The sequence below is a fragment of the Anopheles bellator genome, chromosome 2 (assembly GCF_943735745.2).
Source record: "Anopheles bellator chromosome 2, idAnoBellAS_SP24_06.2, whole genome shotgun sequence".
NCBI classification, from domain to species: Eukaryota; Metazoa; Arthropoda; class Insecta; order Diptera; family Culicidae; genus Anopheles; species Anopheles bellator.
The window spans coordinates 33,748,762-33,884,065 of NC_071286.1; the positions used below are offsets into that span (position 1 = coordinate 33,748,762).

General features: G+C 46.7%; 22 protein-coding genes and 8 non-coding genes across 71 annotated transcripts in view; 15 read left to right on the top strand and 15 right to left on the bottom strand.

Moving 5' to 3' along the window:
- Positions 1-2,151, bottom strand: part of LOC131208752 (modifier of mdg4-like) — a 42,218-nt gene extending 40,067 nt beyond the window's left edge. For all 41 annotated transcript variants that reach the window (XR_009156837.1, XR_009156838.1, XR_009156839.1 and 38 more), the window contains exons 1-4: positions 2,040-2,151; positions 1,225-1,475; positions 858-1,000; positions 52-775 (exon numbers count right to left, since the gene is read on the bottom strand). Coding sequence is in view for 38 of the 41 variants with exons in the window: in XM_058201597.1 (XP_058057580.1) it covers positions 52-775; positions 858-1,000; positions 1,225-1,438 (1,081 nt within the window). In the remaining 3 variants the exon portion in view is untranslated. The remainder of the gene's footprint in view (positions 1-51; positions 776-857; positions 1,001-1,224; positions 1,476-2,039) is intronic.
- A 578-nt stretch (positions 2,152-2,729) lies between these two features.
- On the top strand, positions 2,730-4,003 carry LOC131212569 (valacyclovir hydrolase). Its single transcript, XM_058206483.1, has 3 exons — positions 2,730-3,340; positions 3,400-3,655; positions 3,722-4,003. Exons 1-3 carry the CDS (start codon positions 2,809-2,811, stop codon positions 3,834-3,836), a joined length of 903 nt encoding a protein of 300 aa, XP_058062466.1. The 5' UTR covers positions 2,730-2,808; the 3' UTR covers positions 3,837-4,003.
- LOC131212568 (anosmin-1) lies at positions 3,675-9,507 on the bottom strand. The gene is made up of 5 exons (XM_058206482.1): positions 8,475-9,507; positions 6,769-6,927; positions 6,081-6,636; positions 5,666-5,883; positions 3,675-5,592 (listed from the first exon to the last, which is right to left on the bottom strand). The coding sequence occupies exons 2-5, from the start codon at positions 6,925-6,927 to the stop codon at positions 4,939-4,941; spliced, it is 1,587 nt and encodes a 528-aa protein (XP_058062465.1). The 5' UTR covers positions 8,475-9,507; the 3' UTR covers positions 3,675-4,938.
- A 10,663-nt stretch (positions 9,508-20,170) lies between these two features.
- Positions 20,171-20,867, bottom strand: LOC131210861 (uncharacterized). The gene is made up of 2 exons (XM_058204167.1): positions 20,693-20,867; positions 20,171-20,612 (listed from the first exon to the last, which is right to left on the bottom strand). Exons 1-2 carry the CDS (start codon positions 20,777-20,779, stop codon positions 20,220-20,222), a joined length of 480 nt encoding a protein of 159 aa, XP_058060150.1. The 5' UTR covers positions 20,780-20,867; the 3' UTR covers positions 20,171-20,219.
- A 2,515-nt stretch (positions 20,868-23,382) lies between these two features.
- LOC131208367 (hamartin) lies at positions 23,383-29,669 on the bottom strand. The gene is made up of 6 exons (XM_058201098.1): positions 29,483-29,669; positions 29,067-29,395; positions 25,147-28,497; positions 24,925-25,082; positions 24,740-24,854; positions 23,383-24,640 (listed from the first exon to the last, which is right to left on the bottom strand). Exons 2-6 carry the CDS (start codon positions 29,158-29,160, stop codon positions 24,366-24,368), a joined length of 3,993 nt encoding a protein of 1,330 aa, XP_058057081.1. The 5' UTR covers positions 29,161-29,395; positions 29,483-29,669; the 3' UTR covers positions 23,383-24,365.
- Positions 29,670-30,096: 427 nt separating this feature from the next.
- Positions 30,097-33,380, bottom strand: LOC131210095 (zinc finger protein 845-like). Its single transcript, XM_058203293.1, has 2 exons — positions 33,262-33,380; positions 30,097-33,179 (listed from the first exon to the last, which is right to left on the bottom strand). The coding sequence occupies exons 1-2, from the start codon at positions 33,306-33,308 to the stop codon at positions 30,182-30,184; spliced, it is 3,045 nt and encodes a 1,014-aa protein (XP_058059276.1). The 5' UTR covers positions 33,309-33,380; the 3' UTR covers positions 30,097-30,181.
- A 404-nt stretch (positions 33,381-33,784) lies between these two features.
- On the bottom strand, positions 33,785-34,528 carry LOC131210759 (ADP-ribosylation factor-like protein 6-interacting protein 4). Its single transcript, XM_058204052.1, has one exon. It carries the CDS (start codon positions 34,493-34,495, stop codon positions 33,824-33,826), a length of 672 nt encoding a protein of 223 aa, XP_058060035.1. The 5' UTR covers positions 34,496-34,528; the 3' UTR covers positions 33,785-33,823.
- Positions 34,529-34,992: 464 nt separating this feature from the next.
- Positions 34,993-35,064, bottom strand: Trnah-gug (transfer RNA histidin (anticodon GUG)). Its single transcript has one exon. It is a non-coding gene; the product is annotated as a tRNA-His (tRNA).
- Positions 35,065-35,385: 321 nt separating this feature from the next.
- On the bottom strand, positions 35,386-50,798 carry LOC131211457 (rootletin). 2 transcript variants are annotated; one of them, XM_058204924.1, is made up of 11 exons: positions 50,205-50,798; positions 43,447-44,195; positions 43,197-43,362; positions 42,576-42,785; positions 41,788-42,507; positions 41,566-41,717; positions 39,949-40,630; positions 38,906-39,776; positions 38,659-38,844; positions 36,031-38,524; positions 35,386-35,954 (listed from the first exon to the last, which is right to left on the bottom strand). In XM_058204924.1, exons 1-11 carry the CDS (start codon positions 50,781-50,783, stop codon positions 35,873-35,875), a joined length of 6,891 nt encoding a protein of 2,296 aa, XP_058060907.1. In that variant the 5' UTR covers positions 50,784-50,798; the 3' UTR covers positions 35,386-35,872. The 2 variants fall into 2 exon arrangements, with proteins under 2 accessions (XP_058060907.1, XP_058060908.1); XM_058204925.1 differs by lacking the exon at positions 50,205-50,798 and adding an exon at positions 44,288-44,311.
- On the top strand, positions 39,844-39,915 carry Trnag-ucc (transfer RNA glycine (anticodon UCC)). The gene has a single exon. It is a non-coding gene; the product is annotated as a tRNA-Gly (tRNA).
- On the top strand, positions 40,804-40,875 carry Trnah-gug (transfer RNA histidin (anticodon GUG)). Its single transcript has one exon. It is a non-coding gene; the product is annotated as a tRNA-His (tRNA).
- Trnar-ucg (transfer RNA arginine (anticodon UCG)) lies at positions 41,354-41,426 on the top strand. Its single transcript has one exon. It is a non-coding gene; the product is annotated as a tRNA-Arg (tRNA).
- On the bottom strand, positions 44,808-44,914 carry LOC131212991 (U6 spliceosomal RNA). The gene has a single exon (XR_009156941.1). It is a non-coding gene; the product is annotated as a U6 spliceosomal RNA (small nuclear RNA).
- Positions 50,799-53,990: 3,192 nt separating the features above from the next.
- On the top strand, positions 53,991-57,525 carry LOC131211459 (uncharacterized). Its single transcript, XM_058204926.1, has one exon. It carries the CDS (start codon positions 54,236-54,238, stop codon positions 55,997-55,999), a length of 1,764 nt encoding a protein of 587 aa, XP_058060909.1. The 5' UTR covers positions 53,991-54,235; the 3' UTR covers positions 56,000-57,525.
- An 88-nt stretch (positions 57,526-57,613) lies between these two features.
- LOC131211460 (adult enhancer factor 1-like) lies at positions 57,614-58,965 on the bottom strand. The gene is made up of 2 exons (XM_058204927.1): positions 58,820-58,965; positions 57,614-58,739 (listed from the first exon to the last, which is right to left on the bottom strand). Exons 1-2 carry the CDS (start codon positions 58,843-58,845, stop codon positions 57,614-57,616), a joined length of 1,152 nt encoding a protein of 383 aa, XP_058060910.1. The 5' UTR covers positions 58,846-58,965.
- Positions 58,966-59,801: 836 nt separating this feature from the next.
- On the top strand, positions 59,802-62,572 carry LOC131210459 (glutamyl-tRNA(Gln) amidotransferase subunit B, mitochondrial). Its single transcript, XM_058203714.1, has 4 exons — positions 59,802-59,907; positions 59,983-60,566; positions 61,579-62,012; positions 62,078-62,572. The coding sequence occupies exons 1-4, from the start codon at positions 59,843-59,845 to the stop codon at positions 62,570-62,572; spliced, it is 1,578 nt and encodes a 525-aa protein (XP_058059697.1). The 5' UTR covers positions 59,802-59,842.
- Trnag-ucc (transfer RNA glycine (anticodon UCC)) lies at positions 60,625-60,696 on the top strand. Its single transcript has one exon. It is a non-coding gene; the product is annotated as a tRNA-Gly (tRNA).
- Positions 61,169-61,240, top strand: Trnah-gug (transfer RNA histidin (anticodon GUG)). Its single transcript has one exon. It is a non-coding gene; the product is annotated as a tRNA-His (tRNA).
- Positions 62,573-62,964: 392 nt separating the features above from the next.
- Trnal-cag (transfer RNA leucine (anticodon CAG)) lies at positions 62,965-63,047 on the top strand. Its single transcript has one exon. It is a non-coding gene; the product is annotated as a tRNA-Leu (tRNA).
- A 318-nt stretch (positions 63,048-63,365) lies between these two features.
- LOC131212956 (rootletin) lies at positions 63,366-89,236 on the bottom strand. The gene is made up of 6 exons (XM_058207053.1): positions 88,936-89,236; positions 85,629-85,769; positions 67,722-70,290; positions 67,443-67,646; positions 64,049-64,324; positions 63,366-63,956 (listed from the first exon to the last, which is right to left on the bottom strand). Exons 1-6 carry the CDS (start codon positions 89,119-89,121, stop codon positions 63,631-63,633), a joined length of 3,702 nt encoding a protein of 1,233 aa, XP_058063036.1. The 5' UTR covers positions 89,122-89,236; the 3' UTR covers positions 63,366-63,630.
- A 576-nt stretch (positions 89,237-89,812) lies between these two features.
- Positions 89,813-90,524, top strand: LOC131208848 (ADP-ribosylation factor-like protein 2-binding protein). Its single transcript, XM_058201757.1, has 2 exons — positions 89,813-89,914; positions 89,986-90,524. Exons 1-2 carry the CDS (start codon positions 89,813-89,815, stop codon positions 90,322-90,324), a joined length of 441 nt encoding a protein of 146 aa, XP_058057740.1. The 3' UTR covers positions 90,325-90,524.
- Positions 90,380-93,441, bottom strand: LOC131208846 (nuclear pore complex protein Nup93-1). Its single transcript, XM_058201755.1, has 5 exons — positions 93,038-93,441; positions 92,781-92,961; positions 92,407-92,703; positions 90,638-92,326; positions 90,380-90,560 (listed from the first exon to the last, which is right to left on the bottom strand). The coding sequence occupies exons 1-5, from the start codon at positions 93,196-93,198 to the stop codon at positions 90,441-90,443; spliced, it is 2,448 nt and encodes an 815-aa protein (XP_058057738.1). The 5' UTR covers positions 93,199-93,441; the 3' UTR covers positions 90,380-90,440.
- Positions 93,442-93,673: 232 nt separating this feature from the next.
- Positions 93,674-95,051, top strand: LOC131211105 (mRNA cap guanine-N7 methyltransferase). Its single transcript, XM_058204458.1, has 2 exons — positions 93,674-94,839; positions 94,909-95,051. The coding sequence occupies exons 1-2, from the start codon at positions 93,780-93,782 to the stop codon at positions 94,983-94,985; spliced, it is 1,137 nt and encodes a 378-aa protein (XP_058060441.1). The 5' UTR covers positions 93,674-93,779; the 3' UTR covers positions 94,986-95,051.
- Positions 95,052-95,098: 47 nt separating this feature from the next.
- Positions 95,099-96,103, bottom strand: LOC131211107 (UDP-N-acetylglucosamine transferase subunit ALG14 homolog). The gene has a single exon (XM_058204461.1). It carries the CDS (start codon positions 95,832-95,834, stop codon positions 95,169-95,171), a length of 666 nt encoding a protein of 221 aa, XP_058060444.1. The 5' UTR covers positions 95,835-96,103; the 3' UTR covers positions 95,099-95,168.
- Positions 96,104-96,292: 189 nt separating this feature from the next.
- On the top strand, positions 96,293-98,707 carry LOC131211106 (protein arginine N-methyltransferase 1). Its single transcript, XM_058204460.1, has 3 exons — positions 96,293-96,708; positions 96,940-97,418; positions 97,508-98,707. The coding sequence occupies exons 1-3, from the start codon at positions 96,706-96,708 to the stop codon at positions 98,130-98,132; spliced, it is 1,107 nt and encodes a 368-aa protein (XP_058060443.1). The 5' UTR covers positions 96,293-96,705; the 3' UTR covers positions 98,133-98,707.
- LOC131207418 (uncharacterized protein C18orf19 homolog A) lies at positions 98,678-99,731 on the bottom strand. Its single transcript, XM_058200031.1, has 2 exons — positions 99,128-99,731; positions 98,678-99,059 (listed from the first exon to the last, which is right to left on the bottom strand). Exons 1-2 carry the CDS (start codon positions 99,729-99,731, stop codon positions 98,815-98,817), a joined length of 849 nt encoding a protein of 282 aa, XP_058056014.1. The 3' UTR covers positions 98,678-98,814.
- Positions 99,732-100,269: 538 nt separating this feature from the next.
- LOC131209727 (glycerol kinase) lies at positions 100,270-102,534 on the top strand. The gene is made up of 4 exons (XM_058202858.1): positions 100,270-100,446; positions 100,562-101,248; positions 101,310-102,120; positions 102,197-102,534. Exons 1-4 carry the CDS (start codon positions 100,363-100,365, stop codon positions 102,406-102,408), a joined length of 1,794 nt encoding a protein of 597 aa, XP_058058841.1. The 5' UTR covers positions 100,270-100,362; the 3' UTR covers positions 102,409-102,534.
- Positions 102,535-103,617: 1,083 nt separating this feature from the next.
- On the bottom strand, positions 103,618-105,379 carry LOC131207419 (major royal jelly protein 1-like). Its single transcript, XM_058200032.1, has 3 exons — positions 104,556-105,379; positions 104,299-104,493; positions 103,618-104,224 (listed from the first exon to the last, which is right to left on the bottom strand). Exons 1-3 carry the CDS (start codon positions 105,377-105,379, stop codon positions 103,618-103,620), a joined length of 1,626 nt encoding a protein of 541 aa, XP_058056015.1.
- A 14,635-nt stretch (positions 105,380-120,014) lies between these two features.
- Positions 120,015-122,654, top strand: LOC131207420 (uncharacterized). The gene is made up of 2 exons (XM_058200033.1): positions 120,015-120,555; positions 122,353-122,654. Exons 1-2 carry the CDS (start codon positions 120,015-120,017, stop codon positions 122,652-122,654), a joined length of 843 nt encoding a protein of 280 aa, XP_058056016.1.
- A 2,510-nt stretch (positions 122,655-125,164) lies between these two features.
- Positions 125,165-127,820, top strand: LOC131207422 (uncharacterized). Its single transcript, XM_058200034.1, has 2 exons — positions 125,165-125,486; positions 126,802-127,820. The coding sequence occupies exons 1-2, from the start codon at positions 125,165-125,167 to the stop codon at positions 127,818-127,820; spliced, it is 1,341 nt and encodes a 446-aa protein (XP_058056017.1).
- Positions 127,821-135,304: the final 7,484 nt, after the last annotated feature.

Below are 135,304 nucleotides of genomic sequence, written 5' to 3' on the forward strand. Positions count from 1 at the left end.
ACCAACGCCACTGATTTCCCGTCTATTAGTTAAAAAGGGTGAAAATCCTACCTTGTGCTGCTTGTTCGTTTCCAGTTCCGTCCGATGTGTATGGTTCTGCAAACCCGGATACGCCTGCCTTCCCTTCTTCGCCCTCGGTGAAGTAAGATTCTTCGTACTTGGACATATCTCCGTATGCTTCATCCTCAACATAGGTTCCTTCGTCATCGCCTTGCTCCTGGTCTGCTGATTGGTCATGCTCGGCCAGCGATTGATCCTGTTCCGTTTCTGCTTCTACCGTTTCGATTTCGGTATGTTCTTCGGAATAATCTGGCTCGGCTTTCGTGCTTATCGGTTCCAAGGCCATTTCAACATATTCGGGTTCGGTGGTCTGTGATGGCAATTGTTTAACGATTTGTACAGTCTGGATTTGCGTAGTTGCTTCCGAGGGATCCAACATGTCATTGCCGCTCACAGATAGCTTCGCCCGTTTATTTGTCATGCTGGGCGCAAGAATACGCTGGCCAAGAATTCGCTTCTGTCCACTAGCCACGTGTACCTGCTGTATCTGTTGGGCTTGTTGGGAACCAGTGGCAGAATGGTGGGAGGTGGAGGACTGAATTTGTACTATTTTGTCATCACCACTCTCTTCGGATTCGAGTTTGTACGACTGCACCCGGCTGCGTTGTACTTTTCCCCGCGGAGACCCAGTATTGGTGGAAATGCTAACTGGTGCTGGGGTTGTAGGTATATTTTCTTTGGCAGGAGACGGTTGTGGCGGAGGTGCGCTATCTCCCTGTTTTGTGAACAAGAAACAAACCAAATAAGCTAGTCTGTTCATACCAACCAGCCATTCACACCTTATTTCTAAAACTTACCGTTTCTGTCAGGCCCTTGATTTGCAAGGCTTCAGCTGTACTGATAAATGCAGGCAAAGCGTCCTGCTTGACATTTACCTCTCCACAATACATAAACTGTATGAGATCTTTCAGGGCGGAATGACTCACGTCTTTCAAAAAAACTGCACGCAGAAAAACACATGATAGCATTACTTTGGTGTAGTAAAATACAAGCATCTGAGCAATAAAAATCACAATCTCTTGAATATTTTACCGTTTTATCGAAGATAAAAATCGAGCTATTCTTTGTTGTGCCATCGACACACGATAAAGATACAATCGACACACGATAAAATATTCTGGATGAGAAAGCGAAAAATGCTCAAAATTGAAATAATATACTTACTGAACGCATGTTGGTTTACAGGCATTTGTGTAAACATTTTTCGAAAGTATGGAGAACATACTGATAAAATTAGGCGATGGGCTTTCACCAACTGTCCTTCGGCGGCTAATGTGACGTCAACTAGATCGCCTTGCACGAGCGATTCATGAAATCCGGCAGATAGGTTAGTGTTGAAATTATTCCAACAAAGTGAGAATTGTTCATCGTCCGCCATCTTGGACGACGCTGCGTTCCTGGTGGCTATAGCCTGGCTGGGGGCGCAAAATATAATTTCAAAAAAATGTTAAATTCATATTCTTTATGCAATTACAGGTGCTAAGAAAGATTTTCGAAATCCTTGGAGTTTAACTAATTCCGGAAATTTCCTTGGTATTATTTATTCGAAAGTCTTAGCAGATGACGCAAGCAGACTGTTCGCTTCCATAACCTCTAACGGCGTCATTAGAGAAAATTCTAGAAACCCAAACTCATATCCGAAGAACTTCGCAATTATGGCGCCAAAATATCATTAAAACACCTTCAACTCACAACAATCGATCAACAATCTATTCGATTCGGTCGAAAGAACTCGAAAATCTAAAAATTATCAACAAAAATTACCGTACCCTTAACATCTGCAAGAAATCGAGCACACTCTGACGCGCCGCCATTTTCTCGACATCGATTTTTCGACCGTGGTGAAAAAGTAATGGCGACGCTGCCAACGGGTGGCGTAGCGCTAGCGCTACAGTTTGGGGTTTGCCTTTTACGCGTTGTTTATTACGGTTTTCGAGCTCAACTCGAACCAAAATGCATTTGTTGCACATTTTACTTACCTTGTGCGATTATTTCACTTGGTTAATTTGATATTTAACACCAGATTCAGAGAATAAAACTATTTAAACGAGAGCGGCACGGAATCCGCACATCCACACGCTACGATTTAAGAGCTACGAATGAGAGCTCGCCCAAGCAACCGACGCCGCGAGAGTTTTTCGCCTGGCGTGGCTTGCACGCAGCTTTTCGCCTGGCGCGGCTACACGCACACCGTTGCATCGCATTTTGGGCGAAACGAAACAATTTTTCGTTAAAACCTAACGGAAATTTTTTTTCCATGACGGCTTGGCGTCGTCGTCCAGTGGGAATACATCAAGGACTTTTATTTCATTGCATATTATTTTATTGATTATTATCGTTCATGGCTTGAAGCAGAAAACATTTTTGCATTTGATCATGTATACCCAAGCCTTGAAAAATAATAAGCTAAGTGAAGCGAGTGAAGTGAGTAAAAAATAATGGAATAGCTGATGCGTTTGTTATTGTTTTTTCGTGTTTCTAAAAATTTGTTCACATTACTTTCTATGAAAGCAATTACTATTGAAAGAAAAATGTTACAATCGTTTCACACAACGGCTCAACTTTAATTTGACAACGGCTTTTCGCCCGAAAGCTGTGATGGCAAAATGGCGACGGTGGATTATTTTTTTCATTTTTTGCTTTTGCATTTAGAACATTTATTTCCCACCATCTTTACATCATTGTTATTGTTATTCCAGTTGAACCGTTCCATTTTTAACGTGCCGCTTGTTACCGGGAGAATTGAAAATGCGAGCCTTAGCCAAGATAATGGCGCCACATAGCCTGACGCTGCCTTCGCTTCTCTGGTCACCGTCGTTAGCGATGAAAAGTCTGTCTCGTGCAATGTGCATTGCTGTTCCGACAGAGCGTCATTTACGAATAGGCATCCAGAACATCCACTTTATTGAAGTTGGCCAAGGCAAGGGACTAATTCTGCTGCCTGGAGCGCTTGGAACGGCTTTAACCGACTTCAAACCACAGATAGAGAAATTGCCAAAGCTATTACCGCAACACAAAATCGTTGCCTGGGATCCGCCGGGATACGGGAAGTCACGGCCACCGGAAAAAGTGTTTGGCGTCGACTTTTTCGATCGCGATGCAGCGGCTGCTCACGAACTAATGCAGAAACTAGGTTTCGAGCGATACAGCATTCTGGGATGGAGTGATGGGGGCATAACGGGGTTACTGCTAACGGCCAACCATCCGGAGCAAGTGGAAAAGCTTGTTATATGGGGCTCCAACTCGTACATCTCGGAAACGGAAACCAAAATCTATGAAGGTAGGTAGAATTGTTCATCGACATGGCTTTCCAATACACGTTTTGTGGTTGTTTAAAAGATATTCGAGATGTGCGCAAATGGTCAGCGAGAATGCGAGAACCGATGGAGAAATTATATGGCGTAGATTACTTTCCTAAGCTGTGGTCAGCCTGGGTCGACGGTTTGCTGCGCATATATAAGGAACGAGATGGGGACATTTGCAGTGCCAAACTAAAACACATTAAAGCTTCAACGCTCGTCATGCACGGAGCAAACGATCCCATGATTGATCCCATTCATGTACCGTATCTGTTGAACAATATTAAAAATTCCGAGTAAGTAGAACGTAACAGGGATCATTTTTATTTTAGTTTATTCCAACATTCGATTCCATTACACAGCTTGCACGTGTTTCCCGATGGAAAGCATAATATACATCTTCGCTATGCGGACGAATTTAACAAAATAGTAGCAGCATTTTTAAAACGAAATTGCATAGACAACTTACGTCGTTAAATACTCACCTAGCGAAGAGTGTTTTCACAATCCTACACAGAATATCATTGTTAGATATTCTATCGTAGTGGATAGAATGTGTGAATCTTGTTAAATTGTCTAAGACAAATATTATATAATTATTAATTGTTGGAAAATAAAACTCGCCACTGATTTCTACTGGTCAACCCATAGTTTATCTACCCCGGTTCTTTCTTAATCATACGGTTCTACGGCCCACGATCGTCATCATTCGTTCACTTTCTACCGCAAATTGAACTTCCAGTAGAACTACACTGCTAGCTCGAAAACGATCGAGGTTAAAATTTGAGGCGAGCTCTCGCGCTTTTATCTAACGAAAACTCCGTCAACAAGTAATTTACAATCACTAAAGAACATACCACTGTTGGAAATGGAAATACGTGAGTTCCTGGCAAGTTCCTAATATTTTTCAACCACGTTTCTTTCTATCTTGGCATGTTGTGCTACGTGGAATATTTAGGACAAACAAATTTTTAAAGTTTCACCTTCTTTCATTTTCTTAGATTCTTTGAAAGTTGTGGAACTACTTTTTTAAAGTCATACAAACTTTTGTCACATACTGTACCTGAATTTCAATTCGTGTGAAAAGTGCCCTCTATTGATAGAAAGTTTAATTATAAATGTGCGGTCGACTCAAACGGTGCGAAATATTTCATTTGTCTCTTGGGAGGGGATTTGAAATGTGACCGTTCCGCGTTCGGCGTTTATTTTATCGATGGAACGCACGAGGCAAGTATTTCTGTTTTATAAATTCGGCTCAGTTTGACTCGGGTCAAGTAATACACAACCAGATTTAAATATTTGTAACTATGAATATCTCGTTTAACCATTTCGGTTCAAATTGTTCTACGAAAAATCGCGTGGCAATACGGAAACATTACACGATTAGAACATCTGAGAAACTTTAGATGTAACATTAGCATGCAACTATAACTTCTGCTCTATTTCTTTCTTGTCTCTTTAGCTTTACTCCTTTCACTCTCGTTTCGCATTAGCTGTAGAAAAAGTCTTTCCTTTTTTCATTAGCTTCATAAAGCATAATTAACCACAACTGAAGCTTTCTACAAACAGCTCGTTCTTATTAAGACATGTTGCATTCCATCGACTGAATGTTTGGTTTCACATTGGTCGAATCTTGCCCTTGAAACCGCTCACATTTCGGTGTGGCAAACGTGCGTACAATGTCGTAACCGGGGCCTCGCCGGTGTCCTATTCGAACGCCCACAGTGTAGTGTGTATTGTAGTCGAGTCTGCTGAATTCATAAGAGTTACGGCGCAGCACAGCATCGTGCCATTGATTGTTGATGGATCGCAAATTACTGCGACTGCCGGCAATGGCACTTCGGGTTGTTAGACATTCTCGATTCCCGCGGCATATGTGTACTCGATAGCGGCCATAACCTTTTTCAGACCACGTTAAGCGTACTGCAAGGCCCGATTTGCGTACTGCGAACTGATACCGTATCGTTGAACCTGTCGCAAGGTTTCTGGAACCGCCAGTGATTGGTGCCATTAATGTGCCGTCCTTGAGACTGTGTGAAGGCTTTGGTCGCTTGTAGCCAGCGTCGCCCATTAGCAAGTTATCCAAGTCCCCGTCGGAAGGTGTGGTAGTGTTCATAAGTTGCGTGCTAGCGGGTGACTTAAGACGACGTTTTCCATAAACGCTGATGGCTTGTATTTGCAAATAGTAGTAACGGTTGGGCAACAATCCTTGAATGTCATAGTATCGAGCCGGCTGATGAAATGGACATATTCCCCATAATTTGTCAGTCAATGTTTAACTACTTTCATTCGTTACTGACACTTACCGCGGATATGGTAGCCGTTTCTTTGAAAAGCGACGAATTGTCTGTTCTGGATCGGTTGTCTGTAGCGTTCAGATAAACGCTCCAGCTCAGCTTATACTTCTCCACCGGCAGATCAGACCGCGAGAGGCTCCAGGACACGTGGCAGTTGTACGTGCGGTTTTCGTTCAATATAAGCGGCCCGATTATAAAATTTTTTGGAGCTTGAGGGGGGTTGGGTTCTTTAAATGTATGGAATAAAAAAATGTTAGTAGAATCTCGTAGTCATGCTCAACAACATCGATTGAGGTGTGTTGCAGGAATCCGAATTATATAATACACCTTAACCAAAAACTCGCTGCATAGACTAGTTTGACAACATCGGTAATTTATGATGGGTGACGAAATTTTAAGAACTCTAAAAAATGTTGCTGCATACTTTTACTAAGCTGGAAATGCCTTGAATGTAACGAGTATCCACGGGTTCCCATGGCATTGACAGCTGCGACGCGCACCTGATACCAGCGGCCTGGCTTGAGTTTGAGATCACCGATGTAGCGTTTCAGGTTTCCTAGGGTTTCCTGGATGAAGCTGCCAGGTCTGTGAAGTTGCCAGTCGTTTTCCATTTTATGCTCTGCGTATGACGTACCGATGTGGAATCTCGATTCGACGACGTAGTATGTGGGACTATTTTCTTCCTCCATCTTCATGTCCCAACTGATTTGGGCGGCACGATAGTTTTTTCCCTTTTCCAGCAGCAGCACGTGTACGGGTATTGGTGGCAACCCTTTGACCTTATCCAAATCGTGTGGGGTTTGACAGCTTTGCCCACAGGAATGCGCGCAACACTTCTCCACTCCAGGACACTTATAGTCTAACCCATCGCACGTGTTAAGACATAGAGTATCCAGAGTGCTTGGAGGGTTTGGAGGGCAGTCGCCATACTTTTTGTAAGCCGAATTCTCCAAATAGTTACGCAAACACTTGTTGTGGCACTAGATCATAAAAGAACATATACAGGCGTAAGTAAACGTTAGTAAATGTGATTAGTACATCTCATTTGTGATGTTTTATCATTTATGTTGCTTGTGATTTATGTTTCATCCAAATGAAGTTTGATCCTGTACCTGTTTGTCGTAAGTACAATTTGATCGACATCGTGCGATCAGTAGGTAGTCGGTTTCATTTGTGCTGGTCAAACTTGCTGCCAGCACGGCGAGTGTTATGTATACAAAACAATGTTGAAATATTGCTAGTTTTAGCAGATAGATCTTACTTCGGCTCATCTGTAATGATAAGAAAAGAAGCAATAAAACAAATAAAGGATAAAGAACACTAACAATTAAGAATTCAACAGTTTTTGTAACGTTATGTGTATAGTTTGTATAGTTTTGCCGGCAAATCGCAAGGCAGCTCTAATGCGAATTTTTATCCAGCTTTTGTTTTTGTAACTTTGATTCTGTTGGAAATTCTAGTACGCTTTGTTTTCGCCGGTAGGAGCTTTTTACGTAAGTAAGCATAAAATAGGTAAAAAAAACATGTAGATAGAATTTGGTCAGAAATTTCTAATCCATTCCGCTGTAGGGCAGAGATAAGAAGAGGGAAAAAACGACCTATTATGTGAGTATTATGTGTGCTATACAATGGCTTTTACATATCAAACAATTTCGTTTAAGATGATTATTTTCGAGTAGAGCCCATGGTCACTTATGACTGACAGCCTATGTTGGAGCCTCTTCGCTTGACAGAATTAGCTGAGCTGAGCGTAAATATGAAAAATACTTTATCAATATTGCAAGCATGTACTTTACATTGTGTCATCATACAGTAATATTTTCTGGTTAGCTCAGGTTCGTGAGGTTTACATGTTACCCTTATTGCAGTTTTTTAGCGGTTGTAAACTCCTCTTGTATAACGAACTTACAAACGTATTTTTTCATCGATGTTACAAATGTTGCTTTCGGTTTGCTGTTAAGGGAGTTGCTTTATTTTTCAAAATCAGCATAATGTTGGAATTGGAAGGTAACGAGTAATGATGGAAAAACCAATTCGTTCGAAATGATGCAAAAACAACAAATGTACTGCTTTGAATAAACCAAAACACCATGGCCGAGGAAAACTCGTTGAAATTTAAAAATAAACCATCCAACTCCAGCACAACGGTAAATGTCAAGCGTAAGGCGAATCCGAAACGGTAGAAAGGTTAAATTTAATAGCCACCGGGTTTTCCATTATCCGTCAATGACTAACCGTCTGCCGCTTTAAATAAGTTCTTCAAACGGAATTGTGCCTTCGCTTATCGTGGCTCCGACTCCAATATTTTCTTCCGGGTTGGGGCTCTCGTGTGTTATGTGCATGACGAGGTTCACAGGATTATAAAAATAAACAAGCGAGAGGCTAAAACTGAAGGCATTGAAACGCGTACCAGTGTTAAACAGGGTTGCGCGTGGTTGAAATTTTTGCAACCGATGCACTGGCACAGGCAAAATACCAGTTCTGTGCGAAATTGATTAAATACACTGCAAGCAATTGCGACATACGTTGAAACCAACGCGTACTGCATCGCTGCTGACGATAAGGCGCTTGATATCGTTTTTGTCACATTTGATTTTAACAAAGTTGTCAGTACTAATTCTATCGGTTCTTAAAACTGAAGGAGCTGCACCTGAAGAATAAGAGCAAATAAACCTCTGTAACTGTTCACTATACTTTTCAAGTGTTGCGTTTTGTTTTTAAAACTTTTCCGAATGCTTAAGCTTTTAAGTGTTGTACAATACAAACAACAAAAAATTCGAGTTCTAGAAGGTCAAATGAAAAGAAAGCCATCACTTACCTTGACCTACTAAAGAACGACAGTCCCAAGCGCGCTCCGTTACGATTCAACGGTAGTAATGCTGCGTTAAGTAACGACTATCGAAGGATGAAGAGCAGCTTTCTTTCGTCCTGAAGTGTGCCCTGTTGGCATCGGATTGGCCTTAAGACCACGTTCAGCAGCAGCAATAAAGATGAACGTTGTTGCAAGTTTGCGGTGCCGATCAACTTCCAATCTTCACAATTGTACTTCCGACCGAGGACGATTTCGGTATTGACAACATTTATCTCTTTTAAACACTGAGGCGTTATGTGGCAAAACTTACACTTAAAATAATTTACATTCTTTCGATCGTCACCTGCGTTCAATTATTGCACATGTGCACAGGGACGCATCACAATCATCACAATCACAAATCAGTTCAGTGTGCGGTGACCGATAACCACTTTTGTGGGTGCATCCGCAGCTCACGGCGTAGGGGCAACCCCTAACGCAACCTCTAATTAATCGAACACAAACAATACTTCAAATCACTGTACACTTCGGCTAAGGATGCATGTGCATTTGCGATGGTTTTGGTTTTTTTTTTCATGCACTAGTGTGAAGTGCATACTGGCAGAGCATTGTATATAACGTAGCGATGATGGTGGCTTTGGACTTTGGTTTCACTGAATCATGTTCACACTTTTATGCTAAGATCACGCGTCGATGGACTCTCTGGATAGCGCGGACACTGTGTGCAGAGTAGCTCCTGGCAAGGCGCCGGTTTCAACTGCCCACCACCAACAGCAGGATCCCGTAGAGAAGCAGCATAAGCACATGGATGGAAGCAGTCTCTCGGCACGCCGCTGAGAGGTTCGTTCGATCGTTATCTGCATCGCAACTGGAACCTAATTACTCATCACTCGATGGCGCGGTGTCCCCAGCCGCCTGCTAGCGAGCCGCTCGGTCACGCAGTACACCCCACCGGGAAACACACGGTTCAACACGCACGCCGCCGACCGAGCCAGGATGCAGAGGCGTCGACCAGAAAGGAAGGGGTAAACGCGGATCTCCACAGATTCCACTGCACCGAACTGCACCACGACGGGACCGCGAGCGCACACCGCACAACCGACCGACAGCCGTGCCGATTGCGGAATGAAGCCTTTTCCTTCGAACGCCGAGCTTTGGTGCGCCGCTGCACTCAACTGCACTCAAACGCAGTGTTCGGAAGAAAACGCGAGAACACGGGTTCGCTCCTCTCTGCGCCTGGCACCGGGGTGTCCTGTGACGGCCTCTACACGAAACGAGGGCGACGGCTCGATCGTTTACGCAAACATGCGTGTGGTGTGTGGTTTATGTGCAGCACATTTCGCTACGCTGGCGATCTCCCGGCGTGGCGTGGTGTCTGGCTCTGGCGGCGCGGATAATATGTCAACGCGTCCCGCACTCGTCAGGAGCGTCGCCCACGTCCGGAGCGAGAGTGCAACCGGGAGACTAGGCTTAGAACCGGAAAGGAGGTTTGTGAGATCTCGTGTATCGTTCAGCAGCTTCGTGGAATTTTGCTCTAAATTTAATATGCCTCTAGGTGGCCCCGGCATTCTCGACTCTGAAGCAAAGTTTAACGAGAGTGCGGTTCTGTTTGAAAACAAAAACAACTTCCTTTAAACAAGAAAGCATAAATCTTAATCTTTATCCTTGCCTTCGCCATATATACGATAGATTACGTCGATGAAAGGCTGCCTCGTTCGATTGCCATTAACCAACGGAACATACAGTCCAAGAAGACTTTACAACTTCTACTTCACTTATCAACTTCCACGCTTTAACACTTTGTTTGGCATTATTCGCAAGAAGCTGATGTGTTATCGCGCCGCGCCGAAGCCGTTTTTTTAAAATGGATTAGACCTACGACGAGAACTACCAATTCTAGCGCACCAACGACCTGCGGGCAAGCTCAATTGCAATTTGTCGAGGAATAGGGTGGCATGCTGCTTAATCGATTCCATGGCCGGTGAATAGTCGTTGACCGGAGGGACAAACTGAGGCTTCAAAGATCTGCATTGTACAGCAACCTTGTTACAGTTTCAATAAAGAAATCATATTAATATGGGGTTGCCATGTTTAACAAGTGGAAAATTCAGCACACATTCATTGCGGCACAATGACTCTCTTTAACCCATGCCGGGGGCCGGGGCCATCGTGGCAGGAATAAGAAAAAGCAAACACCTCTGAGTCCGTGAGACGTTACTTTGCGGTTATAAGGCGTTACGTCAAGTCGTATAAATCAAACACGTTTCTGACCCGACACGTCTTGTCACTGCATCTTGCTCGTTCGTCAGCACTGAGATCAAATCAAGTAGCTGCAATAGACGCGGGTTGGTTCCTGGCGCTACGGGCAAGAGGCCCTTCCGCCGTCGGTCACCTTAACTGTCCCTGTCCACCGCTCCTCGTCTGGCGGCAGCTTTCGTGTGGCTTAGGTGCTACAAAACTAGGCAGTGGCCGGCAACTGGCTTGCAAGTGAAGCGAAGTCCAAGTCCGTATTCGCTTAGTTACGAAGTCCGCCCCTTTGACGGCACCGTATTAGCTTTCGATTTGTTGGTCATTGACAGCTTCATCACGCGGGAATGCTCAAACATGGCCGGTCCATGGCCAAACGAAATCACCGTGCAATTGACAGAAAATCAACAAAGTAGTTTGCATCCACTATGCAATTATTGTTTTTGGACTTTCTCGCTTGGGCAGACGGTTTTCGATAAATACAGTGGTAGTACAGTCGTCCTTCGGGGAAGGATTTTTTTTATTGAAAATAAATTAACTAAGAATAAACAATAAAGCATTATATTACAACCAATTGAATTGACGCAAAATAGAATAAAAGTTTCACAGTAATCTGTGGCGAATTTGTCGGTTAGATCACAACATCTGAACATGTGCCGTTAAAAGGTACAGATATTAACAACTGCGGTTCGGGTTCACTTGCACGCATTTATTTCAACTCACCAGGGAGATGAACTACCGATACTTGGCCTACCTAGCTACCGGTCCGGTCAATCGTCAAACGAAATTGCTTTTCAATCAAAATCCTTCCGATTTCTGTACATCTGGGCAGAGAAGTTGGTGCTGGCCGTTTGACCTGCGCATATGCCTCTAGGTAAGGAACCGGGTCACCGGAATGGTTTATTTGTGTGCATAAGGAAATTAAACGATTCCGAAATGAATGAGCATAAATTACCGAGTACCTTTGGTGAACGTTATTGGCCGCAGCGAAAGCGCCGAGCACCGAGAGATGCGGTCCTCGACCAGTCCTCGACAACTTATGGATTCCACTTCAGTTTATGTTTTGCTGGCATTCATGATACCAGAACCGATGACCGTGATATTGATGATGATGGTGCGATTTGTGCAATGAAATGGATATGATTGGTATGTGAGATTGCAGTTTCTGTTGCGGTTTTGCGGCAATGACAAATATGAACCTTCTTTCACTAGTGCTTTATGGTGGTTCGGTCACAGAAAATGTTAGAACGAATACGGAGCAAAGGATAAATGGAGGCGAGGGAGATTCCTGCCAAACTAGGACGCGGCTGTTTTTGTTTGGTTTGTTTTCGTATCTGCATCATCTGAAAACGTGGTCACCCCAGGCGTCGATGCCAACTAGCGTCCGACGATAAGGCTTTTGCACGGTGGGCACCCTCTGCATTATGCTACGTAAAGCACCTCTGTTTGTTTTATATGTCTGTCGCAATATTGAACTAATGTCATGTGATCGGTTTTATTGGTTTTTCCAAACAACGCTTTTATTTGCAGCTTTTGCACCGTATTCTTTTATCGCAGTAGACTGTCAGCGCGTTGCAATGATGATACGGTAAATCTTACGTTTTCCGATACAATTTTTGGTGAGAAAGTGAAACCAGTTGCGGTACCCCGTTACACATTAGGTTCTCTAGCGAGTGACGATGAGTGTGTTTCTTGATGCTGCTAGAAATTTTTGCATTGCATTGTATTAGCACCATAGAGGCCTAGATAAACATCTTTGTTACATGTCTTAATTATGCCACATTTATCTTATCACTAATAATGTTTTCAAATCGCGCTATCGCAATTCAGGGTCTGCCAACCAACATACTCTCGTTCTGGTGTGCCGTTTGTGGTGGTGGCGAGTTTGGGCATAAGTATTCATTTACTCATGGACCGGGAATTCGGTTTGTGAATAATTTTTAAATCAACGAGCCTCGTGCTACCCTATGGTCGATTCTTCAACAAATAAAGTCGCAATGCATAGTATTCCTAGTATTAATTAGTGGTTGATCAATTTGTCATTGCGTTGTGTTGTCCTGTGCCGAGTATTCCGATGCTGAAATGTGGCAAGCGTACTCCATGAACAAACGTTGATGGATTGCAAAATGATGATCTTGCCAAAGATCTAACTTTCGCGATTCGTGGAAATCTTGCATCGTGTGATTTTGTAAGTGTCCTACTCGTGATAGGTAAACTTCGCTGATGAACGTCGGGTCAGGTTAAATTACTAGTGGCTAGAGGTCACACGATATTGTTGGCAGCACTACGCAGGCCAAAAATAGTAATTAGCTGTACAGCAAATTAGAGAACCTCGGAGCCGCTTAGAAGAAAAAGAAAACATGTAGAGAGTAAGAGACAGATGAAAAGTGGTGACAGCGAGTGAGTACGAGACACAGTGCGAGGGGAGAAAAAAGTCAAGAAAAAGAGCCATGCAAAGAATCGGGACAAGACAAAGAGCAAGGATCGAGAAGATCAAGCGGAGGAACCAGCACAGTGCGAAGATATTAGAGAGTTAGAAGATAGTTAGCCTTGAACCCGAAACCCTGCTGCACCAGCAACGGTTTGTGGGCTTTTGATCGAGCATTGCCCACCAGAGGAAATAAAGGAGAGCGTAGAAGGATCCCCCGTGCCGACCCTGCGTGTGCAGTCCGCCGCCGGGATCAAACCGAAAGCTCTGCCGTGAGCGCCACATTCCAGCGCTCGGCTTCGTAAAAGTTCGCTACGAAAATGGTCCTTTTGCTCTGCTTCGATCTCTATTAACTGCTCGCTATGGCCCGCATGATCAGAGATTGTATTTGAATGCAGTTGTGTGGCCCTACGCGCTTAGAGAATGGGGCGCCCGTCAAGACAGTGTCGAATTGTGGCGGACAACGGACGTCAGTGTATGATATGCATCCGTTGCAATCTCGCATACTCTGTCTCTTGTTCTTTTTGGGTTTCTGCTCCGCCAGTTTTTGCTTTGTCTTCGGTTTCTGCCGTTTTTGCTTGTACTGCTGCAAGTTGACGCGCGATGATGAAGGACACGATGGTCGAGTTGCAACAGACCAGATACAAACGGGCACAAAAAAGAAGAAAAGGGATTTTAAAGAAAGGAGCGGCCACGAAAGAGAAAGAGAGAGAGCGCGCGAGAAAAGAGACGGATGGATAGAGAGTTGAACTAGATTAATGCGAGGTAAAAGAAATTTTTTTAAACATGAAACGTTTCCCAAATTGTTTCATTTTTCTTTGTTAAACACTGTACAAGATTGTGGGTCGATAATGAGTAGACTATGTTGATAATAAAATCCTTTTCTTGGTCTTGTATTAAGGTTGGTCTGGGATTTCGAAACTTTGATTCATAAACTATCTCTTGTTGCTCTACCGTCTTATGATAAAGAGATGACGATCTCCTCGTATTACTACTTCTGTCAGGTAGCCGAATCCGAAGAAGGTAGACCCGAAGAATAAGGTACCTTAAGATATCAGACCTTAGTAATCTGGCATACAACATTTAGAATTCACCTATAGTAATCGTTTGTTTAGTAAGAAAGCCGCATGCTACCTTAAGTGAAAGAGCCCATCTTTGTAGATAGTCGATTTGCTACCAATGGCATTGTAAAGAAAAGGAATTTAAACTTGAACTTTTCTGTGACAGGTGCTCTGTGTTCCGATAGTAATGTATGAAAAGCTTTGCTTCCCGACTTAGTCCTTTGATAGTGAAAGGGATGTTTGTCAATATTCAATTGAAACAAAGGCGCACCACATTTCAGGGGTGTGCAAAAGGCGGCAAACCGTGAAAAAGTCTTTGCAGAACGAATACAATACTTTTCTGTGCGTAGCCCAGACTAAATTCCGGTGGAGAGCATTTTAGGATGTGCTGCAAAGCAAGTATGGACTACATTTTAGAATTAATAATGACTTATTTCGTCCTATGCACGAGCCTGAAAGTGTTCGTGGTCAGAAGCTGCCTCGATGTCCGAGGTCCGGACTGGATGTATTTCTTCAGTGGATCGTCTGTTGGGGCTGCTGGTCTCTTCTCTTCTTCGATCGGCCACGGTCCACCGTTGTCGTACGGTAGACGGAATCGAACGATCGCTAGGGTTTTTTCTCTACTCTACCACGATGTTGTGCTCTTGTCGTACGGTTTTGGCGAACACATCCTTATACAGCACCCGTTTCTCATGTTGGTGTGGCTCAGGCAAAGTGAACCGCATCGAAAATACAGAAGACAACCCGAAATAAAATACAGGCTATTCACCTTTGTTGTGCTCTTGCCAGTTTCCAACACGATTAGGAAGATGCTTTTCGCGGGCCGCACTGTGTCGTGAACCTTTTGGCGAACTTGGCACCGGGAATGCCAAAACGAGTAACACCAACTTCGTTGCCTTCTCTTGGTTTCTTTTGGAACACGATTTATTTATTTGTTGAACGCCCACCCATGCAGATTAAAGGTTGCACATATGTTCTCACAAACCATTGGACTTTCTAGATGCCTTTCATCATCAAGGTATGCAATACTTTATGGATACTAAAGTTCTGCCTGTCGATGAAAATTCCGATCCGCAATAATATGTAGTTCGCATGTTTTGGTTTCCCAGCTCTCTTGTACTTGTATTCTTGTATTTCTTCGTTCGTACTTTACGGGTAAAATGACATACCGTCCAATATACGTCGTTTTGTCAAACAATCAACATTTTGAAATGAACACATTATTTCTAGCTTCATTTTTAGTTAGCGATATACAATCGACTGCCGAAAACGAACGACTGCCGACAGTAGTTTCAACGTGATTTTATGTCTTCAAAATTGAAATACTAGGTTTGCTTCTCTTTCTTCTTTTCTTCAAAAACTTCTTTCAAGTACCGTTAATATAATGTTCACGTCCACAGAAAACATAAAGTTACAGTCCATTACACGTATCAAAACTAACCCTTAACCTACGCTGCAAAATACAGGGCGTGCTGAATGGATGTGCAAATAGCAGTTCTACAAAGTTTGGTAATCCGTGTTTTGCGGTTTTTGGGGGGCAAATTCCTGCAAAGCAGTGAAAGGCTCGTATACTTTTCTTCGCACTTAATCCTACTAACGGAACCCTAGCGGCCCACAACCGGAGTTATCATGTTGCAAATGTAGTTTTTTGGGTAAAAATTGACAATGCCTCGACCGTTCCACGAGGTGTCTCGGTCACTTACTAGTTAGCGGTAGTAGCTTGTTCTTATTACCTTTTTGCACATATTTGTGAAATGTAACACGCACAGTTTCGGTAAAATGATCGTTTGGTGAACGAGGTTCATACTGCCGCATTCAGGGAAAGGTGCCAACGTGCAGCCACACGAGCGCGGTGGCGTTACGATGTGCCAATGTTCATTTGAACGCGGTTAATGTTTGACAGAATCAGAAGAAGCCCACGGAAATCAAACCTGTGCGGTCTTCGTAAATGAAGCATCGCCATGGAGTGGCAAGAAGGGAACGAACGGAGGCTAATTCTTGCCAGTTCCCTAGTGACATAAGAACTGCTTTTCCTGCATGTCCCGCCCGAAACCCATTGCATAGACAATGCAGAATGTACTCTGCAACGGTTTTGAATAATTAATATATGAACGTACGATTCATCACCAATTTTAGTTTACAGTATTTACCTTTATAATGGTAAAATATAAAAAAATGGGCGAAGATGTGTAGTTGTATAACGTTAAGTAAAACTAGGGTACAATAACCATAAGCAAAGAGTTAGAAGCAAGCCTAGTAATAATGGAAGCTTAATTCTAAAAAACTCTCACGTAAATAATATTGAAACTAATCGTACCAAGGTTTTTAGATTCGGAGGGCAAACGGGCCCACTTTGATTTCAATACTTCTTTTTACGAAGTAATACGATCGTATCGTATGTTTCTCTCCTGTTTTTCTTCCAGCATAAAAATCCATCAGCCGTAATACATCAGAAAACATCGAACGAAGCTGCGAAAGAAAAGAATCAAAACCACAATCGGCAGCCGCCTCTTGGCACAAGGCGCCGCACATTTAAATAAGACCGCCTTTTTTCAGGCGCAGGAACACGCCGCGTAAGTGTTCCTATAACGTGTTACACGCCATTCCCATCCATTTTCGGCGCGTACTGGTTCGGCTTAAGTTCAGGTTTGTGTTCGTTTCGGAACGGTTTTTCATGTCCTTCTCTCCTGTTCGGCGGGAAGAGATTTTCGCTGTCCCCTATCACAACCCAATCAGCAGCGACGGCTATTGTGACACAACACAGGAACGCGGCAAGGCGGAGTTGACGTCGAACTACTGAACAGGCATCCTCAAAAGCAAAACGAATGTCCGAAAAATCTTACTACGTACGAAATGAGAAAGAAAATACGGAAAAGCCGGTCGAAGGAGTGTTCGATCTCGTAAAAAACCGGCATAAATCAAAAGCATACTACGATCATGGCGTTTCTTAAGTTCTCGTTTGCGGAGCGTAAGAAAAATTGGAGGATGTGGAGTATATGAAACGCAACGAAGGAATCGAGCGAAAGAGACAATGATAGAAATGAGTGTGAGACAAGGATCGACATACAGGAAGATATAGTGAACGGTGCCCGTAATACAAAAGCAACAAAAACACATCGATGCATTTATGCACTGATCGGCAAATTTACATGCAATCACAGCCACTTTTAATTCCAGGAAACGAAACAGAAGGCAACGAAATGCAGCGGCGTTGGACGAACTGCTTGCTTTGCTTTGGACGCTTTGACCGTTACGGTGCGTGAAGTAGTGCGTGCAGCAGTGTGGCTCCGATGCATTGCTCTGCTCTGTAACGGTGCAGAGACTTCGGCAGAAGGTCGAACGTTGGCAGTCGTTTGAACCTACGGAATAGAACACTAGTTTAACATATAATTTACGGCCAGGCCTTAGTTAGAGGTTATAGGCTCTTGGTGGGCGTTTTGTAATGTTCTAAATTTGAATCAATGTTTAAAAACAAAAAAACATCCGTGTTTGTATGAAATAATAGTTAATAAATTATTGCAAGGATCAATTTTAAACACATAGATTTCTTTTGCTGTGTGAAAAATCGTTTTTAAGGTGGCTTTTTTTTATCTGTTGACATCGGTTTCTTGAATAAATAACTTTCAATTTTTTCCTTCAAGTGGATACTGATATAAAAAAACAAATAAATATGATTATATCCATGAAGTTGAGATTATTTGAAAGATGTGTTATTTTCATTTATGTTTATACAATACCTTATTTTTCAAACCTCATACCATGTTTCCGCTATTGCACCATCTATAGTTCAATCATTAAACGAACTTAACAAACTTTTTTGTATTGTATTTATTGGTGTCATTGGGAATGGTGCTTACATAAAAAACATTTATACACACGCTGTCTTGGTTACGAAGTCAAAAGGCTTACGAAGCAGGAATAAATTCATTTTGATGGAATTATCACAGCTAACAATATTTTAAGCAGATTATTATTGATCTACCACACCGCTTATTGTTTGTAGCCGTAAATATTATTTTTTTTAAACCATTTAATTTCATTAAAGAAACTATTTTAAACCATATTGCAATAATTATTTTGTTCCTTTGCCAAACTCACTTATATTGTTTCATAAAGAAAAAAGACATTTTTATTTCTTCTTACAACTGATACAACATAGAAATTTGAATTCATCCTCAAGGTTAATTTTAGAATCATAAGATAAAATGTTTAGTAAATATCATCATCATCAAGTTTGCTACGCTCCACGCCGGGAGCATTATGCCGTCGTGTCCCTGAAGAAGTGTCCCTCCTGGGCGATTCGCAGCTCTCGCCTGAGGTTAGTAAATAGCTCCGCAAAAGAGTAGTTTTGCTGTCGTGTTGCTACTGGTTTGGAACACTGCTAGAATTTATGCCCAGAAGGTCAACTAAAGACATGTTTTTCGACCCATATGATCTTCCATCGGTGTTGCTGTTATTCCACTGTGAATTGAACTGCTTCTGTGCCACAAAATCCAGAAACAAATTCCAGCTTAGCTGATATTTGATACCACGTCGCAAAGAATCGCTATCAGTACGATACAACAACCGTGCAGCCATCAGACGATAAAACTCTACTTACCTTCCAGCTAATCGAAACGTCGAGCCAATTTGCTGCAGTGGCAGTATGACCACAGAGGAGCCATGCAAGTGCAACCAAAGTAAACCACTTTTGCGTGCTGCCCATTGCTGCTACTGAAATAGGGAATCTCTGGACTAGGGCAGGCTACCTCAGTTTGAGTACTATGATTTGTCAACCGGGACACCCTTATAACCTTACAACCGTCTTCCGCAGTTTATCGTAGGTTCGAGCTAAGGTTGATGGGTAACGCATACACCATCGTTCATAAAACTGAATGTTTATTCATCGTTTGTTCTGCCTTTTGCAAAAAGAAAGTGCGGAGAACAACTCGTTGTGGAAAAGCAATCATAGAGTGACAAGAATATATGCGTTGTAAATTGTGATGAGCTTGACGAACAACTACAAAGTGTAAAGAATACTTCCACTAGATTCAGTATCTTCGAAGGCTGAGAGCCACTGAACCACCTTCAGTGGTAATTCAGAAATGCAGAAAAGAAATTCAGATTAATCGAACTCTTCTCGTATATAACCATTGTTTCCGGTAAGTTATTTAAAGATTTATGTTACTTCTATTGTGTGTTACTTATCTCATGGCCATAGTATCTATTTTTTTCAAAACACAAAGACAGTTTTTATACAAAAGTTAAAGCATTCATAAACTTGTAAATAAACCCTCCAATGCCCAACCAGTTTTTCAAAATATCGAATAATGTTGCTTGAGAACGCTTTAGGAAATGTACCATTCCCTGCCAGATTATGTCTACTTCAAGCAACGCACGCCCAGCTTTTGAGCAGATGATACCGCTTTAACTTGGGTCTTGGTATCCAAACCGGCTTTGCTCGATGATATCAGGGAGAGAAGGACCACATTTCATATTTGTAGTATATCTTCTATTTACGCTTAATTTATGATTCCGGCTCTTCTACCCATTTCGTTTACACAGGCTGAACCGGCAGTGCTTGTGCGTCTGTCAACGCGAACAGGCGCCGCTAGCAAACCCATATACAATTGCAGTGGCATGATTATTCCCTTATTGAGAAGGTGCAGTCGATGCATTCCGAATCGGCACCTTTGTGTTGATGGACGGATGACACATTCCGACGTGCTAATGGCGCAAAATAGAAACCAAAATTGCTTCACCGTGGCTACATTTTCGCTACCAGGCACCAATCGACAGGGTGCAGATTGGAGTGTACGCTATCTACTGTATATATCGCCGTTCGGAAAATTGGGAAATTTTTTTGTAGACATAAAAGATTCAACACTTTTCGGATTTTCTAGTTTGGATATGCTTGCTTGTTTTTATAGAAACAACGCTTGAATGCTTTCTCAAATCGTTTAGTTGAAAAAATGGGAAGCTGTTTGTCATACTAGAAAACTTTTTTATTAATAGCTAAATATGCCAGACAAAATTTCAAGCACCGTCTGCGATGACAGTAACATTACTGGCGTCGTCAGCGGTGGCAGGGTTATCAGTATTGACAGTGGTTTTAGCATTTGATGTAGTAGGCTTAGTAGCACTAACAGTAGCAACGTTTGTGCTGGGAGTAGTGCCAGTATTCTTAGTAGGGCCAACAGTAGTATCAGCCTTGTGTCCGTTGGGAGAACTCGATGGAGCACTAGTGGTGGAATTTGATGATCCTGGGTCGCTCATAGTCATTTTGATACAGTTGTTGCACATCACATTCAGCGTACAGGGTACATTGATACAATCAATTTTAATAGTTGCATTTTTGTTGTGAACTTGCACCATCTGTGTCGAGTCGTTTTCCTCCGAATCATCGAAGAAAAACGATAAAAGATCATCCTTAGAAGGGAAGTAACGAGTATTATGAAATATTCTTTAATAGTTTACAGGAACATAGAATCACTTTTCGTTAAACTTACCAAAATGTCGTCAAATGCAACCACTTTCTGTACGGTAACTAGTGACAGCATCAATACAAGTACTGCAGCTCTGATAGGTTGCGCCATTTCGAACAAAAGACTTCACTATCAGCGACGAACTCGATTGTTGCAGAAAGATGCAGCAAACAAAACTAGCACGGAACTGATTTGGTTCTCACAAAGCGTTGCCTTATATCGCCTTACGGTTGCAGCACGCCTGAGCCGCAGTAGGTCATTAAAATACTATCACGCGTTCGCACGGAAACCTATCCGGAAAGTGTCAAAGTGCCTCCTCTCCGGTGGTGTGCGCGCATAAAGAAGGGTACAAGGTTAAGTAGACAATCGTCAATGAAAGCGAAACGTGCCGGCAACAAAACTGTTCCGAGCTTTGTTTTTACAAGCACTTCGGATTAGACTTTCCGGGCAACAAGGTTCGAGTTTTTTTTAAACATTGCTGCAACCAATATCTATAAGTCATTCTATTTGCTGCAAGAGTGCCGGAGACCTGACCTGACATATTGGTTCTGCGTCCATAAAACGGTTAATGACAACAAGTTGACATGTTTGGCGCCGTGCAGTTGGTATTAGGAGCATCACCGGCTAGTACACAACTGCATAAACACCCAGGAAGGTTGATCAAGTTAATGGGGATGAATTATGCAAAGCGAGAATCGGCTGCCTATGAACGCCTCATGGTAAAGCGTTTGGAATAAGTTCGATGCAAATTATGTAGCTTAACCGGATTCAATAGCCGCTTCGTGCGGTCGGACCAGCAGTGTGAAGAAATATGCAAATGAGCACAGTCACAGGCGCTGGCGCATTAATTAGTAGCAATGATTTTTTTTTACTTATTTCAAAATACAATTTCCAGATTTATGATAAAGCCACTGTAACATTCAATAAACAAAATGTGACGCATTTTGCAAGAAAACGATAAGAAAAATATTTTGCAAAGTGTGAAACAAAGTGTGAGCAGACTTGTTGTTTGCACCTTTCAGAAGAGCATCTACAGCAGCAGCATTATTATGATGGCGAGCGATAGATGGAGAGAAAGATAACGAACGCCGATTGGGATATAATTTAATTACTGTACCGTATGAAGATTATGCTGACTTAATTGATCAAATTACGTTAATCGTTATCATTTGGCAGTCCAAGTTGACGGCTATCTATGCCTTATATTAAAAGTATATCAAGTATTCTTGGACAAATTTTTAGTATTTTTTATGACATCCTCGTAAATTTCAAATATTTGCCGTCAATTATTCATAACTTTTCAAGCATGAGTGTTTCACAAAACCAAATATCTCTTGTCTAGTATATTATCTTATTTCAGCATTTCCAATGGATCGTTCCGGCCGGTTCCATCCGGAGTTGTGAATCAGCTTGCAAAGGGCATCATTTACATTATAGCTTTATTAAATGCACATTGCATGCCTTCGCCTTCCCACCAAACATCCATCTCGGCAGAGCGTCGTTTTCAATTTCGAGTTCCATGACGTTAGACGTATCGGGAACCGTTGCGGTCACTGCCAACTATAGCATGTTTTTGCCGTCCTTCAATGAAGTGATGAAACGGGCCGCGAAAGTCGTATCAAGAATAGGTTATACAAGTTAAACAAGAATAGGTTAAACTCGTGTCAAGAATAGGTCAAGAGGTCTGTTAAAGACTAGTGCATAAAATCGCTTGGTTGTGCATTTAATGTTCAGTTTTATGTCACCGTAAACAGTTGTAAGAAAACGCAATTGAGCACGGTTCGCCCTGCGCAGGATACACTTGGCCGTGAGACTAGTGTGATCCTCGAACCATTCGACACACGCATTTGGCCTTACGAAACAGGCGCTGAATGGTAGCTTATTTTAGCCGTTAAAATAGGCACTATTAGATCAGCCACCGCGGCTACGAACATGTGTTTGCGAATCGGTAGGGAGCGAGCAGACGGTGGAGATCTATGCAGCTGCAACTTCCAGCGGCAGAAATCATACCAGCAATGCACATACTGCTTTTTCAATATATTGCTATAAAAGCACAGCACAACATGAAACATCCCTTCGCTAGCCCGTTGTTCAACGCACCGAGCAATTGAAAATAAAGAAAATGACTAATCAAAAACCGAGCATGGAAAGGGACAAGTGTTACGAATCACACAACATTCACAAAAGGCGGATAGCATACCAAGATGGAAGTTGCCGAGAACTCGGAAGAATTTCTTTAAATACAATGTATGACGGTACATTCAGAACAAGAAAGAATAAGCCATCAAGAATAATGATTTGGGCTGGTTTCGATAAATGAATTTGGCCTTAAGTGCCATTCCAACAGCGTGATTGTGTATCTTCGCAATTACAGCCCAGTCGTAACTTGGCGCTGTCCGGCATTCTACTGCAGTTTTCAGGGACGCATGTGGGAAAGACTTGCATTCTAACCGTTGCTTGAACGTGTTCATGTTTTGGTTTTTGGAGTATTTCCTTATGAGGAACACACGTCGGGAGTAAAATCGAAGCTGGAAAAGATGTCCAAAACGATGGCAGTTGATGTTAATGTTTTTATAGCCGTGAGAAACAATCACCTTGCATGGGAATTCTTGGCAAGGGCTTAGCATCGAACGATGGCCTTTCTTCAGTTCCCAGAGGAATGTAGCGACACGATCCGACGAATGCAAATCCAGTTTGGTCCACATCACATGGAAATCCTCAATCTTTATTGTTCATTATTGTGGTAAACATTTTTCGCACGAGCCCTCGTTTCATAAGTTTTACCCGTGTATCCAGGGATCCCGCTAACATTACCGATTCCTCAATTCAATCAATTTATCGCATTTAAATTTAGATTCTTTTACTTCATCTCTTTCTTGTATCCTCGTTCTTGTTGTGTTTTGTTAATTCCGTTCTAATGTTCGTAGATGTGATTTTCTTCATTCTTCATGTAAACATAAATAAAATGTTTCTCGTTCGAGAATTCCAGTCTCATAAAGAATGATTTCGATCGCTTCTTCTTCGCAGCATTCCAATGAACATAGGTGTATTAGCATTTTTGCCCCGCTTTCTCCTGTTTTGAATGCCACCGTGTACTTGCCAAAAGTATGCTAAACCCTAGTGTACATACATTTACGTGCTCATATATATTTGTTGTTCTTTTAAATGTTATTTTGTCCTCTGTTTAATGTTATTCTGACATTTTACTAAAACCCTTTCTTTACTAAAACCTTTTTCTGAAATTTCGAACCGAAATGTTGAACGAACGAACAGATCGAGCAAACAGACGAACTATAACTATCATCTCCATCACTGTTGACTGCCGCTGTTAATATTAATAGGCCATTCGTGTATCCGCCATGCCACATTTGCTTTGAAAAACAATCGTTTGCCTACAATAAACCACAGCAAAAGTGAGGATAAGCCGGCCAATGTAACCCTCCGGGCCGAGTAATCGCAGCGCACACAAAAACTGGTTGCAATCGTCTAAGGGCGTTTATAGCCTCTGTCCCATTGAAAACTATCAACAAAAGCAACACCTTAACGCAAAACGTTCCAACAAAAAAAACCAATGCAAAGGACGATCGATCGACGAGAGATGATCAATGACCGTCACGGTAACAACTTACTCTGTCGCCGCCGGTGTTTATCTCAAACAAAACCAAAGTCCTCGGCGAACCTGTGTTTCAGGACAATGTTATGGATCCGGCCTTAAGTTACCACTCGGCGGACCGCTGCCACCGACGGCATGGCCACTGGTCATCGGTATTGGGTGGTTCAAGTCATGATGATCTGTGCTGCTGACAGTGCTGTTAAGCATGCTGGACAGTACATTCCCACCACTCATCTGAGCTCCAAGGCCTGCCGAATTCGGAGCAACCAGAGCCGAAAGGTTACGGATTTCCGACAAACCCTCGCTGGAGGCCAAAGAAATCGATAGCGGTGAGGTATGGTCTAGCGAACCGACAGCATCTGCGATTAAAATAAGGCCATTGTATTCGATTAGTTAGATTGATTCGGTTAATTTCTTTAAGTAATAATATTTTTGTATTGCGAAAGGAATCAGCGTACCTGTTCGATCGGAATCCGGTGATTTCGCCGCACAGTTGTTCTCCCGTAGTTCCTCAATGCTGTCCTCCATTCGAATAATGATTGCTTTTTGTGATTCGTACTTATTCTCCAATGCCTACAAGTCAAGGAAATCGGCGTGTTGACGCGATCAAAACGAAACAACTATTTATATACTAGTACAGTACCTTAAACTTTTCCTGGTATTCTTCTTTGACTGTTTTAAGCGTGCGCTTCTGGTGGGTGATCGTTTCTTCACGCTTTATAAGCTGTTGCTCCAATTCTGCTTGTCGCTCTTTGGCTGTGTCGAGCAGTGCCGACTTTTGCTGCAACGCAAACTTCAGTTCTGCAATAACGGAACAGGTGAACAGTAAGGCGCAATTTTAAATGAAACTCGCATGTTGTTTTACCTTTCCACTCTTCGTGGTAGTTTGTTTTCATAAGCGCTATTTCCGCTTCCCGGGCACGTAATCGATCCAACTCGGATAGCTTTTCTTTAGTTCGGAGCTGCACCTCACCCATCATAATGAGCTCCGATTGCAGCCGTGTTAGCTCATCACGATACTGCTGCCCAAGGTCGGCTTTCCCGAGTGCCTGTCGCAATTCGCTCTGCAAATCGAACAGGTCGCCCTGCACCTGCTCGAGATGGGCGCCAACGCCACGCCGCTGTCGCGTTTCGTCATCTATCGCAACTTGCAGAGCTTCAATCTTCAGCGTCAGTTCCTTGCCGCGTTCCTGCTCCACGTATAGTGCCTCCTTCCAGCGCACGCACTCACGCGACGTTTCCTGCAGCTCGACGTTCGTCTTTCGCCGGACCGTACTGAGCTCTGCGTTCAATGAAGCGATTTCCTTCGTTAACCGGGCTACCTGATCTTTCAGGGCTTCGTTATTTTGCTCGAGAGCACGGATTTTGCGGCTCTTGCCTAGCAGTCGTCGATTGCGCTCGGCATGTATTTCGCGACGATGCCGCTCGTACTGCAGCTGCAGATGAAGCAATCGAATGTGATCCTGATAGTAAGATTCAGGCAAACGACCCCCGGCTGCGGCACTCTCGGTTAGTGTGGCACGCTTTTTGGCACACATTTCAATGTACTGATCGAGCAGCACGTAAGGGTCCGTTCGACCGCCGTATCGCTGCGTTTGCTGATCGTTCTGCTGCTGGGACGCGTTGTTCTTAAAGCGCAACTCTTCCTGCAGTATACCGTAGAATATCTGTTCGTACGGTTGCGGCCAACTAATCACCGTCTGTGTTGCTGTGGAAGTCCTTTCTTGTGTGCTGCTTGCACCGTACGGAGTTATTTCCTGGCGATCCGTAGCCCGGGCAGCAAGGCGTGAGACCCCTACCGATGTTGACCCCTGAAACTGTGAAGCTGTTTGGTGACGAAGCGACGGGGGCGGATGGTGATGATGGTAAAGATTGGTCGGCGTAACGGGCACCAGATTAGACCGGAGCTGCTGAAAGAGATGCTGATTGCGTGCCAATTGTTCCTCGTTGGATCGTTGCTCTTGCTTCCTGTGAAAATGAGTCGCCGCCGAAATGGCTTCCTCCTCCGAAGGGCTACTGTCGGCATTGCTACCGTCCGTCGAGGAGCTTGCTATTCCTGCACCACCGCCGCCATTCGCTTCGGCATTTGACTGATCACGACCGCTGACAAGGGTTGATTGGCGCTGCTTGGCGATCAAACCTAGCAGTAACTTTGGTTCCACCTTTAGTGTGTAATGTTTCAGGTCTGGCAGCGAGTGGCGTCGCTGGCCCTGTTCATATACACCATGATGATGATGGTGATTATGGTAATTATGCTGCTGGTGTTGGTGCAGATGGATGTGATGGTGGCACTGATGGTGGTAGTGATTAAGTTGTTGGGGTTGCTGCGGCTGGCAGACCTGAACCGGAACCTGGTGCTGGAACCCGTTATCACCATCGCCAACAAACGCGCTACACGGCGAAGTTGATGTCACTGCAACTAGCTGTGTGGCCATGGTGGAACCGTTCCGCATAAAATTGCCACTAGCGTCGGCGGGAGAGGTCCCGGTGCTGTAGTAAGGGTCCGAGTCAACCAAGCAGTGACTGTGCAGACGCCGACGCGTATAGTTGATGACCGACTGGGAGTTCTTAAAATGCAATCCTCCAGCTGAACAAGGAGAACCTTCGCCCTGGTCATGATCGTCATCTCCGCACAAATCGCGTATTGGTACGGCCGTGCCGACCGGGAGGGACTGAGAGTGATGCATATGTGGGGCGTTGATGTCGTTTACTTCCTGATCCTCTTGGCTAAGATCGTTAGTACGTGGGCCACCCGCACCGACTATTGGTACCATGGGCGACTCATTGCGATTGATGTGAGGTGTCGCAGCGAGTTGCTGTAGTTGCGGTGGCTGATCGATGGGTAGTGGGCTAGACGGGACACTGTTGCTAGTAGTCGAAGTTGCCGTTGTGGTCGCCGTGGTGGCTACTGTAGCCGTGGTGTTTGTATTAGAAAGCTGCAGTATCGACTGATTGCGATCGTTCAGTACCCGCAATAACTTCTTCGAAGTAACAACCGTGAGCGGAAAATCGTAATTGAAATGTGACTGACCAGCCGGGTCCTTCTTTACTGGCGACGCAGGCTGCGACGGAGTCCAGATGGCACGGGCCGTAAGGGGTTTTACTGTCGTCGGATAGGCGCGGCTTGGGGCCACTTTAAGGTCCTTCATTGGAGTCGTTTCGGGTGTGGCTTCTACTGCCGCTTCAGGTGGCGATGCACCGTCCGCTGCAGGAGGCAGCGGGGCCGGATGCTGTGGGATCGTATAGTTTGGTGTCGGTATTGGGGTGTGCGGTACGGTGCTAGTTGGCGGTGGTGTTGGTTGCATTAGATTGTTGTTTGGCGACCAGAACGAGTTTTGTGCCGTGATCGTCCATAATTGCTGATCAAGCGAAAGAGTATCGAAGAAATTCACGTTCGCCTTCCAAGGGAACTCAAGCGCACCACCCGCGGTGTATTCGTACGGTTTAATCGGTGTCATGTAACATGGACACTCGCTATTACCCGATGCCATCAACTGCGACTGCGAATCGAGCGGCTGTGGATCTTGAGTCTCCAACGACATCCGCGAACACTCGTTTACCACATCGTGTGGCTCCATGTTTTTCCAGCGCTGTTGACTCGTTTCACTATCTCGATCGGAGAGCACCAACCGTGGATGAATTTTTACCGTATCGAGCAGGGGTTTTATCGTGTGCTGAAACACGGCCTGCCGTCCACCTGATGCATACTCTTGCTTCAAAAAGGCAACAAAATTGCACGGATACATGCCATACAACCGCGTGAACAGCTCGTACAAACCGAACTGCAGGTGAATCAACTGATATTCGGGCAGCTGAGCTTCATTCTGTTTCCATGTGGCAAGATAGTTGAACACGTCGAAAAGATCCTGCACGAAGCTGCCCATTGCCAGTGGTATGACCGGCAGCAAATCGATAATGCAGAGTACCGCATTGATCAGGGACGTAATGTCCTTTTCCAGCTTCGATAGCTTCAATACGTCTTTTACCAACTGATGGTTGCCGACTTTGTATAGCCATAGCGGACGCTTCTGAATAATGTGTCCAAACAGAGTAAGTCCGAGTACCTTCGTGCCTCCACTGCGAATCCACTCCGAAAGTTTGTCGAAAATGTACTTATCGTGCGGCTGCTGAACCTTCACCAAAATGTCAACTATTCGCACCGAAGACGTCTGGCCAAAGTACTCCATCATATTGTACGCCAGCCATGATTCTTTTGCTGAAAGAAACAAAATAGAGGTTTGAAAATATGACCATTTATTTCCTCTGATCTAAGGTGTCAATATAGCACAAAGCATTAATGATCGTTAAATTCGATTTTTTCCTAGACAATGTTTTAATTTATCTCTCAATTGAAAAACGTATTACACAAAACCTAGCATAAATCACTCTCTTCCAACACATATATACACTTGACGCGGGCTGAATGATAAGAAACAAATAAAAGCTAATCGTACCGCGTTTGCCGGCGCTTTCACTTTCATTTGTTACCATTCAAGGCCGCACCTAGTCACTCTCTCTGATGCAATGGAATCGGTGTCAGAGAATCGGTATAATGTTAAGCATCGCTTGGTATTCGATTAATGTACTCGCCGAATATGTAACAATGATCCATAACCAGAGAAAAAATGACATAAAATGACCAAATCCTGGTAAAGTGATAAGTGAAGGCATTAAGTGATCAAATAAAATATTTTTTTTAATCTCATGGAAGGTGTCTCCCAAAACTGAAATATTTAGCAAGCTTTGGGTAAGGTGTATAATAAATGGCCGGACGTGTTCACTTACTGGAGGTAAATATCTCCTGAAACTTGCGTTTAACCTCATCGACCCGTTCCGGGTTGTTCGACTCGAGGTCATCAAACAACTTGCCCACGTCCATCGTGGTCTTTGCTTCAGCGTTGTGCAGAGCTTCGATGGGTCACAGCAAATGGCTTGCAGCTTGCACAGATTTACACAAAGCAGTTTCTTCTATTGCACGTGGTTTCTGGAAATCAGTTTTCGCAAACCACAAACGCTGCAGCCCTCAGCAGTAAGGTTAGGGGCGAACTATGTCTACCACACTTTCCTATCGCTGTTCGTCGTCTTCGTCGCTGATGCTGTAGATCGCGATAATCCTGCAAAATGTTGCGCACATTGTGCTCAACTTATGTTGTAGGAGTCAGGTTCTCAGCTATTCGGTAATTCGTTCAGAGAACACCTACCGGATAGAGATCCACAGTCACTTCCTTGTTACAGCTCGCGATGTGAAGGAAATTTCGTTAACCTAACATTCAATTCAGTCGCCCAACCGGCTACTTAGGCGATCGAACCGAACACAACCTACATTACGTGGTACAACAAGTTTTTATTGGTTTTCTAACACTAGGAACATTCCATTATGAGAGTGTTTTTAACTTTTCACCACCGGATGATGTTGAACCCTTGCACGCACGCAAATCACTTTTGACGTTTCGGTGGTTTGTTGCACCGATTTACTGACAGCAGTAAAACACATAGTGTATAGCTTTTTCTCCGGTGCAGATAGTTCAAATTTTCGGGCAATAATTTCAACATTATACTTTGCTATTTAAAATGCCTTTTAATTTTGTTATAATTAAATACTAATCGTTGAATTAATGGAAATGTATAATCATGGCAAATAAACTGGACGAAAACGCGTTGCGTAGTTCAAATCCGTTTTCTAAGCTCTAATTGTGATGATAAGTTATTCCGAATGATTACGAATGACGATAGTTCAAACATCACTAGTTCGGCCGTACGTTCTTGTTCAATTACTGACGTTCGATTGCAGCTTCTACCTAGTGCGACATGGCATTACATTATTAACAATAATTACGTATTGAAAATTAGATCTAAAAGAAATCTTTCTATGCATGATAAACTCATAAGTCTTCTGTGGCTCAACTGGAAGGAAACTCTTGCTTGACGTTTGCCTTATTTGCCAAATCGTTATAATTGCTGTTCAGTAGCATCTCCGAAAGACTACCAAACTCGTGGGAGAACAGGTCCTGTTCCTCTGCTGTTGGTTCTCTGTTCTGTTCTCCTTCCAGCTCCTGTATGGCCTGGGTGGATTGATCTGCGTGTACCGAAACCTGATGAAAGTTAACATCGCGCAAGCGTGTAAACATTCGTGGACAGTAAGCACACTTATGCAATCCTGCCTGGGGCGCCGCGGACGCATCCTCCGAATGGTAGCGAAGCTTGTGCATTGCCAAATAACGGTACCGGTCGTACATAACACCGCACTCGTTGCAAGGGAAGCGTAACTGCTGCGTGTGGATGCGAAGATGTGACTTCAGAGTGGTACTGTGAATGAAAACTTTCGGACAGTACGTACACTTGTGCATTTTCTTCCGGATAAACTTTTTTCGTCGCTTCAAACACTGCTCGCAGTGATGAGGTTTAATATTTGCATGCTCTCGTAGATGTTCGAGCCAGTCCTCACGCTTCTTCCAAATCGCCGTACAAATATTACAGCGACAAAGTTTAACCGGTTTCATGGTCTGGTTTCCGGCACCAACGCTGCTGTCGCGGACGTGTGCTTGGAGAATATGGCGCTCACATTTGCTGTGCCGCTCGAAAGAGATGGCGCAAATCTGGCACCAGTACTCCTTCCGTTTACTTTTTTTACGCTGTTCCAATGCGGGTGATACGCCGTCATTAACGAATACTTCCGCAGCCCGATCGCGCCTGTGAACCATGAAGTAATGGCTGGCAAGATCTTGCTTACGCAGAAAGATCCTTGGGCAATAATCACAGCTATAGCGATTTACTATCGTCGGTGCGCTGACACCATGGTACCGAGCCTTATGGAAGGAGAGCTGTCCCGGACGCATAAACTGCACTCCACATTCGTCGCACCGAAACGGAAGCTCTCCGCTGTGGTACATCGAGTGCTTTCGCAGGGCCTGTCGCGTTTTAAATACTTTGGAGCAGTTGCCGCAAGGATGCAGTTTAATGCCAAGTTTGGTGCGTTGTGTTACGGCCAAGTCACCGTCAGTCTCGTTCGGCGGATTCGACGTACTGTTTTCTTCTTCCTTTGGCACGACTTCAATAAATTGCTCCGTATCATGGGCCACCTCAGGTGTCGTTTGATAGTACTCATCCAATTGCCATTGGTAGGATGCAAGCACTTTCTCTGGCAACCTTTCCAAAACTACCACAAGCCGTGCGGGGCAAAGCTCGTCAATCAAAGCATCATTGCTGATGGCGTCGTTCGATGCGCCCGACATTTCAAAGTTTGTTGCACCGGTCCCGGCATCTGTGTCCACATCACTTTCCGACTTGGTTCCTTCCGGTAATACCTCACCCCGCTTCAAGTGGGTCATGCGTTCATGCACCTTTCGATACCGTCCCTTGTTGAATTGCCGCGGACAAAATCGGCACTTGTGAGCACCCATAACGCTTTGGTATTCTTGCGGATGCACCCGCAGCATATGAGCGTTCAAATAGCCGACTCGACTGAAACAGGCCGAACAGTACTGGCAGTATAGTTTTTGCGCTCGTTTGTGATGCATCATTGGGTGCTGTATTTGAGAGGCAGGAGGCTTCACTGAACCCTGGTCAGGAAAAGTGTGTTGATCATCCATGTGCTCCGCGTACATATCCTCCGTATCAAACCCCATTGCACACGACTCACAGTAAAGTGTGGGGTTTTGTTTAACTGAGCCGCTTTGACCACTTCGCTCTGAAGTTAATTCCGTGCATGGTTCCTCCTCTTTTATCACCATCATGGGTTCGTGTACATTCGGTGGCAGTAGTTCCGGGTCGGTCAATCCCTCGCTGTCAGCCGGTGGGCAGTCTTCTAGTAATCCTGGTACATCATTCTCGTCATTAGCACCGTCGTATTCGGGAGGGTAGTTTGGATGCATTTGCTTCATGTGGCACGTGCGATCACACTTCCGCAAAAAAGTTCGTGGACAATATCGACAAGAAACCCTTTCATTGAGCGCCACCTCGACGGCATTCGGTCCATGATAGCGTGCTTTGTGCGCAGTCAGATAGTTGACATTGTAAAAACCGCTACTACAAACGTCGCACACGAATGGAAGCTGGCCACGATGGTTAAGTAGATGCATACGAAGGGAGTAACGATACTTGAAAGATTTGGAGCATTCGGGACAAACGAACGCACTCGGTTCATTCTTGTTCTTGATGGTTCTCTTTGGATGCTCTCGTTTTTCGTGTAGCGTTCGTCGTACTCGCGTACTGAAGGAACGCGGACAGTGGAGGCATTGGAATGGTTTTTCCTTCCGCTCGCTGTCCGGTTCATGCGTCTTCAAGTGCTGGATGTAGTACATGTTGCGCGTAAACTTGCGCGGACAGTATTCACAGCTTATGTTGCGTTCTCCGGATGCAGAATCCTTTGCTCCATTGAACGACAGTCGATCGGGGGCCTCGTCTGAAGGCGCTCCATTCGTCGCGGAGCGGCAGTTTGCTTGCTGTACGTCGGTGATTTGCTGTAAACGCCGATGTGATGTGAGGTGCTGATTAAGGTACTTTTTCCGCTTAAACTGCCGCGGACAGTATTGGCAATCGAACAGGAGATCGTTTAATGGCGCATAGGTTTCCGCATGATTGCTACCATTCCGAGCGACAGAACTATCCAACTTGGGGGATAACAGCTCTATCACGGGCTTCGAATCCTGCCTGCATCGACGAACGACTGCGTCGTATTTGAGGCAGCGATTCCGAAAGCACTGAAATTCCCCCAACATAAGCGAGCACATGGAGCAGATACTGCTCGGATAGTCGGCATTTCGGGTCAAGGTTAATCCTATGCACTCGGATAAACGGGCCAGCAGATCAGTCTTTGTGCTGTTTTCATCCGAAAACACTGACTGAACGTCTATTCCCGAAAAGCAAAATCGGCAATACGCTTCAGGGTTCTGGTTCGGACTGAAAGGATGTTAATTAGGTGAATGATCAGCTTGGTAGAGAACTAAGGATTTGTAGCTTTTGAGAAGTGGCTGTAACTTACACCTCTGTCGGATCGCCACTGACGATCGGTTCATCGTCGGCATCCATCGTTGGATACTAGCCTTCCCCGACACACTATTGTTGTTGTAACCAAAGAGCCTTCGATAATTCAGCCAAGATATCAAGGATTGTTCGTAAAGCTTGACGCTTGCGTCTCCCTCGTTGACCGGTCGAATCAATTTTTATCTGTAAAACAGCACAAGTTCACCAAATTTCACCGATTTCGTTGGTCTCAAGCCCTCCACAACAACAGAAACCTAGCTCTCTTAATATCGCTTGCAATTACCATCCCTAATTTTGTGTTTGTTTTCTCAAACTTATCCCAATGGTTGGCACAGTGCTTTCACGCGCAGCATCTTTCTGCACGCTGTCAAGGCGGTGCGTTGTATGTAGTGGTGTTGTTCCGTGTTGCTGCGTCCAAGGATGGACATGTTTTCTTACGTGTTTTCCACCTGTCAAAAGCGATGTCAACTCGAAAGGAGCCGGAGCGAGATAACGTAAAGCTTTTTTGGTTTTTATTAGTTTACAGTCAACTATGAAATATTGCTGCGATGAGCGATGTTTCACGGAACATTAAATCCCACCGTGCGCCGCTGAAACTCAGCTCCGTCAGCTGCCGTCGCTTGTCGATTTATTTCTTGGTGGCGTTCTCGGCTTGCGAATTCTTCAATGATCTCTCCATCGCCCTTAATCAGCCGAGCGCGCCCAGTTGCAGGATCCACAACCCGTCTAATAACGGATTGTCGTGCTTCGTACTCTTCTTTCGTTTCCGGAGCCCTAGCCTTTCGATTCATCAAGCCCAGTGGTACGCCGCAATCAAGTGGCGTTGGCACATTCGCATTCTCGATTACAGTCCGGCTGCTTGTCGGAGTCGATTTCGATTGTTTGGTGCTTCGTGCTGCTGCCTTTCGTTCTTCCTTCAGTTTGCGCTTGGCATATTTTCTTTCCAACTTTTCCTGCAGTCGCCTGGCCTTTTTCTCCTTCTTCAGCGCCTTCTTACGAGCTTTATCGTCCTTTTTCTGTTGTTTCAAAAGCTTTTTCTTCGTTTGCTTTTTTCTACGCTTGCGTTCAGAGTCGGTACTACTGCCACTACTGGAAGATGCATCCTGCTTCCTTTTAGCACGAGAAGGATTGTTTTTGCAGCTACTACTGGAACTACTAGTGCTGCTGGAGGAGCTGGACGAAGATGACGAACTGTCTCGCCTAGATTTCCTGTGTTTCTTGCTTATTTTCATAGCATTCACTTAGAGCACTTTGTTTACGTTTTGGTATTGATGCCAAAAAGCATTTGACAGCTGTTTGTTGACAAGACGTTAAGAGGCGATTGAACTTTTAACACGCGATAGAAAACGTGTTTTCTGTTTCTTTTTGTTTTTTTGTGTTTTTTTGAAACGTGTTTCTTTTGCACTTCGTTCTAACATGCCAAATCGGCGGATGTTTCATATTGGTGAAAAACAAATGCGACGAAATGGATGAGATAAAATTGCAGGCACCGAGAGCTAGTAACAAGTTAACGCTTCTACTGATAACAAGTCATGACTATGAAGGCTGAGTTTGCTCAATGAAGGTAATGCGAGTTTTAACACAAATCTAGTTCTTTAATATATTTTACTTTAAGTTTAAGAAGAGTAGGAGACAACATAACAAAATGTGAGAAAAAAGTTGTGTTATTAGAAACTATAAGAAAAAATCACACTCTTCCGTGACAGTGTTTTCTCTTTCTGAGTTACACTGCCGTGACCAGGATTCGAACCTGGGTTACTACGGCCACAACGTAGGGTCCTAACCACTAGACGATCACGGCTATTGAGTATTGGTGTAAAAACCTTGTTAAAAGTACTACATAAAAGATTATGCATTTTGAAACGTAAAAACCATTTGTAACTGCGGGGACAGATGATGCGTAACGTAATATTTTTGGCATTTCAGATTAATGCGGCGCTTCTGTCGAAACGTATATTTGGCCGAGGTGTAAACAGTTTGGCATTACAAATTGATTTTACGCTAGCGTATTCTCAGCTTATAGCAGTAAACATATTGTAGTCAATCAACAACGCCGTAATGCTTTAAATTGTATCATCAAATGTTTATTTGAAATTATTGATAAACCGGTTGGTTTCGTCATACTCAAGGGCGTTATTGTTATACGACCAAGGGACATCTCTTTCTATTAGTTTCATTTAAGATAAGCAATGGTGCTGCGGTGATTGCTATTCCGATATTATGCGTTTGTACACCATTCTTAGTGGAGTTCAAAAATGACAGATTCGTACACTGTCGCATCAAACATTTTTTCTTAATTATTTCAATTGCAGAAGTAAATGACTTTAGTTCACAACAATGGTTTTTAATCTAATGACTTTCTGAATAGTGATTAGCTGGTTGAGGCAACTGGCCGTTGACCTTAGACGCAAACCCCTATCAGCAAACTACGTGCTAATGTGAATCCAATTTCTAAGGGGTAATCGTTGGAACGCGCAAGTGAAGGTGTGGGAATCAAACTCAGTATCTAGTTCTATTTCCAAAAAATGGGAGATTCATCGTCTGGTACGACCCTGTTCAGCATTCGTCGTCACCCTGGCAGCATTCAATGGCAGTGTGAAACATTTGCCTTAACGATAGGTTGGGCTAAGGCTGCGGTCATAGTCTCGCCCTGTGGCCGGAGGAAGGCTCATCGAGACGGCACTATCGAGTCTATTGAAGAGAAATGAATTTCACGGTTAACCTAACGCATTAGCACCATTTTGTCGTTTAGGCCACGTGTACTCACCGACGCGCTTCACTTTCTAACAAACCCGAATCGAGCGGATCCTGGGCCACGTTGCGCAACGAATCTCCGATAGTTTGTCGGAGTTGCTGCATCTCGCGTCCTGCACGTGAGCTACGTAGAATGTATTGTTGTCGCCGTTTCGCCTCCTGTGCCAATTGTTCCCGTAGCATCGATACTTGGTTCTCAAGCCGAGTCACTTGTTGTCGGTGCGATTGTTCGCGAGCATCGAGTAACCGTTCCGCTTGAATCTGTGCACTGCGAAAGCGTTCAACATCACCGGCACCGCCAAGACTACTGCTTTTACTAGGCGATTCGAGTAGCTTGGCCTTAGATCTCGCCAGTTCGGCTTCCTTTTCGGCAAGCATTGTCTCGAGGCGGCGAACTTTCATGCGCAATTCGCGGCCTTCTTGCTCGATCTGTGCGTGGTCAAGGCCACAGTTGAAGCGAACCGTCGCACTCGATTCCAGGTTGGTGGTCGAATCTAGTCGGTTGGAATCGTACTCTCCGCTCTTTTTCTCTGACCGGTCGAACAAGGAATGGCTGGCAAATTTGCTGCCGCCGTTAGAGGTACGCTTTTCGTGCTCCAGAGTGCGAATCTTCTCACTAAGCGCTTCCACTTTGTTACGCAGCTCGGTGCGCTCTCGTTGCATACTAAGCATTTGACGGGCGAGTTCTGTATCTCCGCCAACTGTATTAATTGCACCAGACCCAGAACCAGAACCAAGGCCACCGGTGGCTGCTAGTTGTTCACTGGTTTCTTGATTCCACTTAGCCAACCGCAGTTGACTTTCCAGGGTGGACTTTTGCACCTCACATTCGGTCAGCTGCTCCTGTAGCCGTGTAGTGCTGTCCTGCGCGGCTTGCTGATTTCGACGCAACTCGTTGATGGAATGCTGAGCAGCTTCTAACCGTTCAGCTAGCACGCGCCGCTCGTTGTCGCTCTTTGTGAGCGTTTTCTGCAACTGCTTCAGTTTATCTTGTTCGAGCGCCACCGTATGCCCTTGGTTGGTATGCTGACGGTGTAACCCAGCAATCTCGCCCCGAAGTTCCGTCTCCGTGATAGCAGCCGCCTGTAGCCGCTCCTTCAGTTGATCGACAGTACTCTTCAGAGCTACACAACGATCTTCCAGCTGTGTCAACGATCTTTGCTGGTTCTCGAGGCGCTCCTGCTGATTGCGTATAGTGCAGTCCTTCTCCTGCATGGCCATTTGCAAACGCTGGATGTCTCCCTCAAGTGCGACCCGCTGCAGATCAAGCTTGGAGGCGCGACCCTCGGTGCGGCTCAGTTCGTCCTGCAAGTGACGCTTGTCCGACTCGAGACGGGCACCAGTCTGGCGACATTTTTCCAATCGTTCTTCAAGATGCACCTTTTCCTCGGACGTGCTACCGAGCGATTGTTCCAATTGGGCGGCCTTTTCCCGCACTGCCGTTAACTCCTCCGACTTTTGTCGCAACGTTTCTTCTACCGATTGGAGTGTGGTTGCTTTCTGCGCCAACTGTGCCTCTAGGTTGGTTTTAGCTTCGTGAATTGCACGGTTGTGCTGTTGTAGTTTGTTGATTTTCGTTTCCAGCCGCAACTGGCCATCGCTAGCCTCCTGTAGCTGGTTACGAGCAGTGCACAACTGAGCCTTGTAATCGTCTCGTTCGCGCTCAATGTGTGCAATTTGTTGCATTAGCGTACGTATACCCTTGCGAACCATCTCCGGATCGACATCGATCAGCACATTTTCGCCGGATAAACTTCGCGTGTCGTGCTGTCCGTGGTGTTGATGGTGGTGATGATGATGATGGTGATGGTGCGGCGGATATTCATCGCGATCCGAACGGCTACCCCGGGCGGGACTGTAGCGCCGCGAAGGACTCATCAACCGATACGGTAGGCTCACCGATCCGTCCATCTGTATGCCGGCGATCCGGCGTAGCGTGTGACCGATCGAACTGAGCTTGTTTTCAACTTCCTTCTTTTGCCCTTCGAGCTGCACCAACTGCTCATCCAGTGCTCGAACACGTCCCTCCGCTCCGCCTAGCCGTGCTTTCAACTCCTGTATCTGCTGCGTGGCGTCGGCCAAACAGACTTCCAGATTGTGCTTCTGATCTTCAAGGCGTTTTTCACGACCACGTCCTTCTTCCAAGCGAGTGCATAGGTCTTGCTCTCGCTGATGGAAGCGATGCTCGTCTTGATTCGCCTTGCAGCGAGCACGGCCAAGCTCCTGCCGGGTGGCACACAGAGTGCTCTCAAGATCGGCCATCTGCTTCTTGATCTGATGCAACTCCGCCAACACGCGTTCCTTTTCCTCGTTCTCGTTCGTCAGCCGTGCCTGCAGTTCCTTTTCGCAGGCATCTTTTTGGCTAGTGTCCGTTTGGAACTTTTGTATGTCCGTTTGAGCCGTCGACAGTTCTTGGTTCAGCTTGCTCATGTTGTTGTCAGTTTCCTTCAGTATCGTTTGGAGACGTACCTTATCTTGCTCGAGTGCGTTACGAGTTTCTTCGAGCGCTGTTGAACGTGGATCGCAAAGTTACATTAATATTTTACGACTAATTTTCGTACAACATTCAGCATAATTTAACACATCAGTCAAAATTTGCGAGTCCACACCTCTGAAGGCAGCCTTCCGGTCGTATACTTACACGAAATCTTTGCAACGGCATCCTCTATAGTGCGCGCCTGCTGCCGTCGCTGTTCTTCGACACGCTTCACATGATCTCTTAGTTCTTTGTTACTGTCGGCGTACTTGTCGCGTTCAATGTTGCTGTCAGCCAGAGTGCGCCTCGTGTCGGTCAATTCTTTTCGAGTACCATCGGTGTGATTTTCGGCTACAATAAGAAAGAGTCAATAAGAAAATATTTGGAAATTGTAGAAGGTCTAACACCTTACATTCTTTCAATTTTCTCTGCGTATCCTGCAGCTGATGGTTTAGGCTATCGCAGCGATCCTCCGAAAGGCGTAACTGTACCTTCAACTCTTCGCCATCTTTTATTAGTGTATCTTTTTCCTCTCGTAGTGCTCCTGCAACAACCTCGAGACGATTAAGCTCCTCTTCTGCCCGTATACGCGCTTCTTCCATCTTAGTGCGCATCTTGCCAATCTCATCCCTCAGACACCCGATCGTTGTGCGATCCTTGTCCTGTCTGGCAGCCATCTCTCGCTTCAAACGGTCGCCATTTTCCAGTTCGTTCTTCAACTCGCGGGCGGTAGATTCCAGTTTCTCAATAACTGCCTGCTTGTCACGGTGGGCCATCAACAACGCCTGCTGTTTATCGTTTTCCGCCCGCAGAATTACTTCTTCATGCTGCTGGTTCAACGCTTCCAGGTGCAACTGCAGCGTTTCGAACTGTTCGCGCAGATGCTGAATTTCTACATCCTTGGCGTTTTCCAATCCCTGTAGCGCCTGTTGCATGCGCTTCTCGAGAGTTTGACGAATTTGTTCCTTTTCTTCGTTTAGTTTTTTGATGTTTTCCTCGCTGAACGTTCGCAGGTTTGACAGCTTCTGTAGGAACTCAGCTTCTTGGTTGGCCGCCGCGTTGGTGAGCTGTATTTTGATATCTTGAGCGCGACGCTCCGCATTTTCAAGATCTTTGTTGAGGCGAGCAATTAGTGCCTTGTGTGATTCCTGCTTGATCAGAAGATCCTGGTTTTCTCGTTCTAAAACTTCTTTTTTGGCTTCAGATTCTTCCAGTGACGTGTTGGTGTCGAAGAGTACGGCTTCAAGAGATTCCTTTTCACTGCGAAGAGAAGCTAATTGTTCCTGTAAAATAAGCACAGTGCATTGTTAGTTGGTTTTAAATTATATTTTAAACAGACATCACTCGAACGCGTCGGTGGTGTAATGGTCAGCATAGTTGCCTTCCAAGCAGTTGATCCGGGTTCGATTCCCGGCCGACGCACGGACACTTTTTGCCCGTTCACTAGTCGTTTACCTGCAATCTCTGCAACTCTTTTTCGTGCCCTTCAATTGTCACCGTCTTCTCTTCACTTTCCTTTACTAGCTCTTCCAGAGACCGATTCAATCGACCGTTCATCTCGTTGGACTGTTCGAGCCGTTGTCTCAAGCGCATCACTTCTTCGCCAATAGTTTCCTTTTTACGAGAAATTGCCGCCAGTTGGTTGCTGAGGTCGTTTCGTTCTCGTGCAACGCAGCTTAGTTCCTGTTCGATTTTATCCTTCTCCATTTCAAGACACTTTAGACGCTCGCTGATGGCCAGCTTTTCGGAGTCCATATCCAAACGTGCCTGCTCTGCACTGATGAGCTCTTTTTTAAGCGACGCCAAATCGGCACCCTGGTCTCCCGCTTGTGCTCTTAGTTTGCCACGTTCTTCGTCCAGCTGAGTTACCGTGGTTTTCAGTTGGCGTATTTCCTGCTCTAAATGTTCGTTCGAGCAATTACGCTTCTCCAGCACTGTCTGTAACTCGTTGCGCTCTCCGGTGACACGGTCCAGATCGAATTCCAAATCTATTTTCTGTTTTTCCAGAATACTCAAAAGACCGTCTGACTCAATACGTTGCTGCTCGAGCAGGTCGCGCGAAAGGTACAGTTTATTCAGTTCCTCACGCAAAGTAATTGTTTCTTCGCGTAGTCGACTGCACCGCTCCTCTTCCGCTCTATAATGTGAAGATGCATAAATCAAAATATAAAGTAACGTTAGCAAAATACGCAAAGCCGTAACGTTATGTATAAGTATGCAAACATTTAACATTTATTACGATAAAAAGCAACAAAAATGTAGTTGTGATATATAATTCTTTAAGCAGACGCACAACAAGGAAGCCTCGTAGCCGTGATCGTCTAGTGGTTAGGACCCTACGTTGTGGCCGTAGTAACCCAGGTTCGAATCCTGGTCACGGCAGTGTTCTGTTCTACGCAAAAAATGCAAAGAAAAAGCACTGTCACGGAGAGGCAGGCAAATCCGTTCCGAATACTTTTTTTGGCTGGCTAGCTTCGTACGATTTTTTTACAATTTTGCACACATTTCAACAGGCATTATTATAAAAAAAAACTTCTCCTACTATCACGATACTTCTCAATTAGTATGTTCCGACCCGCTAAAACGCTTAAATCCCTCTTAACGTATTTTTCTAATTCTTGCTTAGAAAAAATAATTTGAGATGATAAAAACAGAAGTGTTATGATTGGGGTATTGTTGGAAGACCATAGCGAAAAATCCTAATACTCAGTATGCTGCGTATCGAATAAGTAAACGCAGAGAATGTCTTTTTGTAATGAAAACAGTTTTGACTTGCGCTAAATGCGAAATTTAATCGGTATTGTCTTTTGCGTTCAAATGAGCAGTTTTAAATACGTGTTTGGAACTAGGTTTTCCGAACGACCGTGTGGCCTAATGGAGAAGGCGTCGGACTTCGGATCCGAAGATTGCAGGTTCGAGTCCTGTCACGGTCGGCCATAGTGTAAAATCTTTTTTTTCTTTTCCATCTCCCGTATGGGGAGATATTTAGTTTTTGACTATGAGCTACCTAGGAACTGAATTGCCCATAATCTCCAACAACAGTGAAATATTGAAGAGTTACATTGGTCTTACCTTAAGGTCAACTCTTGCAGATCTTTATCTTTGTGAACACGTTGCAGTTCCATTTCGATCATTTTCTTCTCTTCCTCCAGCGCATCGTACATTTTCTGCACTTTGCTGTTGACGTTTTGCAACTTTTCGTAGTCCGTATTCAAACTATCAACCTGTAATGTAGAGGGGCAAATAATGTGTACCAACGAAAATGCAACTCCCGGACAGGTGACCAAGGCTTACGATTGAGTTTAGTTCCGCTTTGCCGCGCTCCACCGTATGCTTGTCGGACCGCAACCCATCCAGCGTCTTCTGCAGACTGTCCCGCTCTTTGTACAGCTCCGAGAGCTGGTGGTTGGCCGAGTCCAGCTTTTCGCTCAGCTCGGAAACTTTGGCCGAAAGCACACCGCGCGTATGCTCGCAGTTCTCGAACTGCTTCTTCGTCGCCTTCAAGGCGTCGTTGTTTGTCTGCAGCTTCACCTGCAGATCGTGTATCGCCAGTTGGTACTTATGCAGGGCAGCCTGGACTGCCGAGATAGTGCCTTCGGCGAACGCTTGTGACGTTCGCAAACCAGTGCTGCCCCCGATCCGCTTGGGAGACCGAGGAGCACTCGGTGCCACACCCGAACTGACCGGCTGCGACAGGTGCAGATGCTGGTGTCCTTCGCTCAACTCTGCCGTTGCCGCGGAATTCGTTTCTGAATCCTGCACCACCGCATGAGCAATATCGCGTAGGGCGGTCTGCAGCCGCTCCAGCTCTTCATTCATCTGATGCGCTTGTGCCGCCTGATTGTCGGCCTGCGAGTAGCGTTCGTCTAGTAACTTCAGCTCCTGCGCCATCTGTTGAAGGCGCTGGTCGCGGTGGCCTAGCTCCTGCTTGGCGGCTTCGTGCTGTAACCGGAGCTCGCTAAGCTGTGATTTGAGATCCAAATTTTCCCGCTCGATGTGCATCTGCTGCGCTTCCTACAATGTGTTAGTAGAACCATTAGAGGTGCCACTTTTAACGGGCCAAACTGCAAAGAAAGGTTTACCTCGAATTTCGACGATTGCTTCAGATTCACCGAAACGCCGCTGCAGGCACCCGCGGCCTCGCGACACGTGCCGGACAGCTCGAGATGCATACGGCCGAGTTCCACCTTGGTCGTAGCGGCCATCTCGTTGTACATACGGCGCACCTGCACGACTTCGCGCCACATCTTCAACAACCGCGTGTGCTCGTTATTGTAGTAATCGTTGAATGCCTAAAGGGTGAGTTGAACATATAATGGAGGGACCCATTGTACACCTGGCGTTGTTGAGAGCGCCCGTGGGCTGTGAAAAACGGGTTCGTAACCAGGATCAGATTGTACCCTAACCGACCACATAAAGTCGTAACAAGGTGGGTTGGCTGGCCGGAATCAAGCACCGAGCGCTTGGGCGTGCCAATCATCACTTCCCGTTGTTTGAACCTAGCCAAAGTGAGATTTGGTCGCCGTTTTTAACCCCTTGCGTACGTGTTTTGTCAGCGATTTTTAAAACTGGCCTGCTTGTTTCCAACGCTGGCATACACAAACAGTTGCTGTGCTCAGCTGGGCTTCTGACAAACGCGAAGTGTGTCTATAAATAGAACTCCCCTTTGCTTCGCCACAGTGTTCCACGCGGTTCCGACTTACCTGCTCCTCTTCCTTCCATTCGTCCTCCTTGCTCAACAGCTCGTCGCGTAAACATTCCCAATCATTCGTCAGCTTCTGCAGATCGTTCGTTAGGGCTTCGTTGGTACGATGAGACTCTTCCAACTGCTGGCGCAGGCAGGAGTTCTCGACCAGAAGTTTTTCGCATCTGCGATTGCCACAATGACACACAGTACGGATTGTTGAACAGAACAGAACAAGAAACAATGCACGCGTGTGCGTATCGTCTTACCGTCTTCGTTCCTCGTCTAGCTGGTGTCTAATTTCGTCGTGCGAACCTTCCGAGTACTTCCGGCAGGGAGACTGCGAACGGGAACGCGATCGGGCACGCTCCCGCGCAATCACAGGGCAGGCCGTAGCCGGCAGACTCATTGGACCGCCACCGTCCATGGACGGACATACTCCAACGCCGCCACTAGCCGGTGCTGGAGATGGTGGCCCGTAATGATGGCGCGAGGACGGTGATGCATCCCTGCTTGCCGCACTGTGATATCGACCACCAGGACCAACACCACCGCCACTTCCGGAACAAACGGCCGCTGGCGACTGCTCCAGATCCGTGCAGCGCTGTTTGTACTGCAGCACCTTCGCTTGCAAACGACTGACGAGGGCCGCCTGATTGTTCTGCGCCTGTTTGTACGTATCCAGCCGTCGCCGGTAGTTGTTCGCTTCCTCCTGCAGCCGGTGGCGCAGTTCGTTGTTCTGCCGAATCAGAGCACTGGTGTCAGCCACACTAGGACCCGTCCCGACACTGCCGCTGCTGGACGTCATCCTTGGAACCGTTGGTACTGGTGGTCCGGCAACTGCTGCAGCGGTACCGACAGCGGACGTGTCAAGGCGGCTTTTGGTGAACGGTCTTGAGAATGGTTTTTTCGCTCGATCACTCGAACTACCGAACCCGGTACCACCGGCACTGGTTCCTCCTCCACCGCCTTCTAAATGCCGCAGTCCTACACTCGGAGCACAATCCTTACCGCTCAACTGCAACAAAGCGAGACAAGATGGTGAAAGTAGTTGATGAGATGTATCGTCTATCTAGTGAAATAACGATCAACGATCGCCGGGGGAACAACCTTGAACGAAACCACTTTTTTCATTCTAAAACAGACCACCGGATGACAGAAAAAAACACGACCATCCCTTACACTCTGACCACGCTCGACTGACCGCCCACCGCGAAGCTGAGGTCGGAACTGCGACAACGAAAAGTCTAATCAAAACAAAGCTCACAGAGAACGGTCAGTCGCTGGGCAGAAAATCGATATCCAGGACCCTTCCGAATGGGGTGTTCCCCTATGCGGCTGGGTGGCCTGTGGTCAGGTGAATAATTACGACGTCATGAAACACGCCGTCGGCCAAGGGGTGCCGAATGCCACACGCTGTAAATCCTGCCAAGTACGGAGGAGGGCTCCTGCACATGGTTGAATGACCACCTGTCTCTGGATTGAGTCACGTGGCGTTACGTGAGAAAATTACCTTCTCCAAAATGGGCAGTGTTGTCCCACTTCAAATAAAGCTTAACGTAGCCATAAAGCAGAAGCAAAGCAAAATAAGCATAAAAGCTACAACGAAGAGATTGATAAAATTTAAGAAAAAAATGTGGAACGCTTCACGATTTTGCGTGTCATCCTTGCGCAGGGGCCATGCTAATCTTCTCTGTATCGTTCCAATTTTAGTATATGTCCAGCCGAAGCTAGGACGAGGGACAAGTTACAGCACACCGTATATATAATCCCGACCACTTGTTTCTGTTCTAGCGATGCATAAGCGATATTGATTTACGGCAGCGCCATCTACCGAGCATTTGGTAGCAACTCGACGGTTGGGCGTTCCGTGCGAAGAGATGCCAATTATTTCAATTATTTCCGCTACCTTATTCTATTGAGCGACGCATGGTCGGGAAGGGAAAGCCTTTGAATCAACAAACTCGAAATTGCCATGGTTGTCACTTCAATTTGCTCCGTTTGATTATTTGGATGTTTGTGGAAAATAAGCGCACATCAATCATCACAGGACACTAATGGAACGCTAATTTGCCGACAAAAGTATCGATATGTTGCCAAGCTAAGGTCATAGCATTAGTTAAATATCATGGGGGCTTAGTAAACAACGGTACGAGATTCTTTCTACGAGCGGACATCACATTCATTTCAAGAATTAGTTAATCTAATTTCCCTCTGAGAATCATTCTTTCAATCATTCCTTGTTACACACTGTGATGGAGTCGTAGTGATGGAAAATGAGAATAGTTATGCTTTTATGTAGCAATCATATTTTAATGGTAATCATTACCTGTGCGTGAGAGACACAGGGGGACTTGCTATAGTTTGGGATGGTGCCATTTTTTCCCCTAGTTTCTGCATCTTGTCCCAATAAAACAAACAACGATTATTCATCGTCAAGTGCATAAATAAGCGTTACCGTAGTAAATAAACTTACATTAAAACCATCCCCCTGCGCGGGTTTATTTGCTGCCCCCAAACACGATCGAATCGCGGTTTGCACGAGGGAACAATCCAATTTAAAGATACGGAAGTAGAAACAACATAAATGGAAACGCTGCTCAATGAAGGCATATCGTCATGGTTGAATTGAAAATGGAAGAAAAGAAAGATTATTATCGAATACACTGAACAAATTCCTCTTCCTTATGACACACAGCCGTGTTTCGTGACACGATTGACGATATTTACGAAAACCATCTCTCCCGTTCACGAGGCTTTTGCTGCATGGGGACCGCGAGTCAACGGAACCTGGTAGGCTCGCGGTTCGCACAATTTTCCACTTATTTATTCACTTGTTTACGGGCTTTATTGAAAGGCACGCTAGAATGTTTATGATTATTTATGACAGGCGCGACTTGAGCGTGCATGGTTTCTGCTGTGGCGGTCTTTTGGGGCTCCATGTCTACGGTTACACCCGATACTGAGGCATACGCAGGAATGGAACTAGGATGATGTTTGTGTCCCATTTGTGTGCGTCTGTCGCGTTTAGTCATTTTGTCCCAGCCATTTTCAAGAAAATATTTGCAAACCCAATGTGTAGCTCAGGGCAACGGGTCCTGGGAATCTATTGATGGTTTCCAGCGACGGAACCGACACGGAACCGCCGCCGTATGCTTCCGTGCTACCGCCGCAGTCAACAGTCAGCAGCTAACGCTGGGACGGTTTTGATTTATTGCCTTGCCACCAAGCACTGGAGCTTCGCGGTCCTTTTGCTTGGATTAACTGAAAGAGTAGTAAAAGTTTTGCGGGATCGAAATTTGTAGTAAACAAAAATCGGTATATAGGCCAATCGCGACCGTCTGTTCCGGTTAGTACGTTTCTGTGAGTGTGTGGTGGTTGTGGTTTGGTAGATGAATTGGTTACAAAATTTGATCGATAGAATGGAAAGGAAGCAACGCAGCGTGGCATCGTAAGCCATCGAGTAGTCCCAAGCCTGGATAATGGAAGCAGAATTGTTCTTTCAGCAATACCATAATGACGTGACTGCACCATAGATCATCACTGATTGCACCGATTGATCGGTCCCAATAATAAAGATGTCATTTTTCTGCACCCTGGCAGTGCATAATATTGCGTGCTAAAGTTGAAGTTGCGAATCAGGCATTGAAATACATTTTGTCTAATAAATATTTGAAATCTCCTAAACAACAACTGATCAAAATTATTCATACAATTATTTTTATCACCTTCCGCAGATCAACCTTTCGGAATTAATAAATTCCAAAGGTTATCGAATTTAGGCTACCTATTGCAAAGGACTCCGAGGTGCAGAGCAGATCAGTAAACCCCGCTAGAAAACGGAGCACATACCTGAACGGCACCGATTGCGATGCGTCTGCAAAGTTTTATGAATGTGCCTAGCCACACAGTTGCCAAAGACCCGCGTAATCGTTACGATGCCGAGAACATGCCCTATTGACGGGTCTTCTTCATGTTCCGGACTCTTTGGTAGGTACATAACGAACCAGATTTGCGGTTAAACCGGATGTAGCCCCATGGTATGTTGAAACAGCGATTGACGTTGCTGTCTTCTTTAATTAGCGCACAGTACATCGCGTGCCAGCTCGGCGAAAGCAATCATCGCCAATCAAAACTACCTCGCACAAGCGGCAGCACAAGCTCCTGTCTTCAACAATCCTGTTTCCCCATCCTGGGGGAAATGCTCCGCAACTAGAGTCACGGACCATCGGCAGGAAGGCCGGCAAACGTTCAGGCATATTCTAGACCCAATGGAAGGATTATTTTTGACAGTTTACTGACAGCACTCCCGGGGACGAGCAACAGGTAGCAGCACGTCGGAAAAAAGATTCGATTTTTTCTCTTTCCCTCGCACCATTGCTGGGTTTTTGCAAAGGACCAGATTGGGTGGCGCCTACGGCTGTGGCGGTGTGGAATGGAGTTTTGCTTTGATGTCTCATGGGATGGTTCGCTGCCGACTCAGTGCGCGGACGGTATTGGAATGGCGAAAACGAGGAAAGTGTAGCAACAGAGGCAGTGGCCACACAGTTATCAGCAAATCGAAGAAACCACATTTAACCGGTTCTACTGCGTTGTGCTCGGCAGTTGGTTCGCGGCGCAAACGATCATCAAATCATCTCCCGCCTATCCGGCAGTACGACTGGCAACCGCACGAATCATTAACCCTAGCGGGGGTAAAAGTTAGTTCAGCATGTTTCAGCATCGAGCTACGGACTTTGAACTTTGCGCTGGGTAGTCCATGGTTGCTGCGTTGGAATTTGTATTGTTTTGGAATTTCCTAGCATACAGCCAATGCTGGCCCATCTTCTCTAAGCAACGGTTCCAAAAGGTGATGCAACATTAGATTCGCTGAATTTCCACGGCAATCATTTTACTATTTTTGATTAATTAGGTGGTTGTAGGAGTATTTAGAATTACACGTAGTTTGCAAAACTTAGTATTCTTAGTACTGAGAGTCTGAGTACAATGAATGGCTTAATGACTTATTGGCCAGAGTAACAGTGAGCGCAACATTGAGTTTTTAAACCTAATAGCGCTAGTTTGAATGTTAATTTCAATCAAACAAAATATCCTTCAATATTATTTCTGTAGGGTTTTTCGGTTATTTTTAATTAATTAATTAATTTTGTTTAATTGTTTTTGTTTTAATTTTAGGATTCCATTCAAGATGGTACCGATGTAAGAACCATTTCCGGAACGATTGTCCCTAACTAGAATTATAATTACGGATCTCTCGGATAATTACGGGTGCCCGTTTTACAGGCGATCTTTGCCGGAATCGCTGCTCCATGAACGGCCGTTCGGGCCAATCTGTAAGTGATGCAATTTTACCTTGGAAAACGACTAGCTCGTACTCTATTATAGGCTTATCTGGAAAGGAGCAAAACAAAGTAAAACAACAAAAAAAACCGTTCCAGCCACGATGAGTCCAAAGTGTATACGTTTCGCTACGTGCAGCCGGTCAAGTGGAGCTCAAAAGAGTGGACCAAGCCTTGGGCCGGCCGCGTTCCAAACTGCCACGGTGGTCCGGTGGCATTGAGAAGAAGGAGCGCGCGGACCGCGATTTCATCAGCTTTCGCATCTGCGTAGCAACAAGAAACTCCACCAGGATGCGCGCGCCACCCGCTCACGATGGGCTTGGCTCGATCGGAGAAAATCTTGCCTCCAAAGCCGGAAGAAACAGGAATCGCGCGCACTTCGCACCGTGTGAACAGTGCCGCCAACAGTGCCGTTCTCATCGCCAGCTTCACTCTCTATCATCATGAGCATCGTGTCATCATCGTCGCCCGCATGGTGATCACGTGCCGGTGGCGTTGGTGTGTGCGCCCATCGGCAGCATCGTTAAGCGCCACCCTACACGAACATGGCCGTGTCGCGGTCATGGGGCTCCTGGCGCATGCGAAAGCTGGTAAGAGGTTTCGCCGCATCCGCGACAGCTCTCGAACCGGAACACCGCACATAGGCATGGCGTGTACTGATAGCTGCTGTAAGCGTTCAAATTTTTTCAGTGATCCGACACTCGATCGATGCCTTCAAACCGAACGTTCAGAACGTCGAGCGTGTTTCGGGTTCGGTTCGTGTAGTGTAGTGCACACCGAGCACCAGGAACAGCCAGGAGATAAGGGATCGGTGCATGTTCTCCGGACGCTGTGTTTGCCAATGGTCGGAGGAGCACGGTCACCTATCAGTAGAATTTTGCAGTCATGCAATCGAGAGCTGATTTGGCAGACCGAACAGGATCCTGCATTGACACACATCGGCTACTAAGCACATGTGGCTGTGTACGCTGACATTGGATTGCTGCCATCAATAAGCGCGCGCGGTAACCAGCGACAAACTTCCCGGTCACTCCCGCCATAGTCCCTGTCTAGAATGGGGGGTCTGGGGGTCTAGAGCACCCAATTGCTGCGGTAGCCCACGCTAAAACAAAATAAATCACCTGCGTGGAACGGTGGGCCCATCCCGAAACTGGTCCCCTGTCCCGCGGGTCCCGACGTCAATGTTGGGAAAATAAAAAAAGGTTACTACGATCACGCTACTTGCACTTGCTGCGTGGAGACGCCCGGTAACATTTGTCAACCCGCATGAAACGTCTATTCGGGTAGTTGCCGGCGAGTCCGTGGGATGTCTTACAGGATAAAACGGAGTGTTTCGGGCCCCATTTCGACATCATACCACACAGCACAACATAAATTCGACTTGCAGTTCGACTTGATAATCGATACGCCGACGAAATCGGCTTGGTGGTGGTTCCGTGCCTCGCTGCGGTGACAGGTCGGTTCGGTTCATGTTAGATAGTCGTTTGGAGTGGTGGTCCCCATTTGGTGGTCGCTTCGTTCTCGCCACAGTCACTCTCGTCCAAGCAAGATCACGGCCATCTGGCATCCAAAAGTGTGTCCCAGTGGCAAGCGTGATGTGTGACGTAACCTGGAGGACGTTTACCACTAGAAGCGCTCCGGACGAATCCACCGATCGACCCCCGGAAAAAAACCAATCAATAACTTACGCGCGACATCACGCTGACGTTGTTGCGAAACTTTTGGAAATGCTCCAGCAGATAAACTCGGCACTTGACACAGAACTGCTCGAAATGCTGCACGCCACCAGCGGCAGTGACGGTTCGCGTCGCCGGAGAACGTTCGAAGATGAGTCTAACCGTGGCCTTTTCGTCGCGGTCGGTCGTCGCAGTGGCCGCTGGCCGAAGGAAGCGAGATGCTGCGTTCGGGTTCAGCGTGGCCGCTGCAACCGGCGGAAGCTTCCGGTTGTCGTTGGGCAGTCTCAGCCAGCCGCGACCATCGGCCGTGAGAAACAAACAGTCCAACAGCTCACTATTATCGACACCAACCGCGGCCACAATACGCTGCTCTGCCTGCGCTCGCTTTCGGTCCGCTCCGGATGACAACTGACGAGGAACTGAACCGTGCGAAGATACATCGGCCCCTTTTCTAACGGGCCCCTCGTTACTGTGGCCCGGTTGTTGGTGGTGGTTGTTGCAGAAGATAATTTGTTTATCGTTCACCTTGGTAGCGAAGCACAGATCGCCGATTTCGACAAACGACACCTTCACAGCGCCACTTCCTGACATGCGCCGTTCCAGTGCCACGGCCTGCCCGAGCAGTTCCAGGCAGCGGCTTCCGGCCACCGCCGATGTTTGGCGCGCTGTTGACAACCTCGCAGGTCCGGGGGCCCGCTGGGCGGCCCGTTCCCCACGTGAAGATTCCGGCGCTGTTCCTTCTTCGTGTTGCATTGCGGATCGGTTGCAGCGGACAGTGGAACGCTGAGCGCTGGCTATGCACACGACAGACGCCGCCCCAAAGGGGCCGAAGGAACGGTTAAAAAAGTTCACACGACGTGCTTTGAAAGTAATTTGAAAACTTTCAACCGTCACTGTGTACAGGCCAGACCGACCCAAATGTTGCAGCGGCGAAGAACACAGCCATCGGACGCGAAAGAGAGCTCTCACGAATCCACTGGATATAGGCCCCTGCGGGAAAGGATATGCGAACGCGCTATGAATCCGCGGGCCTGAAGGTTCGAAAGTCCACCTACGACTGATGCATTGGAATGAAGCTATGAATTGGGTCACCAGTGCCATCGCCTACGCCGGAAGCGCGGGAACTCCAAGGTGATGATGATGAATCAGCAGATAACACATTCGCTCTGCACGCTTGCCGCCACTCCGATACCTCCGATGGTGGTGCCTGGAGGACGACTTCACACCATTTCGCCGCGTACGCGACGGCGCGTCACATATGTCCTGATACATATGGTCAATGCTGCTGCTGCTGCTGTGACGTCTTATCAGCTCCATACGGGTGTAGGTCCATTTCGTTTAAACATCCCCTTCGAGCCTCGAGCATCAACAAACCAACCGTGCGCAGAGCGGCGAAAAACAACGGCCGTGCCTTCGGAAGTTGGTTTCCGTTTCTCGCCTGGTATCTGGTACTACTACTGTACCATCAGTTTTACTTCCATTTTTGTTTTTCTTCGTAATCCACTGATAATCCAAATATAGACAATATAGACAAGAGCGACGTCGCGGCCAACCGGGGACTTTATGCCACAAACAACCATTTTGGCTGCGAAATAAGTCCCGCAGCATAACAAACGGTCCGGTTGAAAGTTCAACGACTCTTAGAGTCACTCGTCTCGTCAAGTCGGAACGATGTTGCTGCGATGTAGATGGACAGTACAGTGAAGCTTAGTCAAGAACTGTTCCACTGCCAGTTGTGGTAGTAGACTTTGGAAAAATTGCGTCTAAGCGTATAAGTTACTGAGTGAGCTAAGAACCAACCAGAACCAATTGAATCTAAACGATCCAAAAATAGTGCTTAGCTTACTTTCTGTGACGGCTGCAAAAGGTTCAAACGCCTTATAGAGGTTAGTTTTGGATGTCAAATTCCTATGCTTTTCTCACTAATTTCCACGAAAAAAATATCGTTGGCTTCCGCACCGTTGAAAAGTTGGATTTAGGAACTTTCTTGGGGCTGTGCTAACTACCAAAAGGTACATTAGAACGTAATTGTAGACGAGAAATGCTAAAAATTGTGTGGCAAATGCTTTCGAATGCGGTCCCGTGCCGGCTAGAACCTTTATACGAAAGTAATAGAAAAGGATCGAACCGGAAATGGAAACCGAACCGAATACACCTCGGCAGGAGGGGTGGCACTGGCAATTGAGGGGTTCCGTTGGAGCCGTTACCACGCACGCAATAAGAACATAAAAAGCAAACAAACGCGCTCAATCCGCGCGCAAATAACCCACGTCCCGAAACGATGTTGATGGTACAGGCGCTCTGTCATGCACATGCAAAGTTTTTCAACCACAAACCAGACTGGCCCCACCGGAACTGGCGGGAACTCCTTCATGCGATTCCGTTTGCCGAGGGGCATGGCCACGCGGAATCCTGGCATTAGCTACGTCAGTTTACGGCGCTACGAAGAGAACGCCGTTTGTAACCCGCACCGGATTCGGCTCCTGCTATCAATCGTCTGTCCTACGCAGTACCGCACGTCGAGGGGTCGCTTGTCAGCTCGAACATCAGCCACACATGAACATGATGATAACCTTCGAGGCCGAGCCTTGAGACACACTGGGGACGTTTCTCCAAAGCCCCGTATCCCGTAAGAACGGTTAATGCCAATGACTGGTGGCCCGAAGCGGATCGTAATGCTGCCCGATATATGTTGGTGGGCCGTCAGTAAACAATCACCGACTTCGGTTCATCGGGATGGAGCGGTTCTTCGCGTGGGCTCGATTGAGCAATTCGGTGTCCAATGACGCAGATAACGGCCATTGCAACTGCACACGGGGCTTCTCAGAACATGAAAATCTGGCCAGAAGCGGCGCCGTTTTGGAACCGTCCATTCCTTCCTTCCGGCCCGGGACGATAACGGGGGGGATCGGGGACTGGTAAGGGTCTTGCAACAGGCCAACCTCATTCCGTCGAAACTGTGAAATGTTTTCATAAATCGCAGCACCTTTTTTCGATTTATTTTTCGACTCGCCAACGGCGAACACGGCCAACGGCAGCATCGAGAAACGAGATGGATGGACGGATGGATGGTGGACAAAGAGGGTAATCTTTATTTTTTGTAAACTTTAGACCTGCTCTCTCACGATAAGCGCACGGAATTGATTATTCACCTCTGGTATGTAAACACCGGGCGCACCGAGAAGCAGCGGGGGCATGTATGTCCCGCTCGCGCGGTTGTATGTTGCTGGTGACCCACGGGACCTGGCTCCCGGGCCTATCCATCGCCCATCTATTCGAGAGGCTTTACGGTCACTGCCAAGGACAACGCAATCCGTGCAGAGCCAGCGTGCCGGGCGGTGCTCAAAACAAGTCTAAATCGGGCACTAGTAAACTATCTTCTGGGCCGGCGGACCGGACCGAATCGGTCCCGGCCCCGATCCGTCCAAGGGTCAATCCGGTGGTGGCAACGACCACGATCGCGGGGCGTGATCGAAACTGTCTATTATGTCACCGGCCAGCACGCCGGCCAAAAACAAATCAATAACTTCTGGGATTTGCTCCCGACGGCGGCGGCGGCGGCGGCGGCGGATGCTGCAGGAGCTGTTTACTCATACACACGTAGCCGGTGATAGGTCGGTGGTACCTGTGGGACCGCCCCGGCTGCTGCGGGCGGGGCTCTACCACTCTACAGGAGCTCCGGCGGACCACTTTGGTGATAACGCCATCGCGTAGGACGTGAAGTAGACGGCGAGCAGCGAGCAGTCGTTGAGGATCGGGCGTTGGGATGTGGTTCCGTGCTCGCCCAGCCAGTTCGGCCAGAGTCTCTCGCCTATCATCCGGACGAGAAGGGAGCGTTTTTAAATAGACTTGCCGATTCCTGGTGCCCACTCAGTGTAGGTTCGAACGTTGCCCGAAGAACTTTGTGGAAACGGACGCAGGACGAATCGGGCCATCGCTAGAGCTGTTCCTGTTCCGCAATGTGCGTTTGAAGTGATCATTTCGAAGAAGATAGCTACCGGCTACCGGTGAACTAAGTTTACTCCAGTGCGCTCGGTGCGACCATGCCGTCCGCGAACAAGGACAAAATATTCGGCGCGTGGAGCCGTAGTGACAGCACGGGAAACGTGTACTTATCAAACAACAACAGCGCGGACAGTTTGGCGAAAATGTTCTCCCGCACGGCTCCGTCGAGTCCACGGTGGACACCGTACGGTTCGAGACACAACTCGCCCCCGATGCCGAGCTCTCCGCTGTCGTCCTCCCCGCCGACGACACTGCGGCGGAACTACTCGAGCACGTTCACGCTCATCCCCGAGGACCGGGCCATCGATCCGGTTTCGCCAACCGTCCCCAGCCGGCCCGGTCCGCCCGCGGCGGCGGCCGGACGCACGTCCAACGGGCGTATTCTGGTGCGGCTGGTGCTGTGGTGGCCGCTGCTGCTCATTACCATCGCCCAGCGCATCCTCGGCTTCTGCATGCACCTGGCCTGGAAGCCCTTCCTGATGGCGGCCCCAGCTTTCTGGCTGTCGGCCTGCCTGTGGATGTTCTGGAAGCTGATCACGCTGCCACTGGCCGGCATGAAGTGGGTACTCGTCTCGCTGCACACCCCGGCGCACGAGCGAAACCGCAAGAAACGCACCATTCTGCTCAGCTGTGGCAGCACGATCCAGACGCTGCACCTGGCCCGCAATTTCTACAAATCCGGTGCCCGGGTCGTGGTGTTCGAGTTTGAGGGCCTGTTCGCCCTGGCCCGCTTCTCGACGGCCGTGAGCAAGTTTTACACCATCCAGCGGCCGACACCGGAAACGGCCAACGAGTACATCGCGGCCCTGTGTGAGATCGTTGAAAAGGAGCAACCAACCCACTTCATCCCGGTGTGCGCTACGAGCCCGGCGCACTACGATGCGCTGGCCAAACCCCACCTGGAGCTGCGCGGCTGCTCCAGCTTCATACCGGGTGCCCAAGAGACGTACGTCCTGGACGATATTCTGCAAGTTATGCGCAAGTGTGACGCGAACGAGATCTTGCTGCCACCGCACCAGGTCGTTAGCTCGAAAGAGGAACTGCACCGACTGTACGATAGTGGCTGGCTGTCCGGGTTCCGGAACGTGATGATTGCGTCCGGAATGCTGGGTCTGCTGGAGCGCAGCAAGTACGTCCTGCCGGCCAACCGGCGCGACCTCAAGCTCGGGTACGAAGTGAGCGAGGGCCAGAAGTGGGTCGTTATCCGGGATGTGCTCGGTTCGCACTACGTCACGTGCACCACGGTGAAGGACTCGACGGTGATCGCGAACGTGACGTGTGCCATCCAGAGTGATACCCGCAGCCTGGTTCCGGAGGAAAATGCCGCGATCGAGCAGTGGCTGAACGAGTTCTTCCGCCGCATACGACTGCAACGCCCCATCAATGGCCACATCAGCTTCCGGCTGGTGAAGTGCCAGTGCAGCGGGCAGATCCTTCCACTCGGTATCCGGGTCGGCGTGTCGCTGCCCTACATCTGCTACACCGGCGTCCACTCGCGCGTGCTCTGCAAACCGTGCCCGCACTTTAGCCGCCAGAACTCGGGACCACTGGTGCAGGAGGGCGGTCGCTACTGGATCCACGAGACGGTCTTGAACGTTCTGCGGCAGCCGAGTGTCGACACGGTGCAGCAGCTCATCGGCACCGTGATCGACCAGCGAGAGGCTCTCTTCGTGTACTGGGACCCCCTGCCGTACTGCGCCTATTACCACTTTCAGCTACCCTTCAACTCCGTCAAACGGTTCCTGCACAAACGGCAAGCATCGCGGACGTCCGTGCCAGCAATGGCGGCACCGGTGCAATGAGCTATGCTCGCCACGTTCGCGCTCGTGTGTCTGTGTGTGTGCGTGAGATTGTGGGCGTGAGTGAGGATCGATGGAGACCCACGGAAGTGGGCTGGCGAAAATGAAGCTTCGAAATATGTGGACCACGGATCGGCGGCGTGACAGACGGATGAGGGATCACGCTGGAAAGCACGTGTCCCCCGCGGTACTTGTTACCAGTGGCCTAGCCCCAGTGGCCGTGGAGGCAAAACTCAACCACGTTGGATTGTGGTGATCATGTGAAAATAAACAATCGGGGCGGGGGCACCACCGCCAAGCGAACCGGAACTCTCCGTCGAGCCACGACGATGCTCGGCGGTGATGAAAATCAGCAACAGTGATGAAAACAAGTTAAACGAAAACACACCCATGGAGAGAGAATTACTAGACTTTGATCACAATCTGCTACGGGACGGTACGGGACGTCGAAAGAGCCCCCGGAAGGTGAAGCAAAGGAGATAATCGTGCACGGCCACGGCGGCTGCAAGGACTTATGCTGCGGCGGGATGTTTGGGCGGGTGTGAAAATGAAGATCAAGATTGAGACGTTGCGCACGTGCGGAAGGTATTTGGGCCGCATGACCAAATGGGTCAGCAGCAGCAAATAGATTTAAGCGAAGAGTGTGCGATGTGAACGAAAAGTGTCGACAAAACAGACAGACACCAGGAGACAGTTTGAGGCCCCATTGCTGCGCAATGTGGGAGCATCGAAAGCTGGCTGGAATTCGCGAAATACGGCGAAGTTGTTTCAAACACAATAACCTAGCATTAAAGTGGACTCACGGTAGGAATAGGTCGCCCTTTGCATTATTTGTTCTTTTCTACCCGATCAAATGTAGAGCCAAACGGAGTGATCGCCTCTGCTCGCGGTTATCGGTTGTAAGTTTGGCCCTGGCGTATGGTAGGGCGAGTCCAAATGAGTCAATCAAGCAGTAATCAGGGGCTTACGTGTACATATAGCATTGAGGTAAAGGAAAATATTAATCTACGGGCGATAGCGCCGAGTGGCGACAGCAAATCTATGTGTTTCAATGTGTGTGTTTACGTTCTTTTAATGGAAGTTCCCGCCCTGCGAATTCATAGGTTGGATCGTTGGAAAGAAATCTTTGCGTGTTGCCAGCTGTCATACACTGTCCATCACGAGGCAATAATCTCAACATTCAGCCCCGGAGGGTCAACGAACGAGCACAGCATAATGGCACAGCTTATGCTGTGTCGTACGGCGAAGGAGAGCGCGCAAACAACATTCCAACAAGTCGAGGAACTGGGCACTGTGCGATGATTTCGGATGATTCGTACCGAACGCACAATAGCGAAGTGCCAACTGCACAGAGCAGGAATGAACTGTACAGACTTGTTATGCTTTATACATCATTCTTTTAGTTCATAGTTTTGCCTATATACAACGACCAGCGTTTGAACGCAGTATCTAGTGAAAAAAAGGATGGTACAAATACAAATGAATACATTTACACACAACATAAAATTGCATAATGAATAAAATTGCATAATTTAAGCACATTTAGTACTCTATTGGCCCAGCCTTCGAGGGCAACCAGATTCACTCGATATCGATCTTCCTTGACCCGCGCCCTGCTTATAACCGTTGAACCATTTCGTGTCCAATGATTTTTTCGCAGTAACTCGTCTGGTGGCGCTTGAGATCGAGAATACGATCAAATACCTTGCTGCAGAAGCTGCACCGTCGATCCTTTTTACGCATCTCTCGATGCACGCGATACATGTGGTTACGGTGAACGCTTCCGGAGGAGAAGCTCATCTTGCAAATACTGCATACAAACGGACGTTCGCCCGTGTGGTAGCGCATGTGATCCTCGAGCGTGCGCTTGCTCTTAAACATTCGACTAGGCTCGGTGCAAATGGGACAGCGATAGCTCCGGACGTTTTCGTGCACAGTCCGTATGTGGTTTTGCTGTACATATTTGGTTTTAAACTGTGCCAAGCAGATATGGCACTGAAACGGCCGTTCAATGGCGTGCACGGTCAGGTGCGCCATCCACACGTCGCGCGATTGGAACTTTTCACCGCAAACCATGCACCGGTTCTCCTCTGGCCCCTGGCTCCCGGATGGCCCCAACGCCTGAGACCGTCGCGATATTCCGCGATTGTGGGTTTTCGTGGAAGCTGCTGCTGCGACCGCCGCCACCGCTGCCGTGGCACTGAAAATGGCACTCATACTGAATTTGGGTTCCTGATCATCGTTTGCCAACAGATTCGGTGGCATTGGCTGGCCATCCTGCTGTTCCTGCAGTTGTTGTAGCTGATGTTGATGCTGTTGGTGAAGCTGCCGCAGCCGACCTAGGATGTCGACCTGGTCGTCACGAGATTCGTCCGCCGTCAGGGTACTGCTACTGGTACTGTCACGCTCTGGCTCGCAGTCAAATGCAGCGTTATCGTCCAGCTCCTCTTGCTTGACGATTATCACCTCTGGTTCGATTCTGGGCAAAATTCTCGAACGTATAATCTTATCGTATTCCCTAGCACGCCTGCGGAAGTGCTGGAACTCTTGCATCAGCTGCAAGCAGCTTTGACAAGCGGCCGATGGAAAATCAATTTCCGGCTTCAATAGAATGCCGGTGCAATCTGTAATGATTGATATCAGCTCCAAGTTGAGCGGCTCACTGGTAGTCGGATGAAATAGCGGTACAAGACTTGTTTCGCGGAAACAAAAGCGACAGTATGTGCCAGGCATATCACTGGGGCTGGGGTGGTGGTGAAAACAGAAAATTACATGTATTTCAAAAGCTTTTCCACACCAACCATTTCGCCGCGATCCACTTACACATCGTTGTAGATTGTTAAATCCATTCACGGGGGTGCGATTCACGCGGATTCACGAAATGCTGGGCTCAGCGATGGTTTAGAAAAATTGTGCGATTTCCTAGAGGAGTAATTAGATCTCCTCGGAGTTCGCAGTACAGCGGGGCAACCGTTTGTTTACATTATACACTGACAACCATTTTCCCCCTTTTGCTTTCTCCACAACTTTAAACAAATACGTAATGCAGCCCTTGCGGCAGTACGCAGCCTTCCCACCGAATCCTCGAATATACAACCTAGTAAAAAAGCTAACGGTTATCGTAACACGCATGTCAGCTGAAGTTAACTTTTTATTTGTATAATTTTCCAGTCAATAAATACATTGCCAACTGGAGTATCCTGAGAGAGTTTGAAAATTAATATAAAGATCGGTTCCATTCTGCGTACAATGCTACACCGACTAATGCTCGTATAGTAACCGTGTAATTCCGTGCTGAGAGGGTTACCGTTGGCAACACAGCGCAAAACAAAAAGAACGGAAGATCGCATAAATTAAATTACATATTTAGATTATCACTCTATGAAACGAACCCCAAAGAAGGTAGATTATGAAACAACATAAGAATAAAGAAGTAATGCCAAGAGATGTGGAAGATGTGAAATGCATAGAAATGTGAAACATGTAAACAAAAAACAATTGAAACTCACCGCTACCCATGGCTAAGCCGGCATGACCGCAGCGACCAATTTAAACCATGATTATTTTGTTGTAAACACTTTACATTGACACGGATATCGTCCCATAGTTGATTCAGTTGTTGAACTACAGTTTATTTAAGTAATTCACTAATTTTCGTCACTTTTTCACATTAAAATCGTAACATTTTGCAGAACCACCAAATTTTGCGGCACACCACCCCACAAAAAAATCTACGCTTATTTGAACGACGTCCAAATGTCATCCGTTGCAACAACAAATAAAAGAATATGAAGAATGTACACAAACAACCGGTGTGTGAGGTTTTGTTCTATAAATGCACAAAACATGTCGTTACCCAACCGGCTCTACAGATATTTTGCGTCCACCGCAGCTCCGGCGAGAAAAGCTAGGTAACATGGGAATTCCAGTGCATCACTACTTTCGAGTACATTGTTTAAATCATACGTTTCTTCGACAATTCCTAGGACCGCTCTGAAAGGTGTCGTTGGGCTCGAGGTTCACGCTCAACTAGAAACGCAATCCAAACTGTTTTCTGGTGCTCGGGCCGAGTTTGGTGCAGCAGTCAATACGTGTGTTTCGCTATTTGACGCTTCGATTCCAGGCACATTGCCGGTTTTAAACAGAAGCGCGGTGGAGTTAGGCATAAAAACAGCACTGGCTCTCGGATGTGAAGTGAACGCGATGTCGATGTTTGATCGCAAACATTATTTCTACGCAGATCTTCCTGCGGGCTATCAGATAACCCAGCAGCACGCTCCTCTTGCCACGCGTGGATTCCTTTCTTTCCCAGTGCTTATTCCTGGAAAATCAAAGGCGCCATACTACAAAACGGCTAGCATTCATCAGCTGCAGTTAGAACAAGATAGTGGAAAGTCTCTGCATGATCCTGTAGAGCGAAAAAGTCTGGTAGATTTGAATCGTGCGGGTATGCCACTGATAGAGATAGTGTTCGAACCAGATTTGGAGACAGGAGAAGAGGCCGCGTCACTGGTAAAAGAGTTGATTTTGATTTTGATGCGCTTGAAGAGCTGCTCTTGTAAAATGGAAGGTAAGTGTGTTTTACTAGAGCCAAAATATATTCGTGAATAAGTGAGCCAAGTATGTGTGCGTCGGTGGTGTAATGGTCAGCATAGTTGCCTTCCAAGCAGTTGATCCGGGTTCGATTCCCGGCCGACGCACTATGCTTTTTTTATTTCAATTAAAGCTATTACAAATATTTTGAATTTTTTTGGAGCAAATATAATAATTCGAGTATTTCAATAGATCAAAATAAGATACTTTTATATATATTGCCATAGGTGATATTGAGCAGTGTGAACAAAGTTTTTTTGATGTTTGAAGCTTGAAGGTGTCAGTTTTTCACATTTAATTACTTTATCGAAGACATGGCGATCAGAACATGATGAAAGATGAAGGAGAACTGTTTATTGGTTAAGTTTTCACCCTGACAGGTACTGGTTTTCATTCGAAAGGTAATACAGCTAAACCGGATACTTTTCGAATTATGGTTTGTAACTGAAGCGTGTCTTTGAATAATATATGTAAAAGAAAAAAAACGGTCTTGTAAGCGGTTGTTTATGAAATTTGTATTGAGTGAACAAATATTGTTCTTATTTTTATTTTGTTGTTTGCTGCAATCAAGTCTCGATAGCCGTGATCGTCTAGTGGTTAGGACCCTACGTTGTGGCCGTAGTAACCCAGGTTCGAATCCTGGTCACGGCAGTGTGCTTCACACTGTCACGGAAAGAGGCTGAACATTTTTGGCGCTTGCGTGAGAGAGAGAGAGAGAGAAGAGAGTTAACGCCCCAAAGTCTCCTTCTAAAAATGAAATAAAGATCTGTCTTTTCTTTCGACCAAGTAGCTCAAACTTGCTATTGGCCAATCTCTTGGAAGGTAGAAAAAAACAAGTGATAAAAGGGTGAGAAGCTCCTTTGACAATCCTCAGGATAGCTTCTCAATGTCGCTTTAACATATTTTTTCGTAATGACTGTTTCTAGAGACTACGATTAGAGGAATATAATGAACTATTTTTATAATAATATATTTTTATTCGCTTTCAGAGGGTGCGTTGAGAGTAGACGCAAACATATCTGTCCACGAGCACAACACTCCACTCGGAACGAGAACGGAAGTGAAAAACATTGGCTCAGTGCGTGCCGTAGCACAAGCCGTTGACTACGAGATAAACCGTCAAATGGACATACTAGCCGTTGGTGGAATAATTCATAACGAAACTCGCTCATGGGATGCAGCCGGACGAGTGACAGTACCAATGCGAGATAAAGAAGTGGTGCAGGATTATCGTTTTATGCCGGAGCCTAACCTTCCTCCCTTACATCTTAAAGTAAATAATGAACAAACCGATGCTACCGACGAAGATGGGTTGATAGACGTTCAAAAAATAAAACAATCCCTCCCAGAACTACCAGAAGAGACCCGACAAAGGATTATGGCAACATACGGAGTTTCGCCGACTATCGCCATGATTCTTGTTGTAAGTAAAAACTTTAATACTATTTCCTATAGATTGATGTGCATTGCGTTATGTTTGTATTTCAGAACGATGTTACGTTGCATGATCACTTCCACAGCATTGTTGAAGAAGAGCACCAAAATCGTCCCCCGAAATTGGTGGCAAATTTTCTCATTAACGAATTCTTAACCATTTTGCATCGGAATAAAATGGAACCGACAGAATGCAGCATTCGATCAACCCAACTCGCTAAGATTGTTGATATGATTCAGCAAAACCAACTTAATGCTCATTATGCACGACTCGTTCTCCACGAACTATTAAACACTGAGGGTAGCCAAGATTTACAGACATGTCCAATCGAGATAGTCTCGTCGAATAACTGGTTTCTAATTACGGACGAGTCTCAAATCGATCAGCACTGTCAGCAGGTGATCGACATGAATCCTAAATTGGTAAAACAATATCGTAGCGGGAAGGAGAAAATGCTTTACGCACTGGCCGGAGAGGTAGCTAAAACGAGTGAACAGAAGGTTGATATGGTAAAGGCTGTGGAATTTTTGAAGAAAATGTTAAAATAAGACAAAATCCTAGTTAAAAAATAGTTACAAATTTTCTAATTCTAATTTTAATAAATCGTTGGTTGTCACATCTGTTATCTTCATCACCACTCTGGTAAGATAAAAGCAGGCAGCCAGATAAAATGGGGCGGATTAAATATATTGTCAGGTAAGTTTAAAGATCTGCGTTGTGAAAAACAAAAGTAGATTTTACACCATAGAACCGAGCTAGAATCGTAATTAGTGAGCCATTAATAGAATATAGGATTTAGTGGGGTTTAATATTACGTTATTAGCGTTTATTATTTTTTTAAAGTTGACGATAGTTAATCGGTTTGGATTTTTATTGGATCAAATTGTTTTATCTCAAGCCCGACGTATCTGTTTGGCTTTAAGGCAGCTTTTGTTTGAAAGTCAGGATGGCCGAGTGGTCTAAGGCGCTACGTTCAGGTCGTAGTCTTCTCTGAAGGCGTGGGTTCGAATCCCACTTCTGACAAACAAAATGCCTTTTTGATCTTTTTTTTAAGTCTTGATTTAAAGAATAATGAAAAACAATCGAAGGATCAAGTGATTTTTTTTTCTTTTGCATTATAGAGACTTTGAGCCGTAGTGGCCTAACATTCGTCTCTTTAAGAAGATCAAGTGATGTGAACTGAACATGATCATCAAGTTGCATTCGGTTCAACAATTTTAGCCTTTATGAATAATTATAATGTTTCTCATTGCGGTGTTCCGCCGTAAATAATCATCTCTGTCAATCAGTCAATCAATCAATCAAGTCTCTGTCAATCAATCAGTCATGCTCTGCTGAACGGGTATCATTATATTTTCGGTTATATTCTGCACTCAAATCGATGTTTGTTTTTAAATTGGGATTCGCAGAGAAGCTCTAGATGCCTTCCGAGAGCCATCAACCTTACGGAGCTGCGCACATTGCCGTGCAACGTTGACGTCAGCAGTAAAAGAACATAGTATATACACCACCGAAGCGGCAGCTAACCGCCATAACGCGCTTTCTTCACAGTCACCTTAGGGAACCATTTGAGCGAGCGTTTCTAGTAAAACGGGTGATGATAACATCAGGAGTCACTTAGTATATCCTTCAGAATGGAACTGGAACTTCGCGCTGGCTGGAAGGTGGTCTGTTGGAGCATTGCTTCGGGCAGCAGAATCGGTTTCACCGTTGTGACCATATTCACGGGGTTCGTCATCGAGGTCGTGGCCGTCGGCATCGCCGTTCCAGCCGGTGATGATGACGCTACTTGAGCTCCACCGGCAACCGAAGGCTGACTTGCAGTGGGAGCTACGATATTCAAGAGACTAGAGTTGTCCGTGGATCTCGGGGCCGATTCCTTCTCCAGGAACTTTACGAACGCCTCCGTGAGCGATTCCTTGTTGTAGTTGCCTGCCAAGAAACGAAAAAAATGGAAACAACATGATTTATCGGGTGTCGTGTTCCGAGGGACAAATATGCAAAGTTCGCGTTACCCGCCATACCTTCGGCACCGCCGCTGGCACTGCCCAGAATGGTATTTAACCACCCTCCCGCACCAGTGTTTCGATTAAGGCCAACCTTGGAGCACTCCGCTTGGTCCATTGTCAATACGGACGAGATGAGCTTCATGATCTGCTGTTTATCGGCCGCGTTTGGAGCGACGACGTAACCGATGATAAGATTTTTTAAAAGCATCTTTTCCACCTTGTCCGCCTGGTTGGCTTCCGTCTCCTGAAGCCGGTGCTCGAGTGCTGAATACTTTTCGTCTCGTTTGGCCACTATCAAAAGCGAGGTAGAAAAAGCGGAAGGATATATTGTTGTTGTTGGTGATTGTTGACGCTTCAATGGTTGCGAAAAGCATTCGATGACATTCGATGATCAGTATAACAACGGTGGGAAGGATAAGAAACGGTCTTTTGGATTTAGTTGCTTTAAACGAATCGTTGAGCATAAGAAATACTGCACACGCGCGCGCACACATTCTCTGACCTTTCGTTTTTTATTTTCCGTTGAGCGTCACACTACATGGCTAGCACATGCGCGAACCAACAAGGTGTATGTTATCGCACCGACGAAGAGAGTATAACACAAGTACTGATAGTCGTGAGGGCTGACCGTGGTGTCTACAGTGCCCGTTAAAATCACACCAGTACCTGATGTAATACTCACTCCGGCGGAACCTCGGTGTTGTTAATGGTCGTGCAAATGCCTATGATCGTTCAAAAACACGTGCAAATGCATGGCAGCAGGCCGTGCATGGATCCGTCGTTTCCGTTCACCCCTTCGTTCAGGTGAGACACTATTGATGCAAACTGCACTGATATTTATAACGCATGCTAGAGCTTTGTAGCCGAGTGTAAAGGGGAGTGGTTTAGCGGAGAAAAAAGGTTGGCGAAAATGGTACAACATTTTACGAAGTGAGAATTAAACGTTCTTTACACACTTCACACAAATGATCGATGACAAAATAGTCCGCAGCAGTCAAGCAATATAAACTAATGCACGACATTGAAAACCAAACAGGACATATACAATGTATACAGAGTAACAAAGAAATTTGCACACTTAACACACACAGAGAGGATGCATAGAGATACGATGAAAACTACTTATACTTGGAGATACTTGCACCATGCATCCAATTAACTCTCGACATTGCTTTGTAAACAGTATGGGAAGTACTTATCTGGGCCAGAGCCAATTGGAAGAATTGAACTTGTGGAAAGTCTGCAAACTTGATCGTCCAAATACTTAATAAACAGTCAAACAGCAGTAGCAACAGCAACACATTAAGCAAAAACAGTACAGCCTACACGATGAGTTGGCCATGCTCGGGGGGTAATCTCAATCTGCAACGTGTGTTTCGGTGAGCACGGTGCTTCTTCGGTCCGCACCGGTCCACTGTCAACAGTGACACACTGTTACAATTTGAGATTGCCTCCAATCCATGCCGGCAATATATTTCGACTGTTCCCGTGGCCATTATACGCTTACTTAGTTCTCTGGCGAGGCCTGTATTCACTGCAATGGAGATGCAACTCTCCCGTTCGATACGAAACTGCGCGTTACTATGACAACATGGTGCATTGAGGGATGATAAATTGATAAAACTTAAACTGAACAGAAGCTTGATAAATGATCCGCGTTAAATGCTATATGAAAGCCGCGCACAGAAGAGATCTTCCAACAGGAGTTTTCAAACATGAGTTTGAATCGTAGTAAAAGAATACAGCACTACACTGTACTTACACCAGAGCTAACACAAATTGTTAAGTATGTACGAGCTGCAAGGTACACATAGTTCGCAACATAACAAAGCGCAAATTTCGGTCAAAAGCAGTTACAGCTAGAAGAACTTATACTTACGTAGAAAACGCTGCACAAGGACACTGATTGCGCGTGCAACGCATATTTGCCACTTAGTTTTAACAACAACTATCAACCATTTATCACCAACATCGAAGCAAACACAAACAACTCGTGCAGTTAAGGAAACATAAGTGCATTCTCTTTCATATCAGGTGCATGAACGTGCTTGGCTAGTGAAGCAACTTGTGTGATTCTGTGACCGCAGAAGGTGCATTAGAAAGCGAGGATAGTCGATGCGAAATGGGACGCTTGCATCTTTTTGTGTAATTAAAGACCGGTCCTCCCGGGCGTCTGTGAGGTGTCGCGAGTATGATATCGTTGTTCAGCAGGATCTCGAAACACAGTGTTATTTGTAAGCTTTTAGGATATGAATGATAAAATGTCGGTGTGCTGTTGTTTGTTGTCGAATGTGGTATGGCTCCTACACGCTTCTGTTCCGCCCGTGAGACGAAGAATTTGCGGTTTTCTTTTTTCATCGTTCATCCACTTTAGCCCGCCGACCTAATGTGAGAACAAACTTTGTGTGCCAAATTCTCGACGGAAAAGTGGATATCAGCTGAAATTCCGGGTGCATGAAAACGGGATAGCCTAGAATTACCAGCTGATATTTACCTTTCAGTCGAATGCGTGTGGTTCCGCTTGCTAAGTACTTTCATCTATTGGTCTCTGTTGGATTTTGGTTCGTGTAGGAGCGGTAAGTTATAATATGTAGACCCTTTTACCCGAATTGGTGCGGTATTCTTTTTCGGTTGATGATAATTTGAGCTACACCAGCGTTTTAAATGCCATGAGAAACGTTGTTTTAACAGGCATGGGAGCCTTTACGTTCGCACTTTTTCACACGCAACGCGCTCTGCCCGTGTTTTATGTCTACAGCAACCGTTGGGTTCGCATGAAATGAATTATTGGCCTAACACCGTTTAGAGATGACCTTTATGTTATGGCTTGTACAAAACACAATCGTTTTGTGTCGCATTGTTCGATTATTGAGCGCTTTTTGATGATGACACTGTAACGAGTGAAGCTTAGAATGATTTGGTGGTTTGATTGATTTGCTTTTCCCACATCAATTCTAGGACAAATCCAGGAGGAAAGGAATTATAATACGAATGCTCCCAAAGAACACAGCGTCACGCTTTCGAATGGTTAAACCTGCAGATACTGAATCGTTCCAGTTCAGGGGACCCGATGTTCAGAGTGTTGTTAGTTGTTTGATGCAGCATTGAAAAACGTAAGGCTATATCGTTAGTGTTAGCTTAAAAACATTACTTGCGAGCGCGAGGGAACCAGTGAAGAGTATTGAAAGTGCGATCGGTTATTGGGTGAGTTCCTCCTTAATGTATGTTAAGTGAAAGTATTTTAATCAAACGGCATATTCGATTGCGCTGGAAAAAAACACTATCCTTTGGTGAGAGCATAGTGGTTGCAAAGATTACAATTTCTCTTACGGTTAACACACCGAAGAGCTACGAACTATGGATGTATAATGAATTTAGCAGGTTAGTAGAGTGTGCTGATTAGACTTACGTTCATTTTTTAGCGACGCCACCGTCACTTGTGATATTTCCAGCTGATCCGATATGCGAGCCGCTGCCAGAAGACCATTTTTGGCGTCGATAAGTTGTTGTTGCAGTTGCTTTACTTCCCCTTTCAGTTGATTCTCTCGGCCTCTGGCACGGTCCAGATCATTGCAAATGTTTACGGTTGCAAGTTCGATGTCCCGTTCTTTATCTGTGACAAAAATGTGAGAAATGTGATTTTGTCAAGTCTCAAATTTCGTACCCACACCCCCATCCACACACTTACTCATTTGGAACTGCTCCAACGCGCACTGCAGGTTGGTCAACGAAGCCTGGTTCTTCTGATCCCGATCGTCCGCGCTGCTGAGCTTCGCATGAAGATCATCGCGCTGCTGTTGCAGCAGCTGATACTGGGTTTGCAGTGTTTCCGCCTGCTGGTTGGCCCGAATGCTGGCGGAAGTAAGCGCATTGGTGGACTTTTTCACTTCCTCCTCGAGGGTGAGTAGCTTGTGGCGGGTCTCGTCGTAGCGCTGCTGCAAGTCGACCGTTTCCTGTGTGTGTGCTTCTTCGAGCTCCATCAGGTGCTGTCGCAGGCGATCGAGATCGCGTTGCAGACCATTCTTCTGCTCCAGCAACTCCTGCTTTTCCTGCGACACCATGCGGTGGTTGGTTTGCTCCGTCATTAGGTTGGTCGTCAGAATGCCGCATTTCTCGCGCAGAAACTCCATCTGATCCGAAATCCGCTCGTAGTCCTGCACTTTTTCGCGCAACGGAATACATTCGGAACACGGCTGGGCGGCCTGTTCGCTCTGCTCTTGCAGCAACTGGTTAAGTCGTTGAATTTCAGCATGGTACTGCACACTTTCGTTGTGCTTGGTCGTTACTAGCTGCACAAGATTTTCTTTCTGCTGGGACAGATTTTCGATCGTATCCTTTTGCTTCTCCAACTCACCCTGCAACTGTTCCTTGGCGGCGGCGAGTTTCTGAAGTCGATTGCGCATTTCGTCCAGCTCAGCATCGGCAGAATGGGCGCCAAGCGTGGCTTCGCGTGCCAGCTGAATATCTGCTTCCTTCGCCTCTAGTGCCAGGCGCATCTCGTGCAATTTGGACTCCCAAGAGCGTGTGCTATCGGATGATGCCTGTTGAAGCTGGCGAAGCTTTTGAACCAAGCTGGCGTGGTCTTCATTGATTGTGGCTAGCTGTGCTTGCACGCTTTCCAGTTCCAACTTCAGTTGGTCCGTCTCCTGAGCACCCGATTGGCGCATTTCTTCCAACTGCATCACCAGTGCTGCTTCATTCGCCTGGCTAGCCCGCAATGCCGGTTCCAGTTCACCAACTTTCGACTTCCGATCATCCAGGCTGCTTTCCAGCGAAGCGACTTTCATCAGCAACTCTTCCTTGTCTTCAAGTGCCTCCTCCAGCTTGCAGTTCATCTCCCGGTACTCGTCCTCCAGGTTACGGTTAAGCTTGTGGGAGTCCTCCAGCTGTTTTTCCAGCACGACGATACTGTCCTCGGCGTTCTCGTTGATCGTTTCCAGTTTATTGCACTTCAGGTTTTCAATCTCCGCGATCAACAGATCGTTGTTTTTCACCAGACTAGAGCACTCCTTCTCGTACTGCATCAAATCCGCGTTCAGCGTGTCCTTGTCGTGTTGGATGCGCGAATTTTCCGATTTGAGGAAATTGATTTCCTTCGTTGAATCGATCAACTTTTTCTCCAGCGCGGACAGCTTGGCATCCACGTCCCGGGACTGCTCGAAGCGCTGCTCGAGGGCATCAATCTGCGTTACGTCCAGATCGAAAAACTTGCGCATCAGACCGTCCAATCGTGGATCGATCTGGACAGCAGAACTACGGGTTGACTCGCTACTGGCTGCGGCGGCTGCAGACTCGCGAAGCGCCTGGTTTTCCTGTCGCAGAACGTTTATCTTTTCGTCGCAATCCTTTTCCTTGGCATCCAGTTGAACCGAATTATCAATGATAACACTGCGCAGCTCGTTTTGCAGTTCACCGATTTCTCGCTCCAGCTGGCCGATATGTTCCGATCGGTCCAACTCAGCGGTAAGTTTCTGCAAGTGATCCCGCTGCGTACATGCTTCTTCCACTGCTTGCCTCATGTCCTCTAGTTCCGCTCGAAGTTTCTGCACTTCCTGTTCGTCCACCCTCGGTAACGCCACGAACGGTTCCTCGGCCGTCTTCTGCGAAAGTTCTTCGTGCGCTCGGAGCAGTTCATCGTACAGTTCACTGGATTCGGCCTGCTCGCGGCGCTTTTCGTCCAGTTGGCTTTCCAGGGCAACTACCGCTTCCACGTTCTCGCACACGATGCGCTCAAGTTCGGCGGTCAGCTTTTCCACCTCAGCCTGCAGTTTCGCGTTCACCTCGCCCGCTTCGGTGTGGCTTTGTTCCAAGCGTTCCAGGCGTTCCTGGAGCAAGGAAAGTTGTGCCTTCGACTCGCCGGCAGCACGATTTGCGTCCGCTTCCAGGGCGGCACACCGGTCCTGCAGCTCTCGCTTGCTGGCGACCAGGTTCTCCAGCACGACCTCATGCTGCCGATCGAGTTCTTCGATGTTTTCGTTCAGCTCCCGATTTTCGCTACTGACCTGCTGAAGCTTCTCGTTCAGCAGCGCGTTCTCGAGCTGCTGCTTCTTCAGCTGTTGGATTTTGTCGTTCAGTTGTCGCTGCAGGCGTTCGATGATTTCACCATCGTTGGCCGGCGGTTCCAGCGGAATCGTTGTCAGCTCGTTGCCGGACAATGGTGACTCATTGTCGTCTTTTTTGGAGGAAGATGAAGTGGAGGAAACATTGTTCTCCGGATCCCAAAACCAACTGTCCTCCAGCGCAGCATTCTGATCGTGCTGCAAAAAAAGGAAGCAAAAGTGACACGGTAACGGTTTTAATTGGATAGTGTCATTGTCGGAGCTCGGACTTGATTGTGGCGAGACAACATTTTATGTTGCACGTTTCATGGGTGATAAAAAGGCGTTATCGGCCGATCGGCCAGCGAACCGCACCTCACATCATTCCAGCGCGCACCCAACCGGGGTGTGTGGCCACAGTCGACCCACCGCATCCAGCGCGCCCACCCGCCGCCGTACAACAAACAACGAAGCTCGACCTTATCAGTTGGTCGGATAGGTACATTAACTTTCCGGTCGGTGCTTCATTATCATTATGGTCACCATCATTTTGTCATTATTTTCCGTTTTTTAGTGACCGTGTAGCAGCAAACCATAGCGAACCGACAAAAACGACGCGAGCCGTCGTCAGGTGGTGCTATTCGCAATATCTATCTGATGTCACTCATCGTTTCCTGGTAGATGTCGCCCCGATCGATCGCCAGTGCCCTATAGTTAGCGATTACAACATACGGTGGTGGGACGATTGCGGATCATGCTTCCTCCAGCCCATCGGGGCCACTGGGCACGCGGACCACGTCGAGTTTGTCGTCGTACGTGATGTGCGCGGTTGGGCTGCGTGCACAAAATTGCATGTTGTTGAAATGAGGACGATGCACAACAGAGTTCGGTGGCTACTATCGGAACCGTGGCGGAGCGCTGCAAATAGCAAAGTCGTGGGACACGATCTGATGAGTTGCGACGGGCAGGGGGCAGCCGATGGATGGATCGGATGTCATGCTCATGATTAATGACAGCCATTTTGCGAAATTAAATAAGCGCACTCGAAAGAAAAATCCCATCCGCTCCATCGGAACTCTCTCCGGCCGTTTGATAGTGCTAGACAGCGTGTGTAGCTTATCTAATGCGGGTACAGGCGTATTACGTCGGGTTTTCAGTCACCGTCGGCCTTTGCGCCAGGTAATGACGATCGTTGATCGTACGATGCGTACTACAATCATCAGAGGGTTCCGCCATCGTTCACTGCACAACAAGCAGCGCAACCTCCAGCGAAATAAAAGCCGCGACACAGCGTATGCCCATCATCAGCATAATTAAATCATTCTGTCAGCGCTATTTTCGACACTGTGTGAAACATGTTCAATACCCAAACCAGCAGCTTCTATCAACCGATTACATGTGGCAAGTGGAACTGCACAGCTCCTATCGCTGACAACAAGACAATACTATTGCAGCACACATTTAATGTGTGCCTCCGCCGTGTGGCACAAGGTTGAGGAGCTGGAAAATAGCAGGGTGACCGACGATCATTCACCATCAAACCAAAGACGGCGCTCCGCGAAGGAGACGGATTATTATGCAATACGTGTACGCATACGGCCAGCAGGAGGCCGGTGGTGGGTGGCTCAACTGATTATGCTATTCAAACGGTTCGCAACAAGTAGGATAATAAACTGCGGTCGGCGAAACAGTGTCTGATTCTGCGAAGACCTTGACGACACGTGACACGTACGACCCTATTTTGCTAGCTAGGGAAACGGTCACGACGAAGAGCATGTGCATGCGAGACGACGCGCTCAGTGGAAACCGACATTGTGTACCCACCACGCCACTTGTTGGTTCCGAGATGTGGGGCAAGATGAAACTAATTCCCGTATCAAGGATCGAAACGGGTCGGAACACACCGGCGTCATGTGTGGCGTAGTTGAGAAAACTTTTTGTTTTCACATTCCACAACTATGTTTGACCTCCAGAGAGTACTGCCTTCCAGTGGAATCTCCACCTTACAGAGGTCGAAGGAACATAACTGCTTCGCCACCGCATCAATCTCTTGTGGACGGTTTAATTCCACCATCGGGCAGCACAAAAAATCAATAGCGACGACAAAAACGGCCACAGCGGAGCGCGAAACGGAAGATGCGTGAGTAGTAAATTTATGCACGCCCCAGGTGTACGTCTCGAACGTCCCGCAGACGTGTCCGGGCATGTGTGTGTGTGGTGTTGAAATGCGTCACAGCTCAATTGATCACTGAACAGCTGATTAAAATGTGGGACAGAGCCACCTTATACGGAACACTCGGGCTGCTGGGCCCGCGTCGGCGCCGGGATCTCGGGAATCTTCCGACACTTCTAGTGCCCTCCGGCCGAACATGTTTGCTGTTCCGACAATGGCTGCGTCATGGCAAGTGCTGGCCCAGAATCTTCCAGCAGCTTCACGTGCGCTTCGACACGGCTGTGAATCGTCGAAAGAGGAGGCAAAATGGCGAGCGCTAGAACGTGACTGCTCACTTTATAGACCCAAAGCCACACGAACGCGTAAAACGCGGCCTGCACCTCTGCCTCTGCCGGGTGCTCGGTAAGTTGTTTCCCCTTCTCACCCATGTGTGCGCGTGTGTGTGGTTCCCAAGGAACCTTGGATCGGTCATCGGATCGACTTAGTTGCAGTGAGTAATAATGCACATCACAATGCTTCCCCCAAGGGCACTAGTGCAACAGAGTGGCGGAGGCCTGGACCCAAACACACACAGCCACGTATGACTGGTCCGGTAATCTGTGCTTCAGGACCAGGTGAAAAAACCTAAATCTCTAAACAGTGTCCTTCACTGTTCTGCCTGAAGTTGCAAACGGGCAGCTCGGACACCACTCACAGAGCCTTCCGGTGCCAGGTGCCACTGTGCGGAGGTCGAGAGGGGTCGTACTGTGGGCAGAGTACGAACGACGGAAAACATTGGCCTCTTTAGCCACAGATTGTCCAGCTGCAATGGTGGGCCGAGTGCGTGCGTTGATAAAATAAAGAATGTACGTTCGCCTCACCGCGAGCATTGAAGTCTTTCGTTTCCAATGCGGCCAAACAGAAAATGAATTAATCGATATTGATGTGACAGTGAAAAACGTAATCAAAAAATGGAAAATAAATGATAAAGATAAATTAAAACTAATTCAATTTTCTCGCCTCACATTCTTCGTCACGTTCTATGTTGCTATAAGCTACATCCGAAGTAAATACATGGCTAGAGCCTCGATCAAACGAATATGGGGAGATAAGCACTTGAAGTACCATGTTTGCTTTCGGACCATTGGGTAGCATTGAATTAGAGAGTTTATGCTGGTTATGCTTCTCACCTTTAAACGTTCCGAAAACATGGCTCACGTAGTTGAACTAATTTACACTATCTTTAAGGTGTCGGCTCCGTGGAACCAGTTCGCTAGACTGTTTTCCATAAATATTCTAGATAATGACTGATGATGACTGATAAATAATTCTAAGTATTGACGGATGAGTTTAATAATCTTGCGAACAGTTCCTCGTGCCAAAGAGCCACCAGAACGTTACCCGTTGCGCAAGAAATATTCTGCACGTGCCTTTCCGCGCTCATATCAAGCGGAGCACTGGCGGAGCACTTCTAACAAACAATAAAGAGCGTTTACTGGTATTAGCGAGCGATGAAGGACAACGTTTTCGAATCTACGGTCCGGTTCGGTACGGTAGTGGGCACAGCACGACGCTCACAGCACGCACTTATAGCATGGTCCGTAAGTGCACTTGCGACACTGTAGTCCGCCGCCGCCGCCGCCGCCGTCGGAGGTCATCATTTTACGATCGACGATGTCAACCACACGAACGGCGCATGTGGCCATGGTTCATGGCGCACGGTACCGGTCGTCGGATACTGCAATGTTGTCTCGAAACCGCACTAAAGAGAAGCGCAACGGATCATTATTTAATCGCTGCACTTTCCGTACCCTCGCGACGGAACCCCCCTTCAACACACACCTGTACACGCACCCCATCACCTCTGCCCGATATGCCGGATAGCATCGGGGCCGACAGACAGACACGACAGATCGTCGTCCGGCGATGGCTTGTCGCTGTCCGACGACGAATCTGTGCGCCCGCACGTTTCGCCTTATCGTTCGGGACAATGTTCTAAGAATTGGCCGGCGCAAGGAAAAAAACTCCGGAGATGATAATCTAGCGGTGCAGTGCGTGCTGCGGGGACACACGTTTCTTTGCGACACATCACCACCAGCACCGAGTGGAGCATATGGTCGCTGACGGTCGCGCCTGATGTTTGATCCGCCAAACGGCGGCCGAAGGTAATTCAATTTTAATGGAATGGACAGCGAGTGCATTGCATGCTAATTCCTTCTCCTGACGCCGGATGATAAACGGTGGCCACGATCCATCGGGGCAGATGATCGAGGTAGACACCATTTGTTTGAATACATAAAGTTTTCAGCCCTAAGTACGGACAGAGCAATGAGTTACGCCGCAAACAACCAGCATCACCACCAGCAGGCAGCAGGCAGCAGGGACACAGACACTTAAAAGGGTTTGGAAATTAGAATTCCAAATATCCCGGCGTGTCTCCCAGTGTGTGCTGTGTGCCCTGCGCCGACGAGCAGCGCAGCTGCTAAAACTGAAGCTGCTACTGAATATGCCCAAGCTACTTAACCCACATTCCCAGAGCACTTCCCGCGGCCGTCCCGGCCCCGGGGCGCGTCAGAACGTGAAACGGTGACGATTTGTCGTCAGTTACCGGCGATTCCCTCAAAAACCGCGGCTGACGATATAAGCGGGTACACAAGAAAAGCGAAAAGTGCAAATGTATGCTAAACTCGACACCACATAGACGGATATACGGGCTCTCCCGCGAGGGGGGTTTTGTATTCGAAGCGGCGCATGAAGGAACCGCCGGCAAGCGCCTTCGCGGACGCGCGAAGGAACTACACCACCGGGGGTGAGGGTGCCAGGGCGGAGGGGACAAGGGCGCCACATGCACGCTCCGTCCGTTCGTCGGCTGGATGTGGACCAACCGAACGGCCAGACACACACGCAGAGAGCCCACACTCGTTGCGGGTAAGGTGCCGTTGTGTTTTTGTTTAGTGAGTACATGTTAATTAGAATGCATCACGAGTTCGTACGGGTTATATAAATTTTCATAAACATACATACGTTTACCACGGTGCGGATGACAGCGCCGAACGGCGCGATGACAAACAGGAGAACCCAGCGCTAGCGCCGTCGATCGACGCTGCGCTACCGAAGATTTGAGCGTATTTTAAATAATTCATAACACCATCAGGCTTCCCAGTGCCACCGGCGCAGTCACTGTCTGGCGGGGCTCCCAGCGACTCTCCCCCCTCCCACCCCAAGGCTAGGTGGCCATAGATCTCACACCTTTGCGGGGTCAACCGCGTGGATGACCACCGAATGACCGTTGGGAGGAATCGTGCCCAAGCACAACGTGGTCCACGTTAAAACGTTAACAACGGTGATACTAATTTCAAAATGGCCCCGCACACACTTCTGATTCATCAATTCACTGACTCGAGCGGGCTGCACTCGGTCGCGCACTAGCAAAACGTCAGATTAGGGTGGATTGCGCAAAACAGGAAAGACACCGTGTGTCTGTGTCCCCTACAGTCCTCCTGCGACGCTCGCGATGGCACGTTTCGGCACGTTACGTCACTCAGGGGGCAGCGCGCGCGCGATATCGCGGCATGTCTCGAAGTCTTCACCACCATGAGACAGCGCCATTGCGGAGGACGTCACCCAAACGGAGTCCACGGGACGGCGCGCTGCGATTATCGTGACCGCCAGCGATTTTTACCTTTTTGCGTACCCCGAGGAACCCCGAGGAACCCCGAGTATCCCCGGATCTCTCGAGGTTCGTTGCTTCACGCCGCAATTTCCGATCAACCAAATTGCGGCGTGGCACACCACGTGGCAAAAAAGTGGTGCTTCCCAAACGCGGACGTGGCGAGTCGGGTGCGCGGCCGCGCTCACCATCACCATCACTGGTTGATATGAGAGGGGTCTGTCTACTTACTTGGGGTGCGGTGTTCCGGGGCACTACTTGCCACTACGGCCATCGGATCGTATCACACCATGATAAGGCGCACAGTCACGACAAACAGCTTCACGGCGGCCGCTTCCGGGCCGCGCATTTTGAGGTTGGCTTCGCAGCGGTTCCGTCAGGATCTCTCTCTCTCTACGCCCCGAAGTGGCCTAGCTTGGTTTCGGTTTCGGTGCCGCGCAGGTTATCGGTAAATAGGCGGCAAATAGGGCCGTCGTTTTGAGGTTGGACCGGAACTCTCTCTGACCGGGCTTATCTTTATGATGTTTGCACATCGATTCGGTGTTGTTTCTCGTGGCCATTTTGTAAGCGCTGTAAGCGGGTCGCTTTTTCTACCAGGACCACCTGGAGTAGTTCGAGGAATTGAGGGCATCTTCCGAGCCTAAATCCGGGCCTCAGAATGGCGGCGCCTCTCGTTGCTCTGGGGGATTCAGGGACTGTATCTCCAACTTGAAAAAACACACCAACCGAGAAGCGGGGGCCGCAGGGACTCGGTTCTAGGCACCAACCGTACACGAGCACGCTCAAGTCGCTACTAGCAGGCGGACTGCGCCATCGTCTGGCTCAAAGTGCTTACTAAGCTTTTCGAGCGGGATCGGCGCGACACCGCCGCCGGAACGAGCGGAACCGATTGTGTGCGCGTCGCACACACGCGGGCACGCACACATACATGCGCGCCAACGTGTTCAACGTGAAACCGTAACCGTCAACCGTGGTGTGTTTGAGCACACTAATGACACACTCTGCCGCTGTTCCCGACCCCACGGCCCGCCCGCCCGCCCGACTGTCGGCCGACAGCGTCTGACAAATTGACAATTGTTCGTTGCACACACACGCACGCACGCACACAGATGTGGGGTCTGATAAAAAAGGGGACACCCTCGCACCGCACCAACGTGTACAGTGTCACACGTCATTACTATCGCTCGCGGAACAATAAACATCATCCCAGCGGAGCGGATGGAGCGATCGGTGGCTACCACCACCACCACCACACAAGGGGAACCAGGGGCCAGCCAGGGCGGTTCCGTGCCTTGCTTATCGGTCATTACATTTCGGTTACACCGTTTCACCGTGCAACGTTATCGGACCGTCGCCGAGGTGGGATGCACTTTTCGCCCGGAAGCAGCAGGGAGGCAAGGGTTAACACACTGCGCGCGGATCACGACGACTTAAATGAGCACCAGCGGCGCACCGTGGGCCATGTTATATATAGTCGATCGCATTTGAGGCTGGCTGAGCTGAAATTGTCACCGGAAAAAAGAGACACCCTAATGCGCGGGCCAATGAGTGAGAACGACGCGCAGACAGACAGAGAGACAGAGAGAGAAAGAGAGAGAGTGTCTGCCTCGGGAAGTCAGAGGCATACCGAGGTGCAGTTGTATGTGCGATATGCTATATGATTGTATCAGTACGATATGTTCCGTGAAACGAACAAACATAAGAATGCGTCGTCGCCGTCGACGGGCAAAGAATTATCATAGCGCGAGAGTGGGACGCCCTATATGCTCAGGGAACAGGCCCGGTGCTCGGTCTTCTCGGACCGGCGAAAACACCTCCCGTTCCGGTGCTCCCCAACCGGTGCCGGTGGATAAAAGCCTGGCCCCAGCCCCAGCAGGTCAGAGAGCTCGAAGCTCGAAGATGACAGATCGAGGGACGCGCGATGTGCCCCGAAATGCAAGAGCTCTTAGAGCAACGCACCCAGGCGCACCACTTTTGGGTTTTGTCCCTCCGCCGCATCGAGCACCGTTTTATTTATCTACACGCTTCTTGCCCTGTCTGTCCACGAAAACAGGGAAGCCTCTGGCGCAGCGCATTGGCCTTTTCTCAATCAGCCGAGCAGGGGGTCCCGCGTATGTGGGCGATGGGAGAAGCGACCGGTGAGGGCCACAGTTGATCGGCGGTGACTGACACATAAAAAATGGGTGTCCGATGATGCACAGGGCGCAACTTGTGCAAACAACGCATTTTACACACTTCTGAGCTGCATGAGAACGGGTGTTAGAAGCGGCCGTCTAATAATATTGCGACCCCGGCCTGGAACGGGGTGTCCCATACGCAAACATCCTTTGCGGTGGGGGAGAGGAGTTTGCTTTACGAATTCCGGTCGAGGATTATCAGACATGCACTGCACAACCTTCCAACCGTTGTTACGCGTGGAACGAAATGGACGATCAGGCAAAGTTTTGGGACGGCACTGGGAAGTCTGAACCACACTTGAGGATCAAATTGATCAATCGTATCGAAGTTGAAAAATTAGAGAAAGGTTTTTGGGAGAACAGAATTTCGACCGCGATACATATGACGGGATTTGTACGTAGCGGACATCGTGAGCCGCTGTACCTTAGTCCTTAATGGTTACTTGTGGTCTACTGTTCACAGCTGAGTAATTTTCGAAAAAGGGACGAAATAATAACTAAGTTGATAATTTTTTCAACCAAACAAGGTAGCTCTTCAATAACGTATTTCAAATCAATCGGCCATTTGATTCGTATTCTGTAGAACTTTGGTGACAGAAAAGAACTATACAAAAAAGGGGACTTTTATCGAAAAATTTCAAAAAAAAATCCTATAAAATGACAAACTGCTACAGTTGAATAATGTTGAAGCTCAACAAAAAATTATCTCAGATAGAAAAAATGTTCCTCTTAGATACTGAGCTCGAAAGTTAAACAATGCACTAGAATGAACTCTCTTACTCAAGCGGCTCCAAGAGAAAACAGGATAAAGAGGATCCTTCTTTGCAAAATATTACCAATTCTTAAAAGTCTACCTATTTCTCAAACAGCTTACCAATTCAAGAACATTTCTCGCACAACGTACTTCAGGATATTTTATGTTTTCCCCACAAGTTGTACTAAGCTTGCGAGGCATTTGTTTGAACAAATGTGCCATAGGGCGAGGCAAATATATTATGGCTACAGACAGACCACCTTCTTTGTGTGGCGATCAGTGTTTACTGATTTCGAGATCGCACCGTGACAGTGCTTGTGCAAGGTCCCTTCGCTCTAGCGACTCATTGCGTAGCTAGAACTAACACCAGATACAGGATTCGCTACTTTTATCCTTGTTAAGCCGTGTCCTTTCTTTTGTTTTTACAGTTGCTAGTATACCGGTGTACCCTAAGTGGAGCAAGTATTAATTAAATAGGCGTTAAATCTCTTCTGGAGACAGATTCGAGCTCAATCAAGCTTTGGCTGCGATGGGTTTGAAGTCGAATCAAATGAAAAATCAATGTTTCAAACAAACGTCACTTTTACCGTTATTATACTACATATGTTGAAATAGAGCTCTTGGCACTAGGCCCTTCCTTCCTTCGCAAACATTCCTTTGAAAGATTGCACGTTCATTCGCTCAACAACACTTGTAATATTTGCTTACATTTATTGCATAAAAACCAACATTATATAATTACGACAACTTTTCCTAGAAAATATTTTGTAAACTGCCGCCAGCCTCATAATCTATTTTTCCTGCAAACTGCAGGGGATCGTAGGCGTACCGTAATGGTGGCCAGTAAAAGCTAAATTGTCGCCTTTAACGTCTTCCCAAGGGGGCTGCTGCAGCTGGTATGCTGTGTGCGTTCCGTGAGATAACAAATGATATTTGCACCTGCTGCAACAGTGCATAACAATGCACGGCGGCGACTGGCCCCGGAACGGACGACCGGTGCGGTGTCCAGGCGGATGTCTAACTTTCGGCCCAGAAAGCGAAGTCATCGGCGAAGAAAAAATGTTTCGGTTTCGGTTTAGACGGCGAAGGTTAGTTTACCCCACACGGAAGCCATCAATCGGTTTGCCAACACCATTTGCAATCCAGTATCGGTCGGCGGTTGCGTCCGACGGTGATGATAAATGGCCCTCAATCAATGTATCAACTAATTGCAAAGGGTCAGGTGAAGCGTTTTAACACAAACCTTGAAGCGGAAACCCTTTTGCTGGACGGCAGGCAGGAGTAAGACGGCCGGCAGTAAAAAAGTGAATGCATCACTCCGCTATCTGTGCCCAGCGGGTAGTACATAGCAGCGATCAGTCAAGTTCCATTCAGTTTTATGTTGGCGGTGTGGTCTTCGTAGAAAGCGAGACAGAGAACCATTTGAGTGGCGTGTTGGAGCGACCGGGAGGGACCAAAATTAATATCGATATGCTAATTTGCCGTTAACCTGCGTCCGAGGCAGCGAGAGAGATCAAACCAGAGCAAGAGCGAGATGAAGACCGAAGTTGAAGCCTGCGTCTAGTGATTCTTCGCACAGGACGCAAGATGATTCATAGGGGCGCATCGACCACGAACCTCGTGTCGCAGCACTACTACACTTTATCACCGTTTCTGAGGTCCTAACTGGATGAGGTCTTGTTGGGTACGAACAGCTACGCGACTTTTTATGCTTTTTTCGGGCGTTTGTGGTGGGTAGCCCGTGGACCAGCACGCAGGAAGCAACGCAACGTATGAATCAGTGTGTGCGCAGCACCGATGCGTTCGGCACCTTTGTGGCGAGGGAAAAACAAACAAAACTTCCCGAAAGGTGAAAAAGGCGAACGGAAACGACAAACCTGCTACAAACAACGGCGGCCGAACCGTGGCGCGGTGGCCTCGTTTCACTATCCAACCGTTCTACATGCGCACCGGCACCACTAGAGAGGACCACAAGGCCCAGCGCTTACGCACTACCGATAAAAGCCCTCGTCGCAACTTCACTTGGAGGACCCGGACCCTCGCCCGTGGCGCATCTGTCCCGGTCCCGGCGCAGGAAGCTGAGCGTCAAACAATATTTCAATACCTTACAACCGAATTCCACACTTAATTTGAGCCATTCGCTTTCCATTCGCTACCGAGTGCGCCGCCTGGCCGGGGCAGGGCAAACGAATGGAGCACAGGGTGGGACCGCCCGGTAAGTAGCCGTTCCGTTCTTCGCCCTCCTAAGCACACGGCGACCAGGCAGATTAGAAAAAGATCATTGTACAGAAACCCCGGGCAATGGCTGCTCCAAGCGCGTGTGTTGGACCACTTTGGATCGCTTTTTTTGTTGTAAATAAATAGGAGCTTTGTTGGAATTGGTCGGAGAAGCAAGTGTGTCGTTGAGCCATGTTCCATGGGCGCTACGCGACTAAGACCGCTTGGGCTCGCGGTCGCGGCCAATGCAAACGGACGGACTTCAAGGATAGATACAATCGTTATACCGACCCCTCACCATATTCCTTCTGTTTATTCACACCACACGGAGACACAACACAACCGCTAGGGGGCAGACCAAGCGAGACATATTTCAGCTGGAGTTCCATAACTTGAATACAGAAACGTGAAAACATAGTCCATTTTTTTGTGCAAAATTCATAGAACAGGTTCTTCGGTCATATTTAGGTTCAGTCGGCTACTGTAGAACGTAACAGTGCCGTACGTATTAACATTAGATTCGTTTTGCGACGCATTATTGAATGTTCACTGAAAGCCCTTTGTGGACTTAGTGGCCGACTTCGGCTCTTATCGTCAGGTCAGTTTACTGGTGGTAATTTAGCATGCACGTTCATTCCGTTGCATCATTGCTTTTTAGGTACAGTTTCGACGTATGGCTACAATGAATCGAGCTGGAACAACTCAAAATATTGTACCGTAAGTCAAGGATAACAAATTGGGTTGTTTGATGCGGCTAAACACTGTATTGCTAACCAATGTCGCAAGACTCTCCGAAACAAATCATACGTCCAGAAAACAGAATGATTGTGCAAGTGCATAGAACCTGTGGCACAACAATGACCAGTTTATCAACAATATAAATGAATAGCGGATTATCGTAAAATAACCCGTAAGCGTAAATAACCGGTACCGTAAACTGTAGGTGTTCCAACTCATCATTTCTCGCAACAACAAAAATCATCATTGGTGGTCCACTCGAATAAGGACATTTTGGTGCAGAAGAACAAGTAAAGACACCTGGTACACCATGGAAAAAGACTCTCTCAAGACTCTTTCTGAAAACAACAGCAAAAAACTATGCGTGGCTAATGCGGCACGCGGAGGCATAACAGCACCCGGCAAGACCAAACACCAATTTGGTTGAAATATCTCAAGACTTTTTGTTTTACTTTCAACGACCCTGCTTTGAGACGACAGCTGGTTCCACGTTGAAATGCAGAAAAGGGCAAAAAGTACAGTTCCGCAAATGTTAACGGAAATTCGTTCGTTTGCCTTCGTACTTCGATAGTTAAGGTAAACCGGCACCTACCGGCCACAGAATACACGTGCAAACCGCTTTTGCTTGCACGATAATCGCAGAAAAAACACATTTGGAAAAGGTGTTAAAATGGATCATGAGCATGTTTCAAGACCACCCTTCACGAGGCGAAGGATTCGCGAAGCGATAAAAAGTTCGCAACGTGATTCCATCGTAATCTTTGTTTTCTTTTTTTTCCTTAACAGCGAAAAACTAGTTCAACTCTGCTGCAATAGTTTTCCTTTCGTGCCAGACTCATTGCTATATTTACTGAAATTGTAACAATGTTGTGTTGTAGATCATCAACTGCAACATATTTATTTCATGAAAGTAAATCGTGTTGTCGAACAAGATAGCTTCATAATATTGCATACTCACGACTATAGCAGGTTTAGAATCAACCAGTGCTTTGAACTTAGGCTGACAATAATAACTATATCAAAGGGTGACCATTCGCCCTGTTTTGTTGATTGCGGTAGGTACCCGTGGCTAACGCAGTTTTAATACCCCCAGTAGCCGATTTCTATTTTTCACGCCAGCCAACGGGTACTGTCCATTCTTTGAGACCCCAATTTCACACTACTAATCACGATAACCGTCTATCACAAAAATGTCCACCGTACCGTGCCGGTACGGTGCACACCTACCCTAGTTTACCTCCCATTTTGTTCTGCTGGCTGGCTGACCGATCGTACTAGATGTTTAATGTGGCCAACAATTTCCCTCATAAATACGTTGCGCGTCTTTGAAAATTAAAAAAAAAGAAATATTTCCTCCCTCAGGTGATCTAACCACTTTGCACTTTTTGCCCGTCAACGCATCCGGAAATTAGTGAATCAAGCGAGCGTGTAATGCACTTCATACTTTCGGGTACAATAGATTCCCGCTGCTGCTGTTTCGGTGTTGCCCGTGGGCACTCATTTTTATTAATAGAAAAATAGATGTGTATGTCAACGAGAATATATAGAACAAGACAATCTAAAATGTTGACATGAGTCATACATACATGAGTGAAAGACTCAACAAACCATGCCGAACGTGATCCAAAATCTAGTGTAACTGAAACTAACATTTAAAACATAAAATAGTTGAATCTTGGATTTGTTTGATAAAAGAATTGATGAAAGACCCGCATTGTGGAAGTTATCTGAATTTTGTTTTTTGGGGGTTATCTCAATGATTTAAGTGCCTTGCCTGCATGTAATGGTACAACAATAATCAAGGTTGATCACAAGATCGTTCGAATACTGTCTATTGGTGTAAATTTGAACAATTGACCAACAAATGTCTGATCAACAACTTCACCCAATCAACTTTCAACAACCCACAAACCACCTATCTCGGCATGTATGCAGGTGGAAGGATCGCTGTGCTGTATTAGCGTTGAAGTAAGTTTGGAAAAATGACCACCCTGGTTACAGTAGCAAAACGCCATTCAATATGGCACGGCGCAGTCTGTTCGCGCATTCGTTAGAATTGGGATGGCACACCAATGACACACCGAAACATAGTTTTACTGAAGCCAAAATTTTTCTGATCGAAACATGCTGTACACCTCCAGTAGCCATGGATGATGATTTTCACAAGAATTATCCTTACGATACGGTTCTAACCTTTTTCGGGGCACCCTATCCTCGGCAGTAACCAACCCTTAAACCGGAAACACAGGATCCGCACGGAGGCCACCAACGTTGCTCTGCGATGCGATGCTGTACACTTTCACACTGCACTTACGTGTTATAAAGCACGAAAAGGGCATGTGGATCGTTTTTATAGACCAGCAGTCATTGCTCTCGTGAGACGCTTAACACAGGGTAGGTGGTTAGATGTTTAGTGTTATCGGCGATCATCGATTGGTGGATTAGAGCGCATAGATACGTTTCGACTCTGCTCATGCGCAGTACTTCGAATGGAAATCAAACATAAATCGATCGATACATTTGAATCAATCTACGAGGAAGCAAAACCCAGTAAAAACGAAGCGTTTGGCTTCAATATGATTAATAGTTTGGATTCGTTTTGAAAAATGCTTGCGCTGTAATCCATTGCCTATTTCACTTATTCATGTTTGCTGCAAAAATCCGATTGTTTAATAGTCAAAAATTCAAACGAAAGAAAATAATGTTTCAATTTGTGTTTCCAGCCAGGTTCAATATCCATCTCTATGTCTATATTGTATATTTATACAACCATATATAGTAAAAAAGTGTGTAACCATATTTTTGTTAAGCATTGGCAGTATCAGGAATGTAGGGCCAGGTTGCCGGCATTGATACACGATGTTCGTGCCCGCGAAAAGGTTAAAATAACGTACAAAAAGCAGCCGCCAAAAAGGAAAGAGCGAAAAAGTATTACACTCCGCTAATGGTGATAATAATGGGCAACCAGACGCTGGAAGACATATTAACCTCCGTTTGCGTAAAAGATACGGGCACCACTTTCGATACCTAGGGCCCCAGTTTGGTGCGGTGTGGTTGGTTTAAACTGCCCCCCAAGGTTGGGCTAAACGTTGACGTTGGCTAGCCAAGTCTGGCACACATTTGTTCGAAATAAAACATGTTTATGCTGGCCAATCCCTTGCGCCTTGACGGCATGGGGAAATTTCATCAAAATTATACCCATGTTCGGCAAACTATGGGCTGCACAATACCAATTCCATCAGCGTAGGGCTCGTTATCAGTTTGCCGTGTAGAAAAGGTACTAGGCTAGCCTGTGCCCCTTCCTTTCCGTAACACTTTCGCGCTCCACCTCGAACAAATATTAGTTCTGATAACGATAAAGGGCAAAAATAAAAACAGTTGCTCCTTGATACGACACAGGAACTGCGATCGATAAATGGGAATTGAGAATGCCGCGCAAGCACCAGCGCACTCATATTGGGCATCAGGAAAGTATAACGCCCCGCTCTAGGAGCGCGCCGCCACAAGTGCCGCGTTTATAGTCTCAAAGGGGAAAGCACACGCCAGCGGCATGGATATGGTGAATTTCAAGCGACATCCAGCATGGTCGCAGGATGTTGGGAGAAAGACGACCGCTCGATTTTCGTTTGTGTACAGTGGGAACGGAAGGCGCGTTGGCTGCGTCTGTGCCGTTTGTGGTGTGGGTCTCACTTTTATATCCTCTGTTTGCCTTCAGATAACGTTCTCGGCCGTGTTGGTGGATATCGAGGGCAGAATCATCCCTCCGTCGAATTTCATGCCCGGGGAAAAGGTTCACTAACGCTGTCCCTGGATGGGGAAAGAATGAAAACAGCAACTAGATTCACCTACCACGATCTTGGATGTCGCTTCGGTGGGGACCTTCGACGTCGACGGTTGGCTTGGTCCGGCTTGCTGCGATGTTTGGTGAGGATATTGGTTGTGTTGCAATTGTTGCTGATAGTCGGCGACTTGTTTGCGAAGTGTCGTAATCTGAAACGAAATGACAGTTACAAACGGGCATTAGCGGTTCCGGCGTGAGACCAGTGGTCTTATTGGTTCGTTTTTATTTGGTTCGCTGTTTGATTGTTGCGCGCCTCTACTTCATTCTCAACACCCGCGGCGTATGGCGGGCAGTGTGTACCGCACAGCAAAAATGTGTCTTAATTATTGTACTTTTTTTGATTATGAATTTCGCTTCCTTTTTTCCGACCACAAGCGTTGACTGCACAATGGCCATGGCAGGTTTGACGGTGACAAGCGACCAGAGAGGCACTAAGGGTTTTCCACCACCGTTGAAACTCCAGGCAGATAGAATTATCAGGCTTTTGGAGGCCCCCAGGCCCTCCCGCGGCCCTGACGAGGCAGCGCGCTGAGTCAGAGGTAGGTTGGTGGTACATAACTACTGAAAGTTCTAACCGGGCAGCCCTCATGTACGATACGCAATCAAGTAAGTTCGTCCCCAGTGCCGGTAGCTTTGCGGGGGCCATTGTCATAAGTGCACACCGCGTATCGCTGCTGGCGGCGGCTGCACCAGGGACGTGGGAACGGTGCACATGCTAATCGGTTTTGGTTTTCTCCACACTGTCCCACGGCCACCGCCGCCATTCGCGGGGGCCTGCAATTTACGCCGCTATTGAGAGACTCCAAAACATTCAAACATTCGAATAAGCCTCGACCACACCGCCGGGGTGATACCGGTTTTTTGGGAACGGAAGAAATTGTTTTACGATAAACGTAGAGTAGTGTAGTGGCAACGGTCACAGCCACTGCCTCTGCGGTAGACAATTTATGTCTCCTCGGCGCAAAGCGCCAACCCAACGCGTATGGGGTTTCCCTTCCCAGTCATTGTTTCGTCAAGCAACTGTTGCCATCGCGTGAATGATGTTTTTCTACATACATGTTCAACATTATGGTTCAAAATACCTACAGCAGCCCAGGGAACAATGTTGGGGCGTTGTTTTTGAGTTTTGTCTTACTTTGCTGCTTACAGGCAACATTACTTTCTTGCTTTGCCGGAATTTATGCGGAAATTACTATGATTTTCTTAGGATTTACTACGAACGATCCTAGAAGAATACTGCAATCGCTCATTCAACTACTTATTAATACGAAGAAGACCAATTTAACAGATTCATTCCTACTTGGTGGGGTATTAGAAACGTCTTGGTGGGGTATTAGAAAATCACGTAACAGAAAATGAAGAAGAGCCTTATTCCTTTAACTAACACTTTTAAAAGTACGTTAAGTTGTTTAAGTTGTTAAGTTTTTTTAATGACACGATAAAAGAATGTGTAAGTGCTTGTTCGTGATATCATTGTTAGTCGTTACTTGTTCTGTTTTATTGGTTTACCGGGTGATACATCGTGCTGCGCATGCCGCTGATAAGGACCGACGGAACTGGAACATCCAATCGTCGACCAATATGAGCTTGTGGCAATAATGACGAGCATGGTTTAGCTGTTCAAAGAGGGAAGCCTAGGCAATAATGGGAAGGTTGGCGGGGAAAATAACTAACATCCGCGATCGAGCGCACTTGTATCTACACTTGAAGCCACGTTTAAAGTGTGTAAAGCACAAACCGGGGACTGCATACGTATAAAACAGTCATGTCTCAGTCACTACTACAACAGCTTTTACGAACGTACGATCACGAATGTACGATGTTACGGTAATGAATATGTATTTGTAGGATGTATTTTCTTCAAACTAAAATTCTGTTTCCGGTCAGTGTAAGCCGTACAAAGCACGAAGATCGTTTATACCATTAAACATTTTAATCATGCCGCATGTATTCATAAAATTTCAGTAGAGTACTTCTCCTCCATTGGAACATTTGGACAGATTTGACGTCCCCAATGAGGAAAAGGATAGACTGTGCTGTAGAAAACATATAGAAAAAGTTAGCATCCATAGCGTAGTAATTGTGGCGTTGGTTTGCGGGACGAAATCATTTGTGACCTGAATAAAACAATGTCGTCACACAACGTGAAATCGTACTCTATTAAACAGATTCGCAACCGATTTACCACAGTTTACAGGCAACGTAACTTCTTGCGCCATATTATTTTAACCGTTTCAAGCCAATGTGTAGCCGACACTCAATGACACCGGTAGCGAAGGGACGGAATCTCATTGGATGGCATCGTGGACAATTCTAGCTGGCAATAATTTAGGAAACGGTGGTTGGTAATCTCCTCCACATTGGTTCACAGTAACACAGTGCCAGCAGAGCAAAGCAATTGCGTATCGGAACTATGCACTTCCACCATGTGTAGTGATCGTACGGACCACACGCCAGTCAATTTGTACGGTTCCGGTTAGGGTCGGACCAAAGCGATAAACCTTGGGCTCCATAGTGCAAGCACGATATGCAAGCAATTATGAAATATTGTTTGAGCCACAACATCAATGATGATGATGATGATGATGTTGACAAGTTACCGACAGAGAGTCGCGTTCTCCTGGTTTGTGGTGGACAATGTTCGACGCTGACGTTCTTCGTAGCTTTGGTGAAAGATCGCAACTGCAATAACCACAAATGGACACACCGGACAGCGCGTCCGATACAGTGCGGCTCCAATATCATATGTAGCGGAACGAATGTTTCATCTACAGTTTCTGTTGAGCTTTGAAATGTGGATCGATGATTTTAAAGCCGCATAGGAAGCTGGTCGGATCGATTTTACAGTGATAACATCGGATAGAGTGAGATGCTGCCAAATTTCAATTCGCAATAGGATCGTCGTGAAAAGTCGTCGTGATCGTAAAAAGCAAAGGCACGAATAGCTTTACATAATTCACAAACGTACTTCAATAACAACGGATAATGTATAACCATCAACGCAACTTCCCATGTCTCCAAACCGTTCCACAATGTGTGTGCACCTGTTATCACTCTCATTAGATATTTCTTCTTTGGCAATCGTTATTGAAAGCTTCAGCATGCACATTGTACTATCATGCTAGAAAATCCGGAAAAAGGTTAAAAGAACGAGAAGCTACATCAACGGTTTCGGCGATTACTTCATAAGGACTTAATATGGCTTGCCCACAAAAAAAACAATTCATCAATACCAAGGAAAAACAATCGAAGCAAATTATTGTTGTAGAGCAAATTATTGTTGATGTAAAATATTGTTGTAGAGATGTTTCTCACCTCCTGATCTTGCGTCGAACACAGACTCGTGAGTTCATCAATTTTTTCCCGGGAAGCAATGATTTCTCGAACGGGATTGGGCTCGCCGTCGTCGTCACCGATTCCTTCGGCAAACACTTCCTGCGTAAAAGTGGTAATAGAACCCTTCACTTTGTTTATACTGTCGTTCAGTTTTAACCAGGCCATTATATTGTCTGTTTGTTCACGGCCGCAAAGAAACACGTATGCACAGAACGAAGATTACAAGAAATAGTGGTTCACATTACAATATAGTACACGATGCTTTCCCACAGATCAGATCATTACGGGTGGGAAAATTCTGATTGGGCAAATTGTTACACGTATCCTTTTTCGAATATTCCTGACGATCTGTGAATATCAGGACAACCACGAAATCAAAACAAAAACATTACACGCAATGACAGCAGCAGTTTGGCAGTTCGTTCGATGTCAATATGCTGTAAGAATTATGCTGTAAGTTTGTACACCGTTAAATGCTTTGAAACTTGAGTGTTCCTGAATTAAGCTCTGAATTACATTTTGTACCCTGGAAAAGCATTTAATTTAATAAATAAAACCACACTGTTGCTGAAAAGAAAACAAAACGTTGATTGATCCATTCTCCTAATCCGTTGTTAAACAATAACATACTCATTACTTAATTTATTGTATGTGTAGCATGTTTGAAAAAAAATGGTCCACATTCAGTACAACTGCAACATTAGAAAATCCAACATCTTTTAACTGCGTTCATTTGCTAGAAACCTGTTGCTAGTTAGCTGTTTCCATGGTCGCAATGTCCTAAACAGCTCTCGCTTGACAACGTATGTATCTTTTTTCCGGAGGGGGTCCGCCTGCCTACGACGCCTAGGACGAAATGGATTTCGAAGAAAATTTTCTCAGACGACAAAGTTCTAGTGAATATTTTGACACAGTAATAGGGCATATCGAGGACATCGTTATTGGCCAGGAATTTCAGGTGAGGGTTACCTCTTGCTCAAGTAGTACTAAACTTACCAGGCGAGCACCTAATTGGTTCAACTTTTGAAGAGCATGGTAAACCAATTCATGGAGTGCTACTACTACGAATTCGAGACGAGTGAAGAGAACAAAATAGTCTACACAGAAATTTATCAGAAGTATACCAACATGATCGAGGCGCACATCGTCGAAAATCTCAACCAAAAGATGAGTTGTTTCGATATGGATTTGTTCGCGATGGAGCTGGAAAACAAAAAGACACAGCTTGACGGAGAAATATTTGAACTACTCTACACCTTGACGGATTTTCTGGCATTCAAAGACATGGTGCTGGACTATAAGGCGTTCAAGGAAGGAACCTATGACGATCTCAGCAAAGGAATAAGTGTAACTGGCTTGCAAAAGTAATCGGGTGAAATCTGTTGTGATGGACGAATTGAAACGTACAACGAAGGGTTAAAGTACATAACCTTGTTTATTGTAATTTTAGAAGTATATGATCAAGGAGTGGTGTTCGCTTGCTCCTAATGCATCAGAATTTCGGTTTGGATAAGTCGACTGTTCGTGTCACCGGGCATACGATAAGGCACCATCGCCGCCATATTTGTGAGCGCCTTTGCTTGTTCGCGAAGATAACTAAAATGCTGTCGGAATATAATAAATTTCAGTGATTAAGCATAAATCGGCTACCAATTATTAGTGCTCGTTTCTGGCTACTTACATCTTTTTTACTATGATCGTCAAATTGAGCGACATCTTTTCCTTTCAATGCTTTGTATTTGGTAAAGACGATGTCCATTGTCGCCAGCAAAAGATCCGGTATAACTTTACAAACTTCTCCAGAGAGACGCTTGAAGTTATGGATCGATGCATCTAGATCTGACAAACGCAGTGGAACTAGTTTGATGCGTTCGAGAATCTCCATAGCGGGTTGATGGTTTTTGCTGTGGTAAAAGTCGAAGAAAGCTGCCAACTCCTTCAGGATGCTGAACGTTGACCAAGTCTGGGGATCGCAATTTTTCTCACCCCCTACATAACGCTCTGTAAAATCATTTGCCATTTGCTGAACTCGCTCACGCAAGGAACCTTCCTTCTTGGCGTGATGAACTACTTGCGACAGCAAAATTGACGTGTAGCGCAATGCCTGCTCGTGCTGTGAGGCCAAATCGAACATCCTTATGGCATCTTCGAACATACCTTTTTTAACAAATCTTTCTGCAACCATTTCGCAAATTGTTCTAGTATCAATTTGTACATTTTCAAACTGATCAATCAAACCCCGCGTTCGGATTCCGTCACGTTGCATGCGTCCAAACAGCAGATCGAAATCACGACATTCAATGGCGAGATCGGCGACACTCACGAGAAACAGGTTTCGGCCGTCGCTATCTTTCAGATTGCGCAAGAAGTAGAAGTAGTGCAGTGCCTCAGAAGGGTCAGTTACTTCGAATTTTTTAACGTACAACATCAATAGCCGAGCCAAATTCAAGCGTCGCATCGGTTGCGGATCGGCACAATCGACTGAAAGCAGCGGTTCTTGTAGGTTACGTGGACCCCCGATCATGTGCAGCTCATTTAGGGCAAGCCCTATGTGAACCGCGTGAACACGATATTTTTCGAAGCGAGACAAAAACTCGATGCTCGATTCGTACTGGCCCGTAAGAGCCAGCAGTTGAAAGTAAAGATGAGGTTGCTCATTGGCATTGTAGTGTTTTTCGCCGTATCGCTCGAGTATCATACTTTGCAGCCCAGAACAGGTTAAATGCTCTGAGCTATCATCGCCATCAATGCGTATCAAGGATAGCTGGATCCAGAGAAAATCGTCCGTTGTCTTGGCGATGTCAGCGTGCGGCTCCTGAATGTCGCAGCATCCTATGATACAGTACACTGCACGCTTGTAAGGATCCGTTGCATTACGTATCTGACGCTTGTACTGCATGCGAATCTGCAGCTCTAACCGAGGATTCGATTTTTGTCCAGGGTTGTGACATTTTTCCTGAAGTGCGGCAACAAGATCCTCATGTCCGTGGCCGGCTTTTTCCAGACACTTCAAAGCAGACGCGCTATCACCACAGCGTAAGCAGTAATAAACCATAGGCCACAAAGGTTTGCCATCAATTTGAGCATCTTGCAAACCCATGAACGAAGAATTCAGTCCTTGGCTATTGAGCTTTAGCATAACAAAAGAACCTACAAGATTGAGAACACTGGGAACTCCACCACGACGAGCCTCGCGAAGCTGCTCGGAGATGACAGTTTGCATGAAGAGTTTGTAGCGGTTCTCTAAATATCGTTTGGCCTGTTCGATAAACAAATGTTGCGAACAACGTATCTTAAGTGGATCTTGTGTTCTAGGAATAGGCGTCACATTCGTCATGTATTTCATCACTTCCCAGATGTCATTTATGCGCTAAAAATAAACAAAAGCATGATACTTTCAAGACATTCTAGTTTCACGATTATCGACGGTGCTAAAAGTTGATGGCTCACCGAATCATTGAAACTTTCCGCTACTTGAGCAAAGCGTTGCACCAGGGAAGGTCTCATTGTACCCTCGCATATGAGCTTGTTGTAATCATGCACCTCACTGGCATACGCCATTTCCTGACTATTCAGCGATGACCTACCACCGAATGTACTTTCATTCAGAATAGTCTGCTCTGGGACTTTTCTGATATCGATCCAGTTTTGCGAAGGTCCTATCAAGGCATTCATTAGCTTTATTTTTTCCAGCTTCCAATCGTTCATCATGTGATCCCACTTTTGCGTTTCAGCTGCGATGTTGGACTATAGGAAAACAATTTCATTATGTTTTGGTGCATGGAATTAGACAAAATAGTAGAATAATATTTCACAATACGAACGTTCTTGTGCACTTCCTCGATGACTGCCAATATCGCATTTTCCTTTTCATTTCGAAGGAAATTCTGTACGTCTGTTGTGGCGATCGGATCGAGTGGTTCGAAGGTCTTACGTGAACTCAGCGTTTCTAGTTTTTGCGAAATTTTAGGCAAATCGATACCGTTAGACCCCAGCAGAATGTGCCTAAGACAAAAAGAGTTTTAGAAGATCAGAGCACATCATCAATTCAAGAAAAGCAGCAAAAAGGGACACTACTCACGCTTGCATATCTTGGGCGCCGGTTTGTGTAACCCTAGAGTGCAGTTCCTGCGTTGCTTGCAACACTTGAGGTAGTGTACGCTCTACTCGGGGCAAATCATCTGAAACTTGTGTTTCATGGGTCAGCTTTTGAGCTTGCTGAAGTAGCGCGTTGAAGTCCATTTTCACAATATTTTGCTGCTAGTCGCTTGTGTTCCTATAAGTGTGGATACCGCTTGATCCTAACCTCGAACCGATACAAACTGAAATTTTTCGCGTGTCACAAGAAACTTTGCCGAAAATTTTCGTAGGTAATCTGCAACCGAACTCACCGGTTGAGGTTGATACTGTAGATAACAATCAATTTACTTGTCTTTTTATTTTTTATTGCATTAAGCAACGCTTTCCGCTGGCACGAACGTTCCGCTTTCCGCTAGCACGATTAATGTTTGGGCAGTATTTGACAACCACGAAGATCGCTTGGCTTAGCTGTCAGCTTGGCTGTCAGTGAAGTGAAAATGAAGCTGTTTAACAGGAGAAATATTTCAGTACCTCACTTTTGTGCGAAGACTGCTGTCTGTGTATCTCATTTAGAGGGTCACTATCAGTACCTAACGTAGAATGTCAAAATATTATTCAGACAAGCGGAAAATCATATTCCAAATCATTGCGGCCTGAAACATTTTCAGAGCAGTTTTGTTGTCTAACATAAATAATATCGTTTCACAGTTTGTGGTTGCGCCTGTAAGATACCAGTGAACAATATGGTATCAGATGTAGAGAAAAGCGAGGACATTTCCACTGAACAACCAGAAAAACGGACGTCGGCGAACACGGAAGCTGCAAAGGATGCTCAACACAGCACTGTTGTCGCATCGCATTATAATAAAATAGAGGAGCGTGGAATATTCGAGCGGACGAAGTCGAACATATTTTTCATGCGCAACTTTAATAACTGGATTAAGAGTGTTGTTATAGACAAGTACGCCTCATTAGTGAAGAACAAGATACGTACAGGATCGCCGTTTCGTGTGCTTGATCTTTGTTGCGGTAAAGGTGGTGATCTCATGAAGTGGGACAATTTACGAGTAACCCATCTAATATGTACCGACATCGCTGAAGTGAGTTTAGAGCAGTGTGAATCCCGATACAAACATATGTTCGGCTCGAAGGAAGGGTCTAGGTCTGCCTTTGTTCGGAAGGTAGAGTTTTTTGCAGCGGATGCAACGCTGCAGCAGCTACGGACGAAGTACGAAGATCCTTCAATGAAACTAAACTTGGTCAGCTGCCAGTTTGCCTTCCACTATTCCTTCGAGACGTTTAAGCAAGCGGATTGCATGCTCAAGAACGCTGCAGAGTGCTTGGAAGAAGGGTTCTACTTCATCGGGACGATTCCGGACGCTAACGAAATCATGAAACGGCAGCGGACCGCTATGTCCGATTCTTTCGGGAATGCTATTTACAACATAAAGTTTCTCTGCGACACAGAAAAACCACCATTGTTTGGTGCTAAATACAACTTTCGATTGGACGACGTAGTGGACTGCCCGGAGTTTTTGGTCCATTTCCCAACGCTGGAGAAACTGGCACTGAGACACGGTTTGCAATTAGTCGAGAAGAAACGTTTCGAGGAGGTTTTTGAGGAATGGAAAAAAGGAAAACATTTTTTGCTTGAGCGAATGCAAGCTCTTGAAACGTACAACTCACAGGATGTGAGACAACAGGACGAACAGGTGAAGCCACTGGATCAGTACCAGCACGTCGAATGTGGCGGACAGCATTATAGAGTGGGAACTCTATCGAAAAATGAATGGGAAGCCGCAAGTATGTACATCAGTCGCCCTAGCGATGTTTCGGTTGTTTCATGTTTCTTTCTCTACCATTCGTTTCCAGCTCTATATTTATTTTTTGCATTTCGAAAGATGAAAACCAACTATGACAAAAAAGGTAGACCCGTCTACTCTGACTGAACTCGGAAACTGTGGGAAATATTATTTTATAGTAGAAGGAAAAGAATAAATATCTGACAAAGGAACCGACAAGCGTGTCCAGATGATCTATTTTCTTTCCAAATCGAAAAAATGACAGGAAAGGTGGGTTTAACGTTCATTTTACAAAACATTTCGCTGTTTTTCATATTAAAGATCTAAATCCTACAAGCGTCCGAAACAGCGAACATCATCACGCCAAACAGCCGTCTGTTGGATCAGTTCGGGCCACTGCACGACAAATGTGTCCACGATGAATAACAAAATGCGTCCACTTAACGATAGGCTTCGCACTCGACAGAAACTTTCAACAAACACTATTCTACACGTGGTATTGAGAAACAAAACTCGCGCCAGGAATGCAACCAAACAAATTGGCACACACGTACCCGGACCGTTTGTGAGAATCAACTCAGGCTTAGCTTTCAAAACTATGGGTACACAGTTAAACACAGCGGAAACAGTAGTCATCACAGAGCTGATGTAGGTTTGATGCACTTCTCTGCTCCGTCCAATGGTGATAATTTCGTACATTTGCTTCGCTGTGTCCGGCTCCCTGCGTACCTCGCTTTCGATAACTTTCACTACGCTTGTTTTGTCCGTGTTCGCGATAATATATTGCCGTGGTGTGTAGCGATTGCAGTCCAGACGGTCAACAATACGCAACATTTCTGCAGTGTGACCACCCGAGCCCATAACGATCATTGTGCGAGCTGGATTGGTACGAAGTGATGGTAGCCCTTGATTTTTCCGCACCGAAAAGAGAAGCTGAATGAAACGCAGTAGAAACAATACGCTGAAGAGAAGGGCAACGTATAGTAGCAACTCCATACTGCTTAGTAGGTTGATCAGCACAGTGGAACGATCCTTAGCTTATGCCTGCTTACACGCAAATCTGCAATCTAATGAGTAATACTAATTGACCTTTTGTTTACATGATTTCTCTATCAATTCGGTTTGGCACATAATTCCACATTTTATTTGGGGGGGAGAACTGACAAAATGTGTCGATGTGTTTGAAATTAAGTCAACGGGTCGCTTTTAATTTGACGAGTAGGTCGAAATGTATCGAAGAAAAATCAGAAATCGGAAATAATCAAAAGAAAACCTCGCAAAACCTTGTTTTCTAATAGAAACGCAACATTATCTTCACCGTAAACTCTTGTGGTTCGGAAACCTGTTAGCTCATGGGATCATCGTTTGACACTTCCAAAGCTGTTTGACAGCTGGCAAGCGTGGTCGTGTTGCGCGAAATGGTCCCGACGCGAAAGGGACGGCAAGTGAGGAACTCTAACGCTGGAGTGAGCGGATCGGCCGTATGAAATGCCGCTAAAAACCGTATCCAGAACGCTCCTCGTGAAGTGTTCACACTGTCTTTCCGCTGCGAACACGAGAATAGGATCAGGATTAGCAGACGTTTGATGAATGGGAAGTGAATAAATCCCCACCTTTGTTCCAATAACTCTGCTCTTCCTGCCCGCTGTGTGTGCAGCATCGAAAGATACGTGGAGGCTTGCCCGAAGTTATTGATTTTGTGTAAGCCTTTCGGTGCGTTTCCACCATTTTATGTGCGCGGAGAAATATAGGCTTTCGCTGAAAACCGGTGCCGTGATAATTCGCTAAAAGTAAAGATAGAACGTTCACATTTACTCTGCGAACCAATAGTCCGCTCGTGAGACACCTCGTGGGTTTATTGTACAAAATGGTAAGTGTAAATGAGGTTTGAGGATTCGTCCGCCGTCGGCGAATCGGGCAAATCAAGCATCTACGGGGGGAAGAGGGTCGGCCAAATGCGTTTGTTCTGAGAGGGAGACGGATATATGTTGGTGTGTGCAATATACATAGAGACAAACGATAAGTGAGCAATGTTTAAGGTTATGTGACGCGACGGAGTTTTCAATGTGTTCCTGTCATGTTTTCCAATCTCTGTCATCAGGCAAGTACCAGTACAGACGTTCCGATGGAATCCGTAGATCCTGCAGCTCCGCCTGGTGCCCTCAGCCCCAATACAGTGAATGGAAATGGCAACGATTTGGCCACCAACGCAGATGATATGACATCGCGGGATTACTACTTCGATTCGTATGCACATTTCGGCATTCACGAGGAGATGCTCAAGGACGAGGTTCGCACGCTAACCTACCGGAACGCGATGTACCACAATAAACATCTGTTCAAGGGGAAGGTGGTGCTGGATATTGGTTGCGGCACGGGCATACTGTCGATGTTTGCAGCGAAAGCCGGCGCGGCCAAAGTGATCGCCATCGATTGCTCGAACATTATTGATTATGCACAGAAAATTATTGAGGCGAATAATCTGCAGGAGACAATTACCTTGGTGAAGGGCAAGGTGGAGGAAGTTTCTCTACCGGAAGGGTATGATCAGGTGGACATAATAATCTCCGAGTGGATGGGGTAAGTAATAAACGCTCGCGGAAGGTGGGAGCGCACTAAATATTGCACAGTTTCCCCTACTGTTACTACTGGTTTCGTTTCTTCCCAAGGTATTGTCTGTTCTATGAATCAATGTTGGACACGGTGATATATGCTCGCGACAAGTGGCTTAAGAAAGACACCGGGATGATGTTCCCGGATCGGTGCACTCTGTTCGTGACGGCTATCGAAGACCGTCAGTACAAGGACGAGAAAATCAACTGGTGGGATGATGTGTATGGTTTCAACATGAGTTCCATTCGGAAAGTGGCCATTAGCGAACCGCTGGTGGATGTCGTCGATCCGAAGCAGGTCGTGACCACAGCCTATATGATCAAAGAAATTGATCTGTACACGGTAAAGAAGGAAGACCTGGAGTTCGAATCGTCATTCCATCTTATGGTGAAGCGTAACGACTTTGTACAGGCGCTGGTGACGTACTTCAATGTGGAGTTCACAAAGTGTCACAAGCGGCTGGCATTCAGCACCGCACCGGACGCGACGTACACGCACTGGAAGCAGACCGTGTTCTACTTTGACGACTACTTGACAGTAAAGAAGGGAGAAGAAATTTACGGGACGTTCAAAATGAAGCCGAACGTGCGCAACAATCGAGATCTGGACTTCTCGATCGATCTGCACTTTAAGGGCGAATTGTCGCAGGTCGATGAGAAGAACCACTACAGGATGCGCTAAGGAAGAACACGTGATCGACCACGAATCATCATTGTGAGTCTTCCAAAACTGTTCGTTCTTCAATACCACCAACTACCATTACCTATCACCACCACCAGCATATTTCGTAGTATCCCCCTTTTGAGCTTTGGTCGAATATCGTGATCGTGTGCTGTTGTGTGATGATTTACAGTTATATTTCCATGGAACACGTTTCAGTTTAAAATGGATCGCGAAACACCGTGGAAATATTTTATCATTCAAGATAATTATTTTAGTGAACACTTATCCCAGTCGTTTGATTCTACGAAAGAAGATGAAGCATCTCAACAGTTTCCTGTAATAGTACTGCAAAAATTGTCCATTCTCTACAATGCAGTGCAGTATCAAAGATTAGAACCAAGAAGGGATCGAGTCAGTTGAACTGTTTGCGTGGAGTGAAGAAAGACAGAAGTAGCAACAAAATATACGAACAAACCATCTGACGAACGAAACGCTTTTGTTTGATTGTTCTTTCTTTTCGGAAAAGCTTCGGACATTGTAAATATCAGAGAGACAACAAAATGTGTGATGGAAACTTTAACAAATTACGTGAGCACCTGTATTCCAATGAAGCGAGAAGACAGAAGACAGAACTATCGCCCCTTCAGACTTCTCTTGCACATAAAAGACCAACACCTACCTAAGTTTTGCTCGCGCTACGCTATTTGTCCTCTGTCACGTTGCTGGTTGATTTAGCATCCTTCTTCGTTTTCAAATCGCTCATCAAATTGTTTTTCTTCTCCGTCAGTTGCTGCTTACGATCCTGAAAATCCTGCTTTGTTTCGGCAATCTTTTCTTGGATGTTTTCCTTCTTATCTTTGTACATTTGCACCAGCTGCGCCTTGGAAGGAACCGGCTTAATGTATCCCCACTGCTCCAAATATTTGATTGATACCGTTGTTCCACCTGATCTCAAAAAAATCTGAGTTAATAAGAGCCAGACATGTCAAATGGCAAATGGTCCCCATACGTACCTAGCGTTACGGTGTATCGAGCCGGAGTAGCAATTTTGTAAAGCAGATAAGCAATAGCAATATGGCCAAGACTCGAATCTCGAACCGGGTTGATGAGAGTTTCGGAAACCCCCAGCCATTCGAGGATCCCAATCACATCGACCCCACTGGTGGATGCATAGTAGAACCCTCCGAACCACATCACCGAAGTTATGCAGTGCACAGGAAGGAGCACGTACCAGTATTCTTTGTACATTTTTTTGAATCGTGCAAATAAACCAAGCTTTTCCGTCACGTCGGGCGAGGCAGATGCTGATTCTTGTTCGTTCGGCGCATTGCGTTGCTGCTGCAACACTCCACAATGCGAAATGCTACGTAAAGTCGTGTCGTTGAATTGGTAACAAGTTGCTGGTCTACGATGCTGAATAGACAGATATCGATCTCTCCGGCAATGGTGCCATAATCCTGCACGGATTCCGTAGTTATCGCTGTAGTAGCAAGAGCTAAGCACTCTGGAGTATCTGCTAACTTGTGCCACGTTGACCAGCTTCACTGGTACGGTTAATTTGTTTTTCGCCAGCCCATTAACAGCAACTCGGGTGAACCCGAGAACTAAGGCGGACATTATGAATGTGTTTTAATCACTTTAAAAGAATTCCAACTGTGTTTGCAGCACCAGTGCTACACTAAATCCCATGCGATCGTACAATGGCGACAGAGGGGCACAGCATACGATTTATGCAACATTTGCTGAACAAAACTGAAGCAATGCACACCAAAATAAATATGTTTGATTTGGTAGTTGAGGGAAACTATATTTACGTTTTTCAGTGCTTCATTCTACTGGGGCACTTTCTCCCGTGTGTTGACAGCGTGCCACTTTCTCTTTTGGTACCAAACGTCAATTGCAATACCGGTAAATGGCGTAGTAAATATTGAAATGGGAACAAGATCAGTGTCTCGTGAAACAATTTGATCGACAATTTCCTAGCTTTTTGTTTTTTCGCTTCTAACTGCGGGAATTAAAATAGCTGCTAACGGGCCGCGTATTGAAATTACATAAAGTGGAAGCGTTTTTTCGGGGGAATTGAAAAAAAAAACGCTTGGTTAAGCCCTAGGCTGTCAAATTTGACTGCATAACACAATTTTGGCAATCAGCTGTGCGTGTCAAGCAAAACTCAGCAAGTCGCGCGTTACTGGATGCGAAAAGTGCTTCAAAAATGATGTAAAATTTATTAATAGGCGTATAAGTCACGATGAGTGCGGGTAACAGATCTCGGAGCAAATTCGGTTCGCTGATTGGCGTTCTCTACGTTGGGCATACGAGCTGTAAGTTTTTGGTAAGAGCATTCGTGTCCTGTACAGCAGACGACGTCCTGGATTTCGCTCCGTCAGGACCTTTTTCAAGGCTAAGTGTTTTTATTGATTCAATTTAATCACATCTTTGCATTACAGATTTACGCAACCCGGAATGCCGAGATACTCACCTGCCACGAGTTACCACTGCAATCGATTTCGCCGCAATCAGGATGGATAGAATTTGAACCGCTGGCCATCTGGGAAAAAGCACGGTCTTGTTTGGAGAATGGTTTACAGAATCTAATTATACTGGACATAAATCCGCTCGATATTGTAGCTATAGGAGTGTGCAACCAGCGCGAAACAACTGTATTGTGGGATCGCACGAACGGAGAACCCTTGTGCAATGCGATCGGCTGGTGTGACACGCGGACATCGGCTGTGGTCGGCGGAATTTTGCAGCGATTACGTGGGAAGAAAAACTTCCTGAAATCAGTTTGCGGTCTTCCGTTCAGCAACTGCTTCTGTGCGGTGAAGCTAAGATGGATGATCGAAAACGTAGACGGCGTACAGAACGCTATCGATGCCGACAAGGCCTTGTTCGGGACATTGGATAGTTGGATCATTTGGCTGCTCACAGGCGGCGTTGACGGAGGGATTCATGTTACCGATGTGACTAATGCGTCGAGAACGATGCTGATGAACCTAGAGACCTGTGAATGGGATGAACGATTGTGTCGGTTCTTTCGAATACCGAATAAAATACTCCCAGAAATACGCAGCTGCTCCGAAGTGTATGGTTACATTAACGAGGGGCCTCTATCGGGAATACCGATCGCAAGTGTAAGTAGTACGAACCACTCGCTGTGGCTCCCAGCATTCTAATTTCATGTCAATTCTGCAGTGCCTCGGCGATCAGCAAGCAGCGCTGCTAGGGCAGATGTGCCTTAAAGCGGGACACATAAATTGCACGGTGGACGAGGGGATGTTCATTCTTTTCAACACTGCCCAAGAAATCATCGATTCTGACCATGGCCTGCTTTCTACCGTGGCTTACCAACTCGGTGCTCGTGGGGAAGTTTTTTACGCGTTGGAAGGAGCGATTGCCCATGCCGGTTCTTCGATCAGTTGGTTGAAACGCACCCTGGCGTTGGAGACACCAATGAATGACTCAATGCACACGAGTAGCAGCACGGGACTTCTACCGGAGGGTTCCACGGCACAAATGATGCTGCCGATATGCTCTCCTGTAGGAGCGTATAGTAATCCCAAAACGGTGAATAGCAAAAAACTGCGCGTCGACGTTATCTTTGTACCTGCATTCAGTGGCTATTACAGCCCTTACTGGCGATACAAGGCTCGCGGGATGATGTTTGGTATCACATTGCAAACAACGCCGCAACAAATACTTTTTGCTGCCCACGAAGCCATTTGTTATCAGGTGCGTGAAGTATTGGAAGCGTTGGCCAAAGACTGCCCTACCTGGCCACGGACCAAGCTAACCGTAGGTGGCGATCTCAGCGAACAACCATTCCTGGTGCAAATGCTTTCTGATTTAAACGGCTTGTCTATCGAACGGCCACAAACTTCGACACCGGCCTGCCTGGGAACCATGCTGGCGGCCGGGCTGGCAACAGAAGTACTTTCCATCGATCAGTTTCGTCAGAACTGCGTGCCTCCGATCGATGTGTTCAATACTGCTTTCAACTCTAGTCGTAAGTATATTTCGCTGTATATTTCGTGCGTATTCCATTTTTATACGTACTCCGTTTTTCTCATTTTTCGAACCAGAAAGGGATATGAAATTTCGACGATGGAAAATGGCCGTTGATCGGTGCTTAAACTTCGATTCAGTTTCGGAGAGCGACCCTGTGAAACTGATATTCGATGGTCGAGATCCTGACTACTATGTGCGCTGTGCAATTCCCGGTTCGTTGTTCTTCATTTCCTCGTTCGCGTTAATTGTGATTTCTGAAATGCTCTTGCAAAACGGTATCAAGTAGTTACTGTCGATAGTTACCGTGTCCGACCCGCGTTTCGGGTCAATATGCAACATTATGCACAAGTTACGACCGTACGCTATGCTTATAGCCACAACTGACAAAATGTTAGAAGATTAAATAATTACAATCCGTTAAATTAGTCGAAGAAGGCAATGGAGATTCTTTTTACGATATCACATCAGAGCGCGGTTATTGCTATTAACCGCGCAAGTAATTTCTCTTTGTGAGCCTTCTAATTATACCATTCTTGTTGTCGTGTTTATTTCGGTTTTACTCCTGGAAAGACAAAAAGTAATCAAATATTCACATAAAAAATATACCTGTGATGATCCCAGCACTTTTTAGTGTGCTGCTATTATCGGAAACAATAATTTATTTTCCTATATTTAGATTGTATTTATTTAAGATGAATTACTTACAGATGATAATTGAGTATTTTTTTAAAGGAATCTTTACGGTGCCTTGCCAGTTTTTTCGTATTCATATCAATCATGTTGTGGATCAGAGTTTCATTCAAATACACAAATCTGATAGCGATTGAAGAATGATGCAACTGCAACGCGGATTTCTGTTTGTAATTTAATCCTCAATCCTCAAACAATAATTTGCGTTTCTTGAAAAGCTACAAACACGATGTACACACACGATGTATAGCAAAACTCAACATGTATAATGCAATAACTGAATATGGCAGACAATAGCTCAAAATTGAGCCCATACTTAATACGGAAAACTCTGAACGGTGAACAATGGTTTGGGGTCTTTGCATTTAAAAAGCTTAAGCTAAGCACTTATTATGTTACATTGAGTTGTGCAGAATGGTTGGCTTTGGAAACTAATGTTGCTGACCACAGGTATCCAGATTCTTTTCTCTCGACTTCGTCTAGGTAATATCCGAAGAGTTGGAAAAGGAACGGAAAATCTGTTCCAGTTGCTCCTATCATGAGGATTATATTTTGCTGCCTACGTGTAATCGAATGCGTGTATCCGAGCAGGTGCGCCTTCTAAGCAATGTAGACTTGCGTGCTATGCGTGCCAGAAGCGATGTTCTCAGACGTGACAAATGATGCAAACTGTTGGCTAAGCTTTCCATGCAATCTATGTACATAGTCGGGCGGGGTCAAAGCATTATTTTGCGATGGTAATGATGACTTCTGGTTCATGTTTTTACAAAAGATCTGGTGCAATCTTCCCGAAACTATCGCTACGTTAAGTAGTGTAACTCATGCGTGCACTTTTTGGGTACCGCAGCCCGTTGAAGTCGCTAAACTGTGTGTTGATTTTGGGGATGAATATTTCTCCATTCAAACCAAACTCTGGTCTTGGCATGTGCGGTGGAGGGAATGTTCTTTCGCCACTGTTTAACACGAAGAACGGATTGATGGGCTTACTTTTATCGACTACTGGAAATGGCTCGTACGTGTAAGGTTGTTTGCCGTAAAAGTTCTGGACGAAAGATGCGTATGTTTTGGCACCGGTAGTTGATACGCTTGGCAACAGTTTAGTCGTATGGTAAGCACTTGGTAACGGTTTGTACGAGTTCGAAGGTACGGTGGACGGTTCTAGACGGATGCTAGAGACCGATTCATAGCCAGGGCCGGGCGCAAAACGATGATGTGAGATTGATTGATGAGTCAGGGTTGGTTTAACTACTCCGTCAATACGCAAGATCCGTGTATTAAACTCGTGAGGGTCGAGGTTCTTGAGGAAGAATCTGTGGAATCTGGAAGTCAGCACGTACAGTGCCGTCGCGTCGCGATCTGGTGTGCGTAGATCGGCTGCAAACTGAATCTTTTCCTGATCCTGCGCCAGAATTCTATTGGTAGGTTGAAGAAGACCAAAGTTTGTTACGATAAAGCTCTGTTTATGCAATTCAGGAAAACACGTTACCTGTGCTCGTTTGTGCGCGGGTTCCACGAGGCTACGGCGGTTTCGGACAATGGTGCGTAGAATATAGTTCCACCACTAGGAGCAGTCGCCAACCCTATGCCTTGTGAGGATTTGCGACCCACAAGTTTCACTGGTAGATCCTTGCCGAATGGTAAAGGACCCGCCCGTAGCGCGGAGGTGCTTACCGAAAATAAACTGAAACAATATTTAAGTATCGAGCACATGTCAACTCCTTGTGGCAGTTTCACTAAATTTACCGATCAGTGGCCAGTGGTTGGAAGTACAAAGTAGCTGCCTCGGGATCAAACGCCAACCCAACAACGCCATCCATCAGCGTGAAACGATGCTCCAGAATGCTGGACTCGGCAAAGTCCGGATCGGGATACATTGCTGGGTGAGACAGGCGCCAGGTGAGGTCTTTGCCACTATCGTATACTACAATGCCGGGCGCCACCGTGTCCGTGATGTAGACGAAAACGTCGTCACAGTTTTTTTCCGGTCGCGAAGTGGTTTCATCGACGATTATGTTGGTGTACAGCGATTCACCCCGTATCACCTCCGGGGGGAAGTCAATCCTTCGGACCACCTGGTCCGTTTGCAAATCGTAGATCAGTATTTTCGGAGGACAGGTAACTTCGAAGTCTTCGAGTGAACGTGACACGCCGGCATCTAACGCCCAAAGCCTGTTACACGAATCGATCCGTACGCGATACACCGACACGAGTCCGATGTCCGAACAGTTGTACTCGTTCGTGCCGGCTCTATGATGGCTCCAAGCCGGGTAGGCCTGTAGGGTGGGCGAGTCACCGGAAGTTCCTCTTGGGATGGAGGAAAGCGTTGCCGGAACACCGGAGAACAGTCGTGGGGTAGCAATAAAGATGCGATCGTAACCGACCTCCAATCCGGTGGCGACGACGTTTTCCGCGTTATAAAAATTCTTATTCGACACCGGATAATCCCAAGGAAAATTGTAGCTCAGTAAGTTCCACTGTTTCACAGTTTCAAACGGCGGGTGCTGGGCACCGGCCAGCGCCGATACGCAGACACAGCCCAATGCCACGAAACACCACATTGGCAACATTTTCACCTTGCTATGTAACGTGTATCGAAAAGGGAGAAGAAAGAAGAACGGAATGGCAACACTTGTTAAAGCATTTCATAAATCGGTGACGACCTTGGCCAGTAATCGCTGTCGTTGAAGGCTCATCGATGGACCGCCTCCGAAAGCGGCGATCGAACGGGGCGAAGAATAATCGATTTGATCGTTTTTGAACGGTTCATCTCGTGCAACTGCCCTACATGAAAGGTGCGTGGCTAATGGCATGTCTTTATGCAAGGAAATCTTTTTCTTTTGTTTTGTGCACTAAGCCTGCCGACCGATTCGTAGCTTCTCTATGCTCCACATTCATGCGATCGTGCAGGTTAAGGAAGGGGACAGCGAATGGGGTACGAAACAACGCGCACAACAAGTACAGGTCTCTTATGACATGTTTTATAATTAGCCTAGTCACCTTTGTTGCACTGGTGGCCCTGCACCGGCAGATCGGGGCAAACTGCAAATATAGGCAATAACCGCAGCCGCATGTAGGGATATAAAACCCCTAATTTGCAGCCTTTAATTGATTATCATTATTATTTAGCAAACACGTCAACTTTCACGCACCAACCAGGCAGCATCCGATTTGATGTAACATTCGATGGAGCAGCTATTTATTTGCAGTGCACGTTTGTCTAAATAATCACATTACCAGACCAGACCACTTGCATAGATAACTGTTGAGTATCATCTAAATTCGCAAATTTCATTAACCCATAATCACTAGAAGCGTACGGATTCAAATACCAGCAAACACGTGTTGATTATGATTTGTCATACACAACATTCTTCCAATAAAATTTACACCAGCACGTGTTTTCTGTAATACATTTTTTTGTTTGATTTGGTAGAAGCACAATATAAGTTTCATTATAACACATGCCTTTAATTTGCTTTCGTTTCACATGACTCGTGCACAGTCGCCGTTTCGCGGTTCAATTTAGTCAGCGATTTTTTGCGTTACTTCAAATCGCTTCCGTTCAGTGAACCATAATCATCATCTGTTTAATCGTTTCGTGTTGCGTTTGTGCGTCCGTTTCGTAATAGATGCCACAATTGATGACGATGGCACAAAAACACAACGCTTCTTTCAAACAGTGCCGACTTTATCACGGTTTTTCACTCACCCAATCACGTTTGTAATCACTGTCGCACCGAGCTTAAGGGAACTACTCTCTTGGAAATGAATTTGCGAGCGGTCAAGCGACGAACCCGCTGTAGCTCTCTACCACTGCGCAGCATACAACGCGTCCCGACGGGTCGCCAGTCCGAGTGTGACTGAAGTTTGCCCCAGTGGCCCCTAGAGCCCCCAGTCTCCATAGGTCTGAAGCGTGGGGACGATCGTCTGAGGGAGTCGCTCCGTTGTGATCGAATCAGGTACTTCCACCACCACTAACCGACGGCAGGGTTGGGACCGATCAACCAGCGAATGCGTCGACCGTTTCCACGTGGAGGACAGAGCGATCGTGGGTAGGATTGTATGTAAAGCCGTAAGGGTTTTCGGAGAGTCGGGTTTACCAGGTCTTAAATTTGGTCCTCTGTCGCGTGGTTTCATCTGCGCAACTTTGGTCCTAGGTGACCGTTGTGAGCGAAATCGCAAAGAATTTCGGTTTCATTTTCACTCCCGTGAGCGGCACGCAAAACATAATTCCACCACCTACCGTAGAAGGAAAGCAAATGGAGGGAAGATGTCATTCGATATCGCACAACATTCTCCCGGATTTTACTTGCAGTGGGTGCCGATCGTGACAGTGATCTTCCACCAAAGGAATTCGCCTGTTCGAGCGCACCGCTCGGCACGATTCGATTTGCGCCTTCTTTATGGACATCACGGATAGTTTACCGCCGCGTCCAAAGGAAAAGGGTGGTCTGGCTAAGGGTTTGTCCAGGAGCAACGGATGAAATTGATCAGACGAGGAATCTACCGTCTGCTTCGGAAGGCAGTCGGCCGTTTCTGAATGAAGCTGAGACAAGTTCATTGTACGGTTCAGTATCCGCACGGTAGGGAGAAGAGTCTACATTGCTGGGGCCAGACTATGGCCACATACAATTGGAAAGTGAAGAAGGAACCACTCGATGAAAGCGAAAGTGAAGAAAACAGATGGCGTGGACTCTGGAGAATGGATCTTGCCAACTCCTGATGTTTGTGGTGTGGATTTCGTATGGGTTATAAGGTGTGAGCTCGGGTAGGGTATTCTTGGCCCTTCAAGAGATTTCGTTAGTGAACCGAAAACATATTCATTGTCTTTGATATAAGCTGTTTCGAGAGAACAACATAGATATCCGAGCATATTTCTTTGGCTAACCATGGGTTGTCACTCAGAATCGGCCAAGGCCGAAACAAATGATGGACGTAGACTATCCCACGGCGATGTTGGACCACTTGGCATTGAACTTTGCACTAACCACGTCATCATTGGTAAACATGGCTCACTGTTTGCTACGCAGCATTCACTATCCAACGGACAGAAGGACTCCCTTTAGGCAGCGGTCGACCGTCCCAGGTTGTTTAGCCCTGCGCTCCATATTTTAGCGCTGGTAACCTAGAGCGGAAATTAATGCGTCGGCATCCGAAGCTTGTGCTTCGGAACCTTGATACCATTTTCTGCTCGAAAATAGTATTGTTTGCAAACGCAAGAGTGCTTCATTACTTCTTGAACACGTTTTTCTTCTTCCCAAAACAGTACCGGTCGTGTTTTTGCAACCCCGTGGTCCAGCGTCGCTGCGAGATCGCACTTAGTTTTCGATCACTAATTGGTAGTTTTGCGCGCGATCAGCCACTATGCGCCGCCATTCTAAAGCCCACTCCTGCGGTGGCGACCGTCGATCGATAATTGACATTTCAGGCCCGACCGTTTGATCTACTGCCAGAGTGATGGCGCTGGGTTGGCTTTTTGCTTCGCCGTAGCGACCTGCCCGGCCGTGCAGTCTTTTGGAGGTAAGATAACGCTAACGGTGGTCGGGGGACACTGTGGTGCTGGTTAATTAAATAAAATTTATTCTTAAGGTAACCTTTTTTTCAATTGCTGACAGGATGTCTGAAGGCTGCAAGAAAACATGCATAATTTTGTGAAAGTTGGTCCAGCTCCTGTTGTTCCGATGCAGCAGAACTGATTGCGAAGCGTTTAATGAGCCATTATACTAATGATTAGCTGCAAGTAGCTTATCGCGATTTTGGCACTGTTTTATGGGCCCCGTTCTTTTCGGTTTTCCACTAACACTGGAACATGATTGAGTGTGGATGAAGCCAAATGAAGCAGATTGCGTAGCGCGATTACATCGAACATTTAGATGAGCCGAATGGTGCAAAATAAGGTTTGCATTCCTGGGCGATGGAACTCCAGCACAACCCAACAAAATAGTGTATCCAGTCACTAAATAAACCGCCCAATCGGCAGCCGGCCGTAGTACTATTTTGTCGTAAAGGCCTTTCACCGGGTTGTGTGGGGTGCGCCCTGCGAAGCACTGCCGTCGATCGGTGCCGTGATATCGGTACGTCCGCCGGTTATGGCGGTTCCGTACAGGGGTGCATGCCCCCTTAGTTCCAGCGCAAACACCTTTCGGACAGAGCGGGCCAGGTAAGTGAATAATGGTTAATGGTTGAATTCCTGTAGCCCAGCGCCCAGAAGGGCATCGGCAAGGTACGGACCCACTCTCTACGGCACAGTTGACCGTGAGGTCGCTTGAGGCAGCTCGACGATTCAGCTCGACTCAGCTAGCGACTACATGCCGGGTCGAAACCACAAGAACACTCAGCTCAGCTGTTGGCGCAAGAGTATTGACATTTAAAATAGTAAGAATCGTTTAGCACCGGGTACCCACGTTCTAAAACGCAATCGGATCTTAAGTTACCGTAACGGTGCCGGTGGCCGGCTGTTGAGTGCCAGCTGTGCTTTGGGCTGGTTGGTGTACGGCACGGTAACTAGTCTTTTCGCAGGGCTGTTCGGAACATGGGTAACGTTGAAAAGTGACCTATATATTCCCTGGTGGCGTGGCCTGTCTTGCACTCGTGCTGCCACACTCCGGAATGTCATTATCTCAAGTAGCTAGGCGGCTGGAACTAGTAGCTAGTCCTTTCACTTAACGTGCACTGCCCAAAAGAACGTAAGAAACTTCCGATTCGCAGCATTGCATAAGCGCCAATGTCGTGTGTCGTTCGAGTGGAACTGTTTGCCCAAACAACAAAAAAAGGAAGTTGAACCAGTTTTCGAGCTCCAATGTGTTGTTGGTTTGCCAACTTGAAACTATTTTTTAGTGGACTTTGTCGGCTGTTGGGAAGCGCGAGTTGTTTTGCAAATTCTTTTGAAGGTGACGCTCCCTTTATTGCATGTCCTTGGTAAACGAGATATTCGTGGTCCTTTGCGAACGAGCTAGTTTCACTACGCGAAGACCATAAGGTCAAAAGCCAGCCTGACATATGTGCATGTAGGTGGCATTGAGGCGATCAACTAGTTTGCAATATATTTTTATTATGTCGACGTGAAAGGAGACACTGTTTTTAGCAAGCTCAGCGCGAATGGGACAACGAATCTGCATTGGGTCTTATGTAACAGCTAGTTTTGTCAGCTGCCCATATATGGAGAGAAATCAACCTTTGTTTTGCGTTTATTTCAGTTAAATCTTCTAAATGTTGGCCAGTTGGTGGATTTACATGATAGAATATAGATAGTGGTCCGGGAAGGAGCAACATATGGTAATAGGACAGCTTACGTCTATTTACCGACATGAAGCAATACGACAACCGGCCCCTAATTGATAGGGATTAGGCTACATCTGTTCGAAACATTATACCGATGGGATGAAACGGTTGAATTGCAAGGAAAACCTTTCGTTTTCCGCATCGTTCGGTGCAGTTTTCAAATCGCGTACGGTCACAGATCGATTCTGTTTCTGGTTGACGACGGCATAGCACAGTTACCTTCCGCAGTTCATGCTGATAAGTTGTTGAAATGTAAAGCAGCCGATGATGTGGATAACATAGCGCAGGGGATAACGTAAGATTAAGGAAACCCGGTCGAAACCGGGACTTTTGTCCAGCGTCAATCTGCCCAACCCCAGGAACCCGGGACGAGCCGGCACGAAACTGGCCGCGACTGGCATTACGTAAGCGTTGGTTGTGTGTCGCGTGTAATGGGAGCCCGGTTGTCGGGTTTGAACCTGAAACAAAAAACAGGGTTTCGTTTACCTATGCGTGCCACGGAGACGGCACATGCAGAAATCGCCCAGCGCCAGATCGCCAGACATCGAAGACGAAGACAAGCGAATCGCGATCGCATAAATAATGCCAATATTTGTGGCCGGTGTCCAGTTTGCATGACAATCAATTTCAAGCGGCACGAAACGGAGCTAGGAATGCGTTAACCTGCGAAACGTACGCTGTACTTTGGGCGATTTGGATGTTTTCCCACCGGCGCGAAGCGGAAAACTGTGAATGGGGATCGCGACGAGCAGATGCTCGGGGGGCCCAGTGTTTTCGCTGATGGCCACGATTGTTGCCACTGTTACTTCATCGCTGCGTCATCGGCACCCCATCAGGGCGGGCTCACACCGCTGGGCTACTATTATGCTTGCCGGGTGCATCTGTGGCCCAGTTTTTTTGGAATGCGTGCAGGAATTAGCGAACTGCAGAGAAGTAACCGATGGGTACCGCGTGCTCAGCTGATTGATCTGGGGGTGCGTAATGGGGTGTTTATCTGGTTAATGGTCTGATCAATTGGCGCACTGCCATTGCTTTGCAACGGTGTTGGCTTGCTGGAAACAAATTCGCATGTCTCGCCGACGGTTGCTTCAGAGAGGTAACCTTCTAACCTTTGCAACGAGCTCGCGTAACCGCTGCTCCAATTCGTAGCACTTTCAACAACGTGCCCGTCAAGGATACCACGATCACGCTCTTTCTATGCGCTCTGTGATCGAAGTATCGATTACGCTGGATGCAAAGTAAGCCATTCTTCTCCCTTAGAAAGGGCTGACTTAGTACCCATTATTAACCCCTTTTACAGTGGATCGTTGCTTCCATCGGACCGTGTCGTGTCGAACTAGTGGTCCTTTGCATCAATCCCTTTACGATCAGGCGATGAAATGAAGGAGACATCTTTGTATGCAGACGAAGAGATTTCTATTTCAAGCGGTCCGTGGAGTATTGCTTGTGCCCATTGGACTCCAATTATCCGCTGGCTGGACGACGATGTTGCACGCATCCTGTCACCGGAACCCTTCGGGCCCGCTTCGGGGCACGAGGCACGTAGTTTCCTCGGGCATTCAGATTCTTGCAAACGTGGCTGCGCGTGGCTTATTAGCTATGTTAATGATTTTAAACCTTACGCCACACCGGTGGCCCCTGCGGTGGCGCGCTTGCTGCTCGCTAATTAATTGCTCACGCTTCTTGCCTTCGCTTGCCGTATGCTGGCGGTAAGGTCGATCGATCAAATCCGCGTTGGATGTGGGTGAGCTCTGTGTGTCGTCATAATGCAGCCACAACATAGGTCAAGTCCACGCCGGTCACTAAACCGCCGGTTGCGATAGTTGCTTCAAACAACAACGTATTGTTTTGTGGACCCACTGGCGGTGGTCAACTTTTGACGGAAGGTTCAAGAGCACGGAGCAAAATGATGTAGACATGAACATTGGGCAATACTTAATGTAGAAAATTGACAAATCAATCGGTTGCGCGTGGCATGTGAGTTGAAGGAGAGAGTGATTTATTTTATTTCCCCAATTATGCCCAATGATGTGCAGACGATCTGGCCTCGCTGCCACACCGAATGGCCTTTTGTTTGGTGCTCTTTCTTCGCCGTGAAATTGTTTGTTTTATGGCGAGAAGAAATAAAATGGTGCACCTTTTGAAAGGTGATGCTCACTGAAGCACGATTGAAAACAAACGGTTGTTGGTGCATTTCGCAAATGACATAACGCGCCCGCAGTTCACTCTCTTTACGGGGGCCAGCTGCAGGTGTGAGGAATTGACAATATTTTTCAACCGTTGGTTTCAGAACCGCGTTACATCACAGTATCATACCATTTTTCGAACGCCACGCCATTCGAAAGCAATCGATGAGCCTGCAGGCATTGCTGACAGGAAGCTGCGAAGAAGCTGTCGATACGGCCACAAAGATTGAACCGCCATTGAGTTTCGCCTACGGGAAAATCGTTGAGCATAAACACATGCAACGGCTAATCGCAAAGCTAAATTGCCGTGGTTGGCGGGACGCCAAAGGCGTGAGAAAAGCTATTAATACGTCGACATAACGAGCTATGCTTCCAGCGAGCGTCGTTAGCGATGCGCTGTGTTTCGAAGATTGTCTCACTTGCTCAAGCAATTGATATTATTATTATAGTGTTACTTTTTTGCTTCATAAGAACCGACGCTCTTTGTGAGATGAAATTGGTATGTGTGGCTAATTTACGAAAGCAGCTTTACGTACCAAAACCTTTTGTTCCATAGATCGGAAATTATTAAGTTGTAGGTACGGGTACGGGAAAGTAAATTCCTCGGCAAATGTTGTGAGTTTTCTAACAAAGAATCATCACCAAAGGAAGTTATAAATCACTAAAACACTAATCAGCCTTGTTGCATAAAGAAAACTGCTGACTGATTATGGTCATTCCAGGTTCGACCATTACGTCACGTCAAACGTTACAGTGACAAATGATCGGCGCGTGGTATTATTGTGTGAGAGTCGTAGTAGTCTTCTGTGTAGCCATTGTGAATGGCACAAGGTGTAACGGAACAATAGAGCATTAAACAACTGACCTAATTAGTAAGCAATGGACGAGGGGCAAGTTGATAGTTCAGATTTTATTGATTTATGAAACAAACTTTATGACACCAAAACATGACACAAAACAACCGATACATCCGTTTGCGCTGGCGATCGTTAGCAAGCTTCGCCAAAATTCCAAATATCCAGCGAACCGTTACAACGTTTGCAGTTTTGGGTCAGCTGCTTCACTAGGCTCGGCCACTTGTTGGCAGTGATCGTTTTAATACGGGTGCGTCCCTGGTGAGTTACTGTTCCAACTTTCGCTTCGCCGGTACACGCCTCCAGTAAGACGAAAGATTGCCTACACGTCTAGCATCTTGGTGGCATGTGGGCAGCTGGTTATTGTCTTAAGTCGTGCGTTATACCGATCATTATTGTCAGGTCAATTGCTTCATACGGACGCTGTATGTATAGCCCGACTAATTATGATATCCGATATTTCTGTGCATTGTGTGCGTCTTATAATTTTCCGATAAACTGTTTCATTCTTATCATCATTCAAATACTGTTATGATTTCCAATGACTGTTAAAAGTGGTTCGATATACAAAAAGCTACATTAGTTCATAATCAAAGAAACGAATGAAATATTCCACATACCAGAGGATGCAAAACGGATGAAGTTTGATGGAAAGGAGTTCAAGTTAACTAAAGCTTGAGGAAAACGAAACGAAGCGACTTGAATTTGAGCCACCGCTGCACTATTGGGGAAAAGATGGACATAAATCAACTTTAAAAGCTGAGTGTTTTACATATATATATTTTCGTAAAATAGATAAGTTATCTAAGACAATCTCGAATTTTTAGCCTTCCATGTTGCGTAGATTCTGAGAATTCATCTGCCGAAGTCGAAACAGTGATGAAAATGGCTTTTTAAATCTTTCTTTAAAAATATTTCTTTAAATTAATCTTTAACGAATGTTTAAAGATTTTTTATCATGGAGGAAAACATAAATGACGATATCGCGATTGATCATGTATCTAGTAAAGCATATCGATTTAAATTTGGATGAAGAAATAGACTAATAAGTACTCTATTAAACGTTTAAACACGCCTTCGTCTGATGTGTTGGAATCGTCGGATGGTACTAATTACTTGGTTTTAAATTCCCACACACGCAATGGGTAAAGTTCCTCGATCATTTCATATCCTTTTTCACACTCACATATGCTTGCTTTTATATTTGCTTTTACGATTATGCATTTTTACATTTTAGTGTCATGGTCGTTTTAGTAGTGCAGCCGTTTAAATACCTCAAAATATCGAAAAAGGGTTATTTATCGTACTTGAATTTAAGCAAAACACATGCTTAGAAAACAATAATAAATAATAAAGTTGAAAAAAGTCCGCAACTGCTTCATAAAAGCAAATATGCCCGTCTTTTCAATACAAATTCCCCACTATGCACGATCGATGTTTTGTCGATGTTCTCTCATCATTTAAATGGGCAAGCAGCTGCTCGAATGTTCCTTGCATACAAGAAACGTTGCTCGACTCGGGATTTTAAATCTAAATTTCAAATTTGGTGAAAATTTGCTTTAGAAAATATGTTTTATGTTCCAACGTGCAATGTTTTTTTATGCAGCAACACGTTTTTACGAAACATAACTTTTCACAATCACGAGTTTGTAACGCACATTGGCATTGGACGTCTATTTTATATTGCATGTTTGCCCAACCCTTCTGTCTATTGAAAATAAGAGAATTTAATCATTCGCTTGGCGGAGAATGTAAGAACGTTGCTTTTTAGAGCCACTTAGAAAATAATACTCATTGCATAAACTGATTGTTATCAAAGTTCTTGCACAATTCTATACCGTGTACTTTATAGTCTTACTAGCAGCCGTACTAAAACTTATAGTTCGGGGTTGAGGACAGGATTCTCTTTTGGAAAATCTTAACCAATTTCCCACATTCATGTTGTTTCCCACAGTTTATATTGATTACCTTAACATAGTATTGATATTATGTTGCGCAATAGTTTCATTGTTTCACATAAGTGGTTTTTTCTTTAACATTTCTCCATAAAAAATAAAGGTCAATGGCTTATCATAAATTAACAAAATAGTCTTTCAAAAAATTAATCAACTTGCTCGTTTTGATCCTCTAGATGTTATATGAAAAATACCGACAAAAAGTAAACGGAAAGCTTCACTACATCTCGAAGCCCTTAGGCGCTTCCTTTCCTCTTTTAGCTATTCTTCGCTTGAAAATGAAAAACGTATCAATTACTCACTATTAAGCTGCCAAAAGCTGTACAATGTTCGTACTTTCCATTCAGCTATCAACATTTTGTAAAGAAAATATGGGCGTACGATGGGAAGATGAAAAGAAAAACCAAAACAGCAGTAACCGAAGATCGCCAACTGTGCCAACTTGCGTAATGCTAGCCGGCGTCGTCGGTAAGGTGCAATTTTCTTTACACAATGATGCCGAAAACTTGACCTATCTTGAGAAGAATATCATAGCTGGGTGAAGACCAATTGAATGGAGTCAGCAGCTGCTGCGGGCCAGATTGAATGATTTCTAGACATTGCTCCAAACGTCGTGTAACGATTCGTTCCTCTCTTGTTATTCGAATGTTACATCTTGTTTCCTGTGCCGCCGTTGGGAAGCATTTTTATGGCCCTCTTCCCGTCGGCACCGTGAGGAGCCTTACATCGCGCGAATGATGGGTGGCCACGATGGGCATTCCTTTCCTGCTGCGCGCGTTCCAACTGAGCGAATAATTTACCGTGGCATTGTGAGACGGTGTAACCAATGGCTTGAAATCGATAAACACTACAAACACGTCACACACAAGCCGTCGCCCCTGTGCGCCCGTGATCCTCAGTCGAAGGGATCATCGCCGGTGTCCGACGGTGCACCACAAAAACGGAAACACGTTTTCAAGTCAAGGCGAAGGTTGTGTGAAAATGTTCACTCTCCATGTCAAGCCATGCGTTTGTTTTAATGAAAGATCAATTACTCTGCTGTAGGGGCTAAGATGTAGTTCTTGCGAGCTGTTGGGCGCGAACTAGTTCGATTCGAGTTATTAACGTCGACGTGCACCTTTCGCCTGCGTCTGCGCCCGAAAGTGCCCCAACAGAGAAAAAATTATGAACCGTAAGACCTACCCCGTTTTCAATGAGTGTTATTCGAATTTTTTTGCGGTTATTGGCGAAAAGCTGAAACAGGGCAGTGAATTACCGAAAGTTTCGTGGCGCGCCACGACTAATACCGGAGTAATATAGAACGACGGAAGCGCCTCCACCCTGTCCAACCCGAGGCTGTGATGAAATAAAAGAAAAACGCGCTAATTACCGCGCCGGCAGCATGCCAGAAATTATTCGTGAGCGTTGGTGGAAAGTATGTTAATTTGCTTCCATTTACGGGCGGCCTTTATATTCCGCTGCTTTGTTTAACATTTTGGCTGCTAAATCGTGTCCATGCGTGTGCGCGTGTGGATAAGGTAAGTGAAGAAGAATTTTTCATTGTGTGTTTCACATTTTCACAGCCAAAATAGGAGGAGCAAAAAAAAAAAACGGGAATGTTATCGGGAAAACTGGATCTGGACCAAAGCAATTTTTGAGCAGTGCTCCATATTGCACCGGCCGGCCGGTCGTGATAAGCGGCATGAGAGTCGGCGAAAAGGCAGTTCGTACTTTGACCACAGCCCGCGAAGGAAAGAACTCTCAATTGACTCATTTAAATTGCCATTTTCCGTAGCATCGGCTTCCTCGCTGGCGTCATCAAGGCACCGTGGCACATGTTCTACATTTTCCGAAGTTGGTTGCCGAATTACAGAAACCCTCGCACAAATACACTTATCGGGCGATCGATGGGGTGGAAACCGTTGTAACCACACCCCGATATGATTACGGGCAGACCGCTACGACCATTACGTACTAACTGTACAACCGTTTCCGATGGACGCGTTTCAACCATTAGTACGGTTTTCGGTCAAATTTGAGACCTTGGCGCGGCCATCGATTGACGTTGACTTCGGATAACGTGCATTCCCTTCGGATAACGTGTTTGAAGTTTTTGTAAAATGTTTTTGGCGTATAGTTTATCAATTCGGTTTGGTGTTGATTTATTACGCCCAACAGCTTTAATACGATCTTCATTTTGGTTATGTTCTTGATTTTCGCTTTCATTATTTGCCATGTTAAGCATTAAAACTCAGAGTTATGACTCTTTCTTCATCGGTGAGTTTATAATATTTGGAGCTTTTTCGTGCGTTTCTCACCACACATTTTGTACTTCGATTATCAAGTCATGCACAAAATCACATAATTATTACTCATAGCCAGTACTTCAGTTGCGGTTGTACCATACTGAGCATAAATTAACATTCGACTTCCCATATACACAGTCCTTCTCAAAGTAAACAGTACTTTTTCAATTGGGATATTTCTGGTGGGGCCGAAAATCGCATTTTATCGATAAATCATTCCCCGTATTCACCTGCCCCTTGTAACTTTTACCTATTCGGAAAACTTCATTTGCCGATGAAAGGAAATGGTTATGCTGACATTTTGGCCATGCCGGCCAATGACCTTAAATCGTCATTCGAAAAGTTGTTAAGTCGTGCAAATTAGTATATTGAAGCGGAAGGAGACTATTTGGAAAAGACTATCGCTCGAAATTAACAAACTATGATAGCCCTAATCAATAGATACAATAATTCTTACTACCCAACAACTCGAGAGCAAATTATCTGAAATTTTTAAAATTGGCATTGATTAAATCAATGCCACGTGGCATAATATATAATTTAAATAGATTTCATTTGAAATATTTTCATTTCTATCATTTGGATATCTTAGACTTATTAAATAGCTGGAGCCCTAATGTGGAATATCTCTGTACTCTTTTTTAATAAAGCATTTATGTCTAATAAAGTTCCAATTTTAAAAAATCGATTTCCCAAATGAGCCTTTTCAAAAGAAGATATTCACATATTTCCCCCCCATTTTAAAATGGTCAGATGATAAACTATGCTTCGCCACTTCATCGGGATCGGGTTCAGCAACAGAATAGGCCTAGTTATGCGCCGGTAACGAACCGGAATCCCTTTGACGTTTTTTTTCTCTCTCGCTCCGTCCGTCTAAATCCGAATCGTCAGTAACGATCCTGGGATGGGAAGGGCGATAATTTCGATAACTAATAATGGGCATTTAATTAGCCAAACGCAGCAACCGGCAGTATTAGAAACCGTCCAGACTTTCACTGACCACGGACCCACTCCCGGAACGTTTGGTGTCCGGGGCACTTTTTTATGCCAGCTTTTCAACTTTTATGCGTCCACGAGGATACCGCTAGGCTGGGCCGCTGGCTGCGTTTCGGTTTCGTTTAAATTCGTAGAACCACCAGCGGGCGGCGGCGGTGATGGCGGGAAAACTATTTTATTGGATACCAAGGTTGATATGGAGCCTCCCTCCGTGGCAGGTTGCCGGGCGTGGCCCCAGAGGTTGGAGCAAAAGTGAAAACAGACTGCTTGAGCAAACAGCGCTGACAAATGACGCACCGGTTGCTCTGGATTTGCGTTCGAGCATGAGAGAAAAGTCGTTAACATAATTTGTTGTATTATCCGAAAACAACAGCGCCAACAGCGTTTCACTGTCGCCGGTTTTCCCTGCTTCGGTCCTACAGCACGTTGGGTTGACCCAAAAGTTCCCCTGTGCTTTCTGACACTTGGTGCATCAAAACAAGGGATAAGTTTGATTTTTGCATATTTGAAGTAGTAACTCTCTTGCTCCAAAATTCTTTTCAGAAGATCTTGGTCAAGGTCGCTAGAAATGTAGATCGTTCGATTCGTTCTGAAGTGTCGAGCTGATCGGTCTAGCAAACTTTCGTGTGCGTCCTCATGCATGTTCTTTGAAAACAGGAACTATCGACAGGAGCATCAAGGAGCCAAACATCGAAACTTTCAGATTCACCTATCCAGTCTCGATTGGCGTAGCAAGGGCACGCACCGAGCGGATTGTCACCGACCCGGAGCATCCAGAGGGGCAATCGGATTGGCTAAACGAGCTGCCTCGGATCTCGGAGTCTGAGTCTGAATCGAGCTAAATCGGCCCGTGGCACACCGATCGTGAACAATTCAATACCAGAGCACTTTAACGATTTCCAGCCGTCGTTGTTGTTGTTTCTGGGCTGCCGGGCGTCATGTGTTTCGGAATTGTTAGCCTGGACTTGGCGGCGTTTGATGGAAAAAAATCAATTTCTGCGTCTGTTGCGGTTTGCCTTGGCGGTTTTTTCTGCGCCTTCTGCCGTTCGGCTGATGTTCAGCGCTTCAGCCACAGGTTCGCGGGAAGAAGCTGTGGAACGGCGCCACCACCTTCCACGACTTGATTGGGAGTGTGGTCTGGCCTGGCGTTGTGGTGTCAGGGGCCGGAGCCGGGTCGGTGTATTGGTGTGGCTGCGCCGCTGCCGCCAGCAGGAGTTTTGGACTTCAAAAAGCCGAACCGAACGCTACTCCGCGCCCGGAACGACGGGCTTCACAGATCACTTCCCCCGGCGGTTGGCTCCATTCGCATTCTGGCACTCGCGCCGACGGGGTTGCCCAACGGGACCGACATTCAAAGTAGTGCTCCTGTGCGTACGTCGTGGAGTTTGCCGTTTTTTCCTTCCCCGGGACGACGCCACTCTCATTCAGGTGACCCCCTCCAGGTGGCTATGACGGGGTGTCGGTGCCGGTTTTTGGGTTCTAGTTTTTGGTGTTTATTTGAGTGATTCGAGTGACACAAGCCTGTCAAACTTGATGGTGGTCGCTGGTCGTTCGGGCCACGTCTCGAGAACCGCAGTGATATCCGCAGCCGTCCCCGGGGCGCAGTGACACAGTAGACACAGCAAGAGAGGTGACTTCCGGTGAGATGTGCCGAAACGGTCGGTGCGTGGTGTGGTTCGTGCTGGCAACGTTCGTGCTTTCGTGCAACGCCCTGGAGCAGACGCGGGCCAGCGGACGAAAGCTACAGGCCGGTGTCACGGCCATGGACTACAACCATCTGTTCGGCCGGGGCTCGGCCGTCGCCGACGAGCTGGCTGGGGAAAGCGTAAAATTCAGTGCCAGCAAACAGCACGTGCTCGATCTGCATCACTCGCTGCGGAAGGTTGTCGACGCTACGAGCGCCGGTAATTGGCGGCCCCGGAAACCGCTGCCCAAGCCCAAGCTGTCGGCCAGCAGCCGGAGCCGCATCAACAATCGGTCAATGACTCGGTTCTCGGAGGTCGAGATTCCGGCCGGAATGCAGCAGATAGATGCTCCGCCGCCGCCGCCGCCACCGCCGCCACCGGCGAAGCAGCCTCCGGTGCAGAAGCGGACGACCAACGTTACGGGGCTGGCGGAGCTTTTCCAGAGTGCCGAAAAATCCCGTGGTATCGAGAACTTTTTCTGGAAGTACTTCGTCGACAGCGGTGAGTGCTATCCCACAGACACACCCAACCGGTCGTCCGGTCCGGTTTCCGAGGCCCGTCCGCTTTTACGACATGGATACTGCTTTTATGGCTCACGGCGAAGGGTCAGACATAACGGGGTGCGTGTGTGAGAGGACGTATGGTTAAGGGGCTTTGGGCCGTGCTTTCGTTCTGGAGAGATCCACGGGCGCGCATCGCCAAGGAGGCAAACAAAAATCCATATGCCAGGCCATGCGTTAAGATCGGGAAACTCTGCCCTGTTCCAGCTAAAAGTAGTGCCGTTGTCAACCAGGTGACTATGGGCTGGCGTCTGGTGTTTGCGTCTCAAGCCCGTGGCCACTTGGCCCATTTAAACCCGTTCAGTTACGAATACTTCAGATGGTTAGAGAACGTCCAGAATGCCTCGTGTCCGAGTGCCCTAGTAGGTCGCTATAGGTCAGATAGGACATTTAGAGGAGAAGTTGACGATCAACAAAGTTGCATGCATTACTAGGTGGCTGGTTTTGGCGAAGGCTGTTGAAGGACAGATTTACCTTATGTCTGTTTGGGCTGAATTTGTTTGGGCTTATGTCTGTTTGGGCAGATCTACTGAATTGATGAAAATGGCACGCTGATAGAATCAGATATAGTGTTCTATAGGGTAATCCCTCAAGTGTTTGGATCTCAAACTACCGATTACTTGATTTTTAAAACGTCAAACTTAATTCTGGAAATTGTAAGCATTTAGTAAACACTTTGAAATTTACGAAATGGAACACCAATCGATTGCAGAAAATTGGGAAACAAATTTGCAACTTATTGGTCTTCAACTCAAACAGTACGAAATTCGAAAAGCTCATTCCATTTAAGCTCTTTTTCACCTCGATGGTTCTTTTAATAAGGAGAACTGTTCTATTTGGGTCTCGGAAAACCCACAAATCGTGCAAGAGAAGCCAATGCATCCAAAATGAGTAAATGGTGCGAATTTTGATATGGCGGCATTATCGGTCCATTTTACTTCAAAAAATGAAAAAGGACCCGTCTTTACCGTCGATGGCGTACGCTACCGAGAAATGTTAGCTAATTGGTTCATCGGTGAGATTGCAGCAAAAAACTTGGACGAAAACGTGCTTTCAACAGGACGGCCCTACGTTCCATACAGCGACAGCCACAATCGACATTTTAATCCAAACACTGGATGGATCACCCTATATTTCGTTCATCAGCTGTCGTCCACCAAGAAGCAACAGACAGCGCTGGCTGCCCCGAAAACTGGTCTGCGCACCATGCGTCATGTTTCCGCCAGGAATGTGCGATGTACGTGAAAAAGAGGAACACCCTAAATAATGCTCGTACATGCATGGCGGAGAGTGACCAAACAAACAATTTAACTCGCTTAATTACCGGATTGGCCTGCTTCCGCTCGCCTGTTTGGGGCGCCTTTCAGTGCTGCTGCTGTTCCTGCCACCTTTGCATACCGGGCTCCCCGGGCGAGCTGTACCTTACCGTTTACCGGCGGCGTCTACACGGCTGCGTGTTGAAGCTGTGGGAACTTAATGACCCATGCTTTAATTGTGGCCGGGAACCATGCCAACACGCCAAAGCGTTTTGAAGATCGCATTAATTGAGGTCAGTGCGTGTGCGTCAGTGTTGCCGGAGGATCCCTTCCCGACACTGACGCACGCCGATGATGATAGGTTACCACCGCCGATGGCTGACACCGTTCCTGGACCGCGAAACTCCCGTGACCGCGCCGGGGGCCGGGTCCGAGATTACATCCAAGCGGGCAATTGACGATGGCTACCCTTTTATTTGCAGACGTCTCCGCCTCTATCGAAGACGACGACGACGACGGCACGACGGATGTGTTAGATGCGGAAGGCAACATGCTGTACGAGGATGGAGGGCTGGACCTTAGCGCCGAGGCGCGGAAGAAGAAGTTTCAGATCAAGAAGAAGTACAAAAAGTTTCTGATCCCATTGTTGCTGGCGTACAAAATAAAGTTCCTAGCGCTGGTGCCGGCGATCATCGGCGGCCTGATACTGCTGGTGAAGTCGGCCGGCCTGGCAGGCTTTTTCTTTGCGCTCTTCACGGCCGTCGTCAGCCTCAAGAAGTACTAAACTCTGTCATCCTATCCGCGGCCGATCCGCACGCAGTTGCGTGTGTCGGAGCGCCGGCTGACCATCTCCGGACGGACGTCTTCCGATCGATGATCAATGGGTAAGCGCTGCAGTCCCGATGTGGGCCAGAAAGGAACCGAACGGTACTTTTGCTCAACATAAAGGCAGTAATAAAAAAACAACGTGGAGAAATGTAACATGTAATGGACTTTCTTCTCTTTTGCCCGCTTTTCTCTCTCTTCCAGACGATGAGCGTTTGCGCTGGGCGGCCTTTGTCGTCTAATTTACTATCCATATTCGTAGGTTTAATGAAGAAAATCAGCAATCAGGCAGCGGTAGTAGTTGGCACCCTAAACTTCCGTAACAAATTACATACAATCGTCGGCCCGCCCCGAGGGATCGGGGAAACTGTGGAGCAATAGGTTTTCGGGCGGGCACATAAAAAGGCGGTCGGTGGACAACAATAGAAGCCCTCCCAAAAAGGGCCAGAGTCAAGGTGAAGCTCCTGAACAGCCTCCACCGTTTCTCTTCTCGATCGACACCCATCCGCTTTGGGGATCGTATCGTCTGCATAATTGTTAGGTTAGGTTAGGATTGACGGTCGAACGCTAGAGCTTTGTTTGTTACACACTTTCGTTGAAGAGGGTCACGTCCGGCAGCAGGCAGGCTCCATGGCCCCCACGATATGCCCGTCCGACCGAACTGGCGGGGCCGTCAGCAAGAAAGTAAAGACAGTGTCCGAAAGAAAAGTGTAGATAATTAAAACTGAAGCGAATTGGTTGAGCGAGCACTCTTTTCAGCGGAGCTTTCAATTGTTTTGGGCTGTCAAAAATGTACAGTTTACGGACTCGTATCGAATCGCGTCTCTCCCGGATTGGGGCGCAGAAAACAATGGGAATGGCGCGCGCTGGTGTAAGTTGCGATGGCGATTGTTTGCGGTTAAGGTTTCTAGCGATAAGGTCCACTGAGCAGTGTTCGCAGCGCGGAATCAATCATCCATCCGGCGGAGGCTGCTGCTGGAGCTTTCCGTGCGAATGTTGACGCCAAGGAAGAGCCCGCGCACTCGTTCACATTCGTGTAAGGCACGCTCTAATCTGTTGGGTATGGCAGTCCGGCTAATTACTGTAACTAATTCCGCATCACCGAGGGATCACTCTGAGTCGGTGCTCAGGTCTGCGAAGTGTGTCCTTCAGTTTGTTTTCCTTCAGCGCACCAGGGCCCGCCGATGTGGGAACCTGATGGGCAGTTTGAAATGATGGTGCTCCACACGGTTGTTTGAATTTAAATAGGTGTTTTCTTTTTAAGTATTATCTATAAAAATACCAGACTCATCCAGTATTCAACGAGGTCCAACGCCCTTTCTGAGACACTTAGAAACATTGACCAAGTTTGTTTGATAGAATAAAACTGCGTGCAAACAGATAGAAATTGTAGTGTGTTTTTCATTCACTGCGCGTGGCAAAGAAACAAAGGTGAGTTGCTTGATGCATTATCATAAGTTTCTCCTAATTATGCTTAAATACTTGGCTGTAACGTGAATAACGGAATGGCACGTTGCATTCGTTAACGTCAATGCAAACGGTCAACAACCGCAGGTTGTTTGAACCGTTAGCGCCTAAATGTAGGCAAACAGCTTTGCACTGAATTTTGTGAGAAACATAAGAAATTTAAAAGAAATCAGTTATCAAAAGTTGAGTTTAAATCATGATTTCAAACAACGACAAATCATCATCATATAATAATATAATATGAGGACGTTAAATTAATTAACATTACTTTATTCAATGGAAATTGCGAACGAACGCAGGTTCGTCGATACAAGCGGCCGGTCATGTTTTATGATTCGCTGGCAGAATGTGCCAGTTCGCACAGATTCCTTCGAAGACTGCGGCATGCTCACGGCAATGTACACGAATTAGGAGAAATCATCACTTTCTCGTCTGTGCGTTATTTATTTACATGTGTGCGTTCGATCGCTGCGTGCACTAAAACACGGGGTAGAAATAACGGAAGCAGCAGACAACATCCAGAACAACGGCTCGCTCATTATGCGAAACAATGTCTTCCGTTGTGATCAGTGACCATTCGTGGCATGGTCTTCATTTTTCCGCCGCTCGGCCGCAGGCTCTTATCAGTGCAGAAAATAGGTTTCCAATTAACGATCGCACAATTGCGTAACTAGAGAGCAAGAAACAAACGCAAACCGGACCATTTGCACGCCATTCCCGTTGAAGAGATTGCGTGTAGGTTGATCGGTTGAGTGAATCGGAAAAAAGACTCACCGGAGCCGGATGGTCGGGGGTGGCCGCGGGGAACAAAAACCAACGTTAGCCATTTTCCATGATAGGTTTTATCGATTGTTGCAGTTTCGCGATTTTAGTTCACCTGCGATTACTAGCCAGTGCGGATCGGATTCCGAAGGCGTTGCTCCGTGGCGCACTCGGCGAAACCGGATGGCAGTCGGGCTGTAGAAAAAAGGACTTTACTTCGGAGCAGCTCAAAAGTGAACCATGAACTGGTGCCGGTGTCTGCTTCTGCTGTCCGGGGTGTTGGCGGTTTGTGGCGCACCGGGAAACGGCCAGAATGAAACGCCAGAAGCGCGTGTGACACACTTGGACTTGCTGCGACGGTTAACGAGTCTGCGCGGGGTTGACATTCGGAAAAATCTTCGATCACTGCGGGAGCTCGCCATGCAGCACGGGCTTATTAGGGCGAGTGGCGTGAACCGTACCAGTGTTGTGGCAAGCAGAGAAGAGCAATCCGCCGAGATGGAAGAATCGTCGCAGGAGACCGCGTCTGAACCGGGTCAGGATCTAACGGCCACCGTAGAAGGTGATTGTGGCGTTGACGGGTGGCACGGTTTTGAGGGAATGATCTTGGAAAACGATCACCGATAAAGTTGTAATTCGATTGCGGTCGAATCGGGGGTTTCAGTGTAAATGTACGACATTAAGAATGTGCTGTTAAGAACTAGCAACCAAATTTAATTTCATATCGACAGGTCAGCTTACAATTAGAACTTTGGTTACATTACGTGTACACTTACGTTACTAATAGTGGAAACGATTTCATCAGTTCTTTTAGTGGTTCTAGGCGAATAGTTTAACATAGGCCAGTTGTGTTGCTCCGCTGGCAATTGCCCAGCAACTCATAATAGATAACTCGCAGCTGATCCCACCAAAGACACCGAATCGCGGCCCCGGCGTTGTTCAAACCGCGTTGTTCGATAATATTTTACGGTTCTACTATTGTTTTGCTAGAGCCACTAGTGCATAGTGCAACTGTGTTCGCCTTGAACAATCCTTGCTCGGGGACAAAACCAAAATCTATAGAGTAAACAATTATCTACACAGGTTGCATCTGCTCGATCTGCTGCAACAAATGACGCTTAAAGTTGAAAATTGAAAGTTTTATTGAATTGAGGCGATCAGCGATAAGTGAATTGCAACCAAATCGCAACGCCATTTAAATGGGGAGGCTCCAAAATCGGTACTGCACACGGAATATATATTAACTGTTGCGTGGTTGTGAGTAAGAGAAGAGATCCTATCTAAATTGGTGGTTTCCGATAAAAACGTCTGCTCGAAAGTGCACGTTGTGATATATTTTACAATGCAAACACTGCAGATAATTGCAACAGTAACTGGCCGTGGCCGCCTACCGCTGCGTGATGCATCGAAAGAGCACGAAGGAGCTTTAACAGTGACGCTTTCTGCGCATACGCGGCATTCGACTGCGCTGCGCGCACGTGTGCCTCGTACACGCGTGATTGCCTAGAAATGGGGAGGAAAAAAACGCGATCACTGGCGCCGGCCACGTTCGAACCAGCGCGCATCCTATTTTCACGCTTGTTTCTCTCGTTCGGACCCCATGTTGCGGCATCGTTACGGGGGCGCTGAGAGCACGGCCGGAACGGGCGGCCCTGTTGTTGGCCGCGGCCGCGAACAGCGGGACGCCAATCGACGCCCGGGAATAGGAAATTAACAGTATTCGATTTTGTATTCATGTAAATAGCGTAACAACCCGTATGAATGTGTGTTTTGCTTCGGTACGCGTGAGAGAGTTCTGGGGGCTTTGTTGTGTTGGGGGGGAGGGACCTCCATTTCATTTCGGCTAATATTTCTCTGCCCTCAAACTCTCGTTACAGGTCGTAAAAAGGGTGGCGGCGGCGGCGGCGGAAGTAACAACATCGTTGTGGCCAATGGTGGAGGTGGCGGCCTCGGTGGACACGACGACATTTCCATCAGCATCGAAGACGGTGGCAACAAGAAGGGAAAACGGGGCAAGAAGGGCAAGAAGGGCAAGAAGCACCGCAGGCGGAAGCGTAAGGGCTGGAAGAAGCACATGAAGAAGGCGGTCCCGATCGGTGTGGGCATTCTGGCGCTGAAGGCGTTACTGCTACACTTTCTGCTAAAGAAGCTGGTGATGGCCACGGCGCTGTCGCTGCTGCTGAGCAAGAAATCGTTGCTGGTGTCTTCGCTGATCGCGCTCAAACTTCTGCTCCAGCATCCGCACACGAACGACAAGAGCGAGAGCAGCAAGCTGGAGGTGGTGCATATTCCGATACGCAAGGAGACCGGCTTCCACAAGAAGCACCAGCAGCAGAAGTATGCGGCCGGCAAGCTGAAGCAACTGGCTCCACCGGCGGCCCCGGCCAGCACGGCGAAGCCAGCGATCGCGTTCGAGCAGTTCGAGCAGTTTGTCGACCAGCACCCAATCCAGCACGCGCACCAGCAGATGGCGGACTTCGGCGGCAAGTACATCCCGCTCGGTTACGAGACCAATCACTTTCATTTCGACGCTACACCGACCTCGTTCAATGAGGCGCTGGGAGGTGCACAGAACGTGGACCAGTTCTTCGACGACACCGACGAGTTGCAGTTCGACCGGAAGGACGGATGGGACGGCTGGAGCGGCTGGAATCGCGGCGAGGAGCCCAAGCGATACCAGGGACACGAAGCCGGTTACGGGTGGGATGATTACGGTCCGCAGCCCCAGGATTATCAACAGCCCGCGCCCGCGTCATCGTACAACTCGTACCAGGAGCACCAACAGCAGCTGGCATTTGCCGGCAACCGGAGCAAATACGGAGCGGTTCTGGACGAGTATGGCGGTGTGGCCGGTGGGCGCCAGCAGACGGTCAACAGGAGAAAGCGAAAGTTCTAAGGAGTACTCACACAACAGCAGCAGTAGCAGCCGTCGGTCTGAAGAAGTGCCAGACAGGCCGGGAGTGAGATTGGTTCAACAGAACCGAGAACAAAAAAACGAAACAAAATCAGAACGAAGGAGAAGCTGGATATGATGAGGCATTTACGAGATGAACATCAACGATTCCAGAGCGACTGAAGCGATGGGGACTCTACAGGGGATCGACTTCCTCCATCGACTTGCCCCTTCCCACCAAAAACACATCCCAATATAGCCCACCGTAATTAATTATTTGTTAAATTTATGCTTCGCAACACACGGCACGCGGCCCCGAAAAGGGGCCAGGAATGCTGCGCAATCAAGCGACTAACTTTAGGAGGCACCCATGCTTCGGATACGATTTCTGTGAGATCCGTGAGGGAGAAAAACGATGATATTAATAAACTGCTTTCGGTTGGTTCCGCGCGGCCAATCACTATCGGTTTCGGTGGATTCGCTTTACTGCGTCGTTCCGTTGTTCCCAACAACTCTCAACAACAGCAAGTAGCTTCTTTTCACGATTCACGGGGTGATACATATTTGGCAAATGTCAACGGGTCGCATAGCAGTCAAGCGAAGAATTGCATAACTTTTGGCGTATCGGCAACAAGGGGATAAGTCTATCGATGTCAGAGAATCGGCAACGGCTGCTTCATCCGAAGCAGACGAGCGATTGGATCCCATACTCCACGGCGACGCGACAGAACGGAGCTCTCACTTTCCATCGGCAATAATTATGCAAGTGGTTTTCCAGCGGACCGCCGGACTCTCGACCGATTCCGTTCCCATCCGCTCCGCAATAAACGTGTCGAAATTTGTTTTGTCCGCCGCCAAAGAGGTTTACAAGAGTCGCACCTCTCGCTGGATGGTTTCCTTTGGAAAAACGACAAAGAAAAGCCACTCACGCCACGGCAAACATTTATGACAGGCCAGTGAAGTGAGAGGGCCACCGTCAACGCCGCGAAACTGGCCGGCGGCGGGCCGTGAATGTGAACGTGAGAGACGCGACGAGCGCGCGCGCTAAGATTACTCAACAATTGGTTAAACAAAAATTTCACTTTTTCACAAATCAAGTCCGGACTTCGGCCGCGGGCGAGGGGTCCAGCGTACTTTTGTGACGGAAACGTGAAAATGGCTCCGTATTTGCTCAGTGCAACGGACGCGTCCGTCCGACGGTCCGGCGGCGGCGGCGTCGGTGACACTTTCACATGAAGATCCGGCACCTCCGGCAGGCGTGGTTCGTAGCCAGGAACCTCGTGCTCGTGTCTGACCAGTTAGTGGAGCAGGGGATTCGTTGCGTAGTTCAATTAGTAGCGCCATTGTCGGCGCGGTTGGCGATTGATTGTTGTCCAGCTTTGAACGAACGGGCCGGTTTTCAAAAAAATGTATTTGAGTTTTCTTTTATTAGACACACCTGCCGTAGTAGACGTAGAGTATACTGAGAATCAGACAGACAGTAATCATAAATAGGCTCACACAATTAACCGCGGTCTTTAATTTGCCTTCAAGTTTGAGTTATAAAGGGATTTAGGCGGTCTGAGAGAACTCTCTCGTGACGCTCTTGATAGTTCGAAGTTTCACATTTTAACTATTGTCATCTAACCGTCATCATCGTTGGAAGGAATACTCCATTTGATCTGGATCGTACCCTACGTATGATTGTCATTAATTATTTCTCTACAATGGAAGAACCGCAGCCCGAGAATTGCATACACTTCAGAGCGTCCAGTAAATTCTGATCGCCAATGTTCTACCAAAACTTTTTTTTTTGATGTAATAAATGTTTCTTATTTATTAACATATGGCCTGTAAAGTTCCGAGCCTAACACATAATTGGCGCCAGCCTTACTGTATTAATCGCTTTTTCATTTAGTTAAAATTTCATGATATATTACTTCTAAGTTTGCGAGTTATTGAGCTAAGAGTGACACTACTTTTGTTTTTTGAAAACAATGGATTAAGCAATGAATGGATGGATTGAATGTTACCCTGCTTCTTGATGCGAAAAAGAATTAAAACGAAGCAATTTCTTGAAAAGTAATATAAGGACTCCGCAGCATCAGAAACAACAATAAAACTTTGATTTGCTTGACAAACGTGATAACACCAATAAAACATTAGAAACATTAAAAATATCCACCAAATTGTTTTGAATTATCGAAAAACGAAATGCTCCAGTTAGCTGACATTGTAATGATATCAAAAGAACGTGTTGGCATTATATTGTATGAATATTTGACTATGAGAAAGTTCTGTCACTAACTCCCCGTTTGCTCACTGCTGGCAAAATAAAGAATGTGTTGACGAGCAGTATTTTACCATGTTTGAACGAAACAAATCGGATTTTTCCATCGATATGTGACAATGAATGGAACATGGATTCATCACTTCAATTCGAAATCAAAACGATCGTCATCTGAGTGGACTGGACCAACTGTTAAATCTCGTCTAAACTACATGAATTGAACTTCGAATTGCTCGCAAATTCACGCTATTTGTCAGATTTGCCTTCTAGTGGTTACTGGCTGTTCACCTAAAAAAAACTCTTCGGAAAGAAATTTCGCTCGAATGAAGAGATTATCGCCGAAACTGGGGCCTATTTTGTGGTAAAAGATAAACCGTTCTACAAAAGTGCTATTGAAATGCGTCGCTGGAACGATTGTGTGACTCTCGACGGAGATTACGTTGATGAACAAAGCCGATTCGCCGGACCCGTCAGCGATTCATAAATAACTATCACAAAACGGAAGTGAAGTTTGGATCGAAGCGGCATGGCGAAAACCACGGTTCCCGTTTCGCGACGAACACAACCACGGGACGAGTTGGGTCATTGTGTGCCCCACGCCCTGTGCATTACGTCGTTCCGTGGTCAGTGTTTTACACTTGATCACTTTGAGTCGCCCCCCCCCCGGGGTTGGTGAAAGTGAAATTCTAACGAAGCATTTTAATGAGCTCCCTTCATGGTGGGGCTATTTTGAGCGTTTAGGGCGCGTTTCGGGGAATTCATGTCAACTAGAAATACCGAAACGTATCGTCGCCGGGGCCGGTGCCGAAAATCTATGAATCAAGCTGGAGGGCGACAAAATATCAAAAATATGTACAGCCGAACTGGATCCGTCGCCCCCACACCGTCGGGACCCGAAAGTGGGACAAATGTGTCATAGAAAGTTCGTCCGATTGCTAGGCGGGATCCTTGCGCCGAATGCCGACCTTTCTCGGATGGATGGCGTTTGCGATGACGCAGACTTCACGCCGGGACGGATGTGGCCCGGTTTTGCCCGGCGTCGTTGAGTGAGTCGTTCCCGAGACTCTGACCCTGAGACTGGTGGTTTTGGACGGGAACGAGCCAAAAGCTGGACCGGGCATACTTTCACTAAGCCGAGTGCGGTTTGCGCATCGCGCACGATGATAAATCTCGTCTCGCCGCCGCTGGAGCAGGAACTTCTTCGCTTCCTTCTGTGGTTTTGTTTTTCGGTGCCATTTTTATGGCCCTGCCGTACGCCATTCGGGTAACGAGCGGACCAGGATGCACCGTACGTCGGGGCCAGAGCCGGGGGTCAGAGCCGGGTTTCCGTGGCGGCCAGATTACCTAACTCGGTTGATCGATTTTGTAATCTGGAATGACGCCACCGGGCGCAACCACACGACCCCGGCTTTTCTTTCTCGTCCGCTCCTCGGGACTCGATGGGTGGATGGGTGTTGAATGTTGCATACGGGCGGGTGATGCCACCGGTTGATCTTCTTCCGGTGGGCGATGCGGATGTAGGATCCGTGTTCGGCGCCTGAGGCCTGTTTGTTGTCTCTCGATTTTTTCGATCACTGTCGAGGGCTGAACTCTGGGAATCATGGACGGCCCAACCCAACCCTGGGTCCAGCTAGTCCAGCCCGGCAGGAATTTTCGATTGTTTGCTCGGGGAGAAAGTTTATGGTAAGCAGAGCCCTCCCCCGGGCCGCGAAGAAGCCGTTGACTGTTGTTCCATCTGCCATCTTAACGCATTGTTCGCACTACTCTTAACGCTTCGCGCCGGAAGGGAGCGAAACGAAAAGAAACCGACGCTCAAACGTGTTTTGACACTCCGCGGCCTCTCCGTCCGCCCGAATCGGCCGGCCGGTGGAAGGGATTCTGGAGAGGACACACTCTGCCCGGCCGTCGGGCTGCCGGGAACGAATGACTGCCCGAGGGTCTCCTGCCCAGCCACGAATGCGACGACGACGACTGCGTAAGCTGAAATCGTTGTCGCGAAAATGGGTCAGCGTCACGAGACACTTGTCGTCGGCCGTTCAAGTTTGAAAACAATTATCATCTTTCGACCGTTTGGTCCCGCGGACGCGCTGTGATGAAATTTGACACATCGCGCCCGAGTACCGGAAGGGGTTTGAACATAGACTCGGTTGCTGTTGGAGCGGCGAACGGTGAAAGTGATTTGCATAGTCGTGCCGTCAACCGTACCAATATTGTGTGACCCCCGAAGAACGACAGCGACGGCAGGGCATTGCTGTGAATGATGTGAATGATGCGGGACCGAGCTAAGAAATCGCAGAAATAGAAGGATAAGTGACTGTTACTGTGAATAGTCAAAACATTATCTCCGCATGAAATTTCTTCTCAATAAGCAAAGAAAGAGGTTTGGGGAACATCTTTAATGATTTCCTTGGTTATTTGACGCTCTGTCTGAATGGTATACCTATACATACATTTGTTTTAGCTTACATCAATATGTTTGCGTAAATCAATACAATTACATACAACAATATGTATGAATATATCAATATGTTTCCATACATCAATATTTTTACTGCGAACGATCTGTCAATCGATGCTGTATTAATTCAGCATGAAGCAGTAAATTATCCATTATCCAAAATATTTAAAAAGTAATGAACAACAGCTTCTTCAGTAGTTCTACAATAAATGCCATTGAAGGCAATGGTCGTTGTCAAAAATACGGTGACACATCGATACTAAATGGCAACCTTCAAATACATTCATATGAAGAGTGTTCCAACATAACAAAAAAAATTAGACTCGTAGCAACGCCCTCTGTTCGAAACGTAGCTATGAACTAAAGGATCCGAACATATTGAACGCCACAGTATATGACCAAAGGTCTACCAAATTCCTCAAAACAAAACTCAAATTTAAAATTCCTCGGTCAGAACTGAGACTGTGAAATTTCAAGAAAAAGCCCTTAAAGAAGCGAAGCAACGCTCGCATCGCGTACAGATAGTTAGTTCTAAGTTCGTTTTGTAAGTTGTCGATAAGAGTGATGAACAGCGAGACAAAAGATCAGAAGATTTAACAAAACTCTCAATATCGCGAATAGTACACCCCACTGCAATGAGACTTCTACTGAACTGAGTGTATCCATACAGAACTGTAAGTGTGCCGATTTACGGGTCACACGAAAGCGTAGCGTCACCGGATACCAAAACTTGAAACGGTTCCGTTTGCAACCTCCTAACACACATCGCACCGCACTCCGCACTTTCTTCGCGTTCGCAAAACAGCATTGAGGTCCCCCCGGGGCGTATTCCCCAAAAAGTGTTTGAATAATTGTCACCATCCCCATTTCCGTATGGCGATCGCCAAGTGCCCAGGCGCCCAGGGACTGAGGGCGCACCTCACAAATGCCGGCCCCCGATCGAAGCGTTGCGGGGTGGCGAGAAATTTTTAAAATTCCACAAACTGACCCACGTCTTCAATTTTTCTCTTTCCGTTGCCTCATTCCAATAAAACGGTGCCCAGCCCGGCGGCAGGTGACCGAGCGTTGCCGCAGCCGCGAAAAGGGTCAATCAGCGACGATCGGAATCGGGGCCTGGGGGGACCGAAAACCAATCGGGCCCCCGGACGGGTCGGTTCCCGTGCCGTTCTTCGCCATTCGCCCTTTTCGGCGTGAGCCGAGGCGGTTCACTTGCACTGACGCTGCGCTTTGACCCGCGCGCTGCACGGAAGATGCATCGCCGCGGTCGCTGAGGCTGAGGTCAACGGAGGAGAAATTTGATTTATGTCCTGCCGGGTCCTGTACCGCCACACACACACAAAGACTCGGGTACGCGCGCGGTTCCGGGACGTGTAGAGAAATTTTAAACTCGATTGGCGCGCACCGAACGCCGCAGGTTCGTCGCCGTTGCGGCCGTTGCTGTCTTTTGTTGTTACTCCACGGGGTGACTCAAGACAACAAGGCGAAATCTGGCAAAATGGCCAGTGCGGTGCGGTGCCGCGAAAAGGTGACAGAAAAGTGCATCTCGAGACGGCTGTCCACCCTGGCCATCGGCCATCGAGTGCAGCAGCGTGTGAGCAAGCGGATTGATGGACCGGCGGAGTTCGTTGTTTCTCCTTTCCGTCGGGCGGTACGCGCCCGCTTTGGCCGTTCGGTGTTTTCCACTTTTGGGATGAATGGGCCGATGGGTTGGGTTTGACAGGTTTGGAGGTGACGGTAAATTGCAGTCGTTAATCAGGAACGATCGACGGCGGCAGCGGCGGCGGAGATTCAATTGCTTCGAACGATGTCCGCTTCCGCTGCGATGGCCCCCTCGGGGTCGGGTCGGGGGCGAGTGTGTGGAAGTTTGTGAGAGTTGAGTTTCGTGTGCTTTCAGCTTGCTCCATCAATTATGCTAAATATCAACGTGTAATGCTACACCATACTCTCTCATTGCTGAGGTCGGATGGTTTATGGGTTTGTGTAGCATGACACTTGCCGTAACACAACGCCCTTTCGGTCCACTATCATTAAGCAGACGAGACCGTTAGACGTACAGAGCACTACTTGCACAGGGGAAAACGCTGCAACATGGGCAATACTTGCACGAAGCTGTGATAAGATAGCTACGAAAGCGATAATTAGCAGCAATCTTTATTAGCAGCAAAACATAACGACGTAAATGATTTAAGCTGTATCATAAAACCCATAAAATGATTGGTTCTCCCATGGGCAACTGTATGTGGCTTCCTCATGAGTTGGAAAATGCCCTGATTTATTTGTATATGCATCTGGAGGAACAACTAGAAACATTCCATAACCCAGCAGCACTTCAAGAAATGCCATTGAAATTAACGGTATGATTTTTTCAATAAAGTTTTATATTGGAATGAAAAAACCTAACTCGAATTACGTGACCAACATTTCACCAGATCCTTTAAAACGTAATTCGATTTGGAAATTCACCTCAGTTCGATCCAATAAGGACAATTGTATAGGGTTATTTGTCAACGTAGTGGCGTGAAAGAAGAAGTATACAAAAAAACCGCTGCTACTGCTCGATTGAAATTGTTTCGTAATTCTAATTTCTCGCGCCAGTGCAAGGCGCACTCCGGAAGGAGTGGATCAGTGGATGGCAATCCATAAGGAAACTACAGGACGGACAATACGGATAATACACGTCATACCTTCCAAACCCACTGAAAAGGGCAACCAACTTGACATTAAAGAAATTCCGAAATATTATCCCTTTGCTCAAGGGTC

Bases quoted from the DNA above. Each gene is read 5' to 3' on its own strand.
- LOC131210759 (XM_058204052.1), bottom strand. From the start codon at position 34,495: ATGAAAATAAGCAAGAAACACAGGAAATCTAGGCGAGACAGTTCGTCA.
- LOC131210861 (XM_058204167.1), bottom strand. From the start codon at position 20,779: ATGGCGCAACCTATCAGAGCTGCAGTACTTGTATTGATGCTGTCACTA. The intron at 20,613-20,692 runs GTAAGTTTAACG...TTCCCTTCTAAG, and splicing joins TTGCATTTGACGACATTTTG to GATGATCTTTTATCGTTTTT.
- LOC131210459 (XM_058203714.1), top strand. From the start codon at position 59,843: ATGTCGTTACCCAACCGGCTCTACAGATATTTTGCGTCCACCGCAGCT. The intron at 60,567-61,578 runs GTAAGTGTGTTT...ATTCGCTTTCAG, and splicing joins CTGCTCTTGTAAAATGGAAG to AGGGTGCGTTGAGAGTAGAC. The intron at 62,013-62,077 runs GTAAGTAAAAAC...TTTGTATTTCAG, and splicing joins CTATCGCCATGATTCTTGTT to AACGATGTTACGTTGCATGA.
- LOC131211460 (XM_058204927.1), bottom strand. From the start codon at position 58,845: ATGGATTTAACAATCTACAACGATGT. The intron at 58,740-58,819 runs GTAAGTGGATCG...CCACCACCCCAG, and splicing joins TTAACAATCTACAACGATGT to CCCCAGTGATATGCCTGGCA.
- LOC131207418 (XM_058200031.1), bottom strand. From the start codon at position 99,731: ATGTCCGCCTTAGTTCTCGGGTTCACCCGAGTTGCTGTTAATGGGCTG. The intron at 99,060-99,127 runs GTACGTATGGGG...TTTTGAGATCAG, and splicing joins TCGATACACCGTAACGCTAG to GTGGAACAACGGTATCAATC.
- LOC131212956 (XM_058207053.1), bottom strand. From the start codon at position 89,121: ATGGCCTGGTTAAAACTGAACGACAGTATAAACAAAGTGAAGGGTTCT. The intron at 85,770-88,935 runs GTGAGAAACATC...ATTTCGTTTCAG, and splicing joins GTTCGACGCAAGATCAGGAG to ATTACGACACTTCGCAAACA. The intron at 70,291-85,628 runs GTAGGTGAATCT...CTTTTTTTGCAG, and splicing joins AAGCGACATCCAAGATCGTG to CACGATCAGAATGCTGCGCT.
- LOC131207422 (XM_058200034.1), top strand. From the start codon at position 125,165: ATGAACTGGTGCCGGTGTCTGCTTCTGCTGTCCGGGGTGTTGGCGGTT. The intron at 125,487-126,801 runs GTGATTGTGGCG...CTCTCGTTACAG, and splicing joins TCTAACGGCCACCGTAGAAG to GTCGTAAAAAGGGTGGCGGC.
- LOC131211107 (XM_058204461.1), bottom strand. From the start codon at position 95,834: ATGGAGTTGCTACTATACGTTGCCCTTCTCTTCAGCGTATTGTTTCTA.
- LOC131210095 (XM_058203293.1), bottom strand. From the start codon at position 33,308: ATGGATGCCGACGATGAACCGATCGTCAGTGGCGATCCGACAGAGGT. The intron at 33,180-33,261 runs GTAAGTTACAGC...ACATCCTTTCAG, and splicing joins AGTGGCGATCCGACAGAGGT to TCCGAACCAGAACCCTGAAG.
- LOC131211106 (XM_058204460.1), top strand. The intron at 97,419-97,507 runs GTAAGTAATAAA...TTTCTTCCCAAG, and splicing joins ATAATCTCCGAGTGGATGGG to GTATTGTCTGTTCTATGAAT.
- LOC131207420 (XM_058200033.1), top strand. From the start codon at position 120,015: ATGTGCCGAAACGGTCGGTGCGTGGTGTGGTTCGTGCTGGCAACGTTC. The intron at 120,556-122,352 runs GTGAGTGCTATC...TTTTATTTGCAG, and splicing joins GAAGTACTTCGTCGACAGCG to ACGTCTCCGCCTCTATCGAA.
- LOC131208367 (XM_058201098.1), bottom strand. From the start codon at position 29,160: ATGGACGTGGGCAAGTTGTTTGATGACCTCGAGTCGAACAACCCGGAA. The intron at 24,855-24,924 runs GTACTGTACTAG...CTTGACTTGTAG, and splicing joins AATACCAGGAAAAGTTTAAG to GCATTGGAGAATAAGTACGA. The intron at 24,641-24,739 runs GTACGCTGATTC...TTTTAATCGCAG, and splicing joins ACCGGATTCCGATCGAACAG to ATGCTGTCGGTTCGCTAGAC.
- LOC131211105 (XM_058204458.1), top strand. From the start codon at position 93,780: ATGGTATCAGATGTAGAGAAAAGCGAGGACATTTCCACTGAACAACCA. The intron at 94,840-94,908 runs GTATGTACATCA...ATTCGTTTCCAG, and splicing joins AAATGAATGGGAAGCCGCAA to CTCTATATTTATTTTTTGCA.
- LOC131212569 (XM_058206483.1), top strand. From the start codon at position 2,809: ATGCGAGCCTTAGCCAAGATAATGGCGCCACATAGCCTGACGCTGCCT. The intron at 3,341-3,399 runs GTAGGTAGAATT...GTTGTTTAAAAG, and splicing joins GGAAACCAAAATCTATGAAG to ATATTCGAGATGTGCGCAAA. The intron at 3,656-3,721 runs GTAAGTAGAACG...TCCATTACACAG, and splicing joins AACAATATTAAAAATTCCGA to CTTGCACGTGTTTCCCGATG.
- LOC131207419 (XM_058200032.1), bottom strand. From the start codon at position 105,379: ATGTTGCCAATGTGGTGTTTCGTGGCATTGGGCTGTGTCTGCGTATCG. The intron at 104,494-104,555 runs GTAAATTTAGTG...ATATTGTTTCAG, and splicing joins CAACCACTGGCCACTGATCG to TTTATTTTCGGTAAGCACCT. The intron at 104,225-104,298 runs GTAACGTGTTTT...ACCTACCAATAG, and splicing joins CCGCGCACAAACGAGCACAG to AATTCTGGCGCAGGATCAGG.
- LOC131208848 (XM_058201757.1), top strand. From the start codon at position 89,813: ATGGATTTCGAAGAAAATTTTCTCAGACGACAAAGTTCTAGTGAATAT. The intron at 89,915-89,985 runs GTGAGGGTTACC...CAACTTTTGAAG, and splicing joins TTATTGGCCAGGAATTTCAG to AGCATGGTAAACCAATTCAT.
- LOC131209727 (XM_058202858.1), top strand. From the start codon at position 100,363: ATGAGTGCGGGTAACAGATCTCGGAGCAAATTCGGTTCGCTGATTGGC. The intron at 100,447-100,561 runs GTAAGAGCATTC...TTTGCATTACAG, and splicing joins ATACGAGCTGTAAGTTTTTG to ATTTACGCAACCCGGAATGC. The intron at 101,249-101,309 runs GTAAGTAGTACG...TCAATTCTGCAG, and splicing joins CGGGAATACCGATCGCAAGT to TGCCTCGGCGATCAGCAAGC.
- LOC131212568 (XM_058206482.1), bottom strand. From the start codon at position 6,927: ATGAGCCGAAGTAAGATCTATCTGCTAAAACTAGCAATATTTCAACAT. The intron at 5,884-6,080 runs GTATGCAGCAAC...ATACATTTAAAG, and splicing joins GCATTTCCAGCTTAGTAAAA to AACCCAACCCCCCTCAAGCT. The intron at 5,593-5,665 runs GTAAGTGTCAGT...CCATTTCATCAG, and splicing joins AAACGGCTACCATATCCGCG to CCGGCTCGATACTATGACAT.
- LOC131211459 (XM_058204926.1), top strand. From the start codon at position 54,236: ATGCCGTCCGCGAACAAGGACAAAATATTCGGCGCGTGGAGCCGTAGT.
- LOC131208846 (XM_058201755.1), bottom strand. From the start codon at position 93,198: ATGGACTTCAACGCGCTACTTCAGCAAGCTCAAAAGCTGACCCATGAA. The intron at 92,704-92,780 runs GTTCGTATTGTG...GTTTTCCTATAG, and splicing joins TCGAGGAAGTGCACAAGAAC to TCCAACATCGCAGCTGAAAC. The intron at 92,327-92,406 runs GTGAGCCATCAA...GTTTATTTTTAG, and splicing joins CGGAAAGTTTCAATGATTCG to CGCATAAATGACATCTGGGA.
- LOC131211457 (XM_058204924.1), bottom strand. From the start codon at position 50,783: ATGTCAGGAAGTGGCGCTGTGAAGGTGTCGTTTGTCGAAATCGGCGAT. The intron at 44,196-50,204 runs GTAAGTTATTGA...GCTTTGTTGCAG, and splicing joins ACGTCAGCGTGATGTCGCGC to TTGAGCGGTAAGGATTGTGC. The intron at 35,955-36,030 runs GTGAGTACACGT...TCTCTTCAATAG, and splicing joins TTAGAAAGTGAAGCGCGTCG to ACTCGATAGTGCCGTCTCGA.